The sequence below is a fragment of the Capricornis sumatraensis genome, chromosome 5 (genome assembly GCF_032405125.1).
Source record: "Capricornis sumatraensis isolate serow.1 chromosome 5, serow.2, whole genome shotgun sequence".
Classification (NCBI taxonomy): domain Eukaryota; kingdom Metazoa; phylum Chordata; class Mammalia; order Artiodactyla; family Bovidae; genus Capricornis; species Capricornis sumatraensis.
The window spans coordinates 48,208,425-48,352,603 of NC_091073.1; the positions used below are offsets into that span (position 1 = coordinate 48,208,425).

General features: G+C 36.6%; 1 protein-coding gene and 1 non-coding gene across 2 annotated transcripts; one reads left to right on the forward strand and one right to left on the reverse strand.

Annotated features, from left to right (window-relative positions):
- Positions 1 to 11,669: 11,669 nt before the first annotated feature.
- PHTF2 (putative homeodomain transcription factor 2) lies at positions 11,670 to 101,044 on the reverse strand. The gene is made up of 17 exons (XM_068972391.1): positions 101,000 to 101,044; positions 64,743 to 64,799; positions 58,475 to 58,544; positions 57,749 to 57,907; positions 54,426 to 54,591; positions 53,356 to 53,520; positions 41,295 to 41,481; positions 39,635 to 39,790; positions 33,997 to 34,215; positions 26,487 to 26,615; positions 24,765 to 25,037; positions 24,404 to 24,535; positions 22,194 to 22,280; positions 17,197 to 17,352; positions 15,941 to 16,036; positions 12,398 to 12,523; positions 11,670 to 11,732 (listed from the first exon to the last, which is right to left on the reverse strand). The coding sequence occupies exons 1-17, from the start codon at positions 101,042 to 101,044 to the stop codon at positions 11,712 to 11,714; spliced, it is 2,244 nt and encodes a 747-aa protein (XP_068828492.1). The 3' UTR covers positions 11,670 to 11,711.
- A 35,168-nt stretch (positions 101,045 to 136,212) lies between these two features.
- TRNAR-UCU (transfer RNA arginine (anticodon UCU)) lies at positions 136,213 to 136,285 on the forward strand. Its single transcript has one exon. It is a non-coding gene; the product is annotated as a tRNA-Arg (tRNA).
- The last annotated feature ends 7,894 nt before the right edge of the window (positions 136,286 to 144,179 follow it).

Consider the following 144,179-nt stretch of genomic DNA (forward strand, 5'->3'; position numbering starts at 1 on the left):
AGGCAACCACTGAAACAAAATAGTTATAAGACAACAAAAATGATAAAAAGTATCATAAAAAATGCTCAACCCAAAAGCAGGCAGAAAAAACATGAAACAAGAAACTGATGGAACAAATAGAAAACAAATGTCAACATGGCAGACTTAAATCCAACCATATCAATAACAACATTTTATGTACATGGTCTAAACTTCCTAAGTAAAAGACAGAGACAGGGCTTCTCTGGTGGCTCAGTGGTAAAAGAAGCCACCTGCCAATGTAGCAGACACGGGTTTGATCCCTGATCTGGAAAGATCCCACTTGCTGTGGAGCAACTAAGCCTGTGCACCACAACTATTGAGTCTGTGCTCTGCAGTGAACCAGAACTTCTGAGCCCTCACACTGCAACTACTGAAGCCCACACACCCTAGAACCTGTGCTCAGCAACAAGAGAAGCCACCACAATGAGAAGCTTGTACAACACAACTAGAGAGAGGCCCCCGCTCGCCACAACTAGAAAAAAGTCCATGCAGCAACAAATACCCAACAGAGTTGAAAATAAATAAATTAAAAAATTTTTTAAAGAGAGATTAGGAGACTGGATAATACAGCAAGACCTAAATACATCCCGGATGCAAAAAAACTAACTTTAAAAATGAAAATACAAACTGGCTAAAAATAAAAGGATGTGATAATATATGCCATGCTAATAGTAACCAAAAGAAAGCCAAAGTGGCTATATATTAATATCAAACAAAGTAGATCCCAGAACAGAGAATATTACTAGGGATAAAGAGTCATTTCATAATGATAAAGAGCTCAATTTATTTGTAAGTTCATAACAAGGCTAAACACATATGTACCTAATAAGAGAACATCAAAATAAACAAAGCAAAAACTGACAGAAATAAAAAGAGAACTGTTATTCTCTTGAATAATAATTATATTTGGAGGACCTCCCTAGCCGTCCAGTGGCTAAGACTCTGTGCTAGCAATGAAGAGGACCTGAGTTCAATCTCTGGTCAGAGAACTAGATCCCATATGCTGCACCTAAGAGTTTGAATAAGTTTGAATGCCACAACTAAAGATCCTGCATGCTACGATGATGGCACACCCGAATAAATCAATACTAAAAAAAAGTTACATTTGGAGATTCCAACACCCCTTCCTCAATCACTGATTGAGAAAGTAGAGAATTTTTAAGTAAACAGAAAACTTGAACAATACGGTCAACCAATTTGACCTAATATTTATCACACACTCTAGGCTCAGCTGGTAAAGAATCTGTCTGCAATGTGGGAGACCTGGGTTCGATCCCTGGGTTGGGAAGATCCCCTGAAGAAGGGAAAGGCTACCCACTCCAGTATTCTGGCCTGGAGAATTCCATGGACTGTATGGTCCATGGGGTTGCAAAGAGTCGGACACGACTGAGCGACTTTCACTTTTCACTACCAAATAATAGCAGAATACAAGTTCAAGTGTACATGGATTATTTAAAGGTAACATCACTGGGTAGAATCTGAAACCACATTTTACATATTTTATGCTGCTACATTAAAATACATTGATCCATATTACACTTGGATGGATCTTTCACTCATTCATGAAAGAGTCTTGGTAATATACAAAATGCCCTGAACCACACTTTTCAATGGCAGATCTAGATTATTCAATCTTTTATCAACTGAGATGGAGCCAACTCCTGGGGCCTAGCTGACCCTAAAGAATCTGACAAAGGAAGGAAGGTAATCCTCGTGCTGATTTAAAGACTAGATTTGGTGAGTAGTTTGGACCAGTTCAACGTCTGCAACAAATTACTGTGCTTTCCTCTTTAAATATCCTCTTGAAACAAAGTACCTAAAAGACCTGCTGTACCTCTGCACCACAGATGAGCACTCTGGGAAACAGAGACGGGCTAAACATCACCAACAACACCCAGCTGACATATTCTGTCTGAACATATCAACAATCTTAAAGTCCTGAGGCAGGAACAATATTACTCACAGGTGCTATCAGCAGCTAACGACGATCAACAGGGTCTCCACGTATGAGAAGCGCCAGGAAACTAATAAATAAAAAAAACAATGGTACATTATTTAGGGCACAAAATTTTCAGTTGTCAACAGAGCAAACACATTTCTTCTAGCCTCTGAAATCATGAATCCACTGGCAATGTTTTCAACACTGTCTAAATGTTTCTGATAATGAAGACCAACATTTTAATAATCACAATTCTGGTTCCCCAAGAGTAACTGGTAATAGTGGGCAGAGTTAAAAAATCCTCTTCTCAGAATCTCTGGGAGTGGAACAAATACATCAGTTTTCTTAAGGGTCCAGGTCATTCTAACAGTCAGCCCAGCTGGAGACACTCATGAAGACACCACACTCCTAAGTAAACCTGATGGTCCCCCTCTGCTACTCCCTCTGTATCCTCCCCTCAGTGAAAAGGTCATGTTCAAAGGTCTACGTTAGATGTTTGGGAGGATAGAAAGACTTTGTTTCTTATAACCTACACACACAAAGATGTTACATTCTATTATGATGGCAGAATCATGTGCCTACTTAATCTTTTAATAAGATTTAAAAAGGATAGAAAAAGTACGTTGTAAACAGAAAGGCCAACTAAACAAAGAGTGAAGTGCAGAGGATCTGTCGCTTTCCGACAAGGTGGCATTCAGGGTTTAGTACCCTGTTGGGACTGGAGCATGGAGGGAAGGAGGAAATAGAAATCAGTCAGGGATCCCATCTCACAATTCTGGGATTCACCTATTCAGAATAAGAAAAGGCCATAGAAAGTAAGAGTTTGCCACCGTGAGCTACATTTTAGGCATGGTGGAAGATCAATGGAGTAAGAAAGTTCTGTTTCCAGAGTTTTAAAATAAAGGCCTACTAATGAGATGTGATCTGATTAACTCTTTGGTCAGAAAGTAACAATGCTTTCAAGTATTTATATTAGGAAATTATAACCACAGTCAAACGGCAACCCACTCCATTATTCTTGCCTGGGTAATCCCATGGACAGAGGAACCTGGTAGGCTACAGTCCATGGGGTCGCAAAGAGTTGGACACGACTGAGTGACTTCTCTTTCACCCTCTGAGAATAAAATATTCTTAATTCTATTGCTCATTAGCAGTAGAGAGAGAAAATGTAAAGAAAAAAGTCTCAGAATGGTAAAGTTCAATGGGAACAGATCAAGTTATTTTAATTCTGTCCCATCTTTATTCAGATAGAGAGTAAATGGCTACTATAGGTCACCAAGGAAATCAGCCTAAAAGGAAAGATAAAAATCTAGGTTCCTGATACTCAGAGCAAGACGCTCCTCCTATGCCACAATCTCCTGCATATTCAACTGAGATGAAAAAAATCTTCCATTGCAGATGAGAAAATATGATTTTCAGGATCACCTACTGAATGACAATGTACTCTACATGGTATCATTCTACACTGATAAGAGGATTCAATGCACCAATTAAACCAGTTCCTATTTCCAAGCAGGTGAACCCCATAACTGCCTGAAGTGTCTCTAAAGTTGGGATCGCCCCAGCTTCTACTAACATTCAGTGTTGAATAAGATGCTTTTTGTTTCATACTTTGTGTGTGTATGACGAACCAAAGTCCCACAATACAATCCAAGGTACTACCTGCTGCTTTAAATTCTGAGGTGAATGAAGAGCAGCTGATTAGGGACTTCACTGTAAGCCATCACATGCCCAAAGACAAATGCCATTTTTTTTTTCCATTTCCATACTGAGTAGTCCAAGTGCTTTCTCCCAAAGCCTGACTTTTCATCTCTTTAACAATTTAGACTTTTTTCTAGACAGCTTCAGTTTCTCTAGCTCATTTTCCAATTGGATAATTTCTTTAATTTATGGAGATCACTGAATCTTCATTTATTACCTGCAAAGGATGCTAATAAAAAATAATAATGCTAATATTTAACAGTTATTGTGACATGACTGTATGTCAGGTACCAAACTAAACACTTTTCTTAAGTGGCAGGATTCTTTGGAATATCTGATGCTGGAAAAGACTTAAAAAAAAAAAAAGTGATGTCTTCCCCTCCACTATTCTAAGAACACAATCCTGCAAATCTATTTTGAGCTCAAGTCCCTCCCCTGCAAGGGTATCATTATCTTTGGAACTTCTAAACAGAAAAGAGTAGTTCTCAAGGCTCGCAGGACAACAACTCAACCAGGCTTTGGCTCAGAAGTCTCGTGGATTCAGAGCATCTAGTGGAAAATGAGGGGGTGCGGGTTACTGGAAGAGGGGCACATCCCCAAGACAGGCTGCAGACGTGCAGTGGCCCACAGCTGTGGGGCATCTGTGGAAGGAGATGGGCACTGACAGCAGAAACCCTGAAGCAGAGATGAGGACCCTGAGGCTTACCCTGGGGTCAGGGTCACGGAGAACCTCTGTGGGGAGCATCTCTGAGCTGGCTAGAGCATACATGCCCAATAGACACAGGACATATTGGCCAGGCAGGAGCATCAGAATGGAGGAATAGCTACCACCAGAGAATAAGAACTGGGCCAGTTCTGTATTTTCCAGGTACTAGGTGAATCCCCCTGGGATTTTGTGTCACTCTAGGGAAGAGAGGCTCTTCCAAACATAACATACTATATTCTCAATAATCTTTTCATTAAGTGCTCAATGCTGGATTTAGTTTGAGGATAAATAAACTGATGTTTTATTGCACAGGAGGTTGGTGGAGCAGGACTATGCCCAGTGCACGGACATTTTCTAATTTCATACTCACAAGAACCACTTCAGGCTCCAGCAGCAGCAGCTCCACGCCTCATTTTACAGGTGAGGCTTAGGGAGTATAAGGAGCTTGCCCAAGGCCATACACGTGCTGTGAAGTATCCCAGCTCTGCCTAACTTCAGAACCCGTGGTCCTCATCATAGTGCAGATGAGCCGGGCTACTCTGTAAAAAAAAAGACAGAGAGAGAGATGCAATTTTGCAAATATCAATAATTACAAATTAACTCTATCATCCAAACATGGAGAAAGAAACTGAAGTCAATTTAATTTTACAGTACTCTTGGATACAAATTTGTACCATGTCATTTTTTTTATGACACAAAAATTCTAGCATAGATTTAACATGGACAAAAATTTTAAATTAAAAACCTTAATTCTCAGTCTGGAGCTGTTCACTGAGTACTCAAGTGAAGAATGTGGTCCCTGAGTTTGGTATTTGCCAAGTAACTACAACATGCCAGAACTGAGCTAGATAGTCCCAATCTTTGAGGATAAAATTCAAAACCCTTAACTTCACAAAATCATCTGCTAGTGTTATCTTCCAACCCTTGTCTACGAATATGGCCTTCTCCAGCCATACCGAACTGCCTGCATGTGACACTTACACTGGCACCTCCACAGCATGTACCCTTCACAAGCTAAAATTTGTACTTCTTAGCCTCCATGGTAAATGAAACGAGGGACTGTACTTTTAATTTCTATTTCCCTAGTACCTAGTTCAGTGCCTAGCATGTGATATTCAAATACTATCCATGGAATGGATGGAAGAAAAACAGAATAAAATTGCAATTTTAAAGGCATTTGGTGTGTTTCCCATTTGCTAGACTAGCCTCTTACCCCAATGTCTTTCCCCAGACAGTAGACTCACATTTTGAAAATCTTTCAGCACTACTAACCTGACACAGTAAATTCTGGCTGAGAGCAAGAGTAAGGGTATAAATAGAAGGCCAGAAAGCTGCCAGGTCAGTCTGCATTTCCAGGCAAAAACAAGCAAATGCATTTGCAAACATTGGGTATATATCCCAAGGGATGCAAACTGGTCACAGCCTTTGGCAACATGCCTATTTTGCTTTAAAGCACACCTCTCACTACAAGGTTAAGAAAACCAGAAATTCCCAAATATAAATGATTGATCAAAACTTGTAAGAGAATTTGACAAAGACAACCCCAAATTCTTAAAAACCAGTCAAAGATTGCTAAATAACTGCATTAAGTAAATGATTACATTTGGCACAAAGAGTCAGATTCTGCTTTAAAAGACAAAAAAGAAAGCAAGCTGCTAATTTAAATTTCAGATCATTGTTGAAAACACAGAACTGAGAAACGCAGCAGCATAAAAAGAAAGGAACAAGCAAAACGTTTAGTCCTGAGACTGTTAACTATTTTGTAGACACAGGAGATATAAATATGTTGGAAGAGTAGACAGCACTGATAGCCAAGCACTATCCTTAACGAGACAGGAGCAGAAAGATGCAGAGGGAAAGCCAATTAGGCAAGAAAAATGGCTTAAGATTATACAGTCAGTCAAATGTATGACGCTTATCCAGATTGACAGTCATCCTTTGGTTACTTGAGGTGATGAGTTTATCATAAAGATAAATGGGGGCATCTGGCCTCACGGTTCAGGACACAAGATGAAGCTGCCACAGTCTGAGAGCAGCTCTAATGATTCAATAGCACAGCTGATCAAGCTATCACTCGGTCTCTCTGCCTCCAACAGCTTAGGGAAGTTTCTGTTAGTTTCTTCTCCCATCTTCACTTTCACCACCGTCTCTCTACTTTAAGGCTTTTTAATTCACGGCTTCTTTTGGGACTCTGCTATCCTACCAACTCTTCTTGTTTATACTGTGTCCTGATTCATTCCTGCAGCATTAACAGAAATTCTGACTGGGTCAGGAAGTAACCATTAAGGATGGAAAGCCTGTGCTGGGGAAAACTCTCATGGCTGTTGGTTTCACAGGCTCCTCAAGGCCTATAAAATGGCTGGCTGCTTTCGGGCCCAGCACCAATCACTGACCTGTTCAGCTATGGCTGAGAGAGAAAAGTGAAGAAAACCAAGCTTGACCAACTTCTTGCTTTGTTCAGATAAGCGTTGTAGCAAGCCCTTACAGGACCATCTAGTAGACAATGGTCCCATCCAACCTATGACCTACATTCAATCTCATACTAAGGATCCAAGCACCTCTCATTGAAATAGAAATGATTTATAACATAAAATTGCAAAGGGTTAAGACTGGAGATGATGATGGGGGAAAGCAGAGGAGGTATCCTACAGGAGGGCAGCAACAGAATCCTGAGCACTGATAGAGAGCTGGCCTCACAGAGCAATGCTTCCTTCACAGAACTGAAGGAGGGGGAAAAGACAGAATTCATGCATGAGGATTTTTCTCTCTTTCGTAAAGTTAGAGGAATAAAATACCAATAGCTGTAAGATGAGAGGGATTAGGAGCTTGAGGATAACAAAGGAGGTTTGGAAAAGCCATTGTAGGCAACATCTAAGTGGACAAAAGACTGATTAAAGAAAGTGAAAGTGAAGTCGCTCAGTCGTGTCCGACTCTTTGTGACCTGTGGACTGTAGCCCACCAAGCTCCTCCGTCCACGGGATTCTCCAGGCAAGAGTACTGGAGTGGGTTGCCATTTCCTTCTCCAGATTAAAGAATAAGCACTGCCAAATACAGGATTCAAAATTTCCAGTCATACCGTGATAAGCACCATTTGTAGAAAGTGAAGTCAGATGTTCTCCAGCAAATCAAAGCACAGTGAGCAGACACTTAAAGTTAAGAGGTGAAATCAGGCAGAAGACAAAAAGACTAGGCTGTTACTAGTAAGGGAATCTACCACATAAACGAAACAGAAATCTAATAATGAAAAGATATGAATGGAATATGCGCCTGAGAATTTATTTTGGATATAATACACAGGTTAACAAAAGAATGAGAATAATTCCCTTCCACATTTTAGCGTGCCTACTTATGAAGTAAAGGAATTAGATCTCAAATCTATAAAAGAACTCTTCATGTATGAGAATTTATATGAAGCATGATACTTAGTTATATCTCATATTTGGTAAGGATGCATACATCTTATGTAATGTGAATGCTTTAGCTTGGAACTTTTTGTTTGTAAATTGTCCTAGGCCATTACTTATTTGGAGGGGAAAGAGAACCAATCTTTCTGCACATTTAATACATGTCAGTTCCAATGCTGGTGCTTTGTATGTATTAATCTTACTAATCCCTCTAATAGTCCTGTAAAATAACTGTCAGTAATTTATAGTTGAGAAAACCAAAGTTCACAGAGGTTAAATAATTTGCCTAAGACTGTAAAATAAGTCTGACTCCAAAGTATATGTTCTCTCCAGCAAGTCTCACTGCAGAGCTGAACAGGGAGCCATCAAATGAATTCTCTTTCCTAACGCCAAAAGCTTCTTAGTATACATATGATCTCACTACATATGTGTATAGACTTATAAATATTTATAAATATTCCAGAATTTTTTCCTATAATTAAGCATTTTGATTAGTTAAGAGGTGCTTTTACAGAATATACCTCCAAAGGGAATAAAGAAGAGTGTGGATTCTACTTGAGGAAACTTAGGCAAGCTTTTCAATCTCTTCTTTGGATTCTTTTTTTTTTTAAACCTATCAATAGTGAAATGAGAGCTTTGGACTAGGTGGCGTTGGGTTCTATGTGACTCAGGTCATCATTCAAAATTCATTCATTCAATAGACTGAAATTAGGCACTATTTTATGTGCTGGGAAAACAGCAGTCAATGAAGTTAAAAATCTCATGCAATTTACATGCTCTAAAATTTCTGATCTTAAGACAGTAATTCTCAAGGTGGTGAGGAATGATAAGCGGAACACAATTTCAAAATCACTTATGGAATACTTTTTCCAGAGTATGCATGTACCACATCCAAGATGCACAGTCTACTCCCCAGGAAGTAAGCACTGTGGGAAGCCAGAGATATCGATAAGCATTTGTGGTATCTCTCTTACAAGGTTGGCAGAAAAATGGTTGAGAATTAGTGTTCTAAGTGATACAATATAAAGAGCTGCAAGTCATATTGCTCTATCTGTAAGTGTGAAGGGAGACTCACTAAGAGACCCAATTATAAGCTTAAAGAAAGTTGGAAAGTGCTCTTCAATGAAGAGTCCCTGATTAAGGCCTAGGATCATTTGTACCAGTCAGAGAACAGAAATATTACAACGCTTACCCATGTTATTGTTGGCCATGATCTCTCTTGTTGAATCACGTGTAAAATCACTTGGTTAAAAACACAATCCTTCTGATAATGAATTTTAATATCCCAGGGTACAGCCAGTTTTCTGTATTTAAATACAAACAAGCAACTAACATTAATGATGTCATAGCATTTTGGTGATGAAAAGCCTGTGCACTAATTCTTCTTTCCTATTCTGAGAATCATAACGCAAAATCTGAAATGTTGGAAACGTTTTAAAAATATATTCCCACTCCCCTCAAATCTAACAGTTATACCTAAAGTTTATGCTACAGTAAATACAAAATTACCACAGAAATGTGCATGACTTGAAAATATGAAAAACAAACCAAAAAAACCAAACCCACTCCAGGTTTAACACTGTCAGTCATAGAACATTTTATTTTAAACTTGCCATTCAAACTTTCAAATATGATACATGTGGCAAAGAAACAACAGTTAACACACAACATCTGCCACAATTCTATCTTTGAACTGTTCCATATTATGTGGTATATTACAATTTCTTTCAATTTCTTACATTCATTGTATTCTTAAAGGCAGCAATGTCAATTTTTCCGCTTTGAAAACAGTTCCATTAATGTTCTGAAATTACCTAAAATGATAACTTTTTCCTCTTAGTATTCTACCGCTGCCATATTAGTGACATAATTCAACATATTAATACGATGTTGAGAGGTACACTGTACTTAATAAATCAACTCTCAACTCCAAGTTGAAATGAACTTCAATCAAAAAACAAGCATTTTCCTAAATCAGTTTACTCAGCTACTTTTCTCAAAAATATTTCCATTCTGAAATAAGTTTTTGTGTGTGTGTGAGATACAATAGTTTCATTTTTATTCCTAACAGAACTCATGCTGTACTTTTTTTTCTCAAAATATATTCAATATATTCTGTGCAAAATGTTAAGTTCTGTATAGGTATGTACCTTATCTTGAAAAACTTTATAAAATATAATTCCTAAAAACAACCTCAACATTAGACAATAGAGGAAGAATAAACATATCAGACAAAGCCTAATTTTTCACAGGAGAAAAAAAGTATGTTCTTAAAGCTCCAGTAATACATTCCTTGAAAAAACTCAGAATGCACTTTGGTCATTATTAAACATATTAGAACATAGGCAAATAAAACAAAATGTTTTTGTTTTCTATACAATGAGGCTGATTTGAGGCTGATCAAAAGGAATGGTGAGAGCAAAGTGATGTTATGATATGGCTCTGTTCTCTACACATTCCTGATCTTAAGATTATGATTTGGGGATTAAAACTGCACCAGTCAAATAAATCATTTACAATTAATTATTTTAAATTCCCTAAAACATGGTAAAAAAAGGTGAGGATATTCAACATGATACAACTTGCACCAAGAAAATTCTAGATTGTTTCAAATAAAGTCTTTTAAAAACTAGACACCCAGTTTAAAAAAAAAAGTTTGCTAAAACGTTTCATATTTCATGTAACTCCTAAAATTTGATTGTATAAATATAACAACTTAAAATCAAGGCCCAATGTAAGATACCATCATAGTTGCCCTATTTACCTAACATGCCAACAGATAAGTTCTCATTTGGACACTTGGCAAATTATTTGGAGGGGAGGAAGGGGGTTACTTTCTAGGTTAAAAGCATCTAAAATAGCCCTTATATAACTGCGAGTTGAGGAGGGGGATGTACTAGATAGCAGAATTTGCAAGCTATCGCTATTTTTCCTGAAAACTCATACATAGTTTTACAGCTAGCAATCAGGAATATCTGATTGTTTCTTAATGTTATTCTTAAGTTGTTCATTTGAGTGTGGTATGAATAGCATAAACAATAGTGTACCATGGGGAGAAAATTATTTTACTTGAGTAAACATAACATACTTGAGTAATATCAATAGGCACTTCACTTGTGAGATGAGTATATACCTCACTCAAAAGGATACCATATCATGCCCTAGTACGCTATAAAGACACATTATAGTACACCCCATATAAAGACACACATTAAAAGTAATAATTTTTAAAAGTGCACATTTTGAGCATGCACAGTTGGAGCTGTGCAAACAGCCCAGTGTTTCAAATAAATACAATTATTACTATTTATTTTTATCAAAATATCTTACAGTATGGTAACCATTTACAATTATTGCTCTATTAAGAGTTTTATCATCAAAGAGCACTTGTTGACCTGTTGTGTAATACCATAGATATTAATACTGAAGGGTGCTTAAACTGCAGCTTAATCAGTTTAGATCCTGGCATTGTTCCAAAATAACTCAAAAGAAACCCGGACTGGATCTTAATTTACTGAATAAAAATGTTTTATGTGTTTAGCTGAGTCTAATGCAAGATTACAAAGTTAAAGACGTTTACTTCAAGTAAGGCAAGTCACGGCATTGATGGAGAAACAGTGTTTAGCAATGGCTTCTATTCTCACAATTTGTTGTCATTTTTTATGAGCAATTACCAGGATCTCAAGTATCTGGACATCAGTTTCATCACCCTTTCAACAACTAAGTATATCAATGCTAAAAATAAAATATAAAGACTAAAATAAATGTAAAAAACAGTGAACAAGTGAAATAAATATAAGAATTGCACAGGACAGTCTGATGTAAACACTTCGATTTCTCAGCTGAGATTCCTGAAGCAAAGAGTCAGTGACTGCTTTCAGGCAGCTTAGTTGGTACTCTTATTCTGGAAAAGAGGCTACATCTTCTTTTCTCTGAATTGTCATGATTTAATCTTCCAGAGCTAGTGAAAAAATAATACATATAGGGACCATTAGAGCCAGTTTTGATATTGCAACTTATTAAGTTATATCATATGATATTGTTTTTTATCTAAATTTCATTCATTAACAACTGAAGGTTCTACTATTTTAAATTCTTTTATTCTTTTATTTTTAAGAATTCACCTCAAACAAATAAAAAAGTGAGACTCCAATTTCTCTTGCTTTCTCTAACTGGAAAGTGACAATATACATCTACTACCGGTTAATATAAACATTCTACACCTTATTTGCTAGCAGCTTTGCACATGTTGGAGGATGCATATATTGCTATATAGATAAACAATATAGCTTTTGGCCAAAGCCAGTAATAGGGCTCTTTTTTAAAAAATCATCTAAATTAGATTTATCTTATATATGAGTAAAAATAAACACTTCCACTTATCCTATCCAAGAGTACCATTTGTAACAAATACTGTTCTGAATGAGAAGCTCCATCAGTATTATAAGCCAAGAATATTTATCATTCTTTGAAATTAAATGTTAAGTTATCTTCATTAATTGTATATAATATAACCAAAATGACTCCATTACTATACATGTGAGATCTCAAAGTGTTAGGGTGAAATAAACATCATGAAAATGTAATAGGGTACTAAGAAATTTAAAAATACCTGCAAGCCCTTACCTTTAAATTAAATCCAAGCAAGTCACTGATAACACCAGAAACAGCTGACAGGATGACAACCTGGGTGATGTTATAAAGCAGTGGATTCATTGTAAGTCCATATAGTCTAAAGGGACTGTCCAATTCCTAGTAGAAGAGGAAAAAACCATGAACCCAGATTCATTGAGAATTATTAGTTAAACTAATTCAGGGCAATATGCAAAGAGAATTTTTATAAACACTGTTTCAAAAGACAGTTACAAATCATGATAGTCTTAGAATAAACTTGGTTAAACCTGAAGTAAGTAAATTTACTTTTAGGTTTTCTTAGGAGAAAGTAACTTTCATTTAAAAGAAATCTATAATCTAAATTTGTAACTCCAATTTCTGTCCCAAATGAATGACTAATAACTATTGGTCTGGTAGCTATAAGGTTAAAGAATACTTTTCACTATAACAATAGAAATGGAAAGAGAAAGAGAACAATATATTTTTGCATAAGAATTAGAAATTTATTTAGCCAAATTTTCTGTCTATACACAGATACACACACATATACATACATATATGCATAGATATATAATCCCCCTTTGAGATAATTTTCAAACGCATAGATTCATTAATTGATTCACTGACTCAAACATTTAAGTAAAGTTCTATATATGCTAGGCACCATGGCAGACTCTGGAAAAGTTAAGATTCAGTCCTCATGCTGAAGGACCTTGCAGTCTAATAGACAAGCAAAGATATAATTCAACTATGTGTCCCACAAAAGAAATATGTATAAATGGCAGAGGGCCAGAGTTGAAGATGTTCCTGCAACTTAGTCCATGGGAGGAGAGAAGGTATTCCCCAAGACACAAGAACATGGCACCTTTGAATTGCTACAGGTTATACGAGGCAAGGATAAATTTTATAAAAATGGCTACTTAGGTAAGGGTCATTCTTTAGGCAAAGTATGACAGGAGATTGGCACAAGAGGAATTTAATTTGGGGAGTAGTATATCAGATGTGCATGTGAGAAATACAGATTAGAGAGCAGCAAGACCAGAAGGAAGAAGCCCTCAGAGTTCAGTTTATCAGGAGCTCAAGTGAAAATGATGTGGGTCTGACTTACAGCAGTATTGGCAGGAAAAAGAGGATGAACTGGACAATATTTGAGAGTGTGAGTCAATGGGCCCAAGAATTTCTTGGCTGTGAAGAAAGAGAAAGAAGGAGCAATCTATATTTTGTCCCAGGTTCTGAACAGAAGACTATGTTTGACCAAAAAAGATCACACTGATGTGTTTTGTTTTTTGGTTAACTTTGTATTTCTCTCCATTTTGCAAATGAAGCTGCTCACATGAAGTCTCAACTTTAGAGCCTTCTCCTAGTTAGCATAGTGCCTAGACTCTTAAGATACTCAATATTTATGTGTCAAAAACTCACCCAGAGCTTCCCTGGTGGCTCAGTGGTAAAAAATCTGTCTACCAAAGTAGGAGACATAGGTTTGAGCTCTGGTCTGGGAAGATCCCACATGCTGCAGAGCAACTAAGCTCATTTGCCACATCTAATGAGCCGTGCTCTAGAGAGCGGGACTGGCAACTACTGAAGCCCATGCGCTCAACAGCCTATACTCCACAAAAAGAGAAGCCACCGCAAAGAGAAGACTGCTCACCACAACCAGAAAGGGGTCCCTGCTCACTACAACTAGAGAAAAGCCCATGCTGCAACAAATACCCAGCATAGCCAAAATTAAATAAACTGGAAAAAAACAAAAACAAAACCCACCTAACTCCTCTGACCCTTTTCAGTGCCTAATATACTGTGAGGCACAATCTATAGTCAGTTAATGCATTTTAGTTAACTGAAGAAGTAACCATAGCATTGAGACACAACTAATTTCCTACTATTCTATGAACACCTTATAAACAATTCTAAACTTTCCATTTAATTTGTTACAGAAACAGAGATTTTTTAAAAAATGGTTTCCTTTTAAGAAAGAAAGGAATTATTAACACTGCAGTGATAATGATATTTTATTAAATTACCTCCAAAGAGGGAATACCAGACGACCTGACCTGCCTCTTGAGAAACCTGTATGCAGGTCAGGAAGCAACAGTTAGAAACGGACATGGAACAACAGACTGGTTCCAAATAGGAAAAGGAGTACGTCAAGGCTGTATATTGACACCCTACTTATTTAACTTATATACAGAGTACATCATGAGAAACACTGGGCTGGAAGAAGCACAAGCTGGAATCAAGATTGCCGGGAGAAATATCAATAACCTCAGATATGCAGATGACACCACCCTTATGGCAGAAAGTGAAGAGGAACTAAAGAGCCTCTGATGAAAGTGAAAGAGGAGAGTAAAAAAGTTGGCTTAAAGCTCAACATTCAGAAAACGAAGATCATGGCATCTGGTCTCATCACTTCATGGCAAAGAGATGGGGAAACAGTGGCTGACTTTATTTTTCTGCACTCCACAATCACTGCAGATGGTGACTGCAGCCATGAAATTAAAAGATGCTTACTCCTTGGAAGGAAAGTTATGACAAACCTAGACAGCATATTAAAAAGCAGAGACATTACTTTGCCAACAAAGGTCCATCTAGTCAAGGCTATGGTTTTTCCAGTGGTCATGTATGGATGTGAGAGTTGGATGGTGAAGAAAGCTGAGCCCAAAAGAATTGATGCTTTTGAACTGTGGTGTTGGAGAAGACTCTTGAGAGTCCCTTGGACTGCAAGGAGATCCAACCAGTCCATTCTGAAGGAGATCAGTCCTGGGTGTTCATTGGAAGGACTAATGTTGAAGCTAAAACTCCAATACTTTGGCCACCTGATGCGAAGAACTGACTCACTGGAAAAGACCCTGATGTTGGGAAAGATTGAGGGCAGGAGGAGAAGGGGACGACAGAATGAGATGGTTGGATGGCATCACCAACTCAATGGACATGGGTCTGGGTGGGCTCCGGGAGTTGGTGATGGACAGGGAGGCCTGGCGTGCTGCAGTTCATGGGGTCGCAGAGTCGGACATGACTGAGCAACTGAACTGAAAGAGTTACAGTTATGAGATGAAATATACTGAAATTATATTATTTTTGATTGCTACCCAAAAAAGCTTTGAAAATTTATTTATTGGTGATATATAATTATTACAGTGATAATGTATTACTACTTTTTAAACCAACTCAGGCCAAGTAAACAGTAGACTGCTTTGAGAAATACAAAATGAAAAAAAAAAAAATTAGCAAATTAACATCAAATCTTTTTTAAAATCTATTTTAAGTTCTAGGATGCAAAAACTTCCAAAGATGCCAACTTCTACAATATTCTAAACATTATTAAGAGACTTAAAATTTCAAAACTGAATAAAAGTTCAAAATAAAATGATCTGAATTACTTTGATTAGCTTTTCAATGAGAAATAAAATGTAAACTGCATGAATGTGCTCAAAAATAATTTGGAAAACATCTTCAATAATCCTGAAAACCAAACACAAATTAGGATCTACAAACAAAACAGTAAGAAAAGTTAGAACAGCATTTTCTACATGATGTCCATTTTCATTTCACTCTTACCTTTAGCAATTTAGTAGCCAGTTTTAAAACATTGTTCACTAGTGTCAATTCCTCCTTTTTGTTAGGTTTCTTTTCCATTTTCAAGTAGAGGTTTATCTTTTATTAAAAAAGAATGAACAATTAAATAAACTTAAAATTATAACAAATACTCATTTTTAAGAGGAACTGAAAAACATTTACTAAAATATTAGCAGTAGTTCTCTATTATTAAGAGTATAGGTGATATTAATATTCTTCTTCACACTTAACTATATATTCCTAACTTCTTACAGCAAATATTTTATAAGAAAATAATATTTTTTTAACTTTTCAAATGTAACTGAAAGCTGAAAGAAGGAACACTGGATTTCTTTATTAAAATGTGAAACAGTTTAGCCCCAGATCCAAATTAACACAGAAAATAAATAATAACTAGAGTAAAGTATGGAGAAGGCAGTGGTGCCCCACTCCAGGACTCTTGCCTGGAAAATCCCGTGGATGGAGGAGCCTGGTAGGCTGCAGTCCATGGGGTCGCTAAGAGTCGGACACAACTGAGCGACTTCACTTTCACTTTTCACTTTCATGCATTGGAGAAGGAAATGGCAGCCCACTCCAGCGTTCTTGCCTGGAGAATCCCAGGGATGGGGCAGCCTGGTGGGCTGCCGTCTATAGGGTCGCACAGAGTCGGACACGACTGAAGCGACTTAGCAGCAGCAGCAGAGTAAAGTAAATCAGTTGGTTTGTTTCCTACTTTCCCCTTTCCTTCTAACTGACTTGGTTTGACAGGGTTACGAATTTCTAAAAATCAAACTATTCCTGACAAAAATATTCCACAAGTTCACTAGAAATAAGTTTGTTTAAATATTCCTATGAAATAAGGAAAACACTTTTTTAAATTCATATAAAATAAAGTTAAGCATCAAAATTATTAGGCTTTACACTTTCTAGCAAATAAAAGTTTATGCTTATTCAAATATGGCTCTGCTACACTGCAATGCAAACATATCCCAACAATGATTTAAAATCCATCATTTCTACAAACGGTATTTCCTGCTTATCAAATGAAAATGAGACACAGAAACAATAGCTTAGACTTGAAATCTGTATCAAGGCAGAACACTGAAGAAAGTTTTGTGCTCTACCAAATTTCAAGTTTTGCTCTGCAACACAAATGGTCTTAACAGAGGTTCCTGAAAAATTCTGAAGTAAATGAAAACTTTTAATTTTAACATGTTGGTATCAGACATTAATTTATAACAATTAACACGAATTCTCACCTGTTCAGTAAGTAATATTGAGGTATTGCTATATTTTTTACTTGTTTCTGATCCAAGGGTAACAAATCTTAGGAGAAAAAGTGTTAACGAGATGCACCAGATTACCAGTTCCCAATTGTAGTGACAATCAAGGAAGATCTCATGTACATGAAGCAACTAAAAATGTAAGGAAAAGGCAATACGAAGAAAAATGTGATTCAAAAATTTCTTCTTTAAAAGAAAGTAAAATTTTACTTCATACAGATAGATCATGGATATAGTATTACATTTTTCAAACATTTGACATTTCTTAGGAAATATTGCAAGCACATGAAAGGTACTGAGTATTATATAATCAAAACCCATATATTTACTTTCATTAAATCTTAATATCTTGCAATATTTTTTAGATTTTCAAAAAAATAAGAGTAAAGATTCAAAGGAAGCCCCTTTAAACTGTTCTTTTTATCACTGCCCTTCTTCCTCACCCCTCTGTAAGGGTAATGACTTTTGTATTTACCTTTTCCACTCAGCTTTTATAGTTAGCTAGGTATTTATGCTTATACTATGTTATATGTATGCTGGAATTTGTATAAATGCTATCACATTGACCTTATCATTCTTCAATTTGCTTTTTAATCTACTGGATTTTGTTTTCAAAGTTTATCCATGATTCATTAAGCTTAAATTCATTCATTCTAACTACTGCAAGGTATTATAGTAAAAGAATCAACCACAGTGGATTTGCCTACTCTACCAATTAACATTCACTGGGCTGCCAATTTCCTCACTGCAAACTATGCTGCAATAAATATTCTCTTCTGCCTCTCCTGGTCTTCTTGTGCACATGTAAGACCTTCTTGAGGAGTTAATATCTAGGAGTAAAACTGCTAAAGCCTTGGATAGTCACACATTCAGTGTTAGCAGATATTACAAATTTGTCTCTGAAAAACAGTTGTGCCAATTTATACTCTCAGCAGCAGATCAGAGTTCCCTTTGCCTTCATATCTGTCCAAACTAGGTATTATTCGACTTCTTAACACCTGCCATTCTAATGGGTGTAAACTGTTCTCTTACTCTTTTCCTTTTACTTTTCCACATTACTTAGGGAGGATGAGTATGTTTCATATGCTTACTGGTCACTGGGTTTCCTCTTCTCTAAGTTATCTTTTTAAATTCTGTATCTAACTTTTTCTATTAGGTTGTCTGTTTTTATTGATTTATTGAAGTTATTTACTTATTGTGATTAACAAAGCTAAAGTCGTGTCTGACTCTTTGCGATCCCATGGACTGTAGCCTACCAGGCTCCTCAGTCCATGGAATTTTCTAGGCAAGAGTACTGGAGTGGGTTGCCATTTCCTTCTCCAGGGCATCTTCCCAACCCAGGGATCAAACCCAGGTCTCCTGTATTGCAGGCAGACGCTTTACCGTCTGAGCCACCAGGGAAGCCTATTTATTTATTGTGATTAACAAAGCTATTTAAACCATGTATTTTGCCAGTATTTTTTCACAGACTCTCTTTTGTCATTTATGGTGCTTTTTTTAATACTTAACAATTTTTAGGGAGAGGCAGGAGAGAAGAATATATGAGAGACTGAATGTATCAGGTAAAAGTCTGAAATATTTAGTCCGGACCTTTATAGAAAAAGTTTGCTGATTTCTGACTTAAAGAAACAAAACTGATTCTTTTATATTGAGGTTATATCCATTTTTATTGATCTTGCACTTCTAAAAAAATGTGTCATGTTTTTAATAATTTGTCTGGAAAGTTACTAGAATATTGTACATAGACATCCATATTCAATTTTTTTTTTCTTTTCCAATCTTTATACAATTTCTTTCTTTTCCCTATCTTCACTGGTTAGCACCTTTCTTAACTAGAAGTGATAAAGAGGCCACTCATCTCATTCCTGATTTTAAAGTATCTCGAAGATAATAAATATCATATGTACAATGTTTGCTCCAGTTTTTGAAAGATTTTTTATTTATCAAATTAAGAACAGTACTTTTCAGTCACTATATTATGACTCTCCTATTGAAATTTACCAATTTGTTTTCTGTATCTATTGAGATGATCAGATGATTTCTCCTTTAATCAACTAAAGGAGTTCAAACTGGATAACTGGAGGGATAGGCTGTCTAGGTCATGGCATATTTACTGTTATTAACTGCTGGCTTCATCTTCTGAGTATTTCTGCATCTAAGCTGGTTGACTGCTTCCTGTGTTCATACTGTCTCTCTGGTTTGGTAACAAAGTTACATGAAGTACATAAAATGAGTTGGGGGAATATTCCCTTTTTCTACTCCCTAGATCTTTTGCGTAGGATTAGGGTTACTTGTTTATTAAAACATCTTGCAAAATTCATCTGTAAAAATCACATGGGTCTGTAGCTGATTTTCAAACTACTGAATCAATACTGCTATATGGCTACAGGGTCTTCCCAGCTCTTCAGTTACTTTTTGAGTCAGTTTTAATTAATATTTCTACAAAACTGTCCACAGAAGCTTTTAACTTTAATGACATTAATATACACTACTATTCTTTTTTAAAAAATTCTCAACTATTTCAGTTTAATACTGTGAGTTTTCTTTTTAAACACTGCTATCTTTAAGTGTGTTTTGAAATTTCCAAATGCATGGTTTTCTTTTTGCTGTCATTGTTTTCTACCTCTAGTATATAACTAGAGGTCTGTATAGTATCAGTTGAGAATCATTTTGTCACCTAGTACATGGGAAAGTTTAATAAACTGTTCTGTGTCTGAAGAGTATGTATTGTCCAATTTCAGAATAAAATTTTAACTGTCTTGTTTAGATACATGTCTTCATATTTTTGTCTGCTTCATCAATAATGAAAGGAATGTGTTCAAAGCTCCCAATGTGGCATTTTGTCAATTCCTCACTACAGTGCTATTGATTTAGGCTGTATATAGATAAGACTGAAGTTATTTGATAACATACATACAATTCTAGAATTGTTAGATCTTCCTGACTAACAATTCTTCAAACTTTTTCAGGTTTCTCTCTATCCCAGTAATACGTCTTAGATTACAGTCTATTTCATCTGCTATTAACGTTACTTCACCAGCTTTCTCTTGGCTAGTATTTATCTGCAATGTATTTTTCTATCTTTTTACATTTAAAACTTGACAATGTTATTATGTTCCATGTGTCTTTTGTTGACAGAAATAGATTTTATGTTCATTAGAGACAAAAATACTGCAGGATGTACTTCAGGAACATGGAAATAAAACCCTGAAGAAAAGACTGAAATGCAACAAGCAATTGTGAGTAAAGAAACCAGTCTTCTTCCTTTTGATTGGGTTAGATTTCTCTGTTTTCTGGTGTTCTGCAGTATCTCTACTGCTGTATCTCTATAATGTATCCAAGTGTCAATTTGTTTTTACTGTGGCTTCTTGTTCTTATCCTTCCTAAACCTGAAAATTAATGTCTTCTACTAATTCAGAAAAACTCTTAAGTCATCATCTCTCCAAATATTGCTCTCTCTCTTCTTTCAATATGAAATTCCTGTTACATACATGTTAGATCTTCTTTTCATATTTCCATCTCTTCATCTCTGTTCTATATTCTGGCTAATTTCTTCCACCTCCCAGCTCACCAATTATCTTTGTCTTCAATTTGCTGTTTCTTCTGTTTGTTGTGGTTTTAATGTCAGTGACTTTTTTTTTTTTACTTCTATGAAGCAATGCTTGGGTATTTTTCAAATCTATCTGCCCTTTTTTTTAATAGTGTTATCTACATCTTCAGTCATTTTAAACAAGCTTATAGTTTCTATCTGATCAGATCTGAAGTTGCCGGAGATGTACTCCTGCTGTGTGTTAATTTGTTGACTCACTCATGCTATAAAGTTTTTTCATGTGTTCTGAGACCTGATGGGGCTTTAACTGTGCAAATTCTGTGAGGATTAGGGTTGATGTTCCCCAAGAACAGTCTTGGCTTAGCTTCTTTCAGGTATCCAGGAGTCTAGGATCTTGTTATATAAACTTCTTGACACAGCGGCTACAAGACAATATCTGTAATGTACACTTGAACCCTGAATCTGTATTAAAAGCTGACCTACACTTATATATTCTTAGGAGAGACTTTCTCTGCCTCCTTGGCCAGAACACTGGCAAAACTGGCCAAGCTCCCTACTGTCTTCCTGTGCTGTTGGGCAGCCTTGTTCTTACTGCACCTCTTCACTGAGACTGCAGGCCTTCGAGGGTTTTGGCCTTGCAGCATCTGTATAAGGAAGGACAGCAGATCAAGGCCTCATCTCCTGTCCTCAAATGGGCATAAAATCTCAAGTCTTTCACATACTAACACAAACAAAGCACTTCAACCTAACATTAACACATATACTTAACTGCTCTGTTTTTCACTTTTATCCTCATTTTTGGCCCCTTACTGTGTTATAAACTCAAATATACAAGCAATATGTATATTTATAAAACACCTCACTTATACATATTAAGATGCTGGGTTTTTTCCCCCCAGTATTGTATGTTTTAAACCAGAAGAATTTTCAGGTAATCCAGCATGTCTTATTACTTGAAACGGAAGTTTAAATTTCATAGCATAGACTATATCCTGAGATACTTTTGTGCTTCCCGACTAATCTTGGTCAATGAGAATTCTTTTTTCAGAGATGAGGCGGTCAAGTCACAGTGATATACTCAGGTATAAAATAAAAGTTAATATTAAATGTGAATAAAGCAGAGATCATGGAAAATAGTCTGCAAAATTTCATAACTCTAGACACTCATCAGTTTGTTTTGGGAAATAAAGGTGAATTGTAGACAAAAACTATTTTATGTTCAATTAATAGACCCCTGAAAATAAGTTAGTTATTATTCATCACGTGAATAAGTAAGATGCATTTACTTACTCTACTGAAAAAAAATAAACTGTAAAAATTCAATTTCAAATTACTTATTACTTTGTTTATTATTAGAAAGCCTTGGAGGCTGAATATTTATAGATCTGATTATCTAAGTTCTACACAAAATAAATTAACTCACCTGGGCACAACAGATAAATACAACTGAGATAGTCAACAAGAAAGCAGATGAAACTATGACATCAACTGATCGCTGAGGACCTCGACGCTGGGGGGAGAAAAGTGAAAACACTTTTAAATATATTTACTAATTAGCAGCTAATTCCATGCTTTCAATTAAGGTACTGATCTATCACTGCACACTGACCATAGCTTATGACATTGCAAATATACCTGATTTGTGAGATGAATTTTAATTATAAACTGTTATTATTGCCTGAGGATTGGCAACACCATGAAAAATGGTGAATATATAGCCTAGAATTTGTAGAAGGATAAATCCCAAATATTCCATTTTGTCAAACACTAACTATTTATTCAACAGGTTTTTTGAAACCTGCTCAGAATGAGGGACAGTGCTAGATGGTGGAAACATAGTAGAGAACAAAACAGACAAGGAGTCAAACATCAAGGTCACAGAGACAGATATACGTGCAAGTTGTGATGAGAGCTATGACGGAAAGGTATAGAATGCTTTCACAACACTGGTGACAAGTTTGGTACAAATATCATTTCCTTACAGAGATCTTCCCAGGCCCATACTCCTAACTCTCAGGAAGATTGTGTAGGCCTGGGAAGATCTCTCCAAGGAAGTGATATTTACACCAAAGTAGGGTGCAGTAGCATGATGGCACACGGCAGTGTTATTGGTAGAAGGAAAAGCAAGTGCAAGAGTGTAAAACAGAAAAGATCACAGTACATTCAAAGCATTGAAGCAGTGTAGTCTGGCTGGAATGCAGGGAGGAAAGTATTTCAAAATGAGACAAGAGGGACAGGCTATCTGCAGGAGCTGAGTCACGAAGGGCATTAAAAGCCTATTAAGATTTGGTTCTACATCCTAAGATCAATGGAGAATTTTCAGAAGGTTTTAAGAATATGGTCAAACTGGCAGCAAACTGAGGAAAATATTAAAAGGAGGATACAGGAATGCTGAGAGGCCATATAAGACGAAACTGCAGTAATCCAATACAGGAGATAACTGGTGGCTGCAATTAGGTTGGGGAAATAAAAACAGAGAGAGAAGTAAATGGATTTGAGATACATTTTGGAAACAGAAAGGGTGGGAACTGAACAAACTGAATGCTGGAAATGCAAAAGAGGAAGTCAGTACTCAGGATAATTCCTAGACCTAGGGTTACATGTTTCCCTCACTGAAGAATGAGCTCCTAATGGCAGGGAGTTTCATCTCATCAATAGTGAATGGCACATGGTTAACATTAAATGAATGTTTACTGACTAAAATAATCAATGCATAAAAAAATGCAATACCTGCTCAGGGATGATATGGAGAGCAAATTTTAGGTGGCTTCTCACTAAGACAGGTAACAAGGATCATATCCATCCTTCCAGCGGTGTCACAGTGAGAAAAAACAATCTACACTGATCTGTGGCATTACCCAATGAAGACTAACTTAGCTGAGTTTAACAAGTTAAATAAACAGCATAATGAATTTTTTTAAACAGAAGTGGAGACAAATACTGCAAAATTTTTCTACTTTTTCCTTGTTACCTCAAAATAAAAGTCATTAAAGATCTAAGCATGTCAGAGGATAGTCGGCCTTTAGGTCAATTTTATTAAGCTATGATTACTCCATACACAATGAGTATGCAACAAAGAAATAATCCTCATAAAAAATGTTTTCCTAAAACTAATTCAGATGTTTCCCATTTCCCTCCTGAGCTTTTATATCTTAATTCCATAATTAGGAAAGCTATTTTAAAAGATTAAAGGAAAAGAATGGCATGAAAAGGATGGCTTAGAATTGGAAGCTAAAGTTTTCAAATAGTAATAGATCACCTCAGTGAGGCAGCTCATTGACAGATTTTTTTTTTTTAATTTCCTTTTTTAAGCAGTGGGCTCCCTCTGCTGGCTTGTGGAGTAGTAGTAGTTGGTGAGATTTATGAACAAAAATAAATTTAGAACAATCTGATCTTGAATCATCTACCTAAAATGCATTTAAGTCTTCTGGACTTCAGATCTTTTACTGTAAAGAACCAGTTAAACATTTTGAATTTCTGCAAATGGATCAAAATGAACACTAGACGTGGCCACATAGCACCATGTAAGTACAAATCTGACTATAAATCTAGACATACATACATACTGACAAAGAATTGGAACTATGAGAGGGAGCCAGCACGTTAAGAGTACTTTTATCACTACCATTCTACCTTAAGATAGGATCGGAGAGAGAGCCACATTTTTATATTCTGTACTTTCTTCAATCGGAAATGGGGAACCTCAGATTTTCGAGCCCTCCTTGCCGATGTTAAATGTCCAAAGAGTTTTGCAAAAAGTAATCGCTAAAAAAGATTAAAATAAAAATTAATTTTCAAGTAGATTACCACATAAAAACAAAAAATAACAAAATAGAAGTCATTATGGTTTTATTTGGTTGACTATTATAAAAACAAAATGGGGAAATAATTAGCATGTCAAAATGATTTAATGAAACACTTAAATACTTCAGGAATACCATGAATATTATGAAAAGGATAAAATTCTCTACTGAGGTGTCCATATTATACTCACCTGTTTATAAGTTCTTTCTGCTACACAGAGCAAAAAAAAGAAAATCCACACAAGAGACACACGAACCACAAAGCTTATTATAACCATAGAAAGAACTATAACATCTTCATTAGAACCAAATGCAATCATATAAAGTTCTGAAGCAGAATGTGCTGTGAGTTGATCCAAGTCGGTAGCTTGGGAGAGTCGGAAAACAAATGGAGTTAAACCCAGGATTAGAGAGATTGCATTTCCAAAAATCTGGTAGCCTATTCCTGGTATATGGCTGTTTACCTTTATAGAGAGAGAGAGAGAGAGAGAGAAATACACAAGTTTTATCTACAGTAAAATTAATTCCTAATGAAGCATTATTTTATTTATAGCAATATGAAATTACTGTTAAAATATATCAGTTTTAATACCTGAATAATGCAATTTAAATTTACTCAAAGTTTGAGAACCTATTACACATAAAATGTAAGTCAATATTTTTCAGTTTTTAAAAATAGTTCATTATCAGATCTCTAATTCATTAAGTAGATGCAAAAGGATTTACTTACCTGGTCTTACCTGGATCTTGAAAAAAATATTCTACTTATCTCATTATTTAAAACTTTAGAAATACTTACAAATACTGAAAAGAATGAGGGGATCTTATCTACTTAAATCCAGTTACAGAAAAAAATCTAGAATTTATACTTTATGTTCTTCTTCAAAGAGTTCACAATACAAATGGATAATCTCCTTAAACTGTAAAACTACTTTCTTTTATGTATATATACATATATGTATATACATATTGTTTTCTGAAACCATTTCAGAAGAGAGAATATGCTACAGGGGTAAAAATTAAATAAGAGCGAGGGGAAAAGGGGCAGGGGAATTATAAGAAAAAAAAAGGAATTTGGAAATTGAATAATGGAAAATATAAAATTGGCAGGACTGGGAAGGATTTTAAATATCATCTAGCTACCTTTTTTATCATCATATTACATAGTATGTAAAAATTCACAAATAAGGTACAGAGTATTAACCAGATGCAAGTTTTTGGAGACTCCTTGCTAACAGCTTTTCATAGCTCACATGGAAATATGTAATAGGAAGTAGCTCAGTTTCTGAAACCAGTTATTTTAATTCCTTCCCACATAAAAGTATGCACGAGAGTTCTAATTAGCAACACACAAAAAATTTAAAATTCCAAGTTAAATTACGCCTAGCTGTCCATGGGAATTAGGCAAAATTTTAAAAGTGGTAATGATGTAATAAAAGAAATAACAGAAACTGAAGTTTAAATCTGTAGGATTTGTATTCTACATCTCCAAGTGACTTAAGATTCTTTTACCATTAGTTGCATTACTCTTGTATATTTAAGAGGCAAGCATCAATGAAATTTTCCAGTGTGAATTCTCTTTTTTAATGTTTTGAGTAGTAATAAACCAATGAAGTGAGGTAAATGATACAGAAAAACGTTTTCATTAACAATTGTATATACCTAGCAGCTCCTAAATTTGATCCACTGAAAGCAAAAAAAAGAATAACATAAAAGAAAATTTTAAACCATCAAGGTCTATTCTTGATCAGAAAATGAAAAGCACCAAAACATGTTTGGTGACAAACCACTCAAACACAAGGAACTCTTTTTTTTCAGGTTGAAGAAATGAGGTGAGTAGGTTATAAATATAACACTTCGGTAATCATTTACTATATTAATAATCACTATCTAAACAAAATTTAAAAACTCACTCTGTTCATTATCATTCCACTGATTTCAAGAACAGACATATCTGCTTTCTTGCAGTCATTGCCTTCCCATACGATAGCACTTATTTTTTCTAATCCCGGGTGGGAACTATGGAGCCAGGGCAAATGACTCTATAAAAAATAACCAGAAATTGGTGAGTATATTAACTGCATTTCAAAATAAACTGTGTATATATACATATATACACACACACAATTTTATCTATATACACTAAAAAATAGAAATTGGTGAATGCATTTATATTTATAGAATAGATATATCTATACAAAGCTATCTCATGTACAATTTCAAGGACACTAAAATTCTATCTTAAAATTAGTTAGCATATACACTGAACATGTAGCCTAAGAAATTACAGTTATAAAAATGCATATAAGTTTCAGAACCTATACTAGCACAACTTATTGGTCAAAAATACTCTAAAATGTGTCAGCAAAGGCACTTAGTCATCAATCTGTTTACATAACTCCTAATATATTAGTGTTCAAAGACAAATGTGCATCAAATTCATATTACTAATTATTCATACTACTGACTGTTCAACTTATGCATGTCTGATATGAAAGAAAATGATCGAGATTTGAACCTTTCTGAAAGACTAAACAGTGATATAATCTCATTCAGAAAGACACACACTTACCCTTAATACTTGATTTAGTTACTTTTCTGATTTTTTTAAATCTAGCATTTCTCCAAAGGATCCATTTAACTTTTCCCTTCAGAGCAAATATTGCAAACTGAAGCACATAGAACTAGAAGTATTCCCCCAGGTAAAATAAAGTATCTCTCACAGTTTCACAGAATAGAAAATGGTAGGAAGAAAAGCTGGAAGCTTTAATGCAAACAAAATCATATATTTAGTGTGTTTTTCTGTTTGTTTCAGATCTATAATTAAAAGAGTAAAACTTCAAAATAGGATAGTTGAGGGTTAAAGATAGCACAATAAAACACTAATCTTTACATTATCAGATATCAATAGAAATAACACAAAAAGACTGGTCCCTCCTCCCAAAAACGATTAGTTCCAGAATGAGATACAATTGATATTTTTAATATCATATTATTTCTAAGTTATTTTAATAACATATTTCATTGAGAGAACTTCTAACAATGAACCAAAGAATTTACTTTAAAATATTCTTTGGCAGATAAAAATGTGATTGAAATATGATAAAAGATATGCTTCTGCAGACTTAAGGAATATGTTTTCCTCTGGAGGAAGTAAGTTGCACTGATTAATTTCAATTAAAGGTATAAAAAGTAATATAATAATATGCAAGAAATAAATATGGGAACTTATTATTCTGACCTCATACATTAATTTTATGTAAAGCTAATATACCACATTTATGTGCACAGAGTAAAAAAAGTGATGAACAATTATACAGGCAAACCATAATGCCAGTAGTCATACTACTGGCAAAGCCCTTTTATGTGTAGTTATTTGGCTACCAAGACGGTTCCTCTGAAAATTTATCTATTCCAAAAACAGAGTATCTTAATATACTTTAACCTTCATAGTATATATTTCATTATTGGAGAACCTTAAGAGCTATGTGATACAAATTGTATTTTAAAATTTATCCCCAAACAAAACAGAAATAATTTACACTAAAATGTTAAAATTTCCCTGAAACTATAATTAAATTATGAAAAGTGATGAAACCAAAAAGCCTGGAACAAGAATGATAAGCTGAATGGAAAGAGTGTTAAACCACAGAGGTAATAGATTAAAGCATCAATATACAAGCTTCTTTTTTTTAAACTCTTAGTCTGTAACAGTGAATTATATGAAGCAAGATATTCAATACCAAGAATGTCCATCTAGAAAAAGAAATGCGAAATCAAAAAATTCTTCATTCTAATTCTAAAAGTACTAATTTTGCTCAGGTAACTTCTAACTAGCATGTGATAGCATTTTCCTATTTCTAGAAAGGAAAAAGGCAAGAGCATAGAAAGTAACTAAAACCTGGAGAATTTAAAAAGATATAGGAATGTGTGTGTGCATGTGTAACGTACTAAAAAAAAATTCTTATTGAAATATACACTGCCTTTAGTACATGAAAGATTTTTTAAAAGGCTCAAAGAAAACATAAGAGCAAATCATTCCATTTTACAGCTTCATCAGATAACAGGTTCTTCTTAGCTATGTTTTTCAAGCTAAAGTTTAGAACTCATTCAATACTTCTTGTTATCCTTATCAAAATCTCAACTGCTTTGCTCCCTGTTCGTTCAAAGTTTTCTTGAAGTCTCCACCTCTGGGAACTATAGCAATTAAAGTATGGCTTTACCCACTGAAAAATTAACTTCACTTGAATGTGTCTTGGTCATTGTTTGGTCACTAAGTTGTGCCAACTCTTTGTGACCCCATGGACTGTAGCCTGTCAGGCTCTTCTATCCATGGGATTTCCCAGGCAAGAATACTGGGGTGGGTTGCCATTTCCTTCTTCATGGGATCTTCCTGACACAAGGACCAAAACCATGTCTCCAGCAGTGGCAGGTGGATTCTTTGCTACTGAGCCACCAGGGAAGCCCTGGGAATGCACCTTTATATATACTCATCCGTGGCTACAGAATAAAAATTTTCTCTTTTAGAAATGTTTCAGTAACTATTTACCAAGAAAAGAAAATAAAACTACGTATTTGGTGACACACTGTCTAGAACACACTGATTGAAATGTTCAGTGCGTCTTCATGGGGAGGAATTTTCCAGTCTTTATTGTAGGCAGAAAAGGGTCCTCCAAACCTTATACAGATCTTAGCCAAACAAACAAACAAAAAAGGCAGCTTTTCATTAAAGGGAGCTAATTTCAGCTAAAACTGAAAATATGAGCTTGTTTTTAGAAGGCTGAGAATACAGAATGCATGTGAAATCGTCCTAAATCAAAAAGCAAAATCACTTTAAATCTAGAATACTGTAATTAATATGTAGAGTAAAACAGTAAAAAAAAAATTTTATTTTACCAAAAAAAGGAAAAAAGAGATATAACAGATTTAGGACCAAAATTTATTCTATAGAGCATTCATTACAACAAAATTTTTAATCATTTAAGAAAGGTCTACTTAGCACCTTTTGAAAATTTTTGTTTCATTATTTGACTCAACTAATATTAAGCACCTACTATGTACCAAGTGCTGTGTGATACAACAATGAGCAAAGCAACGCGCGGTCCCTAGCTCTGTGCCACTTATGCGGTTGCTAAGAAAAGAGCTCACAGACATTTTCATAAACCTAAAATCCAGTTATTATCCTCAGTGACTTAGATGAATATACAGGTGCCTATCCATCACCCTTTTCCCACGCATTATTCTCTTCTTTTTTTTTTTTTTTCTACTTCTTAAATTCGAGGGATCTTCAACTAGTCCCATGACCACACCCTGGACCCTGTCACCACACTGAAATGCCTACTTCTGAAATGAGACTCTAACCACAGTCTTCCATCTTACCAGAGAGGAAAGATTCCGCAAACCTTCAATTTAAAACACACTTTTTCTTGAACGCACATATTCTTCAACCTATCGGTCTCTTCTTCTTCATATTTCCTTCTCAACTTAACATGTTTAGATTCTTGCCTTATCCATTTTTTTAACCAGCATAGCATCCCCTTTCCTGTCCCTTGAATAGCAACTACTTGGCACCTACACTGTGTGACTCTGGGTGCATTACTTAATCCTGAGCCTTCATCTCATTTATGAAACAAAAAACTACATTGACATAAATCATGGAGATTATATGAGACAATACATCTAGACTACTTTGCCCAATGGGTGATATATAGGGTCAATGCTTATTAAATCTTTGTTATTATAATTATTACAACTATATTCTAGAGAATATCATACAACTGTGTAAAACTGTTATTTTTCAGTCACTAAGTCATGTCCGACTCTTTGTGACCCCATGCACTACAGCACACCAGGCTCCTCTGTCCTCCACTATAACCCAGAGTTTGCCCAAATTCAAGTCCAGTGAGTCGGTGATGCTATCTAATCACCATCCTATGCCACCTCCTTCTCCTTTTGCCTTCAATCTTTCCCAGCGTAAGGGTCATTTCAAATGAGTCAACTCTTTGCTTCAGGTGGCCAAAGTATTGGAGGTTCAGCTTCAGTGCTAGTCCTTCCAATGAATAGTCAGAGTTGGTCTCCTTTAGGATGGACTGGTTGGATCTCCTTGCAGTCCAAGGGATTCTCAAGAGTCTCCTCCAACACCACAGTTCAAGAGCATCCATTCTTTTCACTCAACCTTCTTTATAGTCCAACTCTCACATCTGTACATGACTACTGGAAAACCCAAAGCTTTGACTTCACATACCTTTGTCAGGAAAGTGATGCCTCTGCTTTTAATATGCTGTCTAGGTTTGTCATAGCTCTCCTTCCAAGGAGCAAGGGTCTTTTTTTAATTTCATGGCTGCAGTCACCATTGGCTGTGATTTTGGAGCTCAAGAAAATATTTTTTTGAAAATCCATCACTGCTTCTACTTTTCCCCCTTCTATTTGCCATAAGTGATGGGACCAGATGCTGCAATCTCAGCTTTATTTAATGTTGAATTTTAAGCCAGCTTTTTCACTATCCTCTTTCACCTTCATCAAGACGCTCTTTAGTTCCTCTTCCCTTTCTGCCATTAGGATGGTATCATTTGCATATCTGAGGTTGTTGATATTTCTCCTTGCAATCTTGATTCCAGCTTGTGAGTTATCCAGCATGGCATTTTGCATGATGTACTCTGCATATAAATTAAATAAGCACGTGACAATATACAGCCGTGATGTACTCCTTTCCCAATTTGGAAAATTGGATGTTCCATGTCTAGTTCTAACTGTTGCTTCTTGACCCGCATACAGGTTTCTCAAGAGGCAGGTATGGTGGTCTGGTATTCTCATCTCTTTAAGAATTTTCCATAGTTTGTTGAGATCTACACAGTCAAAGGCTTTAGCATAGTCAATGAAGCAGAAATAGATGTTTTTCTGGAACTCCCTTGCTTTCTTCATGATCCAATGAATGCTGGCAATTTGACCTCTGGTTCCTCTTCCTTTTCTAAATCCAGTTTGTACATCTAGAAGTTCTAGGTTCACATGATATTGAAGCCTAGCTTGAAGGATTTTGAGTGTTTCCTTGCTAGCAAGTGAAATGAGTGCAATTGCATGGTAGTTTGAACATTCTTTGGCATTGGAATGAAAACTGACTTTTCCAGTCCTCTGGCCACTGCTGAGTTTTCCAGATTTGTTGGCATATTCAGTGTAGCACTTTAACAGCATCATCTTGTAGGATTTATAACAGCTCACCTAGAAATCCAGCACTTTTGCTAGCTTTGTTTGTAGTAATGCTTCCTAAGGCTCACTTGACTTCACACTCTAGGATATTCAATGTGAGTGGCCACACCATGGCCCACACCGAGCCATTAAGATCTTTTTTGTACAGTTCTTCTATGTATTCTCAATCTCTTCTGCTTCTCTTTGGTTCTTACCACTTCTGCCCTTTATGGTGCCCATCCTTGCATGAAATGTTCCCTTGATATTTCCAATTTTCTTGAAGAGATCTCTAGGTTTTCTACTCTATTGTTTTCCTCTATCTCTTTGCAATATTTAAGACTCTCTCTCTCTCCTTCCTATTCTCTGGAACTCTGCATTCAGTTTGGTATATCTTTCCCTTTCTCTCTTTTCTTTTGCTTCTCTTCTTTGCTATCTATAAAGCCTCCTCAGACAACCACTTTGTCTTCTTACATTTCTTTGGGATGATTTTGGTTACTGCCTCCTGTATAAGGTTATAAACTTCTGTCTCCAGGGACTGTAACAGATCTAATCCCTTGAATCTATTCATCACCTTCACTGTATAATCATAAGGGATTTGATTTAGGTCATACCTGAATGGTTTTCCCTACTTTCTTCAATTTAAGCCTAAATTGTGCAATAAGGAGCTCATGATAGGAGCCACAGTCAGCTCCAGATCTTGTTTTTGCTGACTACATATAGTTTCTCCATTTTCAGGAACTAAGAACATAATCAATCTGACTTCAGTATTGACCATCTGGTGATGTCCATGGGTAGAATCATCTCTTGGGTTGTTGGAAAAGAGAGTTTGCTATGACCAGCAAGTTCTCCTGACAAAATCTGTCAGCCTCTGCCTTGTTTCATTTTATACTCCAAGGTAAAACTTGCTTCTCTGATTATCTCTTGACTTCCTACTTTTGTGTTCCAATCCCCTATGATAAAAAGGACATATTTTTTTGGTGTTAGTTTTAGAAGGTGTTGAAAGGCTTCACAGAACTAGTCAACTTCAGCTTCTTCAGCATCAGTGACTGGAGCACAGACTTGAATTACTATAATGCTGAATGGTTTGCTTTGGAAAATGTGTAGACTGGGCAGCTACAAATTCATAGTTTTAGATTCCAGCTAAAGAAAGATTTCATTCAACCAAGTAGGAGTGTGACTCTTTTAATGTGTTATATGGCCTGAACACAAATAAACATATACTCTTTCCTCACTATCTCCATTTCCCGTAAATGATAATGCCAAGCCCTCACCACTATCCACAAGCCCCTTATCCTATCTCACTTCTTTACTATTAAGAGACCATCTGGCCTCCAGCACTTCAAATAGAGATCATGCAGTAACTCTCATGGTCTGACTTGCTTCATGAACTCTTCCTCCCCTGCCTGTTTCAGCAGAGAATGTGTTCCTTGTCCTATTGGAGGCTAGGCTTCCTAAGTATACCTTTTCTCCAGAACCCTAAGAAACCAAAACTGTACCAATTTTCCCACCTGTTTTTCTCCTATGCACATAAGTGCTCTCCCATCTTCACATCTAGCAGCTGGGGACCAAAACATTCCTTCACTTTCTCCAACTTGTCAGGGTTATGCTTCTTTTTTTTTTATTATTATTTATTTTATTTATTTATTTAGCTGCATCGGGTCTTAGTTGCAGTACTCTGGATCTTCTCATTGTAGTTATATGTTGAAATGATAATATTTTGAATATACTGGGTTAAACAAAACACATTTAAACTAATTTTATCTTTGTAAGTGTTTTTAAATGAGACTACCAGAAAACTTTAAATTATGTATGTAACTCATTTTATTTCTGTTGGATAGCATTACTACAGGCACTTTGAAATAGAAATCTGATATTCATGAGGTGTAGATTTGTGAATTATAATTGTATATGTGTGTGGAATTAAGGTTACAGGTATAGATGAATCTGACCATGAAGCATGCTTAGTGAGAAAAGGACTAATACATCTAAAGTACAATCTGACTCAGAAAATTCTATTTGCCAATAATTTCTCAGGAACATATGTTTGCAAGGTGATTGACAATCACTATATAAATACTAAGATTCTATGTTCCTATGAAGCCAGATCATAGGTCACATAAAGATTAAAATATGGGAACATTATTTTAATTGAATGTAAGTTTTCTCTCACCTCTGTAAAATGTACATACATTCAAAGGAGCGGGACCAACAGCCCCACACAATCCAACACTGTAAACCAACCTGATGAAAAGGGTCGTCTCTATATTCTTTTTTCACACATGGATTAATTTGAGGATTTTCCACATCTGTCTCACTGGTACAAGATGATCGGCATTCTGCACAATGTAACAAGTCTTCCCATAATACATCTTCTGTTTCAGATTCTGGCCTTGTGCTCTCAGAATCCTGTCTGGAACTTGAACAGCGAGAGCTGCAACTAGTACCCGATTTAGGGGCATCCTGAAATCAAGATATTCTTTGACATTAATACAATTTATGTACCCTTTCCAACTCAATGGATTTTATCAGAAACATATATTGCTACTTTTTACTAAAACAACAAACACACTGCCAAATGACAGTGAAATAAATAGCAAAACATTAAAATACATATTACTTTTTAAGGAGTAACAAAATTTTCTCATATCAAAATGTGATTTCACATCTCAGCTTCAGTATTATTTTGCAGGCAAAAGCTATGCCTGTTTTCTCTTAAACTTTATACAAAGTTCAGAATTCAAAGACTAGCCTAAATCTATATGGACTGCATAGTCAGTGAATACTAACCCACTTTAACTGATATATTTAATGAAGTTCTTTTCTTACTCTAGTCTTTTTTTGTTTTTTAGGTTTCATATATCTACTGTTTTCGTTTTTCAAACAGAAGTTCAATAAATTGATATAAAATTAACAAATACTCTATACCAGGAAGATAACTGCCAACTTGTGTTTTTTAAATGTGTGCTGTGCTTAGTCATGCCTGATTCTTTGTGGTCCCATGGACTATAGTCTTCCAGGCTCCTCTGTTCATAGGATTCTCCAGTCAAGAATACAGGGGGTAGGTTGCCATGTTCTCCTCCAGGGGATCTTCCCAACTCAGGGACTGAACCAAGGTCTCCCACACTGCAGGCAGAATCATTACCATCCAGGCAAACCCAAGAATACTGGAGTGGGTAGCCTATCTCTTCTCCAGCAGAACTTCCTGAACCAGGAATTGAACCAGGGTCTCCTGAATTGCAGGGGGATTCTTTACCAGCTGAGCTACCCAGGAAGTCCCAGGTTTTTTAGATAATCTATGGTAATAAAAAAAAAAGTGGAAAACTAAAAGGCCTAAGTTAAATAATTTCTCATCAATATACTTTTCCACTAGGAGTTTTTTCAAATACAAAATAAATACCTTTGAGTAAAATTTTAATTTAAATTAATTCAAAAGTGAAAATGAAGTCGCTCAGTTGTCTCTGACTCTGTAGCCCTACAGGCTTCTCAGTCCATGGGATTTTCCAGGCATGAATATTGGAGTGGGTTGCTATTTCCTTCTCCAGGGGATCTTCCTGACACAGGGACAGAACCCGGGTCTTCTGCACTGTAGGCAGATGCTTTACCATCTGAGCTACCAGGGAAGTGTTTTTTTTTTTTTAATAACTTCCTAAATAAAGAATGGTAATAGCCATCCTTATAGTCAAGTACACTGAAATTTTTGGATTTGTTTTTACCCATCCTCTGTTGGTAAGACTGTCAATTTTACTTGCAAATGTTTTATATTTATTCCTCTCTCTTTGCCATGTTACCACAATGGTTCAGATTTCATCATTCACACTTTATTTACTGTAAGACCTTCCTTATTGACCCCCATCTGAAAGGCCTTTCCCTATTTCTAGATTAACCTTCTCACAGTGCTGCTGCTCTTTCATTCCTCAGACTAAAATCTTTCTGTGGCTTCTCACATTCCTTCAACCAGCACGCTTGTCTTTCAATGTACTACTTTGGACCCTGTTGTCTATTTCTCCCACAGCGACACTGGGCTACTCCCTAGCCCCTCAACACAGCTTGCTCTTTGCCACTCGAGCCTCTGATCATGTTCCTAGCATGATTAACATTAATCATGTTAATCCTACTCTCCTTTAAAGTCTACTCTACAAAGTATCACGAAAATACCATCTCTACCCTTTCTAGCCTGTCTTACGTTGTTTCTGAATCATCCAATGGGGAATAAAACTACCTACCTTAAAGAGATACTGAAAATTAAATGAGCACTGTGGTTTTTAATGCAAACCTAGTACAAAGCAGGGGCTCGACAAATGTTAGTTTAAAGCTACTCTCTACCCATGGCTGATTCACGTCAATGTATGACAAAAGCCACTACAATATTGTGAAGTAATTAGCCTCCAATTAAAATAAATAAATTAAAAAAAATAAAGCTACTCTCTATTTAGAGCAATCATTTTGTCCCTGAAGCAAGTTGTTACTTTTTATGTTTATTTAATGACAAATTTTGCATTGTTTTCTGGCATCTGAAATTTATCTATGTTAGTTCAATGCTCATGTAGTTCATATTCTCAAATATATTATATCTCTTAAATATACTATAAGTCCGTGAAAGACAGAAACCACTTTTTTTGCCATTGTTAGCACAAGTAACAAATATCTTAAATGAATTAGATATATTATTGATAATTAATTTATTGATACTAGGATGGGATACCATAAACAAAAATTTACTGCACTGATAAGAGTATTTATGGGAGGAACGTTGTTTGAGAGAGGAAAATTTTCCAGAAGAGCTGAGCAGGAAAATGAATAAAGAAGGAAAAAGGGTAAAAATAAGTCAATTTTGTTTTAAGACATACACTCCCAAAATACTTCAGACTCAGTAATATCAACCATAATATTTGAAAGATAAGCTGTTTTCATTAGATAGGAAGACACACTGTATTAAGTAATCAGTAATTGCTAAATCAAAATTTTTAATGAAACTAGATTATCTGTAACTAATTGCTGATGCAGACTTGCTAACCAGATACAAATATAAGTAATAAGATTAAAGGCCTGATAACTGTTTAGGTGAAACTAATGGGTGATTTCAGGGATTAAAAAAATGTATATGTAATTCTTAATAAATGTATTTCATCAAATATTCATTGCTAAGTGGGCCATTTCACAAATGTCGAATCTAAACATTATTACCTATAATTGCTTACATTTCAAACAGAATTTTACCTGAAATATTTAGGTGGTTAATGGCCACTTTAAATTTCACTACAAATTGCTGAATTAAGCCTAAAAGTAGGAAATTTTAGAACTGAAGAAAATAGCTCAATGGGTCATTCAATATGGTTTGCTCTGCTTATCTCAAATCTCTAGACTGGTAGTTTCAATTGAGGATACAATCATATTAATAAAGACTATTTATTTGAACTGAAATAGTTGAAGGGAAGAAGCATTTATAATATAAATGCTTTGTGCCAGGCAATTATGCATAATCTTATTTAAACTTAACAATCTGATGAGGCCAGTCTCCTCTCCCCACTGTACAGAAGCAGAAACTGAGACTCACGCAAGTTAAACAATTTTTCCAAAGTCACTTAAGTAGTCTGACTCCAAGCCCATTGTTTCTTCATTATGCTTCCCATTATCAGATGAAAAGCTAATTCACAACAGGAAATAAAAACTGAGACACTTGCAGAGTTAAACAAAGCAAGACAGAGCTAAGAAATAGTACAAATGCTTAAAAGGAGCTACCAATTACCCAGGACATCTATATCCCAGATAACCAAGTAATTCCACCACCATCTTCCCAATAGGAGACTGGAAGAAACCCATCAGACATGGTAGATATTAACAGCAGAAACAGGCAAGGAACCAGGGTAGGGAGTTGAGGGGTAAGAGACAGAAGGGTTAAGTCAAAGTCCAAGATACTGAATGGCAAGATCACACCTCATCCCCAACTCCCTTGGTGCCAAACACCATGACAACATGGTATAGTACCTACCACTCCCATGCCACCAGAAGACTGGATGATTTCTTCTTGAAAAACAAAATCCCCCTAAGAAGCATATCTACAGATGCTAACATGTGGGAGGCTTACAACAAATGGCTGAGTTTCTGAAAAGTACTCTTATAGTGAGGCCCATCAGTCCTGCTCCTGCACAAAGTGTTTCCCCAAATGATTTCTTTGTGTCTCACCCTAAAAGAAAACAGTATCACCAGTAATTTGAAAAGTACAGCAATAACTACATATAGATGCAAAACAACACTATAAATCCTGTTTGAATTTTACTTATTCAAAGGAGGTTTTGTTTTGCTTTTTTAATAGAACAATAAGAACAACTTTTCAGTTGGTTTGACTTGAGAGTAAAAAATTTTGAAATACAGCCTTTTAAATATCCTTGAGTCTCAAGTTTCTCACTTCACAGATGAAAAATTTGAAGATCTGATTTTATTTTTAATGTAATCTTTTAGATCACTTTTAAAAGATTTAAAACAACCACTGCCTACTCTCTAATTATTAGCCTTAATTAGCTTAGAATCTGGAAGATGTGAAGAAACATTTATTTAAAAGTTAAGATTAGCAGAATAATGTTCTGTCCTTCAAAAGTCTCAATATTGGGACTTCCCTGGTTGTCCAGTGGCTAAGACCCCTAGCTCCCAATCCAGGGGGCCCAGGTTCAATCCATGACCAGGAAAATAGATCCCACATGCAGTAACTAAGACCTGGCACAGCCAAATAAACAAATAGTAAAAAAAAAAAAGAAAAAAAGAATCTCAAATCTCAAAATATAGTTGCAAATCAAGAAAAGTAAAGATTATGGGTAAAAAAAGTAACTGTAAAACCAAATACGTTATTCTATAGGAGGGTGGAGACCTCTTTTTATAGAAGGTTCTAAATCCTTTTCAGGACCAACAGACTTTCACCTGTTTACAGACTATAAATTTCACAAGCGTGGTTATCTGGCTTAGGAACAGGAGATGGAACATCAGTTGTGGGTGAAGAAGCAATGAGCAGACACACTGGCATTATGTGTCTTTCAAATGGAGCCACTAACAGAAGAAACAGCCATAGTTCACAAGAAAGATTAACTAGAGACAGAATCACAAAGAAAAGTATAGGAAAAACAAGTAACTCCTTCAATCTTAAAACTCTTAAGGTTGTCATATTACAACATAGCATAATATTAGATTTTTCAGAAGTTTGACTCTAAACCATCAAGAAAAATATATATATTCTAATATAGTACAAAAAGAGCAGAAGGTAACATTTATCAGCAAGTGACAAAAGGAGTAATTCATGTGCCCTGAAGAAAGACAATGTTCTATCCTTAAGAAAAAGTGAAAATACAATTGAATGAAAAAATCTTTTTCTATTGAAATAGTTTCCAGAGATATGACAACATCAAGAGATGTAATAAAGTTGGAAAAAAAGGGTTAAAGAAAAACACACATTAATAAAGAAATATAAGAGTTATAGAAGAAAAAGGAATTGAATTTTATAGTGTGGGCAATGTAACTGGTGACAGTGACAAGAAAGAAGTCACTTAGAATAGTAACACTGCTATAATTTAGAAGTTGTAAAGCCTTTTCAAATTGTGGAATTCTAACATGGGAGTTCAGATTGTCTCTCCAGAACGCTCTTTAAAAGAAAACAACAAACTCAATGTATGAATCCTCAGAGACGATGCACAAAGTGAATAAAAGTATGTGGCTATTTATATGTGAAATATGTAAAACTAAAAGTACTCTTCTATAAATCCAGATCATATAACAGTAAGATATTGAGATTGATGGGAGATATTTATTTCAGTAATATATTCAATAGTTAAAAGAAGTTGTAAATGAAAAACATATAGATAAATATGCACAAATGTAAGGCCAAAGTAAATACCTCATTAGGGTAATGTTTCTTATAATGGTGTGACTTTCTATTCCGAAGAATGCTCTCAGAAGTCCTGTCTGCATGACGGCGCAATGGGTATCCTGTTTCTGGACCTTCTTCACTGGAGACTTCATCAGAGACATTTGTTACTGTCCTCTGGGTATCCTAAGTTAGGAGTATGCAAAGAGGATCATTGGTAATTTCTGACTAAACCTGTAGCTTTAAAACTGAAAAATATTAAATTATACATACATATATACACATACCTTCAAATACCTCTAAAAATTTCAAAGTAACTGATTAATACCACCTGATTTTCTAAAAAACATCTTAAATCAGTGACTTTGGTACTGTTCTGTCAAGAGTAACTCAAGTCATTTATCAAATATTGTCCTACAATGTTTCTGTTCAAAAGATCTGAAATAGCTTATAAAATTATGAGAACATAAAATAGTATAAAAGTAGAAAAGAGACCCTTTAAAAGAAGCTGAGAGACCTAAAATGAATTTACTATTTTCACAAACCAAAAATGCCATAAAACCAACCCTGTTTTAATAATGGTTTACAAGGCAAGATGAAGTGACTGGTAGCCAAATGAAACACGTATCAGACAGACAACATCATGTACACATTAAGACACCCAGATTTCAGAAATTCTGAAACCAAGAGACTTCAGAATAGGTATTTTATTGATACTTTCATGTTCCTCTTATAGAATGTTAGTAGGTAATACATATCTGGAAATGTGTTTGAAAACTGCATAACTAAAAACTTTGTTTGTTGAGACATGCTAGTGATGTGAGGCTCACATTACCAGAGAGTTAAATGCCTCAAAAATCTAAAATTATGGCAAGGAACTCTATTTTACTGCCACTCTGTGATATTTATTATATAGCTACAGGTACTGAAAATATATATACTGTCAAGCTATAACACATACTTTACTCAAATAGAGAATTCTCTTTTCTTCATTTACTATTCCTCAATAGCCACATTCATGCTTATATTTCTAAATGTAACTAAGGTATTATCTTTTAATTTGACCAAATTTTTTCCTCTGTAACAGCTTTTAAAGAAAAAAATTATCTAACTAAAAAACTTCAGGGAAATGAAGAGAAAGAAGATATTTATATTAGGCTATGTTACAATAAACCTAGGGTTTCTTTTAGAAAAGTAAGTAAACAATTGTTATCCTTAAATATTTTCTCTAAGAATTTTAAAAAACAAAACAAATGTGCTGACACCAAAGGTCACAAAGGTAGGAAAAACAAAGTAAGATTTTCTTATAGAGAACATTAAAGGAAAACCAGGGTCCTAGGTTAAGCTTTTAGATTAACATAGATCTTCCATTTGAAACAAATTCATTTACACATATGGAAATGGAGAAATAAAAAGTAAGGTTTAATGAACATTAATTATAAATTTAAAACTAATTTAACATTTTAGAAAAATTGGAGTCAATTAATTTAGAAGGTGCCAGGTTATAATGGAAATCAGGCTTACTCACATTACTTTATCTATTCTCAGCATTATCAGTGTTATTTGTAAACACTCAGAGAATAAATTCTGAAGAATATATATACACTCAAGGGTAACTACTACATCTAAGTCACTTTCCATTAACTAATGTAAAATCTCACAAAGTATTATTTTTTTTAATCACACGTACTTTGCTGGGGATGTTCCTCAGTGTTCCGGTGTTCCAGGTTGCCTCTTCTGGTCGAAGAGTTTCACACTGAGGTTCATGGCTTTGTATTCCATCTTCACCGCTTTTAACAGTCTTTTTCCCATCAAGGGATACATAGCCATTGTCAGTCTCAGTTGATTTATCAATTGAATTCTTTGCTTTCTTTGATCTACAAAGAAAAATATGTGAAATGTGTTATATAGACTTAGTTTATTTTGGATAGGTTACCAGTAGAAATTATAGTCTGCTAAAAATTAAACATGGTAGTTATCTCTCAGGTTTTAATTGCTATCTTATATTTACAATAAATCATTCATAAAAATAATATCATAAAAATAAATATGAAAACCAAGGTCCTATTTTACCTTACTTTATAAGTTTTAAGGTTTTACAAACAGCAATTCTAAGAGACATGCCCTAACTTATCAAACAATATTTGGTCAAAATCAACCGGTCTTTGAGCAAAACCTAGATCAAAATTTGGCCCATTTTATTATGGTTAATAATATACTTTTAAAGACTAATTTTTAAAAAACTATCTCAGTAATTACAAAATTAAGTTACAATTAGTGGTTTAACTTAATTTTAATACTCTCCTTTACCCAAACACTTTACCATAAGTGTGGATACCTAAATACCTCTGATAAATTCATTTTAATACACAATGGAGACACAGGACCTTTGTAACATAAAAGCACATGAAAAAAGGGAAAACTTTGTACAAAATTCTACATAATGGAAGAAGTAAAAATGAAGAACACAAAAAGAAGTAACCTCTTTCACCCACTGAAATACTCTAGAAAAAACGTCAGTAATCATGTAGCTTACAAGTCTCTAAAAGACTACACTTGAGGTTCTTCATTTACAGGAATTAAGTTTTTCTCAATACATAATATGTAACATGGAAAATAATAAATCATTTTTGATTAATAGACAAATGTTTGAGGGATCCAGCGGGTGAAAGAATGGCTATTCAAAAGAAATGGTTAGTAGAAGAAATACAATGCAAATCCCACACAAACTTAAAATGTGCTCAATGCAGATTAAGTCTATCATAAAACATTATTAAAAAGCAACTGTGTCTAACTGTATTCAAAATAAATTTCCTTGAATTTTCTCAAGAGTATCGGCTTTGTAAGACAGGAAAAATAAAACTAGTACAATGCCTTCATGTAGGTCAAAAAACAGAACTTTTAAATGGTGGGGGGGAATGTTTCTTTGGGAGAAAAATGTTACCTTTAACACTACAGTTGCTCAGTTCTATTGGAATATATCAGAACTATACAAGACACTATAACTCATCTATGCTGAATGCTCGCTTTGGAAACAATAAATCAGAAATAAAAAGAGGTGTAGATGATTAATTTAAGGTCACACAGTCGGTTAGAGCCAAAGCTGACATCAGAACACAGACCTTCTGACTATGAGGTTTATTCTCTATATGATCTCCAACAGCCCACTGTTCGGGAAACTGCCTGTTAAGATTTCTTCTTAACACACTCAAGGCCTACAAAGTTTGTCTTACACTTCCGACCTTCTTCTGTAAGATTATGAAAGGGGACAGACAGATCATACCTCCCACATGCTCTACAGAGCTCTAATGCTTCCTTCCTGGTCACCAAGAACAGATAGATCTTCACAAAGGTGCAAGATGCAATGCCCAATCATCTCACCCTTTTCTTTCTGTATGACCCTAAGAGGCAGAGAGAGACTAAAGGCATGCACAACAGAACAAAGATCATTTAAGAGTGGCAGATGCAGGGAGGAAAATGAACTATGGGAGAGAGGAGAGACAGGGCAAAAGAGAAAATAAAAGGGGCAGAGGACACCTGTGGCCTTCTCTGCCTACAGAATGTCATTTACTGCTCCCTTAACCTCTCCCTTGAACACCGTGCAACATGGAGTTGTAGAAAAAGACCAAAAGAAGTGAAATTACTTGACCTTATAAAAATGTGGGAAGCTCAGACAGTGAAAGAGTGTGCTGGAAAGGTATTATGAAGCTTCATGGAAACTGTACTAGGTTGGAAAGGGAGGGTGAGGCCGTGAATAACAGGAAGGGAGACTGGAAAGTTAGCAGAATAGAGTCATTAATCAGCCAGGATATGCAAGGAGAGAAATTTATTTGGGAAGAAAGATGAAAATGTTGGAGTTAAGTCCCCAGGAACATCCTGAGAAAGATCAGTAGACAGTTGATAACACAGGCCTAGAAGACAATTGTTAAAGCAGAAAAAGTAGCTGTAACCTTGAAGAGTAACCCAGAATCCCAGAGGACCAAAAGATATGAACCTAGGAAAAGGGCTTGAATCTGTGATAATGGCTGCTTTAAGAATATTTCTAAAGAGAATGTATTCTTTCTTTACCAGGACAGAGTAGACTATTAAGCCAAGAGAAAGAGTTCCAGTAGAACTCATTCCATATAATTTTCAGCTATCTCCTACTTCCTCTCTTCCTTATCTCTGCCTCCTTCCAATTTTCTCTGGGCTGTTTCTCCCAATATCTCCTCAAAGTACAAGTAATGCTGTGAGAAGGTATGAATAGTAATTTACTAAGTTACAGTAGCTATTTGATATTTCTCTCACACTAAATGCAGATAAGTTGAAAATCCAGCTGAAATAACAAAGAAAATACTAAATGTAAGTACCAACCTCAGGGCTTACAAAGCAGCTTAAAATACAAACTGAGGCATCCTGGCAGTGGCTGATAACAGCAGTGGTAACAGGAGAGTTGCAAGAGCATACACTAGTTGGAATGGAACAGCAGGAGCAGCCCAGCAACAAACAATAATGGCAACTAATCTGAAGGCAGTTTTAGGGCAGGGGGCAAGGTGCAGCCCAGAGGACTGGAAATGGGCTATCAATACACACAGAGGATTAATCAAATAAGTATATTCAGGATTGGAACCAGGTTTTTCAGTGACAGAGAATGAAAATATAAAGAGGAGAAAAGATACAATGAGCTTTGTAGTACTGTATCTGAATTGGAACTATCTCTGAAAATCCATGGCTTATATCTAGACAAAGAAATAAATATAAACGTAAAAGGACACACACACACACACTTTCTAGCTCTTTCCACTGAGAAGGCTCCAGGGTGGCAACACTACAATAGCAATGAGTGTATCCAGCATTTAGAGCTTAGTTTCCACACATTACTCTCCTTGAAAAAGCAGTTCATTCCAAGCCTGAGGAAGAGAAAGTACAAGCTGAACCTGGAAACATTTTGTTGTACCAAAAAGTAAGGAAGGGTTCAGAAAATGACAAGGACATCCCCGAAAAGAAAAGAAACTGCTCTAAGGTATCCCCTGGCCAAACTGAAGCCAATCTAGTCATCCAAATAAAAAATGACAATAACAAATTGAAAAAATAAAAATCTCTAAGTAACCAATTAAGGGAAAGCTCTTCCTTAAAGTCAATGCCAAATAATAAATGTAGAGGGAAATGATGTAGTTAGAAAAATTACCATTTGGCAACTACCATAATTCAAGCAAGAATCATCAATGGATGCTAAAACTAGAAAGTGAAAGTGGGATCAGAAACAGGTCATTTTTACAGTTAATGTATCTCTACACAGGATATCTGTTGACTACAGAGGAAAAGTATATAAATTTACAGTGGAGAAATTTAGCTGATGCTGCTACTGCTAAGTCGCTTCAGTCATGCCTGACTCTGTGCAAACCCACAAATGGCAGCCCACTAGGCTCCACCATCCCTGGGATTCTCCAGGCAAGACCACTGGAGTGGGATGCCATTTCCTTCTTCAGAAATTTAGCAGACACTATCTTAATCAAGTGATTCATATAAATATCACTAGTGAGGAACAATCTACGCTGTTTGCCATCTGATAGTACACAATGATATTCCTACCAAAAATGCGCAACTGGGATATGAGGAAATATCACACAACTAACTCAGTGGTGGGCTGCTAAATGTTGAACAACCAGCTATCCAGGTGTAAAAAGTCCTTGTCTGTAGCGTTTTCTGATTTCCATGGTGTAGATAATCCTATCATGATCAATTTCAGACAGCATAAGGAAGAGATATACACTGAGCTCTCATGAGTCACCTGGAACTAGACACAGAAAACCACTGACACAAACCCACATTAAGGGACATTCTACTAAGTGACTGCCCTGTATCTTCCAAATTGTGAAAAACAGGAAACTTCAGGCAAGACTGAAGTCTGTCCCAGAGTGAAGGAGACTAAAAGGACATGACCCCTGAGTGTGGCATATAATCCCAGATTAGATCCTTTTGCTGTAAAAGATATTAATAGGGACAATTAACAGAATTGATCTGGGTCTCTGGGTGAAAAATATATGGGAGTTCTTTGCACTGTTCTCTCAACTTTTCTGTTAATTAACAATTGTTAAAATTGTTTCAAAGTAAAATTATACATTTTTAAAAGTACAAACTGATTACTTTAGATTTTGACATAGGAGAAATGCAGGAAGGAGAAAATGTAGGAGAGCTAAGTTCAAAAAAACATGTAGGTTAAAGAAGGTCAAAAATGTAAGTTAAAGAGGTTAAACCTCCAGGCAAGGTTTAATTTTACCACTGATTGCTATATCATTGATATTGTCATTAATAGCTGAAAGTAAGAACTTCACAGAGTAATAATTTCTCAAAAGGAACACAGATGACCAAGACTGAGATTTTAAGGAATTCCTCCCATTTCTTTATAGAAGAGAATAAAACTGTTAGGGAAAGACAGTGGGAGTGACATTCAGTTTTAAAAAATAGATAACTGTGAAATTCTACTTAGAATTTATTTTTTTAAAGGGAAGTGACTTCTACTTAAGACAACTTTAAAATATGCTAAAAAATAAACTGAAGGGAGATAAATATCATTTTGATTTTCTTCCTTTTTTGGGGGGGGATCATTTACTAGAATTTCCTCTTTTACAGGAGATAATTTAGTCAGTTTATTATTTTTTATTTTTGTCAATATTAATAGCACATTGATTTTAAAATAAACACATGTATCTAAATCATCTTTTTCTACCAAAAACAAAAAGCAAGGTAGAAAGAAGCTAGTTAGGAATTAAAACCTTACAGTATAGAAAGAAATGGTGCTTTTTACTATTATTTACAAAAAGATCTTATATTTGATAGCTATATTTAATGCATATAATACAGTCACCTAATAAAAACAGAGTTAACAATGGGCAGTGAGGTTAGCAGTATCTTAAAAAAGGAGATATACAAGTCTATACTGATTTTACTTACTCCACAACAGAAGTGGTATTTCTTGCATTTGGCCTTTTTTTAACTGAAGTATTGTTGATATACAATATTATTTTAGCTTCAGCTGTTAACAACATAGTGGTTCAGCATTTATATATTGCTGCACTGGATTTTGGACAAAAAGCATTTGCAATGACAGAATGTCCAACTTCATTGCCATGGTCATGGCTTATAAAGGGACTGATAACTAATAAACACTTTTGGAAGGCATGAACTGTCTAACACTTTCTTTGGAGTATCTTGCTTGACGTTCAAAGGAGGTAGCTCTATGTCAAAAATATCTTAGGAGGACATGACTTTAATTGCCTTAGTTCCTCTGTGAGACACAGTGGGAGACAATTTGGTTCTTTTCTGAAAAAAATGTAAGTAAATTTTGTACATGTACGATCTACACCATAAATAAATGATGAAACTAAATTTTTTCACATTAAAACTTTGGCCAAAAAGTTAACAGAACTTTTAAAGAACTACTTAGCTTATGAAATATCCAATCTACTATGCCAAACATGAGAATTAGTGTGTTTCTATATTTAAAAACCTAGTCAGGTTATCAAGAACACTCAGAATACTCTGTACTGCTATGGAAAAAAATGTTGGAAGTATTTTTTTGGTGCTCTCAAAACTGTTCAGAGCTATATAAACTGAGCGAACTGAAGATCATGCTTTTGGTACTAAAGGACATTAGACATGCTAGGGAAAAAGTTAACAGCAGCAGGTAACTCTGCTCTAGAATATAGTATGAAATTTCTGTTCCTGCTCTCATCTGCACATGGTTAGGAATCAAGGGGGGAGAGAGTTATAGAAACAAAATGCATAAAATCTCAGATATAAGAAAATGACAAAGGAGCCTATTACAACGATCACTGCTATCTGGATCTGTGACTACACCATGATTATATGCTAACATACCCCTTTCAAAGACTCTGGGGACCCTATGTTTCTCTAGGTATCCTCTATCACAAATAAGTTTGAGAGGTGTGCCAAATTATTTATAGTGCCTGTAACCTTTCCAGGATCAATCCAACCCTAAATACAGTGACGCTAGCAAATTTAATAAGTTATCTAGTTGTGTCCATAAGATAGTCTTAAAAATCTGGAAAAAGCCAGAATACACTGGCTTTTACATGGTCTTCATCCTTCTCCGGGAACACATGCAACATAGCTTCGCCCATACAACAGCTTAAACAACTGAATTATAAACTACAGTCAGTAAAAGCCAAGTTTTAATCCCTGTTATCTAAAATTCCTGGTGGAACTGCTTACTATTTACACTACGCAATACACTCCATTATGTGAAGAAAATCAATTTATTGAAACTTTAATTTTCACTTTGGTGTTAAAAATAGTAAATATGGAAGCTAAACAGAACAGAACACTTCAAGGTAGGTCAGTTACGCAGAGGAGTTAACACGAAACCTGATTTTATTCTACTGTCTCTAACTTACCAATTCAATTTATATAATTACTTTTTTTACTCAAAAGCATAATTCCAAATGCTTTTGTTTTAATGATATTGTGAGAGACAAATGAATTATTAAAGGACATGAAAGAGAATTTAGGAACTCTCTGAATAGTACTGTGTTGAAGAGATGTACAATCTAGATGCAATTCTCATATTTACTCTTCCTATAATTATGCTAATTTAAGACTATAACTAACTGATATTAAAGTGCTAAGTCCTTACAAAATACGACTGATTTGTGTATCCTTCTAATTGATATTTTGTCTGGCTCAGTTTTCTCAGGTTTACAGAATTCCTTTACGATAATTCCGAAATCTTTTCAAATGAGAAATATTATGCCTTACTTTAAAAAGTTTTATCTGGAAAATGAAATATACTCAGAAATGACATTAATAAGTAGTGCCTAGTGAGCTGACTGTGGCTCAGATCATGAACTCCTTATTGCCAAATTCAGAATTAAATTAGAGAAAGTAGGGAAAACCACTAGACCATTCAGGTATGACCTAAATCAAATCCCTTATGATTATACAGTGGAACTGAGAAATAGATTTAAGGGACTAGATCTGATACACAGAGTGCCTGATGAACTATGGACGGAAGTTCGTGACACTGTACAGGAGACAGGGATCAAGACAATCCCCATGGAAAAGAAATGCTAAACAGCAAAATGGCTCTCTGATGAGGCCTTACAAATAGCTGTGAAAAGAAAAGAGGTGAAAAGCAAAAAAGAAAAGGAAAGATATTCCCATTAGAATGCAGAGTTCCAAAGAATAGCAAGGAGAGACAAGAAAGCCTTCCTCTGGGATCAATGCAAAGAAATAGAGGAAAACAACAGAATGGGAAAGACTAGAAATCTCTTCAAGAAAATTAGAGATACCAAGGAAACATTTCATGCAAAGATGGGCTCGATAAAGGACAGAAATGGTATGGACCTGACAGAAGCAGAGGATATTAAGAAGAGGTGGCAAGAATACACAGGAGAACTGCACAAGAAAGAGCTTCACAACCCAAATAATCATGATGGTGTGATCACTCACCTAGAGCCAGACACCCTGGAATGTGAAGTAAAGTGGGCCTTAGAAAGCATCACTAGGAACAAAGCTAGTGGAGGTGATGGAATTCCAGTGGAGCTATTTCAAATCCTGAAAGATGATGCTGTGAAAGTGCTGCACTCAATATGCCAACAAATTTGGAAAACTCGGCAGTGGCCACAGGACTCAAAAAGGTCAGTTTTCATTCCAATCCCAAAGAAAGGCAATGCCAAAGAATGCTCAAACTACTGCACAATTGTACTCATCTTACATGCTAGTAAATGAACGCTCAAAATTCTCCAAGCCAGGCTTCAGCAATACGTGAACTGTGAACTCCCAGATGTTCAAGCTGGTTTTAGATAAGGCAGAGGAACCAGAGATCAAATTGCCAACATCCACTGGATCATCGAAAAAGCAAGAGAGTTCCAGAAAAACATCTATTTCTGCTTTATTGACTATGCCAAAGCCTTTGACTGTGGGGATCACAATAAACTCTGGAAAATTCTTCAAGAGATGGGAATACCAGACTACCTGACCAGCCTCTTGAGAAACCTATATGCAGGTCAGGAAGCAACAGTTAGAACTGGACATGGAACAACAGACTGGTTCCAAATAGGAAAAGGAGTACTTCAAGGAAGCACAAGCTGGAATTAAGATTGCCAGGAAAAATATCAATCACCTCAGATATGCAGATGACACCATCCTTATGGCAGAAAGTGAAGAGGAACTAAAAAGCCTCTTGATGAAAGTGAATGAGCAGAGTGAAAAAGTTGGCTTAAAGCTCAACATTCAGAAAACGAAGATCATGGCATCTGGTCCCATCACTTCATGGGAAATAGATGGGGAAACAGTGGAAACAGTGTCAGACTTTATTATTTGGGGCTCCAAAATCACTGCAGATGGTGATTGCAGCCAGGAAATTAAAAGACGCTTACTCCTTGGAAGGAAAGTAGTAACCCAACCTAGATGGCATATTCGAAAGTAGAAACATTACTTTGCCAACAAAGGTCTGTCTGGTCAAGGCTATGGTTTTTCCAGCAGTCATGTATGGATGTGAGAGTCGGACTATAAAGAAAGCTTAGCGCCAAAGAACTGATGCTTTTGAACTGTGGTGTTGGAGAAGACTCTTGAGAGTCCCTTGGACTGCAAAGAGGTCCAAATAGTCCATCCTAAAGGAGATCAGTCCTGGACATTCATTAGAAGGAATGATGCTGAAGCTGCAACTCCAATACTTTGGCCACCTCATGCGAAGAGCTGACTCATTAAAAAAGACCCTGATGCTGGGAGGGATTGGGGGCAGGAGGACAAGGGGACAACAGAGGATGATATGGCTGGATGGCATCACCGACTCGATGGACATGAGTTTGGGTGAACTCCGGGAGTTGGTAATGGACAGGGAGGCCTGGCATGCTGCAATTCATGGGGTCGCAAATATTCGACACGACTGAGTGACTGAACTGAACATAAATACAGGGTATTAAAAATACAGTTTTCATCATACCATCCAGAAAACCACCAACTTGCCAAACACAAAGCTTAGATATTTGTGTGATTATGCATTTATTTTTCCAACAATTACGCTAATTCAACTTGTTATCATCGGAAACAATTTTAAGTCTCAGTTGATATTTCAGTATAAGCACTCTGTGTCTTATCAAAGCCTGAAAGACCAAGACATCATCAAGATTCCAGAACTCGGTTTAGAACTTTTGAAATTAACATTTTTCTTAAGATCTTTTTATACCCAGTATTTAAAACAGTCTCATTCATATGCTGGCAAACTATCCCAAATGAGACAGTTCAAAGCAGTGCTTCTTTAAAAACAGTCAGATTACTGTTGTCATGATTAAAGGGAATAAATCCAAAGGGATTTAGCCATCATAATATCAATAACTAGGAGTCAAAGTCATGGTACAGCCCCAAAAGATGAAAATTAAATTCTGGAACTCATTTGACTAGAGAAACATGGCAGAATTCTAAATGCACGAACTGACTAAGTCAGGAGGATTCTGAATACTACACAATCATACAACACCAGTTTCAAATGACCAAAATATCTAAATGATCCCATCAAAGCCAAACATACCTACTATGCCATTGATACTTGCTTACAGAAAGTCCTGAGAAACATTTAAAAACTTGACTCTGCAGTGATAATACTATCATATTATAATGCAGATACTATCATATTTTCACTGTCAGAAATTAAGAGATACTTATTTATATTCATAAAATTCTCCAAGCTAGGCTTCAAAAATACATGAACTGAGAACTTCCAGATGTTCAAGTTGGATGTAGAAAAGGCAGAGGAACCAGAGATCAAATTGCCAACATCATGAAGAAAGCAAGAGTTTCAGAAAAACATCTGCTTCAGTGACTACACTAAAGCCTTTGATTATGTGGATCACAATAAACTGCGGAAAATTCTTAAGGGGATGGGAATACCAGACCACTTTACCTGCCTCCTGAGAAGCCTGTATGCGGATCAAGAAGCAACAAGACATGCAACAACAGAATGGTTCCAAATTGTGAAGGGAGTACATCAAGGCTGTGTATTGTCACCCTGGTTATTTAACTTATATGCAGAATACATCATGGGAAATGCCAGGCTGGCTGAAGCACAAGCTGGAATCAAGACTGCCGGAAGAAATATCAATAACCTCAGATATGCAGATGATACCACCTTTATGACAGAAAATGAAGAAAAACTAAAGAGCCTCTAGATGAAATTGAAAAAGAGTAAAAATGCTGTCTTAGAACTCAACATTCGGAAAACTAAGATCATGGCATCCGGTCCCATCACTTCATTGCAAATAGATGGGGAAACAATGGAAACAGTGACAGACTTTATTTCTGGGGGCCTCTAAAATCACTGCAGATGGTGACTGCAGTCATGCAATGAAAAGACATTTGCTCCTTGGAAGAAAAGCTATGACCAACTTAGATAGCATATTCAAAAGTAGAGACATTACTTTACCAACAAAAGTCCATATAGTCAAAGCTATGGTTTTTCCAGTAGTCATGTATGGATGTGAGAGTTGGATTATAAAGAAGGCTAACTGCCGAATAATTGATGCTTTTGAATTGTGGTGTTGGAGAAGTCTCTGGAAAGTCTTTTGAACTGCAAGGAGATCCAACTAGCCAATCCTAAAAGAAATCAATCCTGAACATTCACTGGAAGGACTGATGCTGAAGCTCCAATACTTTCACCACCTGATGTGAAGAGCTGACTCATTAGAAAAGACCTTGATGTTGGGGAAGATTGAAGGCACAAGGAGAAGGGGACGACAGAGGATGAGATGGTTGGATGGCATCACTGACTCGATGGACATGAGTGAGTAAGCTCCGGGAGTTGGTGATGGACAGGGAAGCCTGGCATGCTACAGTCCATGGGTTGGCAAAGAGTCAGACGACTGAGCAACTGAAGTGAACTGATATAAAATATGTATTTTCTAGAAGACTAAGTGGTTGAAAAGTCAGAGAATCAACTTAATGCCACATTACTGCAAATTATTAAAATCTGTGAAAATTTCTCCCCAAATTACTATCAATAAGAATATTCCTAGGATATAACTGGTTAATTATATAATTAATTATATGCACTATAATTATATAGTACATGATAAATTTTATCATAAGAACACAATCACAAATTGATAAAACAATGATACTAGCAGAGAAGTTACCAGAAGTGACTGAAAATAAGTTACTTGCAGTATCCCTTTTCTTGACTTATTAACTTAGCAATTTTCATCAGTTTTTATTATGGCACAAACTAAAGAAAAAACCCAAACTACAGGAAAAACAGAATCTGGTATTATAGTATATATTTTATTCTTTCAAGTAACAAAACATATACCTATATGTTTTATTTCAGATAATTTTATGTAATTGAGGCAAATTTTTTAAAAATGTCATATAACTCACATGCTCTATTAACAAAGCCAATTTGTCCTATAGTGCTGATGAAGATTAAATAAGCAATTTAATAGAAATAAAATAGTACTTGAGAAATCACAAAAGAAACTAAGATAAATACTAAATATACTTTAATAGTATATATTCATTCTCATACAGAATGAATATACGTATCTCATTCTCATATACATTTACATATATATGTATAACTCAGAGTAAATTTTATGGTCTCTATTTTTTCCATTATATATAGCGTTATAATTTATAAAAATAAAATCCACACTAGGACTGTCATATTCAAAATCATTAGTACTCATTAATTAAGATTGTAGTGTCAAAAAAGGGACAGTGCATTTCTAAGCCACAGGAAGTCTTGAATAAATACAAACCCTGATAAAAAGAAAGCAGCATGCCAGAGGTCTCTGAAGACGGCGCCAACACTGTAAGAGGTGCTTGTACCGGGGCTCTGAGCCGCTCCCTCCTGTGTGTTATCTGTGGTGCTAGAACCATCTCCTTCCCTGTGTACTTCCAAATGGGCTGCTTTTCTTAATTTCCTTCATTAGAAGAGATTAAGAGTGGAAGGTAACTTTAAAATTTAATAACCACTTTCTCGACAGTACATTAAAAAATTCGGAAAACATAAACACAGGAACTCTAATACACAGTAAAATTCAGGCTGATGCATAAAAGTTATGCCAAATATTAAGTACATATTCAAGACCAGTTTCTACAAATGTTAAGTTATTGTTTCTTGCTCATACTGATAAGTCAGTGGATGCTAGGTTGTAAGGATAGCACTAGGCAGATTATTTACAAAAGTACCCCTTCCCTATTGGAATGCCACTTATTTGCAGATGAAGAAGAAAATTTAAATTGGAGAGATTTATAATCTATCTGTTCAGCAGTGCTACTTATCTAATTAGGTATTATTCATTTTTTTAAATAAAGAGCTTAAATCAATATTCCAAAACAACAAATGTCACAATCTCTTAGCAACAATATTCAAAAGAGAAATTGTTCCCAAAGACCCTTAAAACAGAACTTCATTGTGCTAAGTGGCCAGTAAGACTTGCTATGCTTACTTAATCAAAGGGAAATATTAAACAGCTTCAAATGACATATAATAAATGGAATTTAGCTAAAAAATTTCCTTGACTTTTGTTTTTGCCAAAGCATCTTTTCAGTACTAGATTCTGTAATGGTGGAAATTATTAGCAATTCCAACTAACATATATTCCCTACATTGATATGTGCCTGAGCAATGAGCTTCAAGAAAGAAAACAAAAACAAACAGGTATGGGTCTCAAAATGGCTCTGAAGCACATAAAAGAAACTAACTTATTCAATAGCTGATTCTGACTGAAGCTCAGTTTCAAGATAACATTTCATTCAAGTCAAGAACAATACTGGATTCAAATTACAGAAATCTACAGAAAGATCACTTTTAAAGAGACAGTACCTTCTCCTTTTACCCCCTGTGCTTAGAGGAGGTTTGGGTGTCCTTGTTGAGACAATCTGGCAGTGCACAGTGCCTAGGAGCAGCATCAGCCATACTGGCTCAGTCACTTCTGTCAGAGGTATGCTATGCGGGCTAGAAGCGGAACAGAATAACACTATTGCGGCAACTACAGAAAGGGAAAGAAAACACATTTAGTCATAGATCTGACAGTCATGTCCTCAAAACTTTAAAAAAAACTTTAAAAACTGTTCTAACATTGTTCTTTGCCAGATTACTTTTCTAAATTTAAATGAGTGTAAAAGTTACTTCAGACAAGCTCTTCAAGACTTCTTTGCCCCTGGCTAATCATGCCATTCAGAAAGAAACTCTTGGAACAAAGTAACAGCCAAGGTGGTCTCTAAAGTACACATCTTAACACTGCAATGAAAACTAGATACATATAAATCTAAAGGCATTCCTGGTAAGATCACAGACACCCCCTCCTTAAAGGAAAAGGAGGACATACAGAGAAATAATTAAAACCCCTGTAATGAACTGAATTGTGCCCTCCACCCTCATTCCGTATTTTAAAATCCTGACCCCCAACATGATTATCTTAACAGATAGGGCCTATGTGATGTAATGAAGGTTAAATAAAATCATAAGGGTAGGACCTTAATCCAAAAGGACCAGTGCTCCTATAAGACCTAGAGGTACCAGAAATCTCTTTCAGCTCATGCACAGAATAAAGGCCATGTGAGGATACTGCAAGAAGGTAGCCATCTACAAGACAAGAAAAGAAACCTCCAACAGACACCAACCCTAACAGCACCTTGATCTTAGACTTCCAGCTTCCATAACTATGAGAATATAAATTTCTGTTGTTTAAGCCACTCAGTCTGTAGTACTTTATTATAGCAGCCTGAATAGACTAACGATATCTATGACACATAAAAACAGATATGTAAAGTGGAGAGGTATGAAGGAATTCTAATGCCTAATTCTCAAAAGTTAATTAATCACAGAATAAGTAGTGGACTAAGTAAATAAAAGGGGAAAGGGCTACACAGGCAAAAAGAGTGACCCCCAAAACATACAGGTTACCAAAAAAGGCACAGAATGTTTAAGAAACAGCACAGAACCAGTTTAGTTTGGTTAAAGTTGAGAAATTTAAGAGACTGACTAAAAAACTGGCTCTTTATCTTGAAAGTAATGATAATAAAGATTTAGAACTTGAGTGGCTGGTTTAGATTTGTAATGTAAAAGGTAAATGTGTGTGTGTATGTTTAGTCACTAAGTCGTGTCTGACTCTTTCGTGACCCCATGGACTGTAGCGCCCCAGGCTCCTCTGTCCAATGGGATTTCCTAGGCAAGAATACTGGAGTAGATTGCCGTTTCTTTCTCCAGGGGATCTTCCTGACCTAGAGATTAAATCCATGTCCCCTGAAAGGCAGGTGGATTCTTTATCACCAAGCCACCAGGGAAGCCCCCAAAAAAGGTAAATGGACAAAAAGTAAAAGACATAAAGGGCTCTCGGCAGTGATCCAGGAGAGAAATGACATAAGCAGTAAGTAGGATGAAGCTGAAAACACATAGTTGAGATATTTAAAAGGCATGTGACTGAAGTGAAAAACTGTAGCTATGTAAAACCCAGTCTGACTACACATGATTTTTTCTACTCTTCAGGACAAGAAGGTGGGATAGAGAATGAGGACATAATTCAGAGTGCTATACTCTGCTCAATATGCAAAGAGGCAGAAGCACAGGGGTTTCTAAAGGCACTCAGATTGCTGAGGGTTTGTCTTATCATGGCTTTGTCACCATTGGCTGTGTGACTTGAAACAGGTTAAGGCACTTTTTAAACTAAGCTTTACCAGAGATGATTTCAGTGGCCAACACTTATAAACACTAATAACGTTAAACTTCGGTTTGGAACTGAAAAATATCTTTTTCATGCTTGATCTAAGCTATGCTCCCCATTTAATTTAGGCAAGCCAATATGTGAATTTCAGCCACAATATACACCCTTCTAATTACACTGGAAACTTGTTTGTCCTCAAATACAATAAAGCAATATCATAAAAGTACAAGGCACAGTAGTTACAATGAATGATACTTATTAATTATTACTCTAATAAGCAATTGCAATTTCTGACCATGGAAAGGTTTCTCCTCTAGGTAAACTAGAAAACATTGGAGAATAACTTCAAGTTCACTCCCTCTTAAATATATAAGATATACACAAGCTTAAATAACCGAAATAAGTCTTTTGTTTTTATTGTTTTCATTTACTTAAAAGATATCTTTTAATTAGTGTTTTTTGATAGAAAGAAAGTGAAAGTCGCTCAGTCATGTCAACTCTTTGCGACCTCATGGACTGTACAATCCATGGAGTTTTCCAGGCCAGAATACTGGAGTGGGTAGCCTTTCCCTTCTCCAGGGGATCTTCCCAACCCAGGGATCGAACCCAAGTCTCCCAGATTGCAAGTGGATTCTTTACCAGCTGAGCCATGAGGGAAGCTCGTCGGGATTACAATTGTGTTTAAAAAAAAAAATAAGATAAACCAAATTAAAATTATTGCTTTGTCAGAGTGATAGAAATGTGAGCAATCTCTTCTTTGAGGCTGTAAAAGCTCCAGAGTGTTGTGCATTTTGCACTGTATACTGCTGCTGTGACTGTGCACGGGAATACTGCTGTGCTGGGATGCAACGTTACAGAGCTGTCAAGCATGTGGTTCTGAAGTCAGACTACTTAGACTCGAACCTGGACTGCCACTCTTGCTGAGTATGTAACTTTGGACCTGCAGGTCCTTCATCAGGTCCAATGTCTATAGGCTAGGCATACTAATAGTACCCATGCTTTACTGGATGGTTGTAATAAATGAGAATCCCTGACAAGCTCCTAGAACAGTACATGGTACACAGAATTTTAACACAGAATGAGGACAGCCTCAGAACACAGTGGTTAAGGAGAAAAAAAGAATACTGCTGAGAAAGGAAGAATGAGCCCTAAGGCTTCATAAAAAAGACTCACGTGTCCATATATGTATGAGTACATTTAGAAGAGATTCTGTAATTTTTAAAAATCCTCTCAATTTGTATTTTTCTTTAGCAATCCATACATTCAAATTATCATAAAATTATTTTGGAAAATAACTACTTTGCTTCCTTAAATATTTTTAATCCCAAACTATTTGTGTCTTATTAAATGAAGCATCACAATAAATTTTTTTCCATACTCAGTAGCAGTATATTTTAAAAATAACAAAGCCTTAGTAATCCTAACCAAAAAGAAAACATGCTGAAAGTTAAAAGCAAAATGCATTTCCTTCATTTAGTTGTACCTTGAAGAAGATAAAGGACTAGAAGCCAGAAAAAGATGACTTTTGATGTTACTTGTAACCACCACCGGAAGAAAAAGGGAAAAAATACAACTCGAACAATTCCCTTTCTAGTCAAAGAAGTCCATGGACTTTCGGGTTTTGCCTTAGCAAATGCAGACCCTAAGAAAAGTAATGCAAAATGAAAGACAACATTTATTATTTTTTAATTTCCTTAAAGAAAAAAATTTCAACATCTGAAGAACAATACAACATATTATTTCTTTTGTACTATGGGTGTCAACTGTCCAATTGTGGGTAGGAAACATTTTTAAAAACATCACACATGCCATCATATTGACTCAGGTACTTTGAAAAGAACTATTTTTAACTGAAATAGGAGCAATATTTCTCCTAGATATTTTATAAATACAAGACAATTTTCAAATGTCAGTTTCAGTTAGGAATTAAAAATACCACTTTAATGTTTATAACAAGTTTCATAGTTTGCTAAGCAAATATGAACTGCTTTTCTTTTACACTTATTAACTGGAATGATTTTTAGTGAGAGAAAAGACTAGTCAATGGTATTTAAAGGTCTCCACTCTCTCTTTTTTAATACTACTTCTAACTTCATTTAGCCTCACATTGCTTTTATTCCTACAAACATATTCATCTAACCCATTTTGATCGCTGTTCCTTCGAGGACAATTTCTAGTTTCATTAAATATTTGGTTATTCAAGACTCACCTCTTACAAGATCAACATCTATGAGGTCTGGTTTCACATGGGCTGTTTTCTTTGGTTTATTCCTTAACCCCTATAACATATTAAAAGTAGTACTGATGAGAGAGTAGATCTTTAAAGTTCTTATCACAAGAAAAAAAATATGTAAGTATGTATGGGGATGATTATTTAAACTAGACTTATTGTGGGATCATTTCTCAATATATACAAATATTGAATTACTATGTTTTACACCTGAAACTAATATGTTATATGTCAATTTTAACTCAGTAAAACAGTAGTATTGAAATTCAACACATGTACATTTTTAATACCCCAAATCAATGCCTATAGATTTCGATTAAGAAGAAAAACTTTAATAGACAAAAACATATATATCTGTGACAAACGGAACACAACAGTAGTGTAATAAATTTTATTATTTCCAAAAGGATAACTTTAGGGATGTATGTAACACATGGGGTCTGTTTATTACTAAAAGCATAATTTTAAAACAAAGACTATCACCACCAATTTAGATGTACAGCCTGAGATGGTCCAGGAGACTGAGGTGGTCCTTGTTTTGCACAGGAAAGTGCTGAAACTGGCTGGGAGAACAGTGGCCCTAAAAGGCCTTTAAGGTGTGATGCTGGAGGCAATGCTGAATAAAGCAGTGGTCACAGAGCTGAGGACAGACAGGAATGCAGACTTCTTAGCAGATGCCAACATGTAGAGTGAGACCAGAGAGGACGATGCACATCTCAGGGCTGCTATTGTCTTCACATGCCAACCACTAACCAGACCACAATGCCACCTTATCCCCTCATAACTTAGATGCCATGCCCGGGAGGAGGAGAAAGGAGAAAGCAGAAATCACGAAATGAGTTAGTTTCAACTTGGAATTACTGAACACTAAGATTAAGTTTCTGCATCAGCGTACTGAATTAGAGTAGGAGTAGAGATCAAAATGAATGAAAAAAAAACTATCAAAATAAATTACGCTTTATAACTTAAGACTAGGATGTTAAGAACTGGAGCAGCCTAGGCTAAACTCCTTGGAATCCAAGTGCTGAGAGATGACCTAGTGTTTCAAAGATTTGTTTATTGTTCATTCAATTAACCAAGTAACTATAAAGTAAATCCTTTGTTTAGTCCTAATCTAAGTAATAATGACCCCTTAAAATAAAAATTTAATCAAGTAACATTTTTATCTGAAACAGAGAATAGGACATTTGAGCTCAAAATTAACTGAGATTTTTAAACCAAAAATGTATCCTGAAATCAAGATGCAATTAACCTCTGAACTCCTTCAAATAGTCTGTGTGAAGGTGCAAACTACCCACAGATACAAAAACAAAAGAAAGAAAGGATCAGAGTTGAAGACACAGCCACGATCATCTTACATGTAGTCAGTACTGACATTCATAGATCCCATACCTGCAAACTCACCTATATGGTAAAACTAATTTGTCCCTAAAATCAGTATTTGCTGTGATCTTGCAGTCATTTGCAGACATGCAGTGAGAGTAGCAAACAATTTGAGTCACTCAACGTTTACATTCCCAGCTGGGATCAAACAAGGCATCACTCTGCTTTCTTGTTTAGCTCTCTTGTTTCAGTTCCTTTTCACAATCTATTCAGCGTCAAATCTTTTGCTTTCTGTTGGTAATTTTGTGTTGAAATGATCCCTGAGATAGTGCTGACAGGTGGTATAGTGTTCCTAAGTGCATGAAGGCTGTGACATGGCTCACTGAGAAAACGTGTTAGATAAGCTCTGTTCAGGCATGAGGTGTTTCCTGTTCAGTGTTAATGAATCAACACCATATATTAAATAAGATGTCATTTAAACATGGTTATATATTGATTAGCTGACAAGTGTTGTGACTAGGGGCTTGCAGGAACTTAATTCTGTATTCTTCCTAAGAACAACAGTCAGTATTCTCTAAATCAGCATTCACGGTGAAAGAACATTAACTACTGCACATCACAAAAAACAACTATCTATATGTCATTTCCCACTTTAATGTCATGATAATGTCACTCATAGACTGTAAATCACTCCCAATATTTTGCAAACTGAAAAAGTAAACTAGTAAAACATATTTAAACAAAAAATTCACTGTTCAAACACTATTTAAATTTGGCATGAAGTTTATTATGCTATTTTACCTTTATTAGTGCCAACAAATTTGAAAACAATAACATATTTTCATTTACTTATATATTTCATAAACTGCTTTTCTAGCACTTTGAAAATAACCTTATTGCTAATGTTTATAACAAAGGTGAAGCCTAATTTACTGCTGTATACCTAAACTTTTCCTCAAGACTGTTTTAAGAACTTCAAGTCCTTATAAGAGAAACAGTAAAGTATTTTGATTTATGCAATTATGTTGTTTTCAACATGCTTATTCTACTTGGCCTTTTAAATATGTGTTAATTTCCTATTTTATATTTTATTAAAACATTTTGAACTATCGTACACTGTAAAGTCATAGCATAATTTTGAGCTACATTGTGAAGTCACAGCATTGTAAAGTCACAGCAGAGTCGACAATACCCTTCAAGGTAGCCTATCAGTATTTAAAGGGTTTAAAAAAAAGGATATAGAAATTATTATTGATAAATCTTCTAACATTAGTGACTTTATTCACAAAAACAAAGGCTATTAGTACCAAGGTCATTTATAACATGTGATTCTAATTAAGTAGATATTTTAAGTTGGACAACTTTAAATTGGTTTTGAATAAACTACACTTACACAAAACAGCATAGCTTTCAGTACTAAAAAAATTTATGAGCCTTCAAGAAGTTTAAGTGAACAAAGAAAAAATGAAAACTAACTTAGTTTTAGAAAGATTTTTTAAACTACTGGTTTAACTAGAAAGTAGAAATAAGTACTATGAACACAACTGCCAAGAATTCAAATAATATATTCTTTATTGAATATATATTATTGAAATATATACTAACCACAGTTTCACTTCCTGGAAATCCTAGTTTCCCCCATCCCTTTAATGACTTGAAACAATATAGTTTGTTTTGTTGAAACTTTACAACTCTAGTGGGTACTACAACAGGGAAATTCCATATTTACTTTTAAATTTGGGTCAAGGGGAACAGAAAACTATAGTTTTCAGTTATAATTTCTAAAATGTTTAAGAAAAAAATAACTTGCAATTTACAAGAGACTTTACACTTTAGCAGTATCAGCTAGGGTCTTTATATAAAAACAATTTTCAAGAAATATATTTTCATGGTTTCCTTTAATTGTTGCTCACTGCTTTGACAGATAATAAAAGAACTAATTATATAAAAGGACAAAGTCAATACATTTGTTACGGTATTCTCTAAGCACAACAGGTAAAATGTTTTTGTTTTTTTAATCAAGTATCAACATTAATACACAACTTCTCTACCTTCCATAGAATAAACACAAAATTATTTTACACTATAAATAACTTGCTTCCAATAGAACATTTAATAAGAATGGAATGTGCTCTGAGGCTTGTCAACAAACTGAGCCTTTCAATGCAAAATAACGAAAGTAAGTTTTAATTCTTCAGTTACTATTTCAAAGTATTATCTTTAAAAGGAAGACATATTTCAGAAACAAGTTATAAGTCTTAGCCTTTCCTAAGTTCATCCTGCCAGCACACCAAGTACCAACTGATATAATCCTCCCTTACTCTGGCCTCTATTTAGGCATTAAAATAGATCTATTAAAAATGAGGAGATTATATAAGTAAAATAGTAATTTGTGATGAGCACTTAAAGCTAAAAACTGCGCATAGACAGATAGATAGATTTGGGGTGGGGAGTTAATTTCAAAAACATCTAAGTGTGCCAACCGGTAACACAATCTCTTAAGGTAGTTAACATTTCCTGCCCAGTAAGTTAAAGACTGTCAAAGAGCATTTTAAAGCATCTTAGTAGACCTCTCTGCTAACATTCTTGACTATTCCACCTCTTTGTGATGTTCTCAGACTATTGTTTCATGATCTCTCATTTCTCTTTCCTCCTTCACTTACATCTCTCTTTTTTTTAATAAACCTATCTGTTAAATCTTGTTTCCCAATGTTCTGTTCTCAGCTTTTTTCTCTCATCATTCAGTGTATATCCATGAGTCCTATGGCCGTATCTATATAATGTGTACCATATATAATCTACATAACACCCAGGCACACAACTTAGAGACTGAACAACAAAAAACCACCCACACATAGGTAGCTCAGCTAGCAATGCAGGAGACCCCGGTTTGATTCCTGGGCCAGGAAGATCCACTGGAGAAGGGATAGGATACCCACTCCAGTATTCTTGGGCTTCCCTGGTGGTTCAGCTGGTAAAGAATCAATCTGCAATGCAGGAAACCTGGGTTTGATCCCTGGGTTGGGAAGATCCTCTGCAGAAGGGAAAGGCTACCCATTCCAGTATTCTGGCCTGAAGAATTCCAAGGACCATTCCATGGGGTCACAAAGGGTCAGACACAACTGAGACACTTTCACTTTCATACACATACACGTGGAGAATCTGCCAGCAATGTGAGAGGTCCAGTTCGGTCCCTGGGTCGGAAAGATTCTCTGAAGAAGAAAATGGCAACTCACTCCAGTATCTGGCCTGGGGAATTCTATGAACAGACAACTCTGGCAGGCTACAGTCCATGAGGTCACAAAGAGTTGGACACAACTGAACGACCTAACACACAGGTACATACATATACATATATACAGACATACATACTTTATATACTGAGGACTCCCCAATCTCTCTGCCAAGTATCCTGAATATTTCTAAAACAGAATTATGTATCTGCTCCTCTTCTAGTATTTCCCACCATACTTAGTGCTGCCTTAGTGAAGTTGTTGAAATAGAAATCTAACCAGGTAACCTTTTCTGCTTAAAATTCTTTCATGTCTCTTCTGTGGTTTTTTAGATATGTCTAGACTTTTGGGTAGAGTAGTTAAGCCACTTCAAGATCTGACTTCATTTTCCTTTCTTGTTTTTCTCCACAACACTCTAATTGCCTTCCTCCATCCAACTATTATCCATCAAGTTCCTTGAGGATTCCTGAGTCAGTCATGCTCCTTCCATCATGTCTATTTTCATAAGCTCTTCATTCTGTCTGGAATGTTTTCCTCATTCTCCCTAATGTGTGTCAAACTCAACTCATGAGTCACTTCCTCTGTGAATCTTTCCTAACCTCACTAGCGGTGCTTCTCAAATTTGTACCCTAACAGAGAACTACACATCCCTCTCTTAACTGAATTTATCTCATTTGTAATCATATATCTCGTCTACATAATTACAGTATACTTTATCTTTTTTTGTCCCCATGATTTAATCCTATACTTAAGACATAGCAAGTGCTCACTGCAACTTTGTTGACTGTATTAACTCTTCATGACAACAGTTCAAAGATTAAAGCTGACAAATGGTAGAGTCTTGCTCTTTATTATAGATGACTAAGTTTGTCTAAACACTAGATTTTTTTTGACAGATTTTTAAGCAAATATAGACATGGGCTTTCAGTTTAATGTAAACTTTTTGTACAAAATATAAAGCAACTAAAGTATCATTCTCTGGGCCAATATTAAGTTTAGCTCGTGCAGGAAAACACTGATTAGTATCATCTATGCAAATGAAAAATATAAATCTTATTACTGAAAAGGTGTGACTGCTGAGAAACAAGACAAATTTAGTTAAAGAACAGTTTTCATGCTAGCAAGGTAACCTATGAGGACATCTTATCACTGTAAATGATTACATATTCAAGAAGAAATTGAAAACTATAGAAACATTTTAATTAATGTTTTATTTTCCTAAATTCTTTCCAAAAATGACCAACTTTTCAGCGACTCTGTTTGCGTCCAAGTCATTGTTAGTAGCACCAAAAAGCAGATCTCAATTAAGCAGAGCAGCGTTTGCACAGTATCACTCAGGCGGGAAAAATCCTGAAACACTTACCAGTTTAATAAACTGTACAGAGCAATGACAGCATCAAAAGGGAGGAAAAGTAAACTAGAAGTATAAGGTGACAAGTGAAAGGGGAAAAAAGCTGACAAAAAAATAATCATTAGAAATTAAATTTAAAAAAAACAGAAAGATGCTAAAGATCCCAAAAAGAAAAATCAGAGGTAAAGACACATGAATATACCGTCATTAAAGACTTTACCTTGTTATATAAAAGTGTGGACAGAATGAGTAATATTAATTTGTACCTTAAAAGGTCTGCAGAAAGATATTAACTATGGTTCATAATCAATTTATAGAATACACAAAATAAATTTGTTACCTTGATTTCTCTTTGTTCAACAGATTTTTCCCATATTTGTTGATCATATGCTCCAATCTATAAAAATAAAATAAAAACAGTACTACATTAAATGATCATTGTTGGAGCCCATCCAACAAGTACAACTCTTGAATTACAAGCAACAAGTTGTTCATTCAACACAGATTAGATCCAGCTCTGTCTCATACTTCTGTACCAGTGCTGTATGGCAGTGGTTCTCAAAGAGTGCTTGTAGGACCAGCAGTTTTAGCACCATCTCAGAACTTGATAGAAATGCCAACTGTCTTCACCTCAGAATTACTGCATCAGAAATATGGATTCGATACTCAACAATCTGTTTTTAAAATCCCTCTAGATGATTCTGATCCACTACTAAAGTTTATAAGCCTAGGGCAATGACCCTAGGGACTCTTTTATTTTAAACTAACATAATTGTCAAAGCCCTGGTACATTCAAGAAAAAACTCCCAAGTGATACACTCTTTATGGAGTTATTTTTAAAGAAAAAATGTCAATATTATACAGAAGTAAAAATTCATAAGCAGGCAGACCACAATTACCCACTTAAATTAAGGTTCAAGTTGAAAAATAAAGTCAGAAAAGCAACTGAAGACAGAGTGAAAGCAGCAAGAACCAGAATTCCTTGGAGCTTGTGCCTATTACTCTTACATGCTGGAAAGTCCTCTGGATATACCTTTACTTGGGCAGGATGAACAAACCATTCTTACTGTTCCTAACCAAGTTCTTTTCTCTTGCCTCCTATTATCTCCAGTTTCCACTCAATTTCCTATATTCAAGAGGACACTGAAATGGGTCAAAAGCCTATAGTTTAAGAGTTTTCATTATAAGCATTAATTGAAAATTAGAATTCTGAAAAATTAAAATTACTTCAGATAATTACAATTTAGAGACTGGAGACAGTGACCAGAAACAGGCAAAGACATGAGTAAATTCAAGAAGTATTTTCTGACTCACAAGATCTTTCTACCCACAAGTCCTCTTTTCTACCCATTCTTTTTAAAATCTCATTTCAAGAAACAACAAACTGATAAGCTGATAATGTTTTAAAGATAGACATAAAGGAGGTAAAAAAAAATATTAAATCATTTTTTAAAGGTGTGACTTTTACAAAGACTTTTTAAGGATGTACATGCTTTTACACATTTTCTAGCAGAGAGAAAGAAATGCCCTTCTGTATCTGGGGCTGTTCTGTAAGTACCCTTCATTTCTGTTATTCTCTCTTACATGTTAATCTTATTTATTCTAATTTCTCTGTTCCTTGAAATAGTGTTCTTTTTCATCACTTTCCTGTGACTTCTTTCTTATTTTAAAGACCACTTTATGATATACTAATAAAATCCTTTAACATGTAGACCAAGTCACACATACTTAACTGAAACTGCCATCAGTCTCTATAAAGCATGATTACTAAGTCCTAGGTAAGCAATAACCGAGTGGTTAGTCCTAATGGTAGTGCTGAACTGAGATGACTATCTTCCCCTTACTCTCTTAAATTCTGAATTCAATCAACCATCTTTCTTAAAATCATAAAAGGTTAGTATCAGAATATAAATTCCATAGGAATAATTCTGCTCTAACATGATAATTCAGAATGACTGGGCTAATTCAATCAACATTTGTTTTTTAAAAATATGTAACTATTTCAGTACACTGCTTACTCTTCAGTGAAACAATAACCAAAACCAATAAATAGTAGGTTTTGTTGTTATTGTTTAGTAGCTAGTGAGTGAGTGCTGAAAGTCGCTCAGATGTGTGACTCTTTGCTCCATGGACTGTATGCAGCCTGCCAGGCTCCTCTGTCCATGGAGTTCTCCAGGCAAGAATACTGGAGTGGGCAGCCGCTCCCTTTTCCACGGGATCTTCCCAAGCCAAGGATCAAACCCAGGTCACCCACATTGCAGGCGGACTCTTTACCATCTGAGCCACCAGGGAAACCCTAGTAGCTAAGTCACATAAAACTCTTTTGTACTATATACCATGGCCCACCAGGCTCCTCTGCCCATGGGATTTCCCAGACACAGGTAGCAATATGTTTAATAATTATTTTGGCAGTATTTTGTTTTCAGGCACAAAACAATGCACTAGTTTCTCTTTAAAAAGAACTGTGGTGGGTTTTGTTTTCTGTTTGTTTTTTAAAGTAATTAATTTATTGGCTGTGCCATGCAGCATGAGAGATCTTAGTTCCCTGACTAGGGATGGATGTTAGTTCCCTGCAATGGAAGCATGGAGTCTGACCATGCTTAACTTGATCACGAGGGGATCCAAGAACATCCAAGTGTTTTTATTTCAAGATGACTCAAGAATATGGGCATGGGAATATATACCCCACAGTTCTAAAGTCACGGAAAATAAAATAATGCATGTACAACAGACCAACTCAAAAAAGCATGCCAGTACAACCACAGTATGCTACTGAACAGCTCCAGATTTTAAAGGTGTATAAAGTCTAATAAACCTTGCAGAAGCAGTGGTTACAAGTGGAAGACTTTTGAAGGCTGAAATTCTTGCAAATAGCAGAACGGTGATGCAGAATATTGCTATAAAAATATAAAAAAGAAAAGGATGGCTTGTTTTACTGGGTAATCAACTTTTCTTCAAAGATTTCGTGGATGAGAGGAGGCACAACTTTTGCTGTAACAGAATACCTTGTGAGATCTTTTTTGTTGTTGTTTTAAACCAGGTTTAAGTGTCATTTTCAATTACAAGCATTTAAATTGCTCTAAAGTGGAAACATCAGTTCTCTTTTGTTTAGTTTTCATTTTGTTTTGAAAATAATACCAGAGCAGACCCTTTAGTTACATAAACAGACTGCCTGGTTTATTGAAGAAAACTATGAGACAGGAGCCTTTAAAGCTAACCACAGGTGTTTCAGGAGGTGCTCAGGGTTCTGCTTAGTGATATATAACGCCATTAACAAACTACCCTTACATATGAATTCAGGCTTAATTGTCTCTGAAAACTGCATCCTGGGATATGTGTATAGGACCTCAGAAGCATCATGAAATCAGGGTGGTGGCAGGGCACTAGAAGGGACTGGAAAGGAATTCAGAAGGGAAGAATCCTTTCTGACCTAAAGCCTCACTTTATTCCACCCTGAAATCTGGCAAGATAGAAGACTGGAACACATACAGCTGGGGTCAAGCTTTTCTCTTGAAAGAAACATAATCTATGGTCAATCGTAACAGAGCAAAAAGAGAAGTGAAACAAACTGAAGAGAAGAACGAAATTCTCAAGACTTAAGGTCATAGATCAAGAATAATTTGCAGAGCTGTGTATTAAAAAAAAAAACCTGACAAGTTTTCCAAAGATTATATGCTATTTCTGACTCACACATACTACACAGACTTGACTAAATCACCTAACCTTGATAGCTGTTTCTCTTGTGTATTTATTTCTTCTACAAAAAATTAAATGCGAAGGCCAAGTTCAAATACAGTTCTGTGAAAAATCAGGAAGACAATAACTATATTATATTTTAATGCCATACAAAATATTAACAGAAGTTCAGTAGTAACATGTGTCTAAAAGAGAATGCATTTTATTCAGAAAATATGTTCAACTGAGAAATATGTAATATTTTGGCCACTTTCAAATTTTAGCTACCTCCTAACTGCCTAACTGCTCTTCCCTGACCTATAAAATACCTCCACTGTTTGGGTGTTTAGAAAAGTGCCTAACATTCTATAGGAAGAAAAGGATATATATGCAAATAATGTTTTGTTGGTAGACAAATACCAATTAATTACGTAAATTAATGTATCAGTAGTTCCATGAATTTTGACCATATTCTCCATGTGATGCTGTGCTTTAAGGAGGGAAAAACATTGCTTCTATTATAAGAGAGGACTCAAATTCTGATTAACATTTGATGTGCAGCCAACAGTTTTATACACATGAAGGAAGTAACATTCATTCTCTGGTGCCTGGCTACAAAAAGCAAATTTTATCAATGCTCTGATTATTACTCCCACAGATGCCCCAAACACCTTAAGCCTCTAGTGTAATCTTATCCAACCAGAGCTAATCAGCAGTCAGTCTTTTTCACCAGGTCCCAGAAGACCAAACACTTTGCCCTGTATAGATGCATTCTGTATCTTCAACAACAGGTCTTTTAATCTTATATGGATCATTTACAATACTCCCCATAATGACAGCAAGCATAATTCTAAATTTTCTCCTTACAGGCTTTAATTCCTAATTACTCAGAACATAACACTCCTGGAAGCAGTTAATCAATTATTTCAACTGCATCAAAGCCGTACGATGCAAATGTTAAGATTGGTTTAAAAAAACAATTAAAAAATAAAGAAAATATTTGAGGGACCAGTGTCCTGAAAGTGGTTAAAAAAATAATTTTAAGGAAAAAAGGAGAAAAGAAATTGAGATCTTATAATTTAGTAGTATCAAGCACATTAAAACTGAACTAATAGATGCTTTATGACATTCTGAAGACCTGCTTATAAAAGGCAAATGGATGGAGCTAATTAACTACATTAAACATGTATATAAATATATAGAGCAGACATTTCAAAAAGATACATAAAAACCATTAATAGTGTCTCTGGAAAGTACAGAAAAGAACAGCACTTTTACTTTCTGCTTTATATTCACTGATACTGTATCACTTTTTCTCCCTACAATGGATATGTACTATTTTTATAAAGCAGGAGTCTAACCCAGGTCTAGTGAACCACAAAGTCATTTGAATTGGTTATCTAAGAAACTAATACGTTTCTGTCAATGAATATTATCTTTGCAAGGAATCATCTACCTCTACTTGTCATCATTCTAGTTTTTATTTTTCTATATACTGAGATAAAATGGGGAAAAGAAATAGAGGAGTGGGACAAGGAGAGGGAGAGGTGGGAGGGGCAGTCAGGGATGGAGGGATGGAGGGATGGAGGGATAGAGGGGAATGAGAGGAAAGAATTGGTAGGTAAAGAAAAAGACTGTCCAGGAGTCTGCCATTTGGCTCTGGCTTCTCCGGAAAAGAAATTATAATGAAAATGAAGGTATAGAGAATACAAATACTAAAAACTAGGTAATTAAATGCTGAAGTGGGAAATATGTACCAGTTATGATTCCAGAAAAGAAATACCTCTGAAAAACAATTTGAAAAGGTACTCTTGGGTGATCTGATTACTACTTAGGTCATCACATTCACTAGAACAGTGGAGCAGATATCAGGAGGCTAAAGAGAAAGTGTTGCTTCAAAAATGTAGTTACCAACAGTTAATAGATGAAGTGCTTAAATAAAAAATGTAGAGTTCACAAAGATAAGCAGGGCAAATGGAGGCCCAGATTTGCACACATACTGTAAACACTCAGCTGTTTCATTAATGAATGGGCATTCCATAATACTATGTTAGAGCCTTAATTTTTCCTACTACTTTTATGCTCAGTTTCATTTTTTTGCAATCTCATTTCAGAAACTCTGAAAAATAGGCTATTAATTCTCACAAACAACAAATCAGGTTAAAAAAGGTGGGACTTCCTGGTGGTCCAGTGGCTATGACTCTATGCTCCCAATGCAAGAGGCTTGGGCTCAGGCCCTGGTCAGGAACTGGATCCAAAATGCTACAACTAAAAGATCCCACATGCCACAATGAATAAAAATAAGTAAATGTTTTAAAAGGTAACACAGAGCCCAATCCTCTCCAAGCTTGGTCTCATTCAACAAACATCAAAGGCCAATCATGTGTCAGGACAAATGAAGCCTGCCTTTGTCAGCAAGAGTGTCTGTTAAAAGCACAAGACAAGAGGCTAAAGAATCTCGAGAGATAACTGATTTCCAGTACAAGTCACAATAATTAGTTTTTATCTTTGAGTCTTTTTATAAAAATGAAAGTTATCAATCAGAAAATATCCTTTGTTATATTTATAAGTTTGGTTTCTTAATCCTATGTTCCTGCACTGCCTTAGTTTTTCAGCTTTTAATGTTTGCTGACAGGAGTTAGAAGAGACCCTGGACTCTGCAAGAGAACTGGCTTTTCATCCTGCCTCCACCATGACTAGTCTTATGGTCCTTGGCAAGTTTCTCGACCTCTGAGTTTCTTTAAAATGGGGGAAACAGAACATAGTTCGCAGAATTGGAATATAAAATGACTGTGTCTGCTATACTGTCAGTGCTCTGTGAATGTTAGTTCTTTCCTTTCTTGGCAAATCTCAATCTCTCCAGGCCTCAAATACGTCATTTTTAAATTGATGAAGTTAATTATATTTAAATTGAATCAGGACAATTTTTTTAAAGTTTTAATTGGAGGACAACTGCTTTACAATGTTGTGTTGGTCTCTGCCATACAACAACGTAAGACAGCTCTAAGTATACACATATCCCCTCCCTCTTGAGCCTCCCTCCCACTCTCACCCCTCTAGGTTGTACGACAACATTTAGGCTCACTAATGATAATTCAGATGACCAGAGATAATTTTTTTTATGTACCAGTATGGGGAGAGAAAAGACTCAGTGCTACTATGGAAAAAAGTAGAAACAAAAGGATAGCTGGAAATGTCGAGGCAGACGGTACTAAGAAAAAAAGCAAACAATGGTGTAAAGTGTCCTTTTCTAAATAACCAAGATAAAATTTTTCTAGAATTACAAACAAATTTATTAGTGAAACCAGAACTGTCAACACCCAAAATCTCGTTTACCCAGACAACTAAACTATATGGTTTCCACTCTCACAATCTACAAGGATGATAAGAAACATGAGACTGAGGGAGAGGTTGAGCAAACCAATAGAAGTAAAGTTACTGAAGAGAACAGTAGATCTGAGAATACTGATCATCAATGAAAGAAAATTTATATCTGTAATAAATTATGTTGTCATGGTAGACATTCTGAAATTATATGGTACTTCTGTTCATATTACTAAAAAATCCTAAAGAAACAATTAGGGTCATTTAAAATCATTAGGATTATTACCTTGCAGATAAATCTCTCCCCAGAATTAGTGTCAACTAATTCTTTTGACTTTTTTAAACTTTAAAATTTAATTTTATAACCATTTTTATTTGAAGTATAGTTAATTTACAATCTTGTGTTACTTTCAGGTATACAAAAAAGTGACCCAGTTAGATATGTATATGTATATAGTATGTATATACATACACACATATTCTTTTAAAGTTCTTTTCCATTATAAGTTATCACAAGATATTGAATATAATTCCCTGTGCTATATAGTAAGCCTCGTTGTTTGTCTATTTTATGTAGAGTAGTATGTATATGCTAATCCCAACCTACTAATGTATACCTTTGGTAACAATAAGTTTGTTTTCTATGTCTACAAGTCTATTTCTCTTTTACAAAAAAGTTCATTTGTATCAGTTTTAGATTCCATATTTAAGTGATATTATACGATATTTTTCTTTGTCTGACTTACTTCATTATATATGATAATCATTAGATCCACCCATGTTGCTGAAATGGCATTGTTTCAATCTTTTTCATGGCTAAAGACCCATTGTATAAATAAACACCACATCTTCTTTATCCATTCAACTGCCAATGGATATGTAGGTTAACTTTTCTAAACTATTTTATTTCAAGGAAAAGCTCTCAATGCTTTGAATATCAAATAGGTTTTCATTGTTTTTTGCTCATAAATACTGCCTCTCAAACAAATTTAGCTATTGAATGCCTAGGAATATCTGAGTCCTTAAAACTGCTCCTATGTAACATAAGCCTTGTTTTTAACCTGCTATGTATCTTCAATACCAAATTCCCATTACGTCTCCAATTATATGCTCTCTTATCCTATTCTCTTGCTTTTTCACAATGTCTTATTTTAATCAACATATTGTCCAATGTTTCTGATTGTCCATTACATACATACACACACTTCTATAATTGTCAGATACTCATGTAACTTCAATGATAAGAATCAAATGAAGACGTTAAGTCATCTCTTTACACAACATAAACTATGAGTGATGATGATGTCAGAAAAAAAGGTGTGGTATGAAGACATGGCATGAGTTAGCAACTCCTTTGAATGTGTAACAACTACCAAATTGCGAACTCTTTAACTCTACTGAATCAGTTTTAGAACTCTAAAAATCATAAGAGACGCCAAATCATAGTGTGAAAGTGTCAGCAGCTCAGTCATGTCTGACTCTTCGCGACTCCACAGACTGGAGCCCGCCAGACTCCTCTGTACATGGGATTCTCCAGGCAAGAATAATGGAGTGGGTATCCCTTTTCCTTCACCAGGGGATCTTCCCAACCCACGGATTGAAGCCGGGTCTCCCACATCGCAGGCAGATTCTTTACTGTCTCAGCCACCAGGTAAGCCCAAGCCAAATCACGGAAGCCTTCTAATCCAATAATTAAAATACTGCCCTATAATTCTAGTTTTGAGGGCAAGAGAAGGACCTAAAATGGTAAGTATTCAAAGTTAAGATAGGGTTTCTCCCACTTTCTGAAAGTAGAGCACTCCTATGAAACTGTTTATAGGCCAAAATGGCTTAAAATGAAAAATGAAGAGAACACATCTTGCTAACAGAGGCACAAAATAAATCGAGATAAAGCACAGATGCTCACAGACACAGTTCAAAGCAGTGGCAGCTGGGATGCTTCACGTTGTTCCTGGGGAAGGAGTTTGGCGGTGCATTCTTGCTGCTCGGGGTGTGTACGGCCCCTTGAACAGCTCACTCACTGCAAAACAAATGCTGGATGCTATTTTCACTTTTCACCTTTTTTCATAAAAGTGAAAACACTCTTTGGATTTTTTTTGGGGGGATGGGTAGCAACAAACCCAATGTAGGCCTTTTGTAAAACCAAGTGGTATACACCACACTTTCAACAAGTGGGGGATACCTATATCCTAATTGGGGAAAGAAGTTTAAATCATAGAATAAATTGGAATAATCATAAGCAAAGAGGTTTCCTGGCAATCTCTTTGATTCAACTGTCATTTATTTCTTTTGCTATCAATTACTACCAGAATCATATTATGCCAGAAGTGTTACTACAGAAAGCAAAGCTGCTTAAGTAGAAGGCAAAGTAAAAGATAAAACTTTTTTTTTTTTTAAGAGTAAAAAGTCTTTTCAGATGGCGAATAGAACTTTAAAGGAAGAAAAAAGATTTATGAAATTTAACCCACTTTGCTTCCCTGGTGGCTCAGAGGTTAAAGCATCTGCCCACAATGTGGGGGACCTGGGTTTGATCCCTGGGTCAGGAAGATCCCCTGGAGAAGGAAATGGCAACCCACTCCAGTATTCTTGCCTGGAGAATCCCATGGTAGGCTGCAGTCCTGAGCAACTTCACTTTCGACTTCACTTAAAATTAAAACATATCTACCTGGCCTCTGGCATTTGGATTAAATCATCAAAGTTTGAAAACACATCCTCATCTACAGATATTAAAATCTGGCTAAACAGCAAAGATTCCATTCGTTATTAGTAATAACAGCTAAGGTCATTTCACATCTTCCCACAGATTCTGCTAGGTTATACATCATCTAAAACTACTCTCTTACCTGGATTAACCCTAAGAATAGTGTATTACAGGCCACATACATATTATCAAATCATGAATCATGACCAAGTTTCTACTGCCTAAAAAAAAGCCAGTTAATGATATAGTAAAACAATGATTCAAGTTCAGAAAAAAAGTCTTGAAGGGTATTCTTTAATTCAATAAAGAGAGATAATCATAGTAGAATGTGCTTCTAAGAAATTATAAATCCAAAGAAAAAATACTCAGAGTTCATTATAATGCAAAACAGAATGAAGTAAGGACTATCGTCTCACACATCACTGAGAGTTGGTCTGAAAATGAGCAGTATTTGTGAGACAAAAGGTATAATAGGAAACATACTGGATATGGGGGCATGGGAAAGAGGTAACACGACAATTTCTGGCTTAAGTACCTTGAACTGTATAGGTATCATTAACCATGGCATGGAATTAAAAAAAAACAAAAACACAACACAGTTTTGAAAAAAGCTGTTGGAGCTCTAGGACAGCTAGGAATTATGTCTGAGATCAGAGAGTTGAAAAGGTGAAAAAAAAAAAATTGGAACTCAGAAGCTTAAACGAGATGTTTTGACATTATGTGGTCAATTTGATAATCTAGGGGAATAGAATAACTTAGTGAGATCAAGAACAAAATATTAAGAAGGGTAAATATTCAACTGGAGAGGAGAAATATCAAAAGTCAAGTTATTAAGAAGGACAAATATTCAACTGGAGTGAAGAAGTATCGAAATCAAGTAAGGAGACTTAGAAAAATTAGATAGGTAGGAAGAGATTGTATAATATATCTATATATGATAATTAAAGCATTATATTTACATATATAAAGGGAGTACAGTATACATATTAATATACTATAATAAATGGCAAACAGGAGTTTTAAGAAAAAAGGTAAGGAGAGCTAAAAATATTGAAACATTTTGAAGTTATTAGATAAACATATTCACGTCAAATAATCTTGATCACATTTAAATAGAGGCCAAGTCATTAGTTGAAATATGGAAGCTGGGAGTTTAGGAAATGGGGAATGATAAAGGTAAGAAATAACCAGTCGGGGAGACAATACATAATCAACTAGAGTGAGTTAAATTAGGGACACCAGGAAGAGCAAATACAGATGAGTTGGTATTAGAAACAGTCAGCTGGGAATCAGCTAAGTTACATGTTTGTATTTTCTCTTTCACCACCAAATCTCAGGATCAGGAGAGAAGAATTAAATATACAAACAAACACACACCTGCCACCAAATATCTACAACATATCAGGCATGATGCTATGCCCTTGGCAAGGCCCTTCGTTAAGTCTTCAAACTACATAGCTTGCTTTCTCTTTCTTCTGCTTCTCCCAAACAATTCAGGAGTACAGCCATTACGTGGGTCAGAGTTACCGGGGCGGGGGGCGGGGCCGGGGGTGTGGCGCATGCAAAGCAGGGTGTCAGAGATTCTGACACACAGGGGTAACCATGGTGGGTTATCAACCGAAGAGGGGTGTAGAAGGGGACCTTGTGGGAAGGGTAAAGAGAGGACATGTGAGAGTGACCCAGCCTAGCAGGGTAAAGAGATCAACTACTTGGAGAATATGCTGATGAGGGGTATCAGAGCCCAAGAAACATAGAGAAGGTCTAGAATAACGAGCTTGAATGGGATTAAGAGGGTATCCATATACAATATGGTATGACAAGAGACTGGTTACATTTATAGGGACTAATATCTCAAAGGCTTGGAAATGTTCCTCTGTTGACTCAAAAATCTCTATAAAGCTATTGAAGTAAAAGAGATAATTAGTTCAATGACATGAATGCTATATATAAGTAGAGGGGTTTCATTAATAAATTATGGCATATTTAGTCAAGAGACTAATAATCTTTAAAATTATGCTTTAAAAGGATGTTTAGTGATGTGAAAAAGTAATATTTTTGCATGAAAACAGGATATAAAAAACTAAATACAATATAATCCTAATTTTGTTGGGGTAAATTCACAGTGTTAATAGTAGGGTAATTGTGTGACCTTATACTTACCTGCATTTTCCACTTTTTGTAATGGAGACATATATTACTTTTAAACTATGACTAAAACATTAAAAAATCAAGAGGAAATAGCAGCTCATATTATCTAAGTGGCACCAAGTATTGGGTTTTCCTTGTTGTTCTGACAGTAAAGAATCCATCTGCAATGAGGGAGACCTGGGTTCAATCCCTGGGTTGGGAAAATCCTCTGGAGGAGGGCATGGCAATACACTCCAATATTCTTGCCTGGAGAATCCCCATGGACAGAGGAGCCTGGCAGGCTACAGTCCATGGGGTTGCAAAGAGTCTGACAGGACTCAGTGACACAACACAGCATCAAGTATTTAGGTACTGGGCTGCTGCTGCTACTGCTAAGTCACTTCAGTCGTGTCCGACTCTGTGCGACCTCAGAGACGGCAGCCCACCAGGCTCCCCCGTCCCTGGGATTCTATAGGCAAGAACAATGGAGTGGGTTGCCATTTCCTTCTCCAATGCGTGAAAGTGAAGTTGCTCAGTCGTGTCTGACTCTTAGCGACCCCATGGACTGCAGCCCACCAGGCTCCTCCATCCATGGGATTTTCCAGGCAAGAGTACTGGAGTGGGTGCCATTGCCTTCTCCGTAGGTACTGGGCTAGATGGTTTTAAATACATTTTCTCATGGGAAAGTACTGCCAAGAAAGTAACTGCCATTTTTCAAAATCAATTTAAGTCTCATTATGAAAATAAATAAGGCTTTTTCTATGAGTTATGTAACAGAAATTTTCAGCTAAGTTATGCTGTAATAACAAAACTGTCAGAAATTCTAGTACTGTAAAAGGGCAGATAGATATCTACATCCTAGAACATCAAGGGAAAAAAGGAGTTAAAGAGGCAAAATGCTGAAATACTCAAAAGCTCAAGAAAACAACACTTCATAGAGGACTCCTGCGGTAGAAGGGTAACTTAAATTGCATTACATGGTGATGGAAGGAATTAACTGGTTCACACAGGAAAGGGAGGGAACAGAGGAAGGGAGCCTGGCAAACTGCTCCACGGTAGAACTGGGAGAATTCCAAGTTCTGGAAGGAGCCAAGGAGAAAAGGCCATCATCAGTTCTTTGGCCTCTGGAGCCACCAGTAGGGGCTGGACATACAGGAGAAAGCAGCAGCTGTGGACTGTCTCTTCTGAATCCTCTCCTGGTGTTCCCTTCGATCCTCAAGAGAGTAAAAGTCTACCCTCAGAGCAAATGAGAGCTAGTGATACAGTGTGGTATCAGGGATTCTCGAGAGATTCAAAGTCTACCCTCATAGCTAACGAGATCTGGTGACGCAGTGTAATATCAGGGGTCCTCAACAGCCCCTGAATGCCAAGTTCCCAACTTTAATATGGAGTTGTAATCTGTAACTTAAAGCTTAAAAAGGATACAGCTGATTTAATGCCTTTCATGTATACTTAGGTAAAATCATTCAATCACTAAAAATAAACGACTGAAGTCCTACTACACTCTGAGGAGGACTCCAAAGGACCTGGTCTGTGTAATTTGATCCTGCCCAGGCCCCCTCCTCCAGTGATTTCAGGTGAGACAGCTGACTCAAATGAACAAATCAGATTATCTCTCCATGTCAGTGTCAGGTAAACAGAAAAAACAGAGACGAATGGTGAACAGAGGGAAATAAAATTAATACCACAGAGCCCTACAGAGAAGTTTCTAGAAATTCTGCTGCTGTGGGGCCTAACATAGTCCTGGTTTGTCTTTCCGTCCCAGCTCTCTCGGCCGTCTGCTGTTGGCACAGTTTATATGTGTAGTGGAAGGAGAAGCAGAATACAGTGGTGTATTTTCCGGGTCCAACTTTAATGAGAATGCTGCTGTTGATGCAAACCAACACCACTGCATAATTTACGAAGACTGTTTATTTTCCAATGTGCTAGTACATGGCAGTGTATTCTCAGTGGATTTATTAATCAAGGCACTATCCAATTAAAAACTTTCTCCAAGAAGTCATCTTGGCAAAGATAATTTTACTTCTATGTTTTTACTTAACCTAACTTTGCACAGTAAATTGTGAAAAGACCCTGCTAGTGAGAAAAAAGGGAGCATTGGTTGCTACTATTAATCATAGGAAAATAATTCAAATATGCCTTACTTAATCAATCAGAAGGTCGAAAACACATTGCCAAGGGTAAATACGAAAGTTCTGTTTAACAAATCTATAACATCAATTTCCAGGTGTTAAAGTTTTTACAATCAAGTCCATAAAATTTAACAATTAATACTCAAAACTTTCAGTAAATGATATTTCAACAATGAGAATGGAAATTATTAATAGTTTAAATAAATTATTAAACTATTTTAAAAAGCTTTTTAAAATCTATTCATTACTTAAAATAAAGTTTTAAAAATTAAGGATTCACTTCTCTAGTTTCTAAATCATCCAAAAACAGTGAAAGACCAAATATAAACTTTACTTTGTCTTCATTTTACCATTTCCAGTGCTGCACATAGTTTATATATCAAGCTTAAGAAAGAAAGTGAAAGTGAAAGTGAAGTCGTGTCTGACTCTTTGTGACCCATGGACTGTAGCCTACCAGGCTCCTCTGTCCATGGGATTCTCCAGGCAATAGTCGTGGAGTGGATTGCCATTTCCTTCTCCAGGGGATCTTCCCAACCCAGGGCTAGAACCTGGGTCCCCTCCATTGTAGACAGACGCTTTACCATCTGAGCCACCGGGGAAGCCTAAGAAAGAAAACCTCCCCCAAAAAACAAACTTCATCTCACCAAGTCCATGACAAGACATTCACCAACAACACAGATTATAATTCTCCTAGCCAAACATGCATTTATAAAAACTTATTTAAATAACAAGTTGACCTAGACCAAGCTAGTCAGAATATGTACAAGACTTCCAATAGACTAAACAAATACATTTAAGCTAATGTAGCAGTTGTACGAATAAACATAACTGCTGTTCTAGTTACTGAGCACTTGTTGCTTTGTCACAGATTACAGTCCTGGCAGGAAACAAGACACACAGGACGGATTCGATCCCACCACTCACAACCACCTGAGAGCCCACAGCCAAGAAAATGCAAAGTGAAAGAGGAAATAGGCCAGATTTGGATATAAAGTTGGGAGCTGAATAGCTATCAGTTAAGGAGTGAAGATTATGAAGCCTACTACAACTGGGTTTAAATTTTGGCTCATCATGCCTTCTTTATGTGACTTTGAAGAAACAAATAGACTTCTCTGAATCTTAAGTTTCTTCAGCTATAAATTCTGGATAATGGCAGTAATGTCTATTTCGTGAAATTGCTGTGATAATTAAAGGCAAGTACGGTACTAAGGACAATATTGTAGCACATAGTAAGTATTCAATAAATGCTACATGTTATCATCATTCAACAAGTTCAACAACTGTGACATAGGAAGCCCTGGGCCAACTACTTTACTTACACAGTATTATATAATCCTCATATTTTAAAGAAAATTGGACATATGAAATTCAATAATTTGTCCAAAGTCACAATATAGCAAATGATGGAACCAGATTCAAACACAGGCTCTATTTTTTTGTGTTTTTTTTTTTGTTTGACTGTTTACTCCTGGCTGACTTTCAAGTTATTAAGACTCGGTATCTGTATGTGCTACAAATTCAAATTGTGTCAAAGTGAGAGAGAATGTTTATTTTAAAACTTTTCAGACACTGTGCTAGAACTTTCTCAAAATACATTCAGACTTATGGTTACCAGTGGGAAAGGGGGATGGAAGAAGGATGAATTGGGGGTTTGGGGTCAGTAGGTGCTAACTATTACACATAACAGATGAACAACAAGGTCCTACTATAAATCACAAGGAATCATATTCAATACTCTGGGATAAACTATAATGAAAAAGAATGTAAAATAGAATGTATGTATGTGTATAACTGAGTCACTTAGCTGTAGAGCAGAAATTAACACAACACTGTAAATCAACTATACTTCAATAAAAAAATAAAATTAAAAAAAGTCAACCTTTTCACCCCATTTTGAAGATGAGGAACTTGAGTCTCAAAAAGGTTGAAACAACTTGCTCATGGTCAGAGAGCTTATAAGATACAGAATTTGGATCCCATCTATAAACACTGATACCCAAAGGCTGACTTTCCATTGCACAGTGCTATCTTCCTAAGATAAATCTTCATTTTCTCTTCTCAAAATAACAGCAATCTGTGGAAACTGCTATCTCTTAGTAGCTGAAACCATTTCAAATTACTTGTTAAGGTAAGAATTAAGTAACCATACCAACTATTTCAGATATATCCATTCTTTGATTTGCCAAGACTTGTTTTTAACCAATCACATTCCCAAGAATAACTATCACTTTTCCTTTGCATTCATGATTGGAGTATTATTACTTACTTTGCATATAAGAGGATTAACACCAACCGGGAACAGTGAGAAAAGATTCCACACCAAAGCACTTCATGTACATTGAGGAGAAAAATTAACTATTTATTAAAACATAAATGTATATACTTTCCTCTAAACTGTATTGTTTAATTATTTTAGATGAGTTTTTTAATAAGAGTAAGTTTTTTTAGTTTTTTTTTTTCTTTTTAATCAAAAGTAAATTCCCTGTACAGGGTTTCACTGGTCTCAGTTCAGTCCAGTTCAGTCGCTCAGTTGTGTCCGACTCTTTGCGACCCCATGAATCGCAGCACGCCAGGCCTCCCTGTCCATCACCAACTCCCGGAGTTCACTCAGACTCACGTCCATCGAGTCAGTGATGCAATCCAGCCATCTCATCCTCTGTCGTCCCCTTCTCCTCCTGCCCCCAACCCCTCCCAGCATCAGAGTCTTTTCCAATGAGTCAACTCTTCGCGTGAGGTGGCCAAAGTGAATAAAACCAAAAAAGCACATGAATAGGATAATTCTATAGATGGTTTACTGCATCAGACTGTAGATTACAATTATAATACCAAAATAATAAATTAAAAGGAACAATAATGCAAATTAAGTCACCAAGAGATAGCACTTCACATCCACCAGAATGTCTATAATTAAAAAGGCATCAGGCAACTTCCCTGGTGGTCCAGAGGTTAAGACTCTGTACTTCCACTGCAGGGAGCACAGGACAGATCCCAGTTGGGAAACTAAGATGCCGCAGGCAGCATGGCCAAAAAAAAAAAAGAGGAGAGACAGGCAATAACAGATGCTGGCAAGGATGGGGAGAAACTAAAATCCTCATACAATGCTTGTGGGAATGTAAAATGAAGAAGCCACTTTGAAAACAGTTTGACAGTTTTGACCTGGTAATTCCACTCCTAGTTACTATTCTAAGAAAAATGAAAACATATGTCCATATGAAGATGCGTATGTGAATGTTTATACTTGCACCATTCTTAACAGTCAAAAAGTGTAAACAATCCAGATGCCACCAATGGTGAATAAACAAAACATGGTACAGCTATACAATGGTATTCTTAGTTCAGTTCAGTTGCTCAGTCGTGTCCGACTCTGCCACCCCATGAACTGCAGCACACCAGGCCTCCCTGTCCATCACCAACTCCTGGAATTCACTCACTCATGTCCATTGGTTGGTGATGCCATCCAGCCATCTCATGCTCTGTCATCCCGTTTTCCTCCTGCCCCCAGTCCCTCCCAGCATCAGAGTCTTTTCCAATGAGTCAACTCTTCACATGAGGTGGCCAAAGTACTGGAATTTCAGCTTTAGCATCATTCCTTCCAAAGAACACCCAGGACTGATCTCCTTTAGAATGGACTGGTTGGATTTCCTTGCAGTCCAAGGGACTCTCAAGAGTCTTCTCCAGCATCACAATTCAAAAGCATCAATGGTATTCTACTCAGCAATAAAAAGGAATGGAGTACTCACATATGCTAGAACAGGAGTGAAACACATAAATAGCATGTTAAGAAAAGAAGTCAGATACAAAAGACCACTCTATCATTCTGTTTACATGAAATGTACAGAAAAGGCAAATCTATGATACAAAAAGTAGATCAGTGGTTGTGTGCTGGTGGGGGTGGAAATGAGGAATGACTATAAATGTTGTTGTTCAGTCACTAAGTCCTGCCTCACTCTTTGCAACTCCACGGACGGCAGCATGTCAGTTTTCCCTCTACAAATAAGCAATACATTTTTGGGGTTAATGATCAAAATGTTCTGAAATTAGATTGTGGTGATGGCTGTACACTTAAAACAACTGAGTTTTATTTCATTTAAGCTACATGTCAATAAAAGCTGTTTTGTAAAAAGGAATAGCTATGTTTCTGCAAAATTTCTTTAACTAAAATAACATAAGAGCATTTAAAGGGAAAAGACATATAAATAGATATAGATAGGTAGATATGTCTATAATTAAAGACACTGCAGGGAATTTTAGGATTTCTCTGTAAATATGTATAAGAAACTTGTTTGCAATTATTAAATACGTAATTTTTGCTTGGATAATCAGATAATTGCTATGAAAGTAAATAATAATGAGTTTTGTTTTGCTTTTTCTTAAGCAGGGCTTTAGAGACAGAAGATCTGGACAACCCAAGTTCTGCCATTTACTCAGTGAGTAGTGCACTCAGTGAGTAGAGCAAAAATGAAAAAAACCTCTGAACTTGCTTCTTCAGTGACATTTTTGAAATTGGACAGTGCAGCACTTAATATATATCAGGAACTTAAGTTTTATTTTAATGCCAGCTATGTCTAGCATTACACAAAAATATCATATACAACTGGAGAAAATCTGCTGTAATTCGATTCCATCAAAATGCCCTCTCTAGAATTTTTGGATCAACACTGAAATAAAAGAATGAGTTATTTACTCCATGACATGATATTTGAAACATAATAGAAAGCTGAGTTCGTTTCTGATTTTGACATCTATGGCACTATGGTATGAACTTGTAAATAGGGATGACAAGTTAAACATTCAATTTAAGCTATGAAGAAATTCAATGCTCATATTTAACTTAGACAATAAGCAATTTTTTAACTGAAGTATTTATAGGAAAATCTAGCTTTTGCAGCTTTCAATTTTTGATTTGTTCAACCTATCAAAAATATATCAGAACATTTCCCTAACCTAAACATCACAGGTAAAAAAAATTTCAGTTAAAAGTCAATTTCTTCTAGGTTTGATACAGGATACAGGATGCTTGGGGCTGGTGCACTGGGATGACCCAGAGAGATGATATGGGGAGGGTGGTGGGAGGAGGGTTCAGGGGTGGGAACTCATGTAACCTGTGGTGGATTCATGTCAATGTATGGCAAAACCAATACAGTATTGTAAAGTAAAAATAAAAAAAATAAATAAAAAGTCAATTTCTCAAAGAACAAAAGCATCAGGAAATGGACTCACACACTGAGAAACAAGGCAAATCTGAGTAACTGTACCTGAGCATTCTTCCATGTACTCTAAGAATTTCGCAGCTTCTTATTTCTCAATGGTCAGTACTCCTGTATAGTCATTTTTTAATTAATTATTTAATTTATTTTGTTATTTCTGTCTCCACTTGGTCTCTGCTGCTGTGCAGGCTTTCTCTAGTTGCAGTGGGGTGGGGACACAGCTGTGAGGCAGAAGAGTGCATGCACTCTCTTTGCAGTGGCCTCCTTTCTTGTGCAGCATGAGCTCTAGGGCTTGCAGGCTTCAGCAGTTGTGGCGCATGGGCTTAGCAGCTGTGACTCCCAGGCTGTAGAGCACAGGATCAGTAGTTGTGGCCCACGGACTTAGCTGCTCTGCGGCATATGAGATCTTCCCCGACCATGAATAGAACCCATGTCTTCTGCACTGGCAGGTGGATTCTTTACCACTGAGACACCAGGGAAGCCCCTGTGTATTCATTTCTGCTTAAGGGCAAATGAAAATTCCCTCTCATGGACACTTCTATTAAACAGCCAAGTAAACGAAAAAGGAACCTTGCGCTTCATAGACGTTAACCTAGGATGCCGTACATTTTCATCTGATATTTTTTAACATCTAACGCTATTAGACTACAGCTTGTTGACAACAGTATTTGCTTTACTCTGTCTCCAATTTGCTTTCAGGAAGAGTCCTTCTACACATAGACATGGAAGAAATTTCTAAAACAAACAAACAAAAAGGAATCTAGTTCTATTTAAGACCAATTTAAGATATTGCCTTGTTTACAAAGGGATTTAAATCAGAAAACTTCTACTCACTGTAAAATTATTTGCTTTATTTATTTTTAAAGCAGGGGACACAGAATTAACATCCGAGGCTTAAACTTCAGCCTTATCAGTGACTAACTAATGACTTCACTCAAATTACTTCAACCTCTTGATGTTTTCTCATTTACTGCAGTAGACAGACATTTCTGCAGAAACATCCTTTTTTAAAAAAAAAAAAAAGAAATCTCTCCCCCAACCCTTCCATTCAGGAAATCATGTAATAACAGCATTAGGATCAGGACTTTTGTCTGAAAAACAGAAAACTTGAAAGGAGAAGTACAGAAAGTACTGGTGTTGAGTCATGTTCACTGAAAATAACCTTTATATCACCCAAGATGTCAATAAGAGGTGGTCTATCTTTAAAATTTGTTATTTACCAAGTGCCAGACACAATTTCCACAAACTAATTTAATGAATCCTCACAATTCTATGAAGTAGATACTATTGCTATCCCTATTTTATAGTTACAAAAACTTAAGTTGTACAAAATTTAACAGTAAGTAGTGTAATATAGGAATTCAAATCCAGATGGACTGGCTCTACAGCTGAGGTCTTACCCACCAGTAATTTCATTCACATCCTTACACAAACCACCTTATGGTCTTCTGCCTTGGCTCTGATCACTAAGAGGTATCCGAGAAGGGTGGTATTCAACCCCTAATCATTGTCAGATGCTCTACTGACTCTCCATGGCTGCCTTGCCAGCTGGGAAGCTGTCAGACCTATTAAGAAAGCAAATGAAAATACACAAAACTCCTCCAGAAGTAGTTTACTCAGTTCTAAAAATATGCAAAATACTTAATATTATTAGTAACCACATGGATAACCATAAGGATTAAATGTGCTAAATCATATTGAGCTAACAACAGTAACAGACACGTAAGAGCTCAATAAATGTTAGCTATCATGTCATTTTGATAAATTACCTAATGCTTCCCTTTCCGTAATAACACAGCATGAGACAAGGAAGGAAGGTATATATGCCTTTTTTGCATTCTTTTAATGTTTATCACAGGATATACTCTGGTTTATTACTTGAAAACATAACCCTGACTAAATGATGCATACATATTATGAATCAACACTACAGCACCTTCCTTGTTTACATATTTCAACAGTTAACTATAAATAGCATGAAAAGCTGTATCATATTTATAAAGCAATTAAAATGCTAAGAGTATTAAAATATCTTGGTTATTTAAGTACCTTTGTATTTTAGAAAATATCTAACATATTACTGCCACTAATTCAATCATTTGAAATTAGAAATGAGATAATGAAATAGATCTAAGTTATTCAAAATCAAACACATTAAAGTGTTTAGCTTTCTTCCACTCACCTACATAAGATACAATTAATGTGGAGAAAAAGTTAAGATAAATTGCTCCTGGATGCTTAGTTCAGATTCCTCAGAATTAGAATCTAAGGGACCTGGACCACTATTATTATTGGTTAAGAAAAGATCTGCTTTAATTCAAGAATCCAGGTGGCTACAAAATTGCTACTAAGAGTGACTACAGGAATTCCTTTAGAAAACAGACTGTTTCATCTTCCCTATGTAGAATTAGGAAAAACTTTGCAGAGGAAGGAATGAACTGTTTATCTAGATAGTAAGACTATGCTAAATTACTAATCTTTGTCAAGTGCTTTGTAAAGAATTTGTAATCTTAGGCTGTACATGGGTTTCCCTGATAGCTCAGTAGGTTAAGAATCCTCCTGCAGTAATGCAGGGGAACCCGGTTCGGTTCCTGGGTTGGGAAGATCTGCTGCAGAAGGGACAGGCTACCCACGCCAGTATTCTTGGGCTTCCCTTCTGCCTTAATTGGTAAAGAATAGGCCTGCAATGCGGGAGACCTGGGTTCAATCCTTGGATTGGGAAAATCCGCTGGAGAACGGAAAGGCTATACCCACTCCAGTATACCAGGCTATACATGCTAGTGCTGTATATATTCTTATACTGATGAGAAAACAGAGGCTGTCAGAAAGTTCTGCATCTAGGGTTTCAGGGTAGAAATTCAAGTCCTGACTTACAACAACATGCCTTTTCCACTGCACTGCACTCTTTTCTATAACTTGGCCAGCATTTTCCTCAGTATGTTCCACAGATACTTGCAGGGGGAGGGGATGGGGAATTAAACAAACTGAAAAATTAACCATGTTTCTTCTATTTGTCTTATAGGCAGTAACACTACACATAAACTAAGAAACACTACACATAAACTATGAAATCCTATAATAAAGTTGTTAACCTCTATTTAACTCAATATTTGACTCAAACTTATTTGACCATACAAATACCTCTATTCTAATAACACCTATTAACATCATACAGAAAACACTTGGGGAATGTTCAGTTTAATACATTTCAGTCGCTCAGTTATGTCTGACTTCTTCGGCGCTCAGCCTTCCTCAAGCTAAAGTATTATGTTTAATACTTAATGTAACAGATATTCAGCATACAGGGACTATTTCATATTTACTACTAAATAAATTAAATCAAATTACTCAAAATAAGTGTCTGCCTTGGTATATGGCACATCATTGGCACTCAATATAATAAAGAACTACATAAACCAAAAGTTTTAATGCAAGTATTGTCTTCTGAAAGCACTGTTATCAAAGCAGAAAAATTTACCAAGCTCTAAATAAAAAGTAAAGCATTGAAATAAATAATAGAGTTACAAAGATAATGATTCCTTCCCTTATGGATTATCAGGGGGAATTAATTATATTGCACTCAATCTGTGGTAAGTGCTAGAATAACAAAATACCACTGTAACACAGAGTTAGAAAAATAACTGAATTTATACAAATACTACAGGTCATGCAGGCAGGAGGAGAAGAGAATGACAGAGGATGATATGGTTGGATGGCATCACCGACCTGATGGACATGAGTTTGAGTAAGCTCTGGTAGCTGGTGATGGACAGGGAAGCCTAGCATGCAACAGTCCATGGGGTCACAAAGAGTCGGACACAACTGAGCGATTGAACTGATTGACTGACTAGTCATGCAAAAGAGACTCAAAAGCCAACCTGAATAATCTCCTATTGGCAACACAATAATCTGAGCATCAATAACTGCAACAGGGTGAAACATTATCAAGTATCTTTGAAGCCAAGAGTTCACAATGATAATTAAAAACAAAGAATGCTGTTGACTTCTGAAGGTGGTAGGTAACTATGACATTAGTTCGTAAAGTTGTAAAAAAAAAAAAAAAAACGAACAAGAAAGAATCAAGAAAATAAAAATCGCCATATTCTTGCCTTACCAATAGCATGCATAAATTTCCTATATGAGCATTGGCAGGGAACACATAATCCAGTCTCCATGGGATTATGAAAGATGTCCTTCGGGGAAGATACTAGGTTTACCTATTAAGGATCAACTGAGTTAGTTTGGGGGTGGGGGTGGGCAATGAAGTGGGCACCTCAAGCAGTAAGGTAGAAAACAGTATGGGGAGATGTCAAAGTTTCATTTGTTGGAGAAGTGGAATTAATTCAGTGAGAGCTGAAGGCTGGAAGAGGTGACAAAGGTTACTGAAATAAATTTTTTTTTAATCCTTATGGTTTGTGAAGAAATGTGAGTTTATACCATATGTGATAAGTCTTCAAAGAGTGTTATTAAATATGTAAGTCCAAATTTTCATTTAAGATAAATTACTCTGGTGGCTGTAAGGAAGAAATATTTAACTGGAACAAGAATTAAGAAACAATGAAGACAGGAAGATTACAGCAAATCTGAGAACTATTTAGGAAATACAAGTAGTATATCTGAGTTCCCACAGTGCATCTAGGATAGTTTTCTTGTACCACTTGTATGATCGTTTTCTGTTTGCACTTTGGTTCTCCCATGATGCAGAGCTGCTGTAGGGTAGTACTCAATGCCTAATACATAGCAGGTCCATCATAAACGTTATTTAAATACAGATGGGTGCAAATTCTAACAGGACATTATTTTTGGAGAGAGAGGGAAGTCTTGATTTTTTTTTTAAAGGCTTTAATTCTGAAAGTCAAACTGTACTGATAAAACTTAAATGTATTGAGTTTTCCTTATATGAAGTCAATGTAATGAGGCTTCACAAACAATTTTTCCTAGTTTTCTACCAGTAAATAAAAATGAACCACGTGAAGTGTTGTGGCCACAAACCAGTAATTAAAAATTACTTTTTAATTAAAAAATTCTGTCTACCATTTTGATATTGGAAAAATAATACTTCATTCTCTGATTCCCCAAAACTCTATTAAAGAATTAAATTTTAATAAGGCTATCTTTGGCTTGCCAGGTGGTGCTAGCGGTAAAGAACCTGCTTGCCAGTGCAGGAGATGGAAGAGACACAGTTCAATCCCTGCCTGGATTTGGGAAGATCCCCTGAAGAAAGAAAAGGCAACCCACTCCAGTACTCTTGCCTGGAGAATTCCATGGATAGAGGAGCCTGGCAAGATACCGTCCACGGGGTCACACAGAATTGGACACTGAGAGCTACCTTACTTTCTTTTATATACTGTCTTTTACTTGTTTACAGTTATGCACCAACCCACTTCTTCATTAGATAAACCAGATAAAGAAACTAGCTAAATAAACTAGATAAATCAGAACTCTCTATCTGTAATTCCAATCTCATCCTAGGAGGAGAAGGGAAAAGACACCAAACACAAAAAGCAAACTAAAGAAAATTTCATTAAAATGACCAAGCGTATCTTAAGGATGTTCAGTTCAGTTGCTCAGTCGTGTCTGACTCTTTGAGACCCCATGAATCGCAGCACGCCAGGCCTCCCTGTCCATCACCAACTCCCGGAGTTCACTCAAACTCACGTCTATCGAGTTAGTGATGCCATCCAGCCATCTCATCCTCTGTCGTCCCCTTCTCTTCCTGCCCCCAATCCCTCCCAGCATCAGAGTCTTTTCCAATGAGTCAACTCTTCGCATGAGGTGGCCAAAGTACTGGAGTTTCAGCTTTAGCATCATTCCTTCCAAAGAAATCCCAGGGTTGATCTCCTTCAGAATGGACTGGTTGGATCTCCTTGCAGTCCAAGGGACTCTCAAGAGTCTTCTCCAACACCACACTTCAAAAGCATTAATTCTTCGGTGCTCACCTTTCTTCACAGTCCAACTCTCACATCTATACATGACAACTGGAAAAACCATAGCCTTGACTAGACAGACCTTAGTCGGCACAGTAATGTCTCTGCTTTTGAATATACTATCTAGGTTGGTCATAACTTTTCTTCCAAGGAGTAAGTGTCTTTTTAATTTCATGGCTGCAGTCACCATCTGCAGTGATTTTGGAGCCCAAAACAATAAAGTCTGACACTGTTTCCACTGTTTCCCCATCTATTTCCCATGAAGTAATGGGACCAGATGCCATGATCTTTGTTTTCTGAATGTTGAGCTTTAAGCCAACTTTTTTACTCTCCACTTTCACTTTTCATCAAGAGGCTTTTTAGTTCCTCATCACTTTCTGCCATAAGGGTGGTGTGATCTGCATATCTGAGGTTATTGATATTTCTCCCGGCAATCTTGATTCCAGCTTATATTTGGGGCAAAAAATCAAATAGGAAATTTTTAGGCAACATACCCTCTCCAGCTTTTTATTTTCGTGAATCAATCCTTGGTATTGAATTAACGGCCTTCTTTTGAATAAACTCCATGTGCCATTTAGCAAATGGCAATTTAGTCTGTAAGTTACCCTGCTAAACAGCATTTATAAATGTCATTCTTTGTGAACTATAAACACAGAGCAGGTTAACACCAGTGTTTTAGATACTTCAGGCCTTGTAAAAGCTGGTACATTTGCCTAATTTTAGACTGTCAATGGCAACCTACCAACTTATTTCACCACTCTGTCTGTTACCATGGTTAAAGATAAACTGACTGCAAGATATTTGGAATATAATTGGCAAACTTATATCCTTGACTAACATTTCTATTTTAAAGAAAATGAAAAAGATTAGAGACTAGTTTTCTAGTATGTCATAAAATATTAATATTTTTCTTACCAACTCCCTACAGGTATAAGCTTTAATCACTGAAAAACTTCAACTCTCTTCAATAACGTTGTTTCCTAGATCTTCTCATAATCTGTGTTAATTTTTAGGCACTGTATCTCCAGCAACTGCTATAGGCAAATGAATATTTCCTTCTAAAGGAATAAATAGTTCACCTACCCCCCTCCAAAAAAAAGTCATAAGCAAATAAGAGAACTGCAGTATTTCAAAGAAGTTATGTACTTTGTAGATATTCCTAGTTCTGGCATACCAGAATATTTGCAAAACAAAACCAAAAACCTTCTATCGCCAAAACTCAACTTCTAAAGAGGACAAACATAAAATATTAAGCAATTGCGTGTTTATGTATTCATAATATCTTAACATAGGGAAAGATACTTCAAAAACTTTAATAATGATAATTTCCTATTAACACTGTTTTTGTGAACTTAGTACTTTAATACTAAGGAGGACTGAATATGGATCCCCTTGGAGTGTGTAAACATTACCATGTAGCAGCTCAGAAGAACTTTGCTAGGAAACAGTACAAGGTATTTTTTTTTCCATTTTTTTCCATTTGCTTCATCCATGGGAGCTGACTCTACTATTTCAATTAAGTACAGGTAAAGCTTGCTCAAAAAGTGAAATTCAATAATTCATAGTATGGTTGACAGCTCTCTAGACTAGGTAAAGACAAACACATAAATAAAAGCAAGACCTTGCTGAGTTCTCTTATCTCTCAGTGTCTCAGTTTCCTCATCAGTGAAATAAAGATACTAAAAAGGTTAATTTCTAAGGTACCTTTTTCCCTCTCTACATTTCTGATTCCTTAGAAACAAGGTTCTAACACAAGGCAACCTCAAAGAGTGACAGCCTCAGGTCAAAAAAAAAAAAACAGAAATAAGAGTTTCTGAGTCACTGAAAAAGCTGTCGGCAGAATCAGCTCACTGGAGTACTTGAATTTTTACCTAAAGAGAAACTTCCTTGAACCTTCCCTCACGTTTTGCTTCAGAGACGTCCTCCTTCAGTATCCACAGGGGATTGGTTCCAGTTCCTTACAAAAAGGGCATAATATTTGCATTTAACCTATGTACATCCTCTCGTTTACTTTAAATCATCTCTAGATTACTAATACAATGTAAAATGCTATGTAAGTAGTTGCTTGTGCTTGGGAAAATCATATTTTGCGTTTTGGAACTTTCTGAATTTTTTTTGTTCCTGAACATCTTTGACCTGAGTTTGGCTTAACTTGAGGATACACAACCTGAGGATTTGGAGAGCCCTGTGCAATGAATTTACCTATTATTTTACTAACTGATTAAACAAATAAGGATGAGGCCAAAGAAGTGAAAATTCATGAGAAAAGAGCACAGGTAAACTACAATGTATTACAGACCAAATCACAATGAACACAGTTAAACCACAATTAACAGCAACCACAATTCAGGAAAACATTAGAAAGTGATCATCTCTACACCATTTGCAGTAAAAGAATTTTTGGAAAAAGTCAATTTTTTAAAAACAAGTTTGGCTATTTGAAGAAATGTATCAGAAAATGTATCAAATAGTATGGTTCATTCTTCACAGTTACTATGTAAAATTAGGCTGTATTAAACTTAAGAAATTATCCTATTCCATCCACTTTTTAACACATCATTTGTTTCGTTCCTTCCTAAAATACCTCTCTTGAATCATGAAAAAAAGTATTTCAAATTATCTCAGATAAAGAATGACATTGTACAAAATAAGAAACTATTTGTTCTAGAAATTAAAGCAAAAAGCAAAGAAGAGAGCAACTAAATGCAACAAATACAGAGCTATCAAAAATACAAAAGAAAATTGCCCTTCTTTTGATGATGTCTATTTTAACAGATATAGAAATGTCCAATTTAAAACTATTAACCAAAACTTTAAGTATCCAAATTTTTCTTAATAACAACATTCCATTATTCTCAAGAGGGAACAGAAGAGAAAGTACAGAAACAGTGACGAAGCCAAAGTGAAGTTGAAGGCATGGACTGGAATGACGTGTCCCCAAGCCAAAGAACGTCAGGGATTGTGTCTGCACAGAAGCTGCGCGAGAGGCGTGGACAGTTTCTCTCCTAGAGCCTCCCGACAGAAGGAACCAACCATGCTCATGCTGATTTTGAACTGCTGGCCACCTGAACCATTGGGAAAATACAACTCTGTGGTTTTAAGCCATCCAGTTTGTGGTCAATTATGAAAGTCCTAGAAATCTTATACAACTTCTTATAGTATCTTGATACTGCCACCAAGTTAATCCATTTCATTATCACAGTAAATCAAACAATGAAAATATATAATATGGAAGCACTCTGAAAAACAGATGCTACTTAAATATGTGGCACTGCTAAGTACCTTCATTATCATCATCATCATTCAATCATTAATGTTAAATCAATACCTATATTAATTCTTTTATTTAAAAAAAAAAAAAAGGTGACACCCTTTCAAACACGCTCATAAAAGAAATTACCTTTAAAAAGCCCTGAATATCCATGTAAAGTGCAGACAGTATACCATGTTCCTACAGGGGTCAGACAGGTGATATAAATGAGAGGTGAGGTAGGTCCAAGGGCACATATATTCACCATGAGGACTGTAGCAAACTCGACAGTATATTCCCTAAGTTCAGATTTTTATCTGAAATATTCTGCTCTTTCAAAGTTGACTTGATTTTTAAAAATTTATCCAACTAAGCCAAAAACATCTGCAAGTCCTGCATGGCCTTATGATTCTCCAGGTTTCTCCCTTCAATGTAAACAAAGCACTGAGCCCAGTGTTTGACATCCAGCAAATCCACAAGAAGCAGTAGGTGTTGTTGTAATAATGGTTTATTATCACCTCTGACCTTTGAATACTTCCAGTAGAAGGGCAGAGGCAGAAGCCAGACTGTAGCAACTCGAGGACCAATGGCTAAAGAGGCAATAAAGACAATGTAATGCAAGGAGATCAAACCAGTAAACCCTAAAGGAAATCAGTTCTGAATATTCATTGGAAGGACTGATGCTGAAGCTGAAACTCCAATACTCTGACCACCTGATGCGAAGAACTGACTCACTGGAAAAGACCCTGATGCTGGGAAAGACTGAAGGCAGTAGGAGGAGAAGGGGACGACAGAAGATGAGATGGTTGGGTGGCAGCACCAACTCAATGGACGTGAGTTTGAGCAAGCTTTGGGAGCTGGTGATGGACAGGGAAGCCTGGGGTGCTGTAGTCCATGGGATCACAAAGAGTTGGACACAACTGAGCGACTGAACTGAACTGAAAGACAATAGCATAGTCCTTTCTAACCGGAAGCCAAGGAACAGTAAGAGGGATGAGCAAGGGCAGAAGCTGGAAGGGGAGTCGGGGAACACAAAACATTCTTTATTAAGGTTTCAGTTCAGTTCAGTCGCCCAGTCGTGTCCAACTCTTTGCGACCTCATGAACCGCAGCACGCCAGGCCTCCCTGTCCATCACCAACTCCTAGAGTCCACCCAAACCCATGTCCATCGAGTCAATGATGCCACCCAACCATCTCATCCTCTGTCGTCCCCTTCTCCTCCCACCCTCAATCTTTCCCAGCATCAGGGTATTTTCAAATGAGTCAGTTCTTCTCATCAGGTGGCCAAAGTATTGGAGTTTCAACTTCAACATCAGTCTTTCCAATGAACTCTCAGGACTGATCTCCTTTAGGATGGACTGGTTGGATCTCCTTGCAGTCTTTCAAGGGACTCTCAAGAGGACTCTCAAGAGTCTTCTCCAACACCACAGTTCAAAAGCATCAATTCTTCAGTGCTCAGCTTTCTATTAAGGTTTATATACAGATTAAATGAAGCTTTTTTAGAAGTTTTTTTTAAAAAGTTCACATTCAACAGATGAATTTTATAAAAGTTTCTTCAGTGTGTTTTTCAAAGCAACCTTAGTACAGGAGAAAAGAGTGGCCTGAAAGTCAGCAGACTTGAGTTTTGGTTTTATCATTAATTCATGACTACGATCAGGTTATTAGATCTACAGGCATCAGGTTTCTTATCAGTAAAGCAAAAAGTTTAACAGAAACTAGATGATCTCTAAAGTCAAACTATTTTGACGACTGCATAGTTTCTTTCTTCCTTGTAAATAAAATTCAAACTCAAATTATTTACCTTAGAAGCACCCAAACTGGAGAGACTGTGAGAATGGAAAATTTCAAGAACTTCATGACCAAAATAGGGGAGAAAAGTCCTAAGTGAAAAGGTAAATATTTCAGTAACTAAACTAACCAATCTATTTCTGCTAGGAAAAATCTTTATTTTTGGCAAGAAAGTGACTTTGAAAAGGAAATGGTGGAAAAAATGAGCAGTGACTGAAGCAAAGAAAGTTGAGGTTTATAAATTACACTTAATCATGTCTCTGTTGCATAAGTGTTAAATATCAACTAAATACCTACTGTTCTAATACTAGGTATCAGAAGACTGATATTTCAGGTTTCTTATTTACAAATAAGAATCTTTTTAGCCTCATGAGAATTTTTAGAATCCATGAAATAAACACTCTGAAATAAGTTAGGGGGACTTCCTCTGATCAGTGCATAGACTATGAAGCAGTTATAACAGAAATAACTCTCATTCATTGAAGGCTTGCCTGTGAAGAGCACTTTGCTAACACTTCACATATGTCATCAATTAATCCTCAAGTAAATATAAAGGACATGACTGAAGCAACTTAGCATGCAAGTATGCAAATATAAAGGACAATGTTTATATATATCATGAAAGTGAAATTCAGAGACGAAACTTATCCAGAATCATACATGCTTTCAAGAACAAGGATTCAAAATCTTTTGCCAACCCCAAAACCTGTGTTCTGGTTACCATGAAGACATACTGCCTCATACACTGGTCAAAGGGTCAGGCTGTGACTAAAAGGGAGCCTGAAGGTTTTGTAAAGCTAGTAACATTCTCTTTCTTGATCTGAGTCCTATTTTGTAAACAGCAAACAAACAGTCTTGAACACAAGCAGTTGCTCAGTTTGTAAATATATATATAAATATATAATATATATAAGAAATTATAATCTGTGTGGTTCTCAGTATGTATCATACCTTAATAAAATTTATATATTCTCTATATGTTAGTTGGGACTCTTTTACAAGTAACAGTCCAATTTGAACTAGCTTCAACAAAAAGGGGAAACATCAGCTAAACAATTCAAGGGTCAGAGCTGAAGCTAACCTCAGGGTGGAGTGAACTGACCACTGCATAGCATAGTTTCTTCTTTGTAAATAAAACTCAAACTCAAATCATTTTTAAGAGTGATACTGCATATTACTGAGCAATTCATAAACCAGTAATAAAAACCTTTTTAAAAACTGTATTCAAAGTTGATTTACTGCTTCACAAGCCTTTCAGGCACACAGAAGAAGCATTAATCTCCTCAGCTTAAAAGAAATTGAGGCTCACACAGATTAGGTAACATACTCAATATTACAAGCTAACCAATATCACAAAATCAAATACAAATGCTCTTTTAATCACATCATACTATAAGGCACAGTAGTTTTAAATTACATTAAAGATTTAATGATTCCTATAAGAATACAGTTCAAGAAAAAAAAAGAGAGAAAATGTGATAAATCCATTGGTCTGAGGCTCAGGACTTCTATGTTGGTAGATGTTAATCTTGTATCTACTCTATAACCATTCAAAGGAAAAAAAAGGACTATACAGGAAACTACATACCATTAGAAAGCATTTCTTGGTAATTATTTAGCATGCCTTCAGCTGCAAGGAAATTAAACTTCAAGTAGCTGAAAAAAATGAGGGGATAGTATCTCATACAATATGAAGTTTCAAAGTAAGATATCTCCAGAGTTAGTTAATTCCATGGCTCAAAAAATCCTAAAAAATTCAGGTTCTTTCCATCTTTCAACTCTGCCTGTTGTTCCCCTCTGGGGAGTAAGTTTGCTACAACAGCTTCAGGCAGCAGAGATTCACCCAAAATGTACAGAGACAGGAAGCAGACACTGTATCTCATTTCATTCATTTATGTTAAATTATATATTTATATATATCACCTAGAAAATGCCTGGTACATAATAAATGTTATATAGCTTTTGCTATTATTATTGTTGGGTCTCCTTCTAAGATATGGAAGACTTTCCTCAGAAGTTTTCATATCTCATCAGCCAGAAACGGAATATGTGCCTCTTTCTAAGCCAATCACTGGGTAATGGAAATAGACTTCCAGACTGGCTTAGACTGATCAGGATTCATGCCCTCTGAGACTAGATACATGCTCCCAGGCCACACAGCTCTATAATCATTCCCTAACAAAATAGAGGTTCTTCCAACAGGGAAAAAGGTTGGAATAGTTTTGGTAGGAAACCCACTGTATTACAGTCCTCCACACATCCTCCTTAAGGAGCTAGAAGGAGTGTGGAGGCACCTCTGGGGATATTTCTACAGCAAGTAAAGTTTTTTGCGTGTACGTGGCAGGAAGAAACAAGTCAGCTCAAGGAAAGTAGGAAAGAAAGAGACAGATAAGACACCTCTGATGAAGCTCTGGTCTTAGAATTCAGTCAACCCTGAGATGCATTTCACCACTTTTCATAGTTTAGTTTGAAAGACAAAAAATGTCCCTTGTTTTGCCAAAGATAGGCTGAGTTGGATTTGTCTTACTGCAAATTATAGCACAGGTTTTTGGAAATGAGAGCTGACACTTAATACTTCTCAACCATCTGTGTGACCCTGGGCAAGTTATTGCTCTGAAATGCCTTACGTATGTCCTTAGTACACACACATACACACACACACAAGTATACACAACTGAACTTTACTAAAATGGTAGAGAATTTAATGTTCCCAACTATCAATAGTTGACAGTAGTTATCAATCAAGTTCATGATACTAAGGCCAGTTTCTCATTTAAACTACTAAATAAATTCCACTGTTGGCTCATATTTAAAAGCTATTAAACATAATTCATTCAAATTTTCTTGCTGGCTACTGACTCCATAAAAGCAATGACCAAGATGTATACAGCTCTTCCTCGTTCTATAAAGTAAAGTTCCCTGTTTCACTATTTCTATACAGTGTCACTAGTGCCTCCTTAGAATTTGGAATTTTATCTGGGCCACTCTGCCTTTACATACTCATTTCCTGAAAACATACCCTCATTCTCTCATAATATGATCTACATATTTACAATAGAACTCTACAGGTCATATTTTTTTAAAAGAAATATCTAGTGTGTCAATTATCTTTGAACTCCTATAACTTAAGCCCCTATTTAGGATGCCTTCTGAAAGATAAATAATCCCGACTTCTCAGGAACAAGAAAGGAGAAATGTGAAAGAAAAGCACTGTATTATTTAAAAAAAAAAAAAAAAAGCCCAGTTCAAAAGCCCAATATTAATCAAAAACTATTCTGGTTTCTTCTATTACCATTCTTGAGGGTTAAATGAGTCTTCCAGATTAACACTGAAAATCACTTTGCTTCAACAGGAACTTTCAAATTCATGACTATAGATGGCCATGACAGTACAAAATGAAGCTCAGAATTAGACGCTAGTGAACTTTTAAAATCTCAAAGTAAACCACGCAATTTATTAAAAGTTTTTTTAACAAGATATTTACCTAGGTCGTCAACACACATTTTAATGCTTAAAACCAATTTATTTGTACTTATTTTCCTCCTGGAAATTTCCCATCTGATATTAGAATTCATGTTCACAGCAGTCCATAAATCAAGTAATGGTCTTTGGGGGTAGCTCATTTTCATTACTCAAAACAAAATTATGAAAATGTCACCATTTTCCAGTTACAATTAAAGAAATATTCAAGAAAATGAAGTTGAAATTTCCTGGTTTTTATTTATAGTGATACCTCCTAGTATATAACATGAGTAACTACTGAATGACAGACACAAAATCAAAGAATGCTAAAATATTAAAACATTTACAATCACCTAACCCAGGACTTCTTCACGTGGGGCTTGAATCAGATGTAAAATTTTGTTTGTTCCTTACATACACTTTTCTGGAAATAAGAACCTGGAAACTGGAAATTTCATCACAATTTCAAAAAGACAAATGACTGAAAAGAGGTTGTGAATCATTATCTAATTAATTCAGAGAAATGAGATTCAAAAAATCAAATCATCTGCCCATAGTCAAATAATCAGGAATATCAAGCTTCAGTACTCAAGCCTTTTTTCACTGAAAGATGAACACCTCTGAAAGGACTTCTTTTTACTAGGATATATTTAAGAGAAAAACAAATCTGTATGATCTAAGAGCAGTGAAAGGAACTCTCAGGCCGATGATAAAAGAAAATACCAAGATGGCAGGTGACAGGCATGACGAGAACAATCCACCGAAGAATGCAGCAGGTGGACAGAGGGTTCTAAGAAGGTCATTCCCAAGAAGGAAAAAAACAAACTGGTAGAATACCCGAATGTGATTGACTATAACAAAAGTTCTCCAGTTCTGTCAGAGACTTTCAAGATCTAGAAAAACCAAGCAAAAAATATAAACTATTGCACTGAAAGGAAATATTATCACAGTATATTACATTGCAAATGATTTCTTATTGATTTTTGACTGTATAATTAGGATTTCTTTTTTTTATGATTTCTCCCCACTAACCCGCCTCCATCTTCCCAATGACTAAAAACTCTGGTTAAATAAGTATTCAGGCCATAGGAATTTAGAACAACTACCTCTGGGAACAGAGCTGAGAGGCTGGATAAGGATAGGAAAGACTACTTACAGGTGCTATTTTGTTTTTTAATAAGCCTTGAAAGATTAAGTAATGTTTCCAAGAAAATTAAATTTAAAAGCAAAATAAAACAATCAAGCAAATCAAATCTGGTTAATGGTTCTGGTGATTATGATGTGGTTATGATTGCTAGATATAATTTGTTGTATCTATTAGGGTTGCTCTGGAGAATTCTTTGGTTGCACATATCCCAAGCTTTTGGAGAAGGAAATGGCAATCCACTTTCCAGTGTTCTTGCCTGGAGAGTTCCACTGAACAGAGGAGCCTGGTGGGCTGTGGTCCATGGGGTCGCAAAGAGTCAGACACAACTGAGCGACTAACACACATCCAAAGCTGTTAGACCCTCAGATAAGAAGGGTGTTACTGTGCTTACTGAATGTGAATATAATATTTCAAACTCTCTGATCTTAAAAGAGGTCAGTTAAGCTAATACCTTCTATAAATGATCTTTAGTGAAGTTTGAAATGTTTGCACATAAAAAGTTAGATTGATAAGCATTTCTCTCATAAGTAGAAATTAACAGAAAAGCTTTCAAAGATCCATCTGCAAAAACAATTAAGTTTTCTTTAATTCAGCTTTCTTTAAGTTTATTGGAAATTTCAAAGTAACTTTAACACTAATATAGAAACATAAAAGACTGAACAGTGTGATCAACACCAATACTTCCAACTCACTGCTGCTGCTGCTGCTGCTAAGTCGCTTCAGTCGTGTCCGATTCTGTGCGACCCCAGAGATGGCAGCCCATCAGGCTCCCCGACCCTGGGATTCTACAGGCAAGAACAATGGAGTGGGTTGCCATTTCCTTCTCCAATGCATGAAAGTGAAAAGTGAAAGTGAAGTTGCTCAGTCATGCCCGACTCTTAGCAACCCCATGGACTGCAGCCCACCAGGCTCCTCCGTCCATGGGATTTTCCAGGCAAGAGTACTGGAGTGGGGTGCCACTGCCTTATCACTACTCACTACTTCATGAGAAAAATGTGATACTGAATTATCTGTGGTATGTTCTACCCAGAAAGAAATAGCATATTCAAAGACAGACTGTATTCTTAGGTTTGTCTAATCTTTAGTGTGCTAATTACCATTTATTTACTACTAAATTTTAAAATTGCCTGATTTTCCCATACAAAGGAAAAGCTTTAAATACCTAATTATCCTTTGTTAATAGGGACCTAATGAATAAGGCATAAAAATGTTTTAAACGTGAAAACAAACACAATTCACTACAGAAGTTAAAAATCTTAAGATATCACATATAACAATACATTTTAAAGAGTATAAACAACACTCTTTAGGAGTAAATAGGAGTATATTCAAAAAAAAAAAAAGGCACTGGAACTTATACTTTGTAAAGGAAACATTAAATTGGTAAAGCTTATTTTGAAACATATAGCATGACAGAGCTAGTTAAGTAGTTATGACAACTATTCCTAAAATGTCAAATAAACATTTTAATATTTCAGTTTGGAAAATACAGTCTCCCAAGGTTTATTTTACTGAAAAGATTCAGCTGTTGAATTGTAGCTTAAAAGAAAGAGATTAAAACTATAGTTACCCTTGTAAAATAGTTATAAAATTATAACAGCTCTGTTAACCTACCTCTTCTCGAAATTAATGCAAGAAAAAATGTAATGCTTTCATAAAATGTGAACTGGAATCCTGGAAATGTGATTTATAACTGAAAATAATCTAGATACTCTGACAATGTGGAGTAAAAATTAAAGAAAAATATTTTTAAGCATCACCTTTCTTATTTTAGGTAATATCTGACACAAATTCATCAAATTTTTAAAATATGCATAAAAAATATTTAAAAAGTAAAAGCTCTGGTTGTCAACTTACCTTCTTTTGATACCACACAATAGCATCTGTGACTTTGGACGCCATTTATTCCACTGAAATCACACATTCGTCATTTTAGGCTGTGCAAGAGAGAGAAAAACAAAGGACTTCTTGACTTCCACCCTCTAAAAGGAGACTGAACAACACGCATACATAGCACTCTGGTTACTTGCAGAGCAAGGGGTGTATGACTATACTTAAATTACACCCTTCCTCATTACTATTTTAGCAACAGGTTCTCTTAGGTAAACAAAAAATCAGTTGCCATAATAAAAGAAGGATCTTTCTACATGAATAGAACATTTAAAATTTCTTATAAAATAGTTGAATTTTTAAATAAGTCATTTAAATAAATTTCAGAATTTTCAGGGTATACAAGAAATTTTTCATTTATAAATACACATATGATAGGAATCAATCCATTAACTCAGTAACAGATCAGTTGTGTTTTAGCTTCTATCTAGGAACGAGCATCAATTACTGCTGCTAATGTATAGCTTGACAGAGATGCCAAAATTTATAATCACATCTAATTTTCCCTGATACTTGGTAACACAAAGTTGAACTGAGATCAAATAGCTGGAGAAACTTAATTAATGTATGTTAAATGCTAAGCAAATATTAGAGTGAATTACACACGAATAACTAATATTAAGGACTTTTCAGGTATCAGTTTGCTAATATTTAAAAATTCATCACAGACAATTTTATAACCATCTTCTAGATACTAAACTTAATGGTTCCTTACCCCTAGAGAAAATTAATTCCAGATTGATTCCAGTAACCTCTGAAATAGTTTACTAGTTTTTAATACCATACTGGCACAGGAGGGTACCTCTGGCAGGTGTTAAGCACGAGCCTAAACAGGTTCAAATCCAGATACTGGCCCCAGAATTCATTTTACAAATTGGGATCATCCAAGGCCAAACAGGATCTCAAGGAAATTCTGAGAGTCGAGAGCACCCTCCTCAGCCAATCCTGGCACATGCAGATTTGCAAGGGCCAAGTTCACCCAGAGGAAACAAAATACCAGAGGTTTTTATACTCCATTTTTAGGAGGGCATAATGATTCAAATATAATGACAATAATTACTGGCAAGTTCAAATAGTCAGATCAACTTCTAAAATTTAAGGCAGAATTTACTTACTGCCTGTATTTTTTTTTAACGTTTACTGAAATATAGTTGATATATGTTGTGACCGCCTATATTTCTGATAGTGTTAGAGACCAGATTACTTATTACCTTTCCTAAGATACTGATTATATCTTTAATTGATCAAATTCAAGTAAACCATGTTGTGAGTATTAATAGTTCATTTTTTAAAACATTGCAATCAGTTTAAAGAAGGAAAACAAAGTTCAATCATTTTTTATTGACATTTAAAATAAAATTCTTGCCTGGGAAATCCCATGGACAGAGAAGCCTGGCAGGCTATAAGTCCACAGGGTTCCAAAACAGTCAGACACAACTGAGCAACTAAACACCACCACCACCTAATTATCTAAAGACTGCAATGTCAATTCTCAACTATATACACACCAATTATTTAGAGACTTCAAAGTTCACATCCTCTGAACTTCCTCAGTCAAATGTGACTACCTTCATTTCTCTTACCAAGGTTTTGGGAGGACGCTTGTCCTTACCAACTTAATATCTCCCCTTTGTTTTTTCCTGGAGGCCTCTGGGAATATTTCATTAACTGTAAACAGATTTTGTCCTAGAGGTTTTCCCTTGATTCTGTCAGTAGACTATTCATTAAAACATTACACAGTCATTGTAACTGTTAAGACATGTGTATGTTTTCCAAACTGGTTTAACTCTCCTTTTCCCCGGCTTCTGTCCCCACCTTACCAAATGCAAATTACAAAAAATTCTACAGAATGTATGACAGTATCAATTTTTCACTTTACTCTCCTTTAATCTCACCCAATCTTTACTGATGAAAATTCCACATTATCTACCAAAGTAAAAATCCTTTTTCCTAATGTCCCACCTGTGTAAATAACATGCATTTCATATACAAAATGTGAAAGAATTTTTTTACTCAATCTACTAAATATGAGATATTTAATACATTTAAAGAATATTTAAACTGTCACATATAAACAGTTTTGTTTTGTTTTTAAGAAAAATGCTTCAATGCAAGTTAGGAAAACAGTACCTGGTTCAACTAAAATTATGTGAAAAGCATTTTTTAATATGCTTTGGTTTATACTATGCTATCCTTGGAAATAAATTTCAAAAATCAACTATAACATTACCCTAGGTAAATAAAATGTTCTAAATATTTTAGTTATATTCATATGGACCTACAGAAATAAACTTTCAATTTTATTTAAAAAAAAACAAACGAAACACCACCCTTCTTCATGTAAGGGTAAGTTCTGGTCCGCAAACTCATTTAACAGTTTCTCCACTGTGTCAACAATCTTTCAGTGACACTGAGTGGCTCATATCTATTTTTAAAACAGGTTTTACAGCATACTAAGATGCATTCCTGAATCAGACATCTGACAAAGCATAAAGACACATTTAAGTCAACAAACGATTTCATTAATAATGAAGATTGTTTATAAAGCTTTTCCAACTACTTTAATTCTGACTGTCCAGGAAGAGATCTCTTTTATCATGATAGTTCATGCTAAATAACTTTATATGCTAAATTATGACACTAAGTTTAATTTACAGAAAAAAAGTAGAATATTATACTTACTGAGTACCTTAAACACAGGATTCTAAGAGGATTTTAACTTCTGATCAAATGACCTGATAGAAGGTATTAAGATATAAAAATAATCCAATTGTGAAAATAGAGCTAACCATAGGCATAACATTCAAATATTGCCACAGGCAGTTACCCTGAGCTAATTCTCTCCTTGAAGCTGCTTTAGTCACCATACCTTGTCAAAGCATTTTTACTATGTCAAAGTTATGACTAACCTAGACAGCTTATTAAAAATCAGAGACATTACTTTGCCAACAAAGGTCCATCTAGTCAAAGCTATGGTTTTTCCAGTAGTCATGTATGGATGTGAGAGTTGGACTATAAAGAAAGCTGAGCACCGAAGAATTGATGCTTTTGAACTGTGGTGTTGGAGAAGACTCCTGAGAGTCCCTTGGACTGCAAGGAGATCCAACCAGTCCATCCTAAAGGAAATCAGTCCTGAATATTCATTGGAAGGACTGATGCTGAAGCTGCAACTCCAATACTTTGGCCACCTGATACGAAGAACTGACTCATTTGAAAAGACCTTGATGCTGGGAAAGACTGAAGGTGGGAGGAGAAGGGGACAACAGAGAATGAGATGGTTGGATGGCATCACCGACTCAATGGACATGAGTTTGAGTAAACTCCAAGAGTTGGTGATGGACAGGGAGGACTGGTGTGCTGCAGCCCATGGGGTTGCAGAGTCAGACACAAGTGTGCGACTCAACTGAACTGATGTCAAAGTCTACACAAATGCATTAATAATGTAATCCTTTAGTAACACACTACAAAATATTATCTAAATCAATGATACATATTTGAGTCCTCATTGTTATGCTATTCAACAACCTAGCATCACTCCCCACTGCACTTAGAACTGTATTTAGACCCTCTGAAATCTCACACTACCCTACTTACCCAACATTATTGCTTACCATCTTCTCACACGTTTCAATCATACCATACTTCCTCCACTTTTCTACCTCTCTGCCAATTTTAACACTTCTTCTCTTTCCAAACAAGGATTTCAAGAAGGCCTTCTAAATTCCTCTTTCTCTACAAGTTTCTCCCAAACTCCTCCAATTTAAATATTTCTCAACCTGTTCTGTATTCCCATCACATTTAATATGTTCTGTTTTGTATAGACTTTTGTATACTTGTCTGTACACGCCCCTACCACTATCTGCAGTTTTATTTCTTAGCCACTGAACCACCAGTCCCCCATAAGTTCTTTAAAAGCAATCCAATGTGTTTATTACCTCTGAACTCTCCCATACCTTTTTATATATAATAAACACAAATGTTTACAAATCAGATTAAACAGATGCCAACCAAAGTGCCATCACAAATGAATGAATTTAAGGGCCTGTTGACTTTTTAAAAAAAAGGAACAACACAAGAGTTGTCAGTTAAGTTTTATTTGGGTAAAATGAGGACTACAACCTGAAAGACAGCCTTTCAGGCAGCTCTGAAGAGGTAGGGGGCAAGGTTGGTATGTATGTGATTTTAGTGAAAGGGGGATATGAGTAGTTAGTCACACATTTTGGCAGAAGGCTGCTGCTGGTCACAAGAAGGCTGTTGCTAGTCACAAGGAGCAGATATCTCCATTAATGATTTTTTCCAGATGTGAGAATATACAAGAAATTGGGCTCATAAAATCTTCTCCAAGTATCTAACTATCTGAAGGCCTGTACTGCCAGTTTTTCCAAGAGCACAGAGTGCCTCATTCCAGATCCCCGCCCTGAATTCCTCTCAGGGTGTGTTGAAGGTCAGTGGCTAACAACTTCATTCTTGTAGTGTCAGATGGAGAGGGACAATTTTTAGTAGACAGGCCAAAATTAAAAACTCTATCTGTCAAACTCCTGTACTACCTCAACATGAATATAAACAGAGAAACATTTTTCCTAATAGTAAAAGGCACAAAACTATAGTGAAGTATAATTAATATAGCTGGTTTATTAGCTGACATATCAACCAACAAATATATAATGATTTCAAACCTATAGTACAATGCTATAGTTAAATATAACTCAGCTGCATCCTCCAAGGCTAAAATAAATAATTTTTAGACTTCAGAAACTAGGAACAAGGCAGTTTTCTCTTTAAAAAACAAACAAACAAACAAACACTAATGGCACAAACCAAATTTTTCCATACTGATACTGAACTTAGGAAAAAGTGAAATTCTGATAGAAGGAATGTGGTATGGACAGAAGGAAAACTTCCACTAGTTTCAGGGTGGCTATGTTCTAATCATGTGACCTACAGATGCTCCAGTTTCTTGAAAACTTACAAAATAATTCATCTGGAACAGACTTTATTTCATGGAGATGTTGTGAAGAATAAACATCACAAACTATGTTTAAAATTGTTTTCAATCTTAGGATAGAAAAAACAAATGCAAAAAGAGGTCTAAAAGGTACACACTTTCTATTATACCAGTTCATAAAAGGAGTATTTGAAATTTTTATTTTCATTCATGGAAACACCACATAGTCCACGTTTTGGGGGCTAGTGGATAACACCTAAGTTAAGAAAAATTAGTCTTTTCCAGCAAATCTGGAAGACCCAGCAGTGGCCACAGGACGGGAAAAAGTCACTCCTCATCCCAGTTCCCAAGAAGGGCAGTATCAAAGAATGCTCAAACCATCAGACAGTTGCACTCATCTCCCATGCTAGTAAGGTCATGCTTAAAATCTTGCATGCTAGGCTTCAGCATTACAAGAACCAAGAACTTCCAAACGACCAAGTTGGGTTTAGAAAAGGCAGAGGAACCAGATATCAAATCAAATTGCCAACATTCGCTGAATCATAGAGAAAGGAACGGAATTTCAGAAAACCATCTACCTCTGTTTCATCAGTTACACTAAAGCCTTTGACTGTGTTAATCATAACAAACTGTAGAAAGCTCTTAAAGAGGTGGGAATACCAGACCACCTTACCTGACTCTGAGAAACCTGTATGTGGGTCAAGGAGCAACAATTAGAACCCTGTATGGAACAACTAACTGGTTCAGGATTGAGAAAGGAATACGACAGGGTTGTCTGCCTGTCACCCTGTTTATTTAACTTACACACTGAGTATATCTTGAGAAAGGTCAGTTTGGATGAGTTACAAGCTGGAATCAAGATAAGTGGGAGAAACAACAACCACCTCAGATATGCAGATGATACCATTCTAGGCAAAAAGCAAAGAGGAACTAAAGAACCTCTTGGTGAGGGTGAAGGAGGAGAGTGGAAAAGCTGGCTTAAAACTCAACATTCAACAAACGAAGACAGCATCCAGCCCCATTACATCATGGCAAACAGAAAACGAAAAGGCAGAAGCAGTGACAGATTTCCTCTTCTTAGGCTTCAAAATCACTGCAGATGGTGACTGCAGCCATGAAATCAGAAGACAACTGCTTCTTGGCAGGAAAGCTATGACAAACTGAGACAGTGTGTTGAAAAGCAAAGACATCACTTTGCTGACAAAAGTCCATATAGTCAAGGCTATGGTCTTTCCAGTGGCCACATATAGTTGTGAGACCTGGACCATAAAGAAGGAAGGCAGAGCGCCAAAGAATTGATGCCTTCGAACTGTGGTGCTGGAGAGACTCCTGAGAGTTCCTTGGATAGCAAGGAAATCAAATCAGTCAATCTTAAAGGAAATCAACCCTGAATACTCACTGGAAGGACTGATGCTGAAGCTGAAGCTCCAATATTTTGGTCACCTGATGTGAACAGCCAACTCATTGGAAAAGTCCCTGATGCTGGGAGAGATTGAGGGCAGGAGAAGGGGACGTCCAAGGATGAGATGGCTGGATGGCATCACTGATGCAATGAACACGAACTTGGGGCAAACTCTGGGAGAGGGAGGACTGGCATCTGCGGTTCTTGGGGTTGCAAAAAGTCGGACAAAACTGGGTGACCGAACAACTTTTCTCTAAATCTATATTTACAAAAACATGTTGCACCATTGTGAAATCTAAGAGAATCCCTAGAGGTATAATCTTAATACCCAGAATACCGTCTGTAGAACTTTCTGATGTGTACAACCAACCCGCCCTGTATATCCTTTAAAGTAGCTTCTTAACTTTAGCACATACCTATGAAATCTCTACTGATAGCATTCCTTTGGGCTTTCTTTTCTTTTAAATACTTAGGAGGTCCTTTGAATACTCATTTGACAGTGTACTGGGTAAGTGATTTTCATTTTTAACTGCTGTGCCATTTGGAGAAGTCAACAATGAAATATGATCTAAATAGTTTAACTTCCTCATTTACTCAAAAGAAATTTTTTTACATCAACTGTTCAGACTTCATTCAAATATGAATATGCTATTAGAGATGTCTACTAAAATATTAACTAAGTTACTGTTCCAGGTACTCCATTATCAAAATGATAATGCATGAAATGATAATCCAACATTTTCAGGATTTAATAAAACTTAAAAAAGTATTTAGAGATCAAAAATTACTCACTAAAAATACCATGAATAAAATCTGAAAAACACTACGTGAGAGATGTTTCAGCCAGTACCTGACTGACTAAACACTAATATTGCACTGTTGCAGGAACTAAAGACATAAGAGTAAACAAAAACCAAGGTCCCTGCCATGAAACAAATTACAACGCAAAGAGAGAAGATAAATTAATAGCAGGACAAGATAAATTAACATCAAGATAATTTTGTGTTGAGGTGGTACTATGAAGAAAATAAACAGGGAGATATAGTTGGGATGGAGTGCAGCACTTTTGGAAAAGATGGCCAAAGTCCCCTCTGAGACGACATGTTAATTGAGATCTGAAGGATGAGGACAGCCCGGCTAAGAACCAAGGGAGGACATCTTCAGCAGAGGGAACAGCAGGAAGCACAAGACCCTCAGGTAGGAACGGGCTTAGAGTTTTTCAGAAGCAGAAAGGAGGCCTGTGTGTCACAAGCATAATGGACACAGATGACAGAGGCTCTCTGAAATATGAGAGGGAGATAGGAGCCTTTTCACAGGGTCTCAGACACCACAGCAAATAACCTTATTATAAAGACAGGAAGCCACTAAAGCGACTTCAGCAAAGCAGTGATAATCTGACTTGCAAAGACCACTCTGAGAGCTGTGAAGAGAAAAGACTGAACTGAAGAACTCAGAGTGCAAACAGCAAGGCTACTTAAAAAAGTCAATCTCACACAGAAGCTGACAGTACGCTGGGGTCAGATGGAAGGAACAGAGATGGCAATGGGTGTGCAGTTTTAAATTTTATTTATAGGTAAAATCGACAAAATCTCGGAACGGACTAGTTTGGGGCAAAATGGAGGGAAGGATAGGGAGAGAAATCTAAATTTTTGGTTTGAACCATTTTTCTGAGATGGACTCCCATTAAAAAAAAAGGTTTATGAGACTCAATTCCAGAAAAATAAACGACCCAATCAAAAAATGGGCCAAAGAACTAAACAGACATTTCTCCAAAGAAGACATACAGATGGCTAACAAACACATGAAAAGATGCTCAACATCACTCATTATCAGAGAAATGCAAATCAAAACCACAATGAGGTACCACTTCACACCAGTCAGAATGGCTGCGATCCAAAAATCTGCAAGCAATAAATGCTGGAGAGGGTGTGGAGAAAAGGGAACCCTCCTACACTGTTGGTGGGAATGCAAACTAGTACAGCCACTTTGGAGAACAGTGTGGAGATTCCTTAAAAAATTGCAAATAGAACTACCTTATGACCCACCAATCCCACTGCTGGGCATACACACTGAGGAAACCAGAATTGAAAGAGACACGTGTACCCCAATGTTCATCGCAGCACAGTTTATAATAGCCAGGACATGGAAACAACCTAGATGTCCATCAGCAGATGAATGGATAAGAAAGCTGTGGTACATATACACAATGGAGTATTACTCGGCCGTTAAAAAGAATACATTTGAATCAGTTCTGATGAGATGGATGAAACTGGAGCCGATTATACAGAGTGAAGTAAGCCAGAAAGAAAAACACCAATACAGTATACTAACACATATATATGGAATTTAGAAAGATGGCAATGACGACCCTGTATGCAAGACAGCAAAAAAGACACAGATGTGTATAATGGACTTTTGGACTCAGAGGGAGAGGGAGAGGGTGGGATGATTTGGGAGAATGGCATTGTAACATGTATACTATCATGTAAGAATCGAATCGCCAGTCTATGTCCGATGCAGGATACAGCATGCATGGGGCTGGTGCACGGGGATGACCCAGAAAGATGTTATGGGGAGGGAGGTGGGAGGGGGGGTTCATGTTTGGGAATGCATGTACACCTGTGGTGGATTCATGTCAATGTATGGCAAAACCAATACAGTATTGTAAAGTAAAATACAGTAAAAAAAAAAAAAAAAGAAAAAGAAAAGAAAGAAAGAAAAACAAACAAAAAAAGAAACTTAAAAAAAAAAAGGTTTATGAGAATAATACATACAATTTGATTCAGGCTTGTTAAGGTGACATTATCTACTAGACAGAAAAATAAAGATGTCCAACAAGGAGTTAGATCCTTGAGTCTGAGCTCAAAATAAAGATGAGGGATAGAAATATGGGTATAAAAGTCACGAATACACAGCCAACATTTAAAATCAGGGTGCAATGGGGGCGGGTCTTCCCTGGTGGCTCAGTGGTGAAGAATCCACCTGCCAATACAAGAGACATGGGATCAGTCCCTGGTCCAGGAAGATCCCACGTGCCTCAGGGCAACTAAGCCCGTGCTCCACAAACTACTGGGAAGAGGTGCCCTAGAGCCTGGGCTCCACAGAGAGAGAAGCTACTGCAATGAGAAGCCCACACACCCCAAGTGGAGAGCAGCCCCTGCTCACCCCGAGAGGAAGGCCCCTGCAGCAACAAAGACCTAGTGCAACCAAAAATAAAGCGGCAGAAAAAAGAACATAAAAAATAAAAAGATGCACCTGACGGAAAAAAACAAAAAGAAGCTTTAGCAATATTGGGGGAAAGAAACAAACTCAGAGGTAGGCTATACAGGTTTAGGTCAAAACTAAACAAAATTTAACACCTGTGCCTTTCAGAGATGATGTCAATAAAATCATGTGACTGCCATATCAACTAAGAAGATTATAATTAGAGAAGGAAAGGGCTGAACCCTTTCCTGAACTTGAGGTTCAGCCTCAAGTCTACTACTATTCAGAGAAGCGAAAAAAGAGGGGCCAAGAAAGGAGGGTCTTTTACAGAAAAGTATGCTGCTAAGAGATCAATGGGTTAAACAAAACAGAAAGTCTGAAAAGAAAGTGAAGTCGCTCAGTCGTGTCCAACTCTTTGCGACCCCATGGACAGTAGCTTACCAGGCTCAGCGATCCATGGGATTTTCCAGGCAAGAATACTGGAGTGGGCTGCCATTTCCTTCTCCAGGGGATCTTCCCAACCCAGGGATCGAACCCAGGTCTCCTGCGTTGCAGACAGATGATTTAGGAGCAATTGAAATGGAGTGGAAAAGACAGAAGTCAAGGTCAAATGAGAAGAATGGTTGATAAAGAAAAGAATGTCTGTTTAAAAAAATAAAAATCACCAGAGACTGCTAGTTGACTCTCATTATTCCACCTTCCTTTTGCAAAATTTTGCTGAGCACATGACTGCCCAAGATAAAGACCTTTCCTAAGCCAGGTGTGGCTATGACTATGTTCTGGTCCAGACACAAGAGGTGTTAGGTACAACTTCCAAGTTAAGCCCCTTAAAGAAAGCTCAGTTGGAGAAAATCCTTTGTTCTTTTCGCCCTTTCTATTTCCTCCACCTTGGAATGCTGTTCTAATGGCCGAAGTTACAGCAGGCACCATGGATAGTGACCTTGAGACAGAAGCTAGGTATATTCATGACAGGAAGGAACCTAGGTTGCCTAGTAAAACCACCATACTAATTCTGGACTGCCTTCCTCCATACTTTTTGTATCCAAAATTATAAATTCTTACAGCTTTAGCAACTATTATTAGCAGCCAAACCAAATCTAATACTTTTGTATATAATAGTTTTGATACACAATAATTTTTTTTGGAGGGGGGGCATCAATACTTCCTAAATGTTGTTGGCTTGTCTTTTGGAACTGTATGTATATAACTGAGAAGTCTGCAGTCAGCTAGATACCTGCCTCCCACTTCCCCATGTAAGTCAGATTTTCATTTTGGCCAGGATTCCAAAATAATTCTCTGCTTATTTCTGAAGTTAAGAACTACAATGGTGTAGTCATTTTTTCACTGTTTCATGAAATTTTTCCTGCTGTTTAGAGTCTTTCAGCCTGCAAGTGTTACTTTTCAATGTCATAAATTTTTTTCCTTTTTTTCCTTAAATCTTTTTCTGTTCCGTTTGTTGGAGTTTCTATTTTGGGAATACAAGTTATGCTAATGTAGGATAGTCCTATTCTTTTTTTCATGGTCTTTTTTTTTTTTTTTCCTGTAATGTATTTGTAGAGTTTGGTTCAGTTCATCCACTCAGTCGTGTCCGACTCTGTGCGACCCCATGAATTGCAGCACACCAGGCCTCCCTGTCTATCACCATCTCCCGGAGTTCACTCAAACTCACATCCATCGAGTCAGTGATGCAATCCAGCCATCTCATCCTCTGTCGTCCCCTTCTCCTCCTGCCCTCAATCCCTCCCAGCATCAGAGTCTTTTCCAATGAGTCAACTCTTCACATGAGGTGGCCAAAGTATTGGAGTTTCAGCTTTAGCATCATTCCTTCCAAAGAAATCCCAGGGCTGATCTCCTTCAGAATGGACTGGTCGGACCTCCGTGCAGTCCAAGGGACTCTCAAGGGTCTTCTCCAACACCACAGTTCAAAAGCATCAATTCTTCAGCCCTCAGCTTTCTTCACAGTCTAACTTTCACATCCATACATGACCACTGGAAAAACCATAGCCTTGACTAGATGGACCTTTGTTGGCAAAGTAATGTCTCTGCTTTTGAATATGCTATCTAGGTTGGTCATAACTTTCCTTCCAAGGAGTAAGCGTCTTTTAATTTCATGGCTGCAGTCACCATCTGCAGTGATTTTGGAGCCCAAAATAATCAAGTCTGACACTGTTTCCACCGTTTCCCCATCAATCTCCCATGGAGTGATGGGACCAGATGCCATGATCTTCATTTTCTGAATGTTGAGCTTTAAGCCAACTTTTTCACTCTCCTTTCACTTTCATCAAGAGGCTTTTTAGTTCCTCTTCACTTTCTGCCATAAGGGTGATGTCATCTGCCTATCTGAGGTTATTGATATTTCTCCTGGCAATCTTGATTCCAGCTTGTGCTTCTTCCAGCCCAGCGTTTCTCATGATGTAATCTGCATGTAAGTTAAATAAGCAAGGAGACAGTATACAGCCTTGATGTACTCCTTTGCCTATTTGGAACCAGTCTGTTGTCCCATGTCCAGTTCTAACTGTTGCTTTCTGGCCCACATATAGGTTTCTCAAGAGGCAGGTCAGGTGTTCTGGTATTCCCTTCTCTTTCAGAATTTTCCACAGTTTATTGTGATCCACACAGTCAAAGGCTTTGGCATAGTCAATAAAGCAGAAATAGATGTTTTTCTGGAACTCTCTTGCTTTTTCCATGATCCAGCGGATGCTGGCAATTTGATCTCTGGTTCCTCTGCCTTTTCTAAATCCAGCTTGAACATTTGCCATGTCATTAAAAAATAAAATTTTGATTATGTTTAACATGGGGAGTGCTACACTGAAGCTCCTACTTATCCTGATATCCAATAGGTTCTCTTTGACTATTTCAACATCCTTCTCACCCAGGACCACTTTTATTTCTGTAGATACATGTTCATGCACACAGTACACACAAACTTCCGTTTGAGAACTGGAGAGTACTATTTTAATCTTTTTTCCTATAATCCATCAATGGTCAGGAAAAGTTTAAACTGAGAACAGCCACTGCTGAAAAGTCATTTAGTATCCTCTACCAGGATATATGCCCCCATCAGGGGACTATCCTATCTATCTTCTTGGGTTTTGGTTCTTATCCTTAACCAGAGTACATTTCAGAATGTCAATGGCCCTTGACAGTGTGAGGCTCAGAAATAGTATGTGAGGGTCTTTAGGGATTTTTTGTTGACTTTTTGTTCCCTACTCATCCCTTAGATCTGCCTCCCTGAAGAGAATTAGAGAGACTACTTCATGTTTTATAGACCTCATCTTTCCTTAGTCTGGCTTCTTGGATATGGGGCTGGAATTATAAACCTTGACAGATACATCTAGTATTTTCTCCTTCTTTCCTGGTCTCTACTTTCTGAAGTATTTGGTATAAGGTTGCACATACCTCTTTTCCCAGATTCTATTCCATTTTTTTGCCCTCTCTTCTCCCCCTACCCACTTTTTCCTATTTTCACTTGGTTTCAGTGAAGTAAAATTATGTGATTCTATAGTCAAAGCTATGGTTTTTCCAGTAGTCATGTATGGATATGAGAGTTGGACCATACAGAAAGCTGAGCACAGAAGAATTTATGCTTTTGAACTGTGGTGTTGGAAAAGATTCCTGATAATCCCTTGTTCAGCAAGGAGATCAAATCAGTCCATCCTAAAGGAAATCAGTCTTGAATATTCACTGGAAGGACTGATGCTGAAGCTTAAGATCCAGTATTTGGCCACCTGATACGAAAACCTGACTCAATGGAAAAGAGTCTTTCCCTGATGTTGGGAAAGACTGAAGGCAGGAGGAGAAGGGGACAACAGAGGATGAGATGGTTGGATGGCATCATCAACTCAATGGACGTGGGTTTGAGCAAGCTCCAGGAGTCGGTGATGGACAGGGAAGCCTGGTGTGCTGCAGGCCATGGGGTCCCAAAGAGTCAGACACAACTGAGCAACTGAACTGAACTGACTGAACCTCATTTTTACACACAAATCCCTAAATTTACTTTTTAGTACTTATTTTTTTATGTACTAATGACAATCTTTTAAGTTAATGACTCAACTGAAAAGCAGAATTTAAATATTCTAAAATAGGATGCTAAACTAACAACAGCTGCAATTTTACTTCTGTTATTTCTAACAGAGGGAAGTAAAAGGAAGACATTCAGTTTCAATTCTTTTCATAAAATCAAGATACTAAACAGAAAATACAGGGCCAAGCTTAAGCTTTTCTGTGAATCTGCGACACCTACCTCCAGGGAAAAACAAAGCTAAAATGCATTTTCCCTCCTCTGATCTATTATTATTCATTTACTATCTACTCAACTCAGTACTTAAGCAAGGAACCCTAGAATCTTTGTCTCCTTCCCTTTCCCACCACCACCAATTCTATTCCTGGCACATGGGAACCATTAGATAAATATGAAGGAATAAATTAATATAGTCTATCTGTCACATGGGCAAAACATCTCTTATATAACCTGTCCCTGGCCCCACTACCACACGCCTAGTGCACGCTCGTATCATCTATTACCAGGACTACTCTAACGGTCTTTTACTACTTCTTCACTTTCATCATTTATCTCTCTAAAATACTGACTTTATGTTTCTCTTCTTCTTAAAAAATCTCTATTAATTTCCTATTACCTAATAAAAGAGTTGTATCAGCACAGTATACAAAAGACCCTTCCTTTACAACCTGATCACAAATTCATTGTTTTTATAACCAGCAGCATCCATCATCTCTACCTTCTTCCACACACTAACTACCCACTCCAATCTGCCATCCAAACATACCTTACAGTCAAGCCATATGGATTATCAAATATATTTCCATGCTTGCCTTCTAGTCCTGGTGGTAATTTCTCACTCTAAAATGACTTTTTCCTTGTTTTGACCTATTTGACAAGTTACTTTGGAACTCTTCTAGGACCAGATCATCACAGGAAATTAAATGGTGAATATATAAACAAAGGAGAATATATAAACAATGATGTTCAAATGACTTAATGAAGAACAACATAAGATTTAAATATTTGAAACTACCAGGGGAAAGAATGGTGGGGACTTCTCTGGGTTCCAGTGGTTAAGACTCCATGCTTCCAGTGCGGAGGACGTGAGTCTGATTCCTAGTCTGTGAACTAGGATTCCACATGCCAGCCAGCACAGCCAAACAAACAAACAAACAAACAAAAAAGAGTGGATGAAACACAAGCATCTAACAACTTCACTCCCTTACAATAAGTAACTGAAACTACAGCAAAAGCATACATATATAAGGAATGAACTTGGAATTGGTTTTAAGAAAGTAGATGCAGGATTAACGGTGAAGTAGTGGTAAGAGTCAAATTGTGTCCCCTGGGTTTTCTCACCCCATAGTTAAAGTGGCCAATTTAAAATTAGGACATGTGGCTTAAAATATAGCAGGTAACTTCTTATGGGACAAATGAACTCTATTTTTTAAATGAACCTATGGTTGGTGACCAAATTATTTCATGTAATAATACCATTATTAATATGTCCAGATCATCAATTCAAGGTTAATGAAAATGAAATTTGGGGGTTTTGCTTCATATTACTACTAACTACCATGCCAACTGACCCAAACTGCCTGAAATTCAGGAATGCAGCACAGCTTAATAGCCACTACACTGGTAACATTCTTGTGTCTGAGGGAGATTTCTACATATCAGGAAACCAACGTTCAATTTCTAGCCCATCCAAGTCCATACCACAGAGGAAAGTACTTTCTAACATACTACAACTACCGTTTAAGCAGAACCAACAGCTCGACTATGTATAACTCATTCTTTTCATTGGTCTCTAATCTCTCCAGCTATACAGTACAATGCCTTTTTATATAAAGGATTTGAGCACCAGTGAATCTTGGTATCCCCAGTAGGGAGTCTTGGAACCAATCCTTGCGAGTACCAATAGATGACTATATACACAGAAGGTATGTGATCGACAAAAGGAAATATTCCATTTCTGTTCCTCCCTTCACAGCAAAATTTTGCTATCTCCTCCAATCTCTCTACTTCCTCTCTTCAATCCAAGCATATCTTGCTGTCCACACTCCAATGAAAGTTCTCTTTAAGGACACCAATGAATTCAGGTTGCCAAATCCAATGGTCAGGTCTCAGTTCCTCATCTAATCTGCAGTACACAACACAGCTGACTAAGTTCCCTCCACTCAGAACAGCAGTCACTTACCCTCCAGAAAACCTCTCTCTTGGGTTTGCCCCTAACTTGCTGGCTACTCCTCAGTTTCTTTGCAGACTCCAATCTTCTCCCTTATCTCATTCCTTGACATCTGTCTTCTTCACTCAGTCCCTTGGTAATCACTCAAAATATCTTGGTTTAAATACCATGTGTATGTAATGACTACTATGTATGAAGATTATATCTCTAGTCTCAGTTCATGACCCCATGAATCGCAGCATGCCAGGCCTCCCTGTCCATCAGCTACTCCTGCAGTTCACTCAAACTCATGTCCAGCCATGTCATCCCCTGTAATCCTCTTCACCTCCTGCCCTCAATTACTCCCAGCATTAGGGTCTTTTCCAATGAGTCAACTCTTTGCATGAGGTGACCAAAGTACTGGAGTGTCAGCTTTAGCATCAGTCCTTCCAATGAACACCCAGGACTGATCTTCTTCACAATGGACTGGTTGGACCTCCTTGCAGTCCAAGGGACTCTCAAGAGTCTTCTCCAACACCACAGTTCAAAAGCATCAGTTCTTCAGTGCTCAGCTTTCTTCACAGTCCAACTCTCACATTCATACATGACCATAGGAAAAACCATAGCCTTGACTAGACGGACTTTTGTTGGCAAAGTAATGCCTCTGCTTTTGAATATGCTATCTAGGTTGGTCATAACTTTCCTTCCAAGGAGTAAGCATCTTTTAATTTCATGGCTGCAATTACCATCTGCAGTGATTTGAGAGCCCAAAAAATAAAGTCTGACACTGTTTCCACTGTTTCCCCATCTATTTCCCATGAAGTGATGGGACCGGATGCCATGATCTTCGTTTTCTGAATGTTGAGCTTTAAGCCAACTTTTTCACTCTCCTCTTTCACTTTCATCAAGAGGCTTTTGAGTTCCTCTTCACTTTCTGCCATAAGGGTGGTGTTGTCTGCATATCTGAGGTTATTGATATTTCTCCCAGCAATCTTGATTCCAGTTTGTGCTTCCTCCAGCCCAGCATTTCTCATGATGTACTCTGCATATAAGTTAAATAAGCAGGGTGACAATATACAGCCTTGACGTACTCCTTTTCCTATTTGAAACCAGTCTGTTGTTCCATGTCCAGTTCTAAATGTTGCTTCCTGACCTGTATATAGCATTTACAGAATATAGCATAAAGCATCTATTTCTGCTTTATTGACCATGCCAAAGCCTTTGACTGTGTGGATCACAATAAACTGAAAAATTCTGAAAGAGATGGGAATACCAGACCACCTCACCTGCCTCTCTATTCTCAACTATCCCCTAAATCCACTAGATAAGAAAAAGTCAAACAAGTCTCCTTACTTGAGGGCTTCCCAGAGCCTCCTATGCTGCTGTGCATTATAAACATATAAGAGAAAACTATGATCATGTCGTTTCTTACACAGCAGAACCTTTTCCTCATGAGGCACCTCATAACACATACAATTAACTAAATATGGCCAATACAATTAACTAACAAGCCACTAAATATGGCATGCTTAGACATCTTCCAAGTACTTCCAACTTCTCATGGTACAAATTATATGAAAATGGGCAAACTTTTCTACCAATTGAAAAGACAGTAACTTAGTTTGAGGATTTCTCAAGGGAATTCACTCTATTAGAAGAGAGTTTGCCTCGAAAATTTCCTTATGTAAAGATAACTTGGTTGTCTTTCTTCAGTTACACTCACCTGTATTATACTCTACATGAGCACAGAATTTTACCATATCTTCTGGCTTCAAATAAAATAATATAGCAAGTACATGCTGCTGTTAATCTTTCCTTTCTCTAGATTAAATATAGCTGCCTCCTTCAACTGTTCTTCACATAACATGCCTTTCAAACCTCTCTCCATCCAATCATCTTCCTTATCAGATAAGATCTAAATTCCTGGAATCTAGTTGGCCAACAAAACAATCTATTTGTCTGAAGAATGCAAACAACTGTGGATTTATAATGAACATGATCACTTAGTAATACAACCTAAGAGTATACTCACTTTTTAAATTTTTAGCAGCCATGACACTGGTTAACTCAATAATAGTTTCTGAAAGTAAAGCTATGTATCACATACATCCACACACATACATACTCATATATAATCAATACACTTAGCTATATCCATTAAGAGGGCTTAGATGCAACAATTTCTCAGTAGCAATAAGCACATCTAACAAGTAAATATTTAAATACTATTCTGGAGAAGGAAATGGCAACCCACTCCAATACTCTTGCCTGGAAAATCCCATGGATGGAGGAGCCTGGCAGGCTACAGTCCATGGGGTTGTGAAGAGTCAGACACAACTGAGCGATTTCGCTTTCACTTTTTTTTTTTCCTACTACAGTAAAGAAACCAAGGCTCCTTAGACAAATGTCTAATTTCAGGGCTGGCATAGAGACATGACAAGGTGATCCTAGAACATCTTGTTGAGTCAGAAATTAAAGTGCTCAATTTGCAATGCCCTCCCACTCTAAAGCCTCCCCCTGCTGCACTGGCCCCTGTGGGCATGCCCATGGAAGCCAGCGCCACAGCTGGCCCCTTGCCAATGTGTACTCCAGGCCAGCTTCAAAAGCAGATGCTGGGGAAAGTAACAAGGTGGGGCTGACACAGTGGGTCCAGAGACCTACTTAGAGGTCTTGGAGGCCCTCCTGGGGAGGAGAAGGTTGGATGTAGCTCACTGTAGGGGCAAGAACACTGACAATGGAAACACTAGGAAGTTTTAAATTTTTTTAATTTTCTTAAAAATTAAAATAAAATTTTTTATATTTTTGTTCTTGTGCTTTATCATTTCACTTTGTTTTTATTTTACCTAATAAACTTTTTAGTTTTCTAATTTTACTTTTTATCCTTTCTTCTTGTTCTGCTCTTTTCTGTTTGTTGTATTTTCTTTTCTTTCATGCCACACCATGCAGCTTGCAGGTCCTTGGTTCATAGGCCAGGGTCAGGTCTGAGACTTTGCGGTGGGAGCACTGAGATCAAGCTGCTGGACTAACAGAGAACTTCAGGACTCAGGCAATATTAACTGGCTTCAGGTAATATTAACTGGTGTGAACTTTCACAGAGGTCCTCATCTCAGCACCACAACCTGGCTCCACCCAACTGCTGGCAAACTCCAGTCCACTCAACTCCAGTGCTGGACGCCACAGGCCAAACAACCAGTAAGACAGGAACACAGCCCCACGTATCAACAAAAATGACATAACAGAAAATTTGTTGCAGATGAAGAAGCCAAGCAAAAACCTACAAGACCAAACAAATGAAAAAAGAAATAGGTAATCTACCTGAAAAGAACTCAGAGAGAAATGATAGTAAAGATGATTCAAAATCTCACAAATAGAACAGAGGTATAGATTCAAAAAATACAAGAAATGTTTAACAAGGACTTAGAAGAACTGAAGAACAGTCATAAGAAGCACAATAACTGAAATGAAAAATAAGAATCAATAGCAGAATAACTGAGGCAGAAGAACAAATAAGCGAACTAGAAGATACAATGGTGGAAATAACTGCCAAGGAGTAGAATAAAGAAAAAAAGAATGAGAAGAAATGAGGACAGTCTCAGAGACCTCAGGTACAACATTAAACGCACCAGCATCCAAATTATAGGGATCCCAGAAGAGAAACAGACAGCAGCTGAGAAAATTTTAAAGAGATAACAGTCAAAAACTTTCCTAACATGGGAAAGAAAACAGCCACCCAGGTCCACGAAGCACAGAGTCCCACACAGGATAAACCCAAGGAGAAACACAACAAGACATATATTAATCAAAATAACAAAAGTTAAATTCAAAGAAAAAATATTAAAAGCGGGAAGAGAAAAATAACAAATAATATACCAGGGAAACCCAATAAGGTTATCAGCTGATCTTTCAACAGAAACTCTGCAGGCCAAAAGAGAGTGACAGGATATATTTAAAGTGATGGAAGAGAAAAGCCTACAACAAAATAACTCAGCAATGATCTCATTCAGGTTCATCGGAGAAATCAAAAGCTTTACAGAGAGACAAAGCACAGACAAAGCTAAGAATTCAGGACCACCAAATCAGCTTTACAACAAATTTTAAAGGAGCTTCTCTAAGAGGGAAACAAGAGAAGAAAAAAGACCTATAGAAAACAAACCCAAAATGATTAAGAAGATGTTAGCATATTGATAATAACCTTGAACATAAATGGATTAAATGCTGCCAGAGACACAGACTGGCTGAATGGATACAAAAACAAGATCCTCTCTTGAGACCTATTGACACACACAGGCTGAAAGTAAGGGAGCAGAAAACTGCATTCCATGCAAATGCAAATTAAAAGAAAGCCAGAGTATGGATACTTCTATCAGACAAAACAGACTTTAAAACAAAGACTGTTACAAGAGACAAAAAAAAGATACTATATAATGATTAAGGGATCAATCCAAGAAGAAGATACAACTATAAATATTTATGCACCCAACAAAGGAAAACCTCAATACATAAAGCAAACACTAACAGACATAAAAGGGAAATCAACAGTAACACAATAACAGCGGGAGATTTTAATACCCTACTTATACCAATGGACAGATCATCCAGATAGAAAATAAGGAAACACAAGCTTTAAATCACACATTAGACCAGATAGACTTAATTGATATTTATAGGACATTCTATCCAAAAGCAGCAGAATACACATTCTTCTCAAGTGCACATGGAACATTCTCCAGAATAAATCACATCATGGATCACAAATCAAGCTCTGTTAAACTGAAGAAAACTGAAATTGTTTCAAAGATCTTTTTTTGACCACAATGCTATGAGATTAGAAATCAACTATAGGAGAAAAAAAAAAAAAAAAACTATAAAAAACACAAACACATGAAGGCTAAACAATAAGCTTATAACCACAAGATCACTAAAGAAATCAAAGAAAATATCAGAGAGTACATAGATGCAAATGACAATGAAAACACGATGACCCAAATCCTATGGGAGGCAGCAACAGCGGTTCTTAGAGGGCAAGTCACAGGAATACAATCCTACCTCTAGAAACAAGAAAAGTTTCAAACCTTTTCAAATCTTTACAAATTTCAAAACTTTACAAGTTGCTTTAAAGCAACCAAAGAACGAAGAACAAAGTCAGTAGAAGGAAAGAAATCATAAAAAATCAGCAGAAATAAATGAAACAGAAATTAAGAAAACAATACCAAAGAGCAATGAAACTAAAAGTTGGTTCTTTGAGAGACAAAACTGATACATTTTTTGAGTCAGATTCCTCAATTTAAAAAAAAAAAAGGGGGGGGGGGGAGGATACAAATCAACATAATTAGAAATGAAAAAGGAGAAACCACAACTGATACAGCAGAAATTCAAAGGATCATAAAAGACTACTATAAGCAACTATATGCTAATAAAATGGATAATTTGGAAGAGAGGGACAAATTCTTAGAAAGGTACAATCTTCTAAAACTGAACAAGGAAGAAATAGTATGAGCAGACCAATTATAAGACCAGAGGGCTTCATGGGTAAATTCTAGTAAACATTTAGCAAAGCACTAACACCTACCCTTCTCAAACTGTTCCAAAAAAACTGCAGAGGAAGGATCACTCCGAAGCTCAATCTGTGAGGCCATCATCACCCAATAGCAAAACCAGCAAAGGATGTCACAAAAAAGAAAATTAAAGACTAGTATCACTGATGAACACAGATACAGAAATCTTCAACAAAATACTAGCAAACAGAATCCAATAGGATTTAATCCACATTAAAAGGATCATACATATTCTATGACTCACCTCCCAGAATATTGGAAATAAAAGCAAAAATAAACAAATGGGATCTAATTAAAATTAAAAGCTTCTGCACAACAAAGGAAACTCTAAGCAAGGTGAAAAGACAAGCCTTCAGAATGGGAGAATAGCAAATGAAACAACTGACAAACAACTAATCTCAAAAATATACAAGCAACTCCTGCAGCTCAATTCCAGAAAAATAAACAACCCAATCAAAAAATGGGCCAAAGAACTAAACAGACATTTCTCCAAAGAAGACATACAGATGGCTAACAAACACATGAAAAGATGCTCAACTTCACTCATTATCAGAGAAATGCAAATCAAAACCACAATGAGGTACCATTTCACGCCAGTCAGAATGGCTGTGATCCAAAAGTCGACAAGCAATAAATGCTGGAGAGGGTGTGGAGAAAAGGGAACCCTCCTACACTGTGGTGGGAATGCAAACTAGTATAGCCACTATGGAGAACAGTGTGGAGATTCCTTAAAAAACTGGAAACAGAACTGCCTTATGACCCAGCAATCCCACTGCTGGGCATACACACTGAGGAAACCAGAATTGAAAGAGACACATGTACCCCAATGTTCACTGCAGCACAGTTTATAATAGCCAGGACATGGAAGCAACCTAGATGTCCATCAGCAGACAAATGGATAAGAAAGCTGTGGTACATATACACAATGGAGTATTACTCAACCATTAAAAAGAATACATTTGAATCAGTTCTAATGAGGTGGATGAAACTGGAGCCTATTATACAGAGTGAAGTAAGCCAGAAAGAAAAACACCAATACAGTATACTAACGCATATACATGGAATTTAGAAAAATGGTAATGATAACCCTGTATGCGAGACAGCAAAAGAGACAAAGAAGTATAGAACAGTCTTTTGGACTCTGTGGGAGAGGGAGAGGGTGGGATGATTTGGGATAATGGCATTGAAACATGTATAATATCATATATGAAATGAATCGCCAGTCCAGGTTCGATGCATGATACTGGAGGCTTGGGGCTGGTGCACTGGGATGACCCAGAGGGATGGTACGAGGAGGGAGGTGGGGGGGGGTTCAGGATGGGGAACATGTGTACACCAGTGGTGGATTCATGTTGATGTATGGCAAAACAAATATAATATTGTAAAGTAATTAGCCTCCAATTAAAATAGATAAATTTAAATTTAAAAATAAAAAATAAAAGTTACTGTGTTTTGAAGAAAAATAAATAAAATAAAAGGATCATACACCATGATCAAACTGTGATTTATTCCAAGGATGCAAGTTTTCTTCCATATAGGCAAATTAATCTACATGATACTCCATATTAACAAATTGAAAAATAAAAACCATATGATCATCTCAACAGATGCAGAAAAACCCTTTTTTATAAAATATGTTTTTTTTTATTGAAGTATAGTTGACTGACAATGTTTCAGGTGCACAGCAGGTGATTCAGTTATACAAATACACATACATTATTTTTGAAATTAATTTTCACTATAGTTCCCTATGCTATGCAGTAAACCTTTGTTGCTTGTTGCACCTCTATTTTTAAATTAGAAATCTAGCATTCTATTCACACTAAGTCAAAAAGTAGAATCAAAATGTTCTAATTTTTTAATTTAGGCAAAAAGTAGTGTTTTCTAAAATATATAATTACACACACATATATATATTATGTATACAAAAGCTTTTCTACTACACTTGATAAAGGTTTGAGAAAGAACATCAAAAAAAAAAAGGAGAAGAGATGGAGAAACTAGAGAACATAAACTAAATGAAATGGGAGCCCTGAAAATGAAATAGAAAAGTAAGACAAACTAGATAGAAATAAAAGATCATCATATAGTCCAGCTGTTTTTAAACATGATTGCTGGTTAGAAACATAGCTGGAACATATCAAGATAATTCTGATACGCATCTGGATTTTACAAAGTGATTACAGGTCTTTCTATTAGATCTTAGTTTTGGTGATACAGAGTACTATTATTTTTCTGGTAACAATGGTATTGAGTAATAGTTACTTAATCACAATAGTAAAAGATGTTTATCAGTTTTCACAATCAATAGCCAGACAAAAAAATAAAAGATAGTTACAAATGCAAGCCATAATGATAACATGATTAACTTCACAATATAAAAAAATCACATACAATTTGGGGGAGGGGGTCAAGCAGAGTGATGTGGAAGTGCACACATGCACATGTTTTCATCCACCCAGCCAGTCTGTCTTTTGGTTGGTGCATTTAATCCATTTACATTTAAGAGAATCATTGATATGTATGATCCTATTACCATTCTCTTAACTGTTTCGGGTTTATTTAGGTAGGGCTTTTCCTTTTCTTGTTTTCTGTCTAGAGAATTTCTTTAGCATTTTTTGTAAAGCTAAGGTTCAAAATCACTGTAGATGGTGACTGCAGCCATGAAATTAAAAGACGCTTACTCCTTGGAAGAAAAGTTATGACCAACCTTGATAGCATATTCAAAAGCAGAGACATTACTTTGCCAACAAAGGTCCATCTAGTCAAGGCTATGGTTTTTCCAGTGGTCATGAATGGATGCGAGAGTTGTACTATAAAGAAAGCTGAGTGCTGAAGAATTAATGCTTTTGTACTGTGGTGTTGGAGAAGACTCTTGAGAGTCCCTTGGACTGCAAGGAGATCTAACCAATCCATTCTAAAGGAGATGAGCCCTGGGTGTTCTTTGGAAGGACTGATGCTGAAGCTGAAACTCCAGTACTTTGGCCACCTCATGCGAAGAGTTGACTCATTAGAAAAGACTCTGATGCTGGGAGGGTTTGGGGGCAGGAGGAAAAGGGGACGACAGAGGATGAGATGGCTGGATGGCATCACTGACTCGATGAACGTTGAGTCTGAGTGAACTCCGGGAGTTGGTGATGGACAGGGAGGCCTGGCGTGCTGCGATTCATGGGGTCGCAGGGAGTCGGATACGACTGAGCTACTGAACTGAACTGAACTGAAGGTTTGGTGACACTGAATTCTCTTAACTTTCGCTTGTTTGGAAAACTTTTGTTTTCTCCATCAAATCTTAAGGAGAGTCTTGCTGGGTAGAGTATTCTTGGCTGGTATTCTTAGTATTCTAGGTTATTCCCTTTCACCACTTTAAATATATCCTCCATTCCCTTCTGACTTGTAGAGTTTCTGTTGAGAAATCAGCTGATAGCCCGATGGGAGTTCCTTTGTATGTTATTTGTCATTTGTCCCTTGTTGCTTTTAATATTTTATCTCTCTCTTTAGTTTTTGTCAGTTTGATTACCATGTGTCTCAGTGTGTTTCTCCTTGGGTTCATCCTTCCTGGGACTCTCTGTGCTTCCTGAACTCGGGTGACTATTTCCTTTTCCATGTTCAGGAAGTTTTCCACTATTATCTCTTCAAATGTTTTCTCAGGTCCGTCCTTTCTCTTTTCTCCTTCTGGGACCCCTACAATGCAAATGTTGGTATGTTTAATGTTGTCCCAAAGGTCTCTTAGGCTGTCTTCATTTCTCTTAATTCTTTTCTCTATATTCTGCTCTGCAGAAGTGATTTCCACCATTCTGTCCTCCAGGTCACTTATCTGTTCCTAGAAAAAACTTTTGACAAAAATCAATACCTATTTACAAAAAAACCCAAATCTCCAGAAAGTGGACACAGAGGGAACCTACCTCAACATAATAAAGGCCATATGTGACAAATCCACAGCAAACATCATTCTCAATGGTAAAAAACTGAAAGCATTTCCTCTAAGATCAGGAACAAGACAAGGATGTCCACTCTCACTACTATTATTCAACATAGTTATGGAAGTCCTTGCCACAGCACTCAGAGAAGGAAAAGAAATAAAATGAATGAATCCAAATTGGAAAAGAAGTGAAAACTGTCACTGCAGATGACATGATATGATACACAGAAAATCCTAAATATTCTAACAGAAAACTACTAGAACTCAACAGATAATCTAGTAAAGTTGCAGGATACAAAATTAAGGCACAAAAATATCTTGTATTCCTATACACTAACAATGATAAGTCAGTAACAGAAAGTAAGGAAATAATCCCATTCACTACTGCAACAAAAATAAAATACTTAGGAATAAGCCTACCTAAGGAGACAAAAGATCTACATGCAGAAAACTCTAAGATACTGAAGAAAGAAGTCAAAGGCACCACAGAGAAATATATCATGTTCTTGGACTGCAAGAATCAATACTGTGAAAATGACTATGATCCCAAAAGCAATCTACAGATTCAGTGCAATCCTTATCAAATTACCAGTGGCATTTTTCACAGAACAAAAATTTTTACAATCTGTATGAAACACAAAAGACCTCAAATAACCAAAGCAATCCTAAGAAAGAAAAACGGAGCTGGAGGAATCAGGCTCCCTGACTTCAGACTATACCACAAAGCTACAGTAATTAAGACAGTATGGTACTGGCACAAAAACAGAAATATATATCAATGGAACAGGAGAAAAAGCCCAGAGATAAACTAACACACCTATAGCCACCTAACCTATGACAAAGGAGATAAGAATGTACAGTGTAGAAAAGATAGCCTTTTCAATAACTGGTGCTGGAAAAACTGGACAGCTACAGGTAAAAAGATAAAATTAGAACACACCCTAACACCACACACAAAAATAAACTCAAAATGGATTAAAGATCTAAATGTAAGGCCAGATACTATAAACCTATTAGAGGAAAACATAGGCAGAAGACTGACATAAATCACAGCAAGATAATTTTTTTTCGACCTATGTACTAGAGTAATGAAAAAAAAAGGGGAGGGTAACTAATTAAACTTAGAAGCTTTTGCACAGCAAAGCAAACTATAAACAAGATGAAAAGACAACCCTGAGAATGGGAGAAAATAACTGCAAACAAAGCAGTTGACAAAGGGTTAATCTCCAAAATATACAGGCAGCTCATACAGTTCAATATCAGAAAAATGACCCAATTAAGAAGTGGGCAGAAGACCTAAACAGACATTTCTCCAAAGATGACATACACATGACCAATAAACCCATGAAAAGATGCTCAACACTGCTCATTATTAGAGAAGAGCAAATGAAAACTACAATGAGGTATCCCCTCACACCAGGCAGAATGACCATCACCAAAAAAATCTACAAAGAAATGCTGGAGAGGGTGTAGAGAAAAGAGAACTCTCTAACACTGTTGGTGGGAACGATACAGTCACTATGGAGAACAGTAAGGAGGTTCCTTAAACTAAAAGAACTACCATATGATCCAGCAATCCCTACTCCTGGGCATATACCAGGAGAAAACCATAATTCCAAAAGACACATGCATCCCAATATTCACAGTGGCACTATTTACAACAGCCAGGACACGGAAGCAACCAAAATGCCCATTGACAGAGGAATGGATAAAGAAGATGTGTACATATATAACCATGGAATATTAGTCATAAAAATGAACGAAATTATGCCATTTATACAGACGTGGATGGACCTAGAGACTGTCATATAGAGTGAAGTCTGTCAGAAAGAGGAAAACAAATACTGTATATAACTCACTTATGTGGAATCTATAAAACATAGTACAGATGAACTTGTCTGCAAAGCAGAAATTGACACACAGACACAGAGGAAAAAAATGTATGGACACAAAGTTGGGGGGTAGGGGATTGGGACTGACATCACACTACTGTATATAAAATAATAGATAATTAATGAGAACCTACTAAAAATGGCAACCCACTCCAGTACTCTTGTCTGGAAAATTCCATGGACAGAGGAGCTTAGTAGGCTACAGTCCATGGGGTTGCAAAGAGTCGGACATGACTGAGCAACTTCACTTTCTTTCTTTCACTGTATAGCACAAGGGGAAAACAAAGATACAATCTGTTTGCAAGACTAATATTAACTTTAAAAACACATTATAGAGTAGGTGCAAACAAATACTACTTGATTTCACTTACACAAGGTACCTAGAACAGTCAAATTCATAAAGTCAGAAAGTATACTGGTAGATGGCAGGGGCCAGGGTTAGGGCTCAGAATGGGGAATGGGGACTTAGTGTTTAATGAAGACAGTGCTTCAGTTTAAGAAAGTGGAAAATTCAGTAGATGGATGATGTTGAGCGCTGCACAACAATGTGAATGTACTTAGTGCCACTGAAATGTTAAATATGGTTAAAACAGTATATCTTATACTATGTGAATTTTACCACAATAAAAAACATTAAAAAAATTAAAGTGCTCAAAGAATAATAGGGACACTGTCAAAAGAATAAAATAAGAAACAATGAGTCTATACTAGTATGAATGAATGGGCAAATAAATAAGAGAATGAAGTTTTTTCTCTAGCAGAAAGTCAGCTAATAAACACAGAAGAAATTAGTGAACTGGGGAAAAAGAAAATCACCAATTTTCAACCATCTTTTCCCCCCACAATTTTAGTGAGATATAATTGCCCTAACATTGCATAAGCTTAAGTTGCACAACATAATGGTATGATACATGTATACAGAGCAAAAATGATTAGCACAGTAAGTTAACCATCACCTCACACAGCTACATATTTTTTTCCCTTGTGATGAGAACTTTTATGAAACTATCCTGATAATTGATTCGTACAAGAATCATCAATAGATATTAAAGCCAATGGGCAAGTTAAGGCAATGCCACCCCACTCCAGTACTCTTGCCTGGAAAATCCCATGGACGGAGGAGTTTGGAAGGCTGCAGTACATGGGGTTGCTAAGAGTCAGACGTGACTGAGCGACTTCACTTTCACTTTTCACTTTCAGGCACTGGAGAAGCAAATGGCAACCCACTCCAGTGTTCTTGCCTGGAGAATCTCAGAGACAGCAGAGCCTAGTGGGCTGCCGTCTATGGGGTTGCACAGAGTTGGACATGACTGAAGCGACTTAGCAGCAGTAGCAGCAGGATATTTACATAATCAAAGGATCTCTCCACAAGGTACTTATTAGTTGCAAAGAGTAAAATAATGACTTAACCTTGGAGAAACCTGGCAGATATCATCAGAACTAAACGATAAAAATTATAATCATCAGTAATAGGAGAAATTGCAGCATTTGCTTCTTGATATAATGTACAGAAAAGAACACAACATTAAGTCTGTGATATTCCTGTCAAAAGTATATAACCTGACTCTAATCTTGAGAGAAAATCGGCCAAACTAAAATTGAAGGACATTCAACAAAATGAATGGCCTCAAAACTTTAGAAAAATGTCAGTATCATGAAGCATAAACATAGGCTCTAGAATTGTTCCAACTTAAATTAGAGAGACATGACAACTAAAGGCAGGATGTGAATCTGCACTTTTGCCAAAATGGACAGTATTAGGATAGTTGGTGAAATGTGAATATCTACAGATTACAGTATTATACCAAAGTTAATTTCCTGATTTTTTTTTTTATCATCATACAATGTTTATGGAGGAATGACTTTGTTTTCAGGAAATAAAACTGAAGTTCATAGAGACAGAGGAATATTAAGACTCAAATGAGAGGGCAATGTTCCAGAATAATGCTAAAATTAGCCTTGTACTAAAGGATGCTCAGGGTTCATCTAACAAAGCTTAAGAAGCATGCTTTGAAGAACTGTTTTCAAGTAACTTAACTGTGTCCCAAAACAAATCTCAAAATATTGAAAAGAATACCAAAAAAAAAAAAAGATAGCTCTAAACAACAAAATTCACAATGTCTGGCATCCAACAAAAATTAGCAGGAACACAAACAAAAAGGAAAATATAATCCATATAAGGAGAAAAATCAGTTATAAGAAATGGATCTAGAAATGACAGAAGTGATATGACTAAAACAGCTACTGTACACAAAATATGGGATGTGTATATACGTGTTGCATGTATACATATACAGACACACACACACAGAAAGAAATGCATGTTCACGGATTAGAAGACTTAATATTAACATGTCCATACCCAAAATAATCTATAGATTCAATGCAATCTCTAGCAAAATTTCAAAGGCATTTTTTTCCAGAAATAGAAAAATCCATCCTGAAATTCACATAGAATCTTGAAGGATCCCAGGTGCTCAAAATAATTCTGCAAAAACAAAAACTGGAGGAGTCACACTTTCTGATTTCAAAACATACTACAAAGCTACAGTGTACTACTGGCATAAAGATAAACTACTGGGATAGAACAGAGCCCAGAAATAAACTCTTGCATATGCGGTCAAATAATCTTTGATAAAAATGCTAAGATCATTCAACAGGGAAAGGACAGTCTCTTCAAAAATGTGTATGCAGAAAAATGGATATACACACGCAAATGAATCAAGGTGGGCCCTTAACTAACACCACATACAAAAATTAACTCAAAGTGGATTAAAAACCTAAAAATAAAACCTAAAGCTATAAAACTCCTAGAAGAAAATTTATGGTTAAACTTCATGACACTGTACTTGGCAGTGATTTACTTGGTTGTGATACCTAAGGCACAACCTAAGACAGTAAAAGTAAAAATACACAAATGAGACTATATAAAACTTTAAAGTTTTGTGCATCAATGCATATAATCAATAGAATGAAAGGCAACTTATGGATGAACGAGAATATTTGCAAGCTATATACATGATAGGGGGTTAATATCCAGAATATATAAAGAACTACAACTTAAGAGCAAAAAATCAAATATCTCAATTTACAAATGGTAAAGGACTTGAATAGACATTTCTCCAATGATATAGAAATAGCCACAAGCATATGAAAAGATGCTCAACATCATCAACCATTCAGTTCAGTTCAGTCGTTCAACTGTGTCTGACTCTTTGTGACCCCATGAATAGCAGCACGCCAGGCCTCCCTGTCCATCACCAACTCCCGGAGTTCACTTAACTCATGTGCATCACGTCGGTGATGCCATCCAGCCATCTCATCCTCTGTCGTCCCCTTCTCCTCCTGTCCCCAATCCCTCCCAGCATCAGGGTCTTTACAGTGAGTCAACTCTTCGCATCATTAGGTAAATGCAAATTAAAGCCATAATGAGATATCACTTTTATATCCATTATGATACCAAGTATCAGCAAAATAGAAAATAACAAATATTGATAAAGATGCGAAAAAGTCAGAAACCATGTACACTATTGGTGTAATGCTGAAGTGGCACAATCACTACAGAAAATAGTATGGAGGTTCCTCAAAAAATTTGAAAATAGAACTACCAAATGATCCAGTAATTTTGCTTTTGGAAAGTAAAAGTGTTAGTTGCTCTGTCATGCTTGACTCTTTGCAACCCCACGGACTGCAGCTCACCAGGCTTCTTTACCCGTGGGATTTTCCAGGCAAGGACACTGGAAGGGTTTGCCATTTCCTTCTCCAGGGGATCTTCCCAACCCAGGGATCAAACCTGAGTCTCCTGTACTACAGGCAGATTCTTTACTGACTGAGCTTTGCTTTTGGGGATATATCCAAAAGAAGCATGGTCTTGAAGACATATTCGCATATCCAAGTTCACAGCAGCACTATTCACAACAGCCAAGCAATGAAAATAACTCACATGTCCACCAATGGATGAATGAATAAAGAAAATTATACAATAGAATATTATTTAGCCTTAAAGGAAATCCTGCCACACATCACAACATGGATGAATCTTGAGGACGTTAAACTAAGTGAAATAAGCCAGTCACAAAAAGGCCAATGCCGTGTTATCCCATTCATTCGAGGTACCTAGCATAGCCAAGTTCACAGAGACAGAAAACAGAAGAATGGCTTCCTAAGACTGGAGGAAAGCGTAAATAGTAGTTGTTTTTAAGTTGTTTAATGGTTGCAGAGTTTCAGATTTGCAAGATGAGAAGTTCCAGAAAGCTGTTTCAAGACAACATTAATGTAAACATTAACACTACTAAACTGTATACTAAAATGACTGAGATGGTAAATTTTATGTACTTTTTAACTACAATTTAAAAAAAAAACCTCAGTATAAACGCCATGTATACAGTTGACCCTCAAAAAACATAGTTTGAACTGTGTAGTTTCTCTTATACACAATTTTTTAAAAATTACATTACTACATGATCTGATTGGTTGAATCTGCAGATGCAGAACCATGACATAGAGTGTTATAAAGTTATACAAAGATTTTTGACTGTGTGAACAGTCACCACCACTAACCCCCACACTGTGCAAGGATCAACTTTATTCAAAAAAGGAGAAGAAAGCCTGAACATATAAAGGGGAAACATTTAAGATACAGACAAGATTCAAATCAAACTTCTAGAAATGAAAACGCCTATTAAGAAAAATACCGTGGGGCTTCAGTGGTGCTTCACTGCTCTACTGGCCGACACAGGAGACTCAGGTTCAATCCCTGGTCCAGGAAGATCCCAAATGCTGTGAAGCAAATAAGTCTGTGCTCCACAACTATTCAGCCTGTGCTCCAGAGCTTGGGAGCTGCAACTATTGAGGCCCCCAAGTCTTAGAACCCATGCTGCACAACAGATGACGCCACCACAGTGAGAAGCCCACACACCCCAAATAAAGAGCAGCTGCTGCTTGCTGCAACTAGAGAAAAGCCCAAGCACAGCAGCAAAGACCCAGTGCAGTCAAAAATAAACAAATTTAAAAAGAAAAATACACTGAATGAGATAATAGCCAATCAAAAAGTGAAAAGATTAGTAATCTTGAGGACAGAGCAAGAGACATTGTCCAAGTTGAAACAAGGAGAGAAAAAAAAAAGGAAGAAAGCAGCAGTTAGCTGTGGGACATTATCAAGAAGCATAATATATGAATAACTAGTACCAGAATGAGAAGAATGAAGAAACAAAAAAAAACTACCTGGAGAAATAACGGACAAATTTCTTCTACATTTGATAAAAACAGTAAAGCTTCAAAGTTCAACAAACCCCAAGCCTAAGAAACATGAAATTACTAGGCACATCTTACTACAAGTGCTTAAAACAAATGATAAAGAGATTTTAAAAGCAGCCAGAGGAAAAAAACATTTTCAGTATAGTGAAATAAGGATAACAGATTTCACATTGGAAAAATGCAATGATTTGACAGTGGTGCAGTATTATCATACTCCTGGAAAAAAAAAAAAGAAGGTGTTGATCTAAATTTCTACACCTGGCAAAAATGTATTTCAAAAAAGTATTTTTTCAGACATACAAAAGCTGAAAAAAATTTCATCAGTAATACCACATTACACCATTACAATAAATACTAAAGTAAGTACTTCAGGAAGAAGGAAAATACCAGATGGAAAAAGAATTCCAAAGGGAAGAAGGGCCCTGAAAATGGTAAATATGTGGGTAAATGTAAGAGCTTTAAAAAAAAAAAAAAAGCTCACTGTACTTAACTGGTCAGTCGTGTCCAACTCTTTGCGACCCCATTGACTGTAGCCCGCCAGGCTCCTCCATCCGTGGGGATTCTCCAGACAAGAATACTCAAGTGGATTACCATGCCCTCCTCCAGGGGATCTTCCAACCCAGGGATCAAACCCAGGTCTCCAGCATTGCAGGTGGATTCTTTACCATCTGAGCTACCAATCCCCTTAAAAGACAACTGACCACGTAAAGCTGAAAAAGTAGAAATACACTGTGGAATTTTTAACACACGTAAAACCAAAATGTATGACAATAGCACAATACAAGTATACCGTTACAAGGCACTGACATGAAATGAAAAGTGGTGTTTTACTCAAGGTAGATGTGATAAGCTAAACATATATATAGCCACTACAAACAAGCAGCAAAAATTTTTTTAAAGCTACAGATAATTAATTCTCGAATAAAGTATTTATTATCATAAAAATACTCAAATACAAAAGAAGGTAAAGAAAAAAAAGAACAAAGAACAGATGTAACAAATAAGAAACATGTACCAAGAAGGAAGATTTAAACCCAACAAAATAATCACATTAAATGTAAATGGTCTAAATTAAGAGCAGAGATTAGAAAGCTGGATTAGAAAGAAAAAAAAAAAAAAAAGAAAGGTCCAACTATATGCCATGTACCAGAAATCCAGCTTAAATACAAAGAAGTAAAAAGTTTTCAAGTGGAAAAAGAGAAATAACACTAACACTACTCAAAACAAAGCTAGAGTGGCAATACAAAGTAGACTTCAGAGAAAAGCATATTACCAAAGGTCATTTCACAATGACAAAAAGATTCAATTCATCAAAAGATAACAATCCTAAATACGCATGCATCGAGTAACAGAAATTCAAACTACCAATATACAAAGCCAAACTGATCAAGCTACAAGGAGAAACTGGCAAGGCCACAATTATAGTCAGAGATTTCAACACCCTTCTCTCAAAAATGGAGAGAACAAGCAGACATAAAATATGTAAGGATATAAAGGGATGAAAATTTTGTCAGTCAGCTCGATCTGATTAGTATTTATAGAACACTCCACCCAACATTCTTTTCAAGCACACATGAATCATTAACCAAGAGAGATGACACTCTCATAAAACAAGTCTCAATAAATTTAAAATGACTCAAATCATGCCATGTATGTTCTCTGACCACAGTGAAATTAAATCAGAATTCAACATCTGAAAAATACCTCAATATTGGGAAACTTGTGTACATACCTTTAAATAACCAACAGATTCAATGAAGAAACCACAAACAAAATCAACAAGGATTTTTGAATTGAACAAAAATGAAAACATGAATATCAACATTTGTGAGATGCACTCTAATCACTATTTAGAGGGGAATTTTATAGCATTAAAAATTTATATTAGAAGACAATAACAATAAGTTTACATTTTAAGATTCTAACAAATCAAAAGCAAATAAAATACAAAGTAAACAAAAACAACAAAAAGAAAATCGGAGAAGGCAATGGCACCCCAACTCCAGTACTCTTGCCTGGAAAATCCCATGGACAGAGACAGCGGAGCGTGGTAGGCTGCAGTCCATGGGGTCGCGAAGAGTCGGACAGGACTGAGCAACTTCACTTTCCCTTTTCACTTTCACACATTGGAGAAGGAAATGGCAACCCACTCCAGAATTCTTGCCTGGAGAATCCCAGGGACGGGGAAGCCTGGTGGGCTGCCGTCTATGGGATCGCACAGAGTTGGACACAACTAAAGTGACTTAGCAGCAGCAGACAACAAAATGGAAATAAGAACAGAAATCACTGAAACTGAAAACACAAAATCAATTAAAAAAAAAAACTGGCTCGTTGAGAATATCAACAAAACAAATTTGTAGCCAGACTGAACAGGAAAAAAAGTGAGAAAATACACAAATTAACAGTCAGGAATGAAAAAGAAAACATTACTACAGATCTTAGAGATATTAAAAAGATAATAAAGGAATACTATGAACATGTATGCCCCTGAATTTAACAATTTAAACTGAATTAACAAGTTCCTTGAAAGATACAAACAACTGATGCTTACTCAAAAAGACATAAATAAAAAGAAGTAATAAATAAATAGAATTTGAAGCTAAAATCTTTCCCATAAAGAAAACTCCAGGTGTAAGTATGCTAGCCACTTAAATTCATCTTAAGTTTAAGATATCAATACCTGGAGAGATCAAATATTTATTAACTCTCATGAACAAGCATTACAGATAGAAATTTGATATGGTTATGTTAGTATTTCAGTAAAATCATTCTGGAAGGAAGTCGTGTAGAGAATTGGTTAACATGAGGCTAAATTAAAATCAAAGAGACCTGGGACTTCCTTGGCGGTTCAGTGGTTAAGACTCTGCACTTCTGCTGCAGGGGGCCCAGGTTTGATCCCTGGTCAGGGAACTAAGATCCTGAATGCCTCAAGGTCAAAAAAAAAAAAAGGTAAAGAGACTAGAGAATAAAATGACAAGGACATGAAATAAGTCAGTGGCAATGAGCATTTTTATTAACCTGGGGTCGGTGTTGGGATAGGGCATTAATAAAATAGATAACTAGTAGAGAGAATAAGCAGATGCAGTGACTGATTGGACTTGAAAGCTATGGGGAATTAAAGAGAAAGGATATTCCATGATTCCCGGCCTGAACATTAGAAGAGCCATTCACCAGAATAGGCAATACAAGAGAAGAAAAGATGATATGTTCTTCAACATATGGCACATTTACGACAATGACATCACTCACATATAGCCAGACATCCTGGAATGTGAAGGCAAGTGGGCCTTAGGAAGCATCACTACAAACAAAGATAGTGGAGGTGATGGCATTCCAGTTGAGCTATTTCAAATCCTAAAAGATGATGCTCTTAAAGTGCTGCACTCAATATACCAGCAAATTTGGAAAACTCAGCAGTGGCCACAGGACTGGAAAAGGTTAGTTTTCATTTCAATCCAAAAGAAGGGCAATGCCAAAGAATGTACAGACTACCACACAACTGCATTCATTTCACATGCTAGCAAAGTAACACACAAAATTCTCCAAGCTAGGCTTCAACAGTACATGAACCAAAAACTTCCAGATGTTCGAGTTGATTTAGAAAAAGCAGAGGAACCAGAGATTAAACTGCCAAATTTAAAAAAGCAAGCGAATTCCAGAAGAATATTTACTTCTGCTTCACTGACTATGCTAACGCTTTTGACTGTGTGGATGGCAACAAATTGGAAAATTCTTAAAGAGAGGGGACTACCAGACCACCTTACCTGTCTCCAGAGAAACCTGTATGCAAGTCAAGAAGCAACAGAACCGGACATGGAACAACTGACTGGTTCCAAATCGGGAAAGGAGTATTTCAAGGCTGAACACTGTCACCCTGCTTATTTAACTTATTCGCAGAGTATATTATGTGAAATGCCAGGCTGGATGAAGCACAAGCAGGAATCAAGACTGCTGGGAGAAACTTCAATAACCTCAGATATGCAGATGACACCAAGCTTATGGCAGAAAGTGAAGAGAAACTAAAGAGCTTCTTGATGAAGGTGAAAGAGGAGAGTGAAAAAGTTGGCTTAAAGCTCAACATTCAAAAAACAAAGATCATGGCATCCAGTCCCATCACGAACAGGCAGGCACACAATGGAAACAGTAACAGACTTGATTTTCTTGGGCTCCAAAATCACCGCAGATGGTGACTGCAATCACCATCTGAAATTAAAAGATACTTGCTACTTGGAAGAAAAGGTATGACCAACTTAGACAGCATATTAAAAAGCAGAGACATTACTTTGCAGACAAAGGTCCATCTAGTCAAAGCTATGGTTTTTCCAGTACTCACGTATAGATGTGAGAGTTGAACTATAAGGAAGGCTGAGCACCACAGAATTGATGCTTTTGAACTGTGGTGCTGGAGAAGACTCTTGAGGGTCCTTTGGACTGCAAGGAGATCAAATCAAACCAGTCAATGCTCAAGGAAATCAGTCTTGAATATTCACTGGGGGGACTGATGCTGAAGCTCCAATACTTGGGACACCTGATGTGAAGAATTGACTCATTTGAAAAGACACTGATGCTGGGAAAGTGTGAAGGCAGGAGGAGAACGGGACGAGAGAGGATGAGATGGCTGGATGTCATCACTGACTCAATGGACATGAGCTTGAGCAAGCTCTGGGAGATGGTGAAGAACAGGGAAGCCTAGTGTGCTGCAGTTCACTGGGTTGAAAAGAGTCAGATATGACTAAACAACAACAATGGTACATGTAAACATTCAGAGGCCAAAAGGGAGACTTCGTGTGTGTGTGTGTGTGTGTGTGTGTACTCAATTGCTCAGTTCAGTTCAGTTGCTCAGTCGTGTCTAACTCTTTGCAATCCCATGAATCTCAGCACATCAGGCCTCACTGTCCATCACCAACTCCCAGAGTTCACTCAGCTCATGTGCATCATGTCAGTGATACCATCCAGCCATCTCATCCTCTGTCGTCCCCTTCACCTCTTGCCCCCAATCCCTCCCAGCATCAGGGTCTTTTCCAATGAGTCAACTCTTCGCATGAGGTGGCCAAAGTATTGGAGTTTCAGCTTTAGCATTAGTCCTTCCAAAGAACACCCAGGACTGATCTCCTTCAGAATGGATTGGTTGGACCTCCTTTACAGTCCAAGGGACTCTCAAGTGTCTTCTCCAACACCACAGTTCAAAAGCATCAATTCTTCAGTGCTCAGCTTTCTTCACAGTCCAACTCTCACATCCATACATGACTACTGGAAAAAGCATAGCCTTGACTAGCTGGAACTTTGTTGGCAAGTAATGTCTCTGCTTTTGAATATGCTATCTAGGTTGGTCATAACTTTTCTTTCAAGGAAGACGTGTCTTTTAATTTCATGGCTGCAATCACCATCTGCAGTGATTTTGGAGCCCAAGAAAATTAAGTCTGACACTGCTTCCACTGTTACCCCATCTATTTGCCATGAAGTGATGGGACCAGATGCCATGATCTTCATTTTCTGAATGTTGAGCTTTAAGCCAATTTTTTCACTCTCCTCTTTCACTTTCATCAAGAGGCTTTTTAGTTCCTCTTCACTTTCTGCCATAAGGGTGGTGTCATCTGCATATCTGAGGTTATTGAATTTCTCCCGGCAATCTTGATTCCAGCTTGTACTTCTTCCAGCCTAGCATTTCTCATGATGTACTCTGCATATAAGTTAAATAAGCAGGGTGACAATATACAGCCTTGACGTACTCCTTTTCCTATTTGGAACCGGTCTGTTGCTGTGGCTCAGATCATGAACTCCTTATTGCCAAATTCAGGCTTAAATTGAAGAAAGTAGGGAAAACCACTAGACCGTTCAGGTATGACCTAAATCAAATCCCTTATGATTATACAGTGGAAGTAAGAAATAGATTTAAGATCTATTAAATAGATTTATCTAGATCTGATAGATAGAGTGCCTGATAAACTATGGATGGAAGTTCGTGACACTGTACAAGAGACAGGGATCAAGACCATTCCCATGGAAAAGAAATGCAAAAAAGCAAAATGGCTGTCTGACGAGGCCTTACAAATAGCTGTGAAAAGAAGAGAAGCAAAAAGCAAAGGAGAAAAAAAAAAGATATAAGCATCTGAATGCAGAGTTCCAAAGAATACCAAGAAGAGATAAGAAAGCATTCCTCAGCAATCAACGTAAAGAAATAGAGGAAAACAACAGAATGGGAAAGACTAGAGATCTCTTCAAGAAAATTAGAGCTACCAAGGAGACATTTCATGCAAAGATGGGTTCGATAAAGGACAGAAATGGTATGGACTTAATAGAAGCAGAAGATATTAAGAAAAGGTGGCAAGAATACACAGAAGAACTATACAAAAAAGATCTTCATGACCAAGATAATCACAATGGTGTGATCACTCACCTAGAGCCAGACATTCTGGAACGTGAAGTCAAGTGGGCCTTAGAAAGCATCACTATGAACAAAGCTAGTGGAGGTGATGGAATTCCAGTGGAGCTATTTCAAATCCTGAAAGATGATGTTGTGAGAGTGCTGCACTCAATATGCCAGCAAATTTGGAAAACTCAGCAGTGGCCACAGGACTCGAAAAGGTCAGTTTTCATTCCAATCCCAAAGAAAGGCAATGCCAAAGAATGCTCAAACTACCACACAATTGCACTCATCTCACATGCTAGTAAAGTAATGCTCAAAATTCTCCAAGCCAGGCTTCAGCAATACGTGAACCGTGAACTTCCTGATGTTCAAGCTGGTTTTAGAAAAGGCAGAGGAACCAGAGATCAAATTGCCAACATCCGCTGGATCATGGAAAAAGCAAGAGAGTTCCAGAAAAACATCTATTTCTGTTTTATTGACGATGCCAAAGCCTTTGACTGTGTGGATCACAATAAACTGGAAAATTCTTCAAGAAATGGGAATACCTGACCACGTGACCTGACTCTTGAGAAACCTATATGCAGGTCAGGAAGCAACAGTTAGAACTGGACATGGAACAACAGACTGGCTCCAAATAGGAAAAGAAGTACTCAATTGCTCAGTCTTGTCCAACTCTTTGTGATCCCATGGATTGTAGCTCGCCAGGCTCCTCTATCCATGGGATTCTCTAGGCAAGAACACTGAACTGGGTTGGCATTTTCTCCTCCAGGGGATTTTCCCAACTCAGGGATCAAACCCATGTGTCCTGCAGTTTCTGAATGAGCAGGTGGATTCTTACTGAGATACCTGGGAAGTTCTGAAGTTAAGCCACTCAGTCGTGTCCGACTCTTTGCAATCCCATGAATCATAGCATGCCAGGCCTCCCTGACCATCACCAACTCCCGGAATTGACTCAGACTCACGTCCATCGAGTCCGTGATGCCATCCAGCCATCTCATCCTCGGTCGTCCCCTTCTCCTACTGCCCCCAATCCCTCCCAGCATCAGAGTCTTTTCCAGTGAGTCAACTCTTCCCATGAGGTGGCCAAAGTACTGGAGTTCCAGCTTTAGCATCATTCCTTCCAAAGAAATCCCAGGGCTGATCTCCTTTGGTTGGATCTCCTTGCAGTCCAAGTGACTCTCAAGAATCTTCTTCAACACCACAGTTCAAAAGCATCAATTCTTCCGCGCTCAGCCTTCTTCACACTCCAACTCTCACATCCATACATGACCACTGGAAAAACCATAGCCTTGACTAGATGGACCTCTTTTCTTCTAAGGAGTAAGCATCTTTTAATTTCATGGCTGCAATCACCATCTGCAGTGATTTTGGAGCCCCAAAAAATAAACTGTTTCCACTGTTTCCCCATCTATTTCCCATGAAGTGATGGGACCGGATGCCATGATCTTCATTTTCTGAATGTTGAGCTTTAAGCCAACTTTTTCACTCTCCTCTTTCACTTTCAAGAGGCTTTTTAGTTCCTCTTCACTTTCTGCCATAAGGGTGGTGTCATCTGCATATCTGAGGTTATCAATATTTCTCCCGGCAATCTTGATTCCAGCTTGTGCTTCTTCCAGCCCAGCGTTTCTCATGATGTTCTCTGCATATAAGTGAAATAAGCAGGGTGACAATATACAGCCTTGATGTACTCCTTTTCCTATTTGGAACCAGTCTGTTGTTCCATGTCCAGTTCTAACTGTTGCTTCCTGACCTGCATACAGGTTTCTCAAGTGGCAGTTCAGGTGGTCTGGTATTCCTATCTCTTTCAGAATTTTCCACAGTTTATTGTGATCCACACAGTCAAAGGCTTTGGCATAGTCAATAAAGCAGAAATAGATGTTTCTCTGGAACTCTCTTGCTTTTTCCATGATCCAGCGGATGTTGGCAATTTGATCTCTGGTTCCTCTGCCTTTTCTAAAACCAGCTTGAACATCAGGAAGTTCACGGTTCACGTATTGCTGAAGCCTGGCTTGGAGAATTTTGAGCATTACTTTACTAGCGTGTGAGATGAGTCCAATTGTGTGGTAGTTTGAGCATTCTTTGGCATTGCCTTTCTTTGGGATTGAAGTGAAAACTGACCTTTTCGAGTCCTGTGGCCACTGCTGAGTTTTCCAAATTTGCTGGCATATTGAGTGCAGCACTCTCACAACATCATCTTTCAGGATTTGAAATAGCTCCACTGGAATTCCATCACCTCCACTAGCTTTGTTCGTAGTGATGCTTTCTAAGGCCCAGTTGACTTCACATTCCAGATGTCCAGCTCTAGGTGAGTGATCACACCATCGTGATTATCTGGGTCATGAAGATCCTTTTTGTACAGTTCTTCTGTGAGATACCTGGGAAGCCCACCCTATTTATTTGCTCTATCTGGTTTAATGAGTCTGACCTACTTTCTTCAGAAAAAAATTTGGGAATGTGAAGCTCTCTCCCTTTTTTGTTGTATGTGGCTGTAATGATTCCATTCTTTACTGAATTCTGCTTATTACCTATGTAACATCCTTTGCCTCCTTTTAAAGTTTTCACTGTTTGCCATTTTCTGGCTTTCCTGATTCTACTTGAGAATTATATTTTTTTACATTTTTAATATTTATACTATTTTATTTGGCTGTGCTAACTCTTCATTGCATCATGCGGATCTTTAGTTGGGCATGTGGGATCTATTTCCCTGACCAGAAATTGAACTCGAGCCCCTTACTTCAGGACTTCAGCGTCCTAGCCATTGGACCACCAGGGAAACCTCAAGAATTGTATTTTTTTTTTAAGTACATCTTTTCAACTTGGTTGAACTGTAGCAACTTTTTTTTTTGGCAAGTTTTATAAGCCAGGCCATGTATCAAATGCTTCACATACATTAGTTCATCTCATTTTCAAAATTTTGCAAAGTATCTCCATTTTATGATTAAATAAAACTAAAACTGTGAAGAAAGCTGAGTGCCAAAGAATTAATGCTTTTGAACTGTGGTGTTAGAAAAGACTCTTGAGAGTCCCTTGGACTGCAAGGAGATCCAACCAGTCCAGTCTAAAGGAAATCAGCCCTGGGTGTTCACTGGAAGGACTGATGCTAAAGCTGAAACTCCAGTACTTTGGCCACCTCATGTGAAGAGTTGACTCACTGGAAAAAGACCCTGATCCTGGGAGGGACTGGGGGCAGGAGGAGAAGGGGACGACAGAGGATGAGATGGCTGGATGGCATCACCGACTCGATGGACGTGAGTTTGAGTGAACTCCGGGAGTTGGTGATGGACAGGGAGGCCTGGCGTGCTGTGATTCATGGAGTCGCAAAGAGTTGGACATGACTGAGCGACTGAACTGAACTCTGAGAAAGATTGCATGATGAGCCGAAAATTAAGACAACTGGTGGAGTGCAGAATTGACACTTTAACTAGATCTGTAGGGCACCAAAACTTGTGACACATAACTTTCATAAGCTTTCTGCTACCTTTAAGGGGCCTCTTGCTTAATTTTTGACCAAGGTGATTTCATTCATGCAACAAGTGTGCCTACTACATGTCTTCAAAATTTCTGTAGATACACTTTTAATAGCCCCTTTCCCTACTGTTTCTAAAACTGGAAAGCTGCATACAGTGCACTTTTTCTCCTTTACTTCCTCTCATTAAATGTCACATTTAATCATGTTATGATTATTATCAGGTAGTAGTTCAGCCACAGCCATTTCCTGCCCCAGTTTCTGTTCAAAATTCTGTTCAAAATGAAGTCCGACATATTTTCTTTCCTAATCTTCTAAAATTACCTGTTTTAGGAAGCAATTTTTTTCCTCTGAAAGCTCACCTCTATTATTTTGTGTCATTTACGCGTCTACATGACACTTAACAAGTTGGACTAAAAAGGCAGCTTTCCTAAATGTCATTTGGTATTTTCAACTTAGTCATATGATTTTAGTTATCAAGTGATCCACATTTATAAATCCAATGTGAGTATTTATGGTTCTGTGATATCCTGAAGAGAAGACATAAGCATGGGCTTTTTCTCAGGTTTTCAAGGACAGTCTCAATTTAAAACATTCTGTTAGACTGTCACATCTCAAGTTTTGGGTCAGAAAAGATGGTAAAATATATGCCAAGGGTAGTGTGCAATATTGACTCTACGTGGCAACGCGGTAGGTCAGGTTAAGGAAAGGCAATCACTTAGTTAAGACTGTTTTACTTTCATTTGTTCGGTGGCACCCCACATCCTACAGAATCTTAGTTCCCAACTAGGGATCCAACACGCACCTCCTGCAGTGGAAGTGTATCACTGGACATCCAGGGAATTCTCAAGATTATTTTTCTTTTTAAAATAATCCCAAAATGCTTCCCTTGAATCAGGTGCAGTTGCCTTAGTCTTCTTTTACTGGTTAAGATAAACATCATAATGAAATAGTTGCTTGCCTGAACACAT

Excerpts from the sequence above, each read along its gene's own strand:
- PHTF2 (XM_068972391.1), bottom strand. The coding sequence starts at position 101,044 with ATGGCGTCCAAAGTCACAGATGCTATTGTGTGGTATCAAAAGAAG. Across the intron at positions 39,791-41,294 it reads TGAGGAACATCCCCAGCAAA|GATACCCAGAGGACAGTAAC; the intron begins GTACGTGTGATT and ends CTCCTAACTTAG. Across the intron at positions 12,524-15,940 it reads TGGCTACTAAATTGCTAAAG|GAATTGGACAGTCCCTTTAG; the intron begins GTAAGAGTGAAA and ends CTCTTCTACTAG.